Source organism: Vigna angularis, chromosome 2 (genome assembly GCF_016808095.1).
Source record: "Vigna angularis cultivar LongXiaoDou No.4 chromosome 2, ASM1680809v1, whole genome shotgun sequence".
Classification (NCBI taxonomy): domain Eukaryota; kingdom Viridiplantae; phylum Streptophyta; class Magnoliopsida; order Fabales; family Fabaceae; genus Vigna; species Vigna angularis.
The window spans coordinates 43,993,154-44,137,332 of NC_068971.1; the positions used below are offsets into that span (position 1 = coordinate 43,993,154).

Below are 144,179 nucleotides of genomic sequence, written 5' to 3' on the forward strand. Positions count from 1 at the left end.
GGCAAATGGGTAGTGTTTTCTGCTTGGCAAATGCAGTTTGGTTGGTTACGTGGAAGAAGGATCCATAAAAGCTAAGGTTTATAGGGAGAATTTGTTTTGAGAACAATGGCTAGACCAATCTACTCTAGTGAACGCTAGAGCATTTTAACACAGAGGCAAGGTTTTTATGTCATAAGTTTGTTGGAGAATAGTATGTCGGGTAAGTTAGGTGGTTATGATAGAGAAATGAGGAGAGTGGGTTTTTCCTTCTACCTAATAAGAGAATTTTCGATGATGAAAAGTTTTCTTGTTGGGGAGAATGTGAAGATCTAGAAAATGGTATTTTAGGAGTGGTAGTGAGTTAAAAACAATTCTATTATTTTAATATTAAAAGGTTTTAATATAAAAAGAATTATTATAAACGATTTTCATTATTTTAAAACACATAATATTTCTAGAAACCACTTTTTCAGAATCCGCTGCCTTCTCTCTAAGGGTTCTTGCACCCTATTCATCTGTTTGAAGATCAGAGACCGCCTGTGTGATTCTTGCAGTGAGATCTTCAAATCTACCCGATCAGTTTATCAAATAGAGTAAGTTAATTTTCTACCATTTTCACTAGTTTTATGTTCTTCTATGCATGTGAAGTTTCTCCTTGTTGCATGTATGGTCTGAGCTTTCTCTTACGTTCTCTACTGATCAATGGTTCTAATGGTATACCCTCATCATGTTTTTGAGGTATGTAAGTGTTGTTTGGTCTCTTTGAGTTGAGGGAGCGGAGTCAGGTTCTTTAGCTAGAGCTTCTAGGAGGTAAGGGAAGCTAAATACCCTGTTTTTAAATTTTAACTAGGTTGATAATATGAGTTGGTATTGATGGTTTGAGCTTGTTGAAATTATGTTGTATTATGGCTGATTGTGTGAATTTGATTAGAAAATGCTTTATATGATATTAAAAGAGCTTTGCTGAACTTGTTGGTTGATTTGTGCCTTTTTTTTATTGTTTAAAATGGTGAAGTTGATGTTATAATTGGTTGGAGAATACTATTGAACCTTGAGGGAGTGAATGATGATGGTCTTGGATAGTTTTTAAGTCTTAAATTGGGGTCTTGATAGGTGAATTTCTAGAAAAGGGATTTTGGAGATAAGTTTGATGTTTGGGGTTGATGTTTTGTTCAATTAAGACTTGTTGGAGCGTTAAAACCAATAAAACATAGTGTATTATGCAATAGAGGAGTTGTGAGGGTGTGGTTGCATGGTTTTATGTGTAACTTAAGGGTTTTAACTAGTGAGATTGAAAATTAGAAGGTTTGGGCTAAAGGTGAGGGTTTGTAATCTATTTCTGAATCTATTAGAACTTGTTTCAACTCTTAAGCTGTTGAGAAAAGAAAGAAATATCTAAAGGATGAAAGAAACTAGAGAAGGTATGTTAATGTGAGAAAGAAGAAAATATTGGGAATGGATCAAATATAAATTTAGAATTTAATGTGAAAATACTATGTATGTGTCTAAAGAAGAAAAGTGCAGGAAGAAATGTTTTTATTTCATAAAAGGTTTATGACATTTTTTTATTGGTCTAAAATGATTTTTTTTACTAACATTTTTTAACCGTGAAAAAAAATAATTATTTTTTACATTGTGTTATGATTATTGGTAAAAACTCATATCTATGAATGAATAAAATGTTTAATTAATGTTATTATACTTGTTTGCACATGTATAACTCTTTATTAGTTCTACTATTTAAATTAATGATTAAGGAATTTAGTTTTATCAACCATTACATTAGTACATCTACTATCCCAATAAAAGAATTACAATAGATGTAATTCTTATAATTTAAATATATATATATATATATAAATAAATAAAGTTGAAATTGATAAATAAAAATTAAAAATTATATAAGGTTCATATATTAAATGTTGAAAACCAGTCCAAATTAATTTGAATTAGTTTGTTCACATGTGTATATATAAATATAAATTTATCAAACTATCTATGTTTATAATTTTATATATCTATAAATTACTATATAATTTATACTAACATGTAAAATTGTTTTATATTGAAATTAATTATGATATATATATATATATATATATATATATATATATATATATATATATATATATATATATATATATTTAAGAAGCGGTTTTGGAACCATAAGTAATATTGCAATAAAATTGATTATTAAGAAGATTTCTTTTATATTTTTAATTGACAATCAGAATTAATCATAAGTTAGTATTGATTTCCACTGTATATTGTTATTTATTATATAAAATATAGCTTGTAACTTATTTATTCACATTTTTTGTTGAGAAATATTTATTTATATAAAAGTCATACTTTAGACATAAATAATATATAAAAGATGTTTATGGTTGCACCTACATCTATCTATCTATATATATAAAAGAAGTAAAAAGAAGAAAATATGGGTATATGGTGAATCATTTTCCCTGAAGAGGAAGTAACGGGAAGAAGTAATAGAAATGGCGTGAAGGTAGTGGTTGAAAGCATAAACAAAGTGGGCATATGAATCACATGACTTTTTCCTTTCTTTTGATGATTTTGAAGTTGACATAATTCTTATTATAATTAGAATAATAGGTTTGTATTATATTATATGGTGAATGATTTTATGTTTAATGTTTTAATACAATGATTATGTATTATATTTTACTATTAATTGCAATAAAAATATAAAGTTAATAATACGTAGTTTTATATATAAATATTTTAATATTTTAATAATATTTTTATTATAATTAATTGTATATCAAAATTCAACTATTATTTTAGGACAAACATGGAGAATAAGACAATAATGGTAATACAAAAATGATAAAGGGGTTTGATTTAACCAAATTATCTTGAAATATATATAATTTTAAAAACCAAAAGTTTAAATAATTTATAAGAGATTAATGTTTATACATTTTATTATATAAACAACTTTAATTTTTATACTGAAAAAAAAAAAAAGTAAGAGAGAAGCTTTCGCTGCCTTAAGAAAAAAAACAGAGAAAAAGGAATGACAGGAAAAATAGAAAAAAATGACAGCAATAAGAAGGGTGTTGGAATAAATGTCTTCTTGATAAAAGACTTAAATTTACGAGACTTTTGTTATAGTTACATGCTGTAAAAAAAGTATTTCTTATAACTTTTGTCTAAAAAAAAGTTTAAATTATGAGAGTACAACAGAAAATGTGGGATGATTATTGACAAAAAAAACTAAATAATGTATTTTAAAATAAAAGAAAAAGAATAACATCATAATGACTTATTAAAAAAAAATATTTTTCTATATTCTCTCATTTTCATAACATGCACAAATGACATCAGCTTTGGTAAGAATAATGAAAAAAATAAAATAAGATCATGATATTTTAATAATTTTTTTAACAAAAATCACTAATTTATTGGTTTGCATATTTCAAACATTCAATCATAAACTATCAATACAATGTTATAAAAAAGTTGTTTAAAAAAAAGTTATTAAAGAGATTTTTTTTTTCTTTAAAGAATAACAACCACCATTCTTTCCAAACAATAACTACAGTCATTCTTTCCAAACAATAACTACAGTCATTCTTTCCTAATCAATTCCTCTATTTTACGGTAACGGGACATGTGAGCACGTAATCCTTCAGGTAATGCGGCTGATGTCCAGTTCTCTTTGAGATCTCCTCTAGTACACTCATGATGGGATAGGCGGGTGCAAAATTAGTGGATGGGCTACTAAGTGGGGGTAAGGATAATGGGCGCTGAGTTCCTTACATATCCCTAGGTTCAAGAAGCACTTGTTGTTGAAGTTGCTTCCAAGGCTTCCGGTTGTCTGGAGTGGTAGTCGATTTTATCCTCAATAATTGGAGGAAGGGATAGAGGAACAGAGGCTCCTTACGACGACGAAGGAGACTTATGTGAAACACATTATGAATGCATGCCAATGGGGAAGTTCTACTTCATGGACTCCTTCTCCAATTCGCTTCAACAGCTTGACAAAATGGCTTGAAAGGTAGAAGGTGTGTTGCAAGCCTAAAAGGAATTACTCTAAATTCAAAATGCTTATTATGGGTGCGAAAAGTCATTTTCTCTAACTCTACAGAGATCATTAAAATCTGAGAACAGATCCAATTTGGAGAACCAAGAGTCAATGAAGAGTGTCAACCATGAGAGTAAGAGCCAATGAACAGGGAAAAGAAAAACCAGAATAATAGAGAGAATAAATTATCAGAGAGAAAGTAATCCTTTTCTATATTCTTCCATTTTACAGTTAGAATGATGGACAACATGACCACATAATCCTTTAAGTAGTTCAACATTAGTTTTTCATCTTTAAAAAATATTAATATTAATATAAATGCACAAAAATATTATGACATTGTAAATAAAAGTTAATAATAATAATAATTTGTTTGTAAGGTAATTTTGAATTTTACTACATCAGAAAAATTAAACTTTTCATAAATTAAATAAAAAGTATTTGAATATTGTACTTAAAAGTATTATAAAAAAAATTAATTTAGCTTTTGTTGTGATCTAACTTTGAGAGTTTTTTTTTAATATGCTTTGACTTTTACAATTTATTTGGCTTTATCTATTCAAACTAAGTACAAACACTATTTTCATAAAATTCTTTTAGTTAAGAAACTTTTAAACGCTTAAATTAATATTTTATCGTTTATAATTTAACTAAATTCTACTGTGTAAGTATAAATGTATCTTTGAAAAGAAAAGTTGTTTCACCAAATTTTTTCAAACCCCACACTTGACAGTTGAATAGATCCAGAATAATATATTATATTGTGAAGATAAAGTCACCCAACTCTTTCATGTTCAATCAGTTTCATCATCATTTTTCATGTTTTGTTTCTTAATTATATTTTCAGCCTCTGGATAAGAACGAATTCAATTGCATTCAATGACCTCTTATCCCCATTCTGTATTTAATTTGAACATAAAAATCTTATACACTAATTGACACATAAGCTTTTTCAATGTACAATTCCAGATACACCCTTTTCCCCTAACATCCTTTTCTTCCCAAAAAAATTCAATCCTCTTTTTGAACCTCACTTTCTCTCTAAATCATCACTCAAATCTTGTTATTCTTTCCTCTTAATTAGGTCAAGTAAGCACCTTCAAAGTCTTCATTAATGATACATCACTTTGCTGGTCCTTCTCACTATGCTGCATGTCTGCATCTTTGTTTCATCTCATCATGTCAATTCATTTTCTACTTTTTTTTTTCATTGGATTTATTATTTTATTTTCTCTGCTTTACACTCTTGAATTGAATTTCAAAGCACACCCTTTGCTAGTTTTAACTAAATCGTTTTTGTAAAATTGTTCATTACTTAATTGAAACAACCATAAAAAAAATTAATTGCAGAATATATCTTGTATATATTTATTTGTTCCATTTGCGACCTTGTTAACTGAAAGATTCACTTTGACGAAAAGTATGTGGAGTTTCCTTTCTGTCACTACAACCACCAATTTGACTTTTGGTATCTTATTGTAAGAAAGAATCTGTATTTTACCTTATTTAATTATGCATAAATACACTTGTACGCAAGCATTTACAAAACAGTATTCAAAACAAAACTCAACATAAATAAAATGCATCCGATGTTTGGGGGCAACATTTAACAACTCTGTTTTACTTCGAATTTAAGTCAAAAGTAAAAAAAAAATGCAGAAACTAATATATTTAACTTCCACGTTTACTGTCTATAAATATGCTGAAACAAAGGTTTTAAAATTGGTTACCAAAATTACATTGGTAGGAGTGAGACTCAATTCCAACGTCTTGGACAATTATTGTATTAAAATCTCGTAACAAAAGAAAATGTACTTTATATATTTTTAAGCACTGAATTTTTTAAAATGTTTTCTATTCATCTATATTTTCTTTTGACATAGTTATTCGTAAATTTTAAAGTTTAAATAACATCAAACATTTTTTGTTAATTACATTCTTACTACTTTCATCTAATTTTTAACTAGTTCATACCCGTATAGTTATTTATATAAAGCAAAAATGAAAATATTTTATTATAATCAAGGAAATTGTTGTATATTTTAAGTTTCATAAAATCTTAAGATCATAAAAATAACGAAGAGCATGATAATTTAATAGGGAATTTGAATAGTTTTTTTTTTCTCACAAAATAAAAATTGAAACGATTAATTGGATTATTTAATTAAAATTAATTGTCAATAAAATTAGTAAACATTCGAGTCTGAAAACAAAAGATTGACAATTCACTCACGCACATAATTGGTAATACCATGAATACAGTTATTAAAGACAACTATAAATAAATAGAATTTTATTTATTTTCCAAGAACTAACCATTTTTAATTAAACTATATTTCCAAATCTCATAGCTAGATTGAAAGTAATTTTTACATAAACTTGTGTATGAATTTTACATCAATACAAAACTATTTAACAAATTATTGATATAAATTAAAATTGGCATAATATATATTTTAAATATACTGAAATATTTAATTGTTTAATTTCAATGGAAATTTTCGTATATATTTTTTAATTTGAACTATTGATAAAATTAACTAAGTAGTAAATTTTAGAATGTGTTATTTATTGAGTAGGGACATTTCATAAATTTTGGCGAGGAGTGTTGAGAGGGTTGCATTGCATCCCCTACTTTCCTTTCCTTGACAGCGTATGTTTATGATAATGGCGAAGTTGAAAATATTAAAACACATATTTTCCTCTTTTGGAAGAAAAGTTGGAACCAGTTAGAGGTAGCTATAAATGAAATTTCATATGCAAAACGCCAAAACGGTAACTGTCTTTTATAAGGGCTTTGGAGTTACCAGCCCCCTTTTCAACACTCATACTTTCATACTTAAACATAACAACAACACAACTTTCTCTGTTTGCTTTCCCAGAACAAGTTCCTCTCTCTTTTCTCTCTCTTCATTTGTATAAATTACAAAGATAATATAAAAGTAAATAGAATATTCCGCTAATATATATCTGATTGCACATGAAACTTTGAATGGTCCCGTGAGAGTGAGTGAGATCTAGTTAGAGCGATTGGCAGATGAAGGAAAGAGAAGAAGCAGAGAAGAGAAGGTAATTGTTTCCTTTCTTCGCAACCCTAACTGTACGGTAACATGTGTCATCACCATCGTCCTCGAATTTCGTGCAAATGTTTATCCTTACTTCGCTTGCATCTGATCCACTTCAAACTTTTCGTTGCCTCTGTTATCTCTTACTTGACCTTTTCCATTCACTGAGGGTTTTCATCTCTTTCGCCTTTTCTGCTACGCTGTTTACTTCTTCTCCGTGATTTTGGAGCGGAGTTCTGTTTTGCCACTTGTCTTATACTGTTTCCACTGTTAGTAGTTAATTTGTTTTAACTCTCGAATGCTGTACTATTTGTTGCTCTAATTACTGCTATTACCGAGGGTGATGTGTTGATGATCTGATTTTTGTTTTTTTGAGGGAGTTTTCATGTGGATTTGGTTGCGTTTTACTTGTTTCCTTTCGAGGCTTAGTAGTGATGACGAATTCTCGAGTGATGAATGAGTGTTCTGCTTTTTAACTATTTTCTTGTGATTTTTTTTTTTGTTTTGGTGCTAATGTTGTTACTTTGATCAACTTGATGGTGCAGGATGAGGAAATTCGAGTGGAGAAGTAATGAATATGGGTGTGTTTGTGAAAAGAGAATCGCCGGAGTTGTTTCTGTAGTTTGACGTCAATTGGACTGATTTTCAGTCGTGTTGACTTGATTGAGAACCTCAGTTTTTTATCTTATGATCACAGCTGATAGTTGAATATTATTGGCATGCTGCTGGCATACACGGATGTGCTATGTGTTAAACTTTTGCGAGTTGCAAGTGCTTTTTTTAGCTGCTTAGTTTATATATTTGAAGCTGCTAACGTATCTGTGACTGTAATAAAAGGAATCTATTGATAGAGGTATAGTTAAGTTGTAGTAATGGAATTGTCTATGGGTCATGGAGAGTTTTAGCTGCTTCAAAGTGTTTGTTACGATCTGGGTATCATATTCTTTTCAGTAGCTTCATTGGTGCTGGTATCATATCAAGGAGTAAAATGGAGGCAGAGAGATTGAGTCCCAACCACCCTCCTAGCTTTCTCCGTCAGTCACTTCCTGCTATTGTACCTATGCTTTTGATTTCTACAGGATATGTTGACCCTGGAAAGTGGGTAGCGACCGTTGAAGGTGGTGCACGGTTTGGGTTTGATCTGATGGCTTTCATGCTTATTTTCAATTTTGCTGCTATATTCTGTCAGTACATTTCTGCAAGGATTGGCGTAGTTACAGGAAAAAATCTCGCACAGGTATTTTGTTTTCTATTTCAATGATTTATAAAATTATGCTGTTGTAATGAGACTTCATTATTATGAAACGCTTCTGCACTCTGAAATGCTTTTTATCCAGCCTGATATTCACACCCTGTTAAAAGAGTAGTTGCTCATTAGGAAGAACATTGAGAAGAAATCACTTTCACAAAAGAAAATGAACCCAAAAGAAAATTACTTGTGTGTGTTTCCTCTAATTTCTCCAAAATAAACCACATTATTTGAGTTTAAGAAAGATTTATTAGTGGTATTTTCCCAGAAAGCACCGACACCTCTGTAGAACGTGTGGGAGAATTTTTGGATACAATATCTGTTGAACACACATGTTCGACACTTGTCAACCATGTCAAAATAATAAAAAAAAATCTACTTAGACATCTTGGACACCTCTTTGACACGAGTTAAGCATGAGTTAAAAGATGAGTCCACACCTATTTGTAACTAAACAATTTCTAGACACTATTATCATAAAAAAATTAAAAGAAAACAACTTATATTATAAATAATGCATGACTCGGCATATTTTGTGATGTTTGTTTTATAATACATGACTAGTTATTTTAACTACTAAGAGATATGTTTCTTAGAATTCTATTGTTAGGATTGTTGCTATAGGAAAACTGTACAACTTAACAAAATCGATTATACAGTGTACATTGCATAAATCTAATTCTCAATTAAGATTTTTTTTTTCATGTTGATCATATGTCAATGATACTTCATAGGTATTATCAATATTCTACCAATGAATCTTGTTAATATAATCTCTTTTTTACTTTTTGATTCTTAACAAACTTAGAAGTTTATAAAAAAATTGCACTTTTGCTAATAAAGATTTTATTTTTGGTTTCTTTAGTTTGAATCACATGCAGTAGTACCATGTTTTTTCAAACTAATTAAGTATTTTTATATTTAAAATTTATTTTCATAAATGGAATCAATTAATTAGTTTTAAACCTCATTTGATTTAAAACATCCATTACAAAAAATCAAATTTCATTCAAAAATAAAATAAAAATCAGTATGTTACCATCTTCAAACCCTAATCTCACATTTTATAATTTTTTTAATTTTATCAAATTTCCACTGAATTAATAACTTTTAAACTTTCAGTGTAATTCATGTCCCCGATCTATTATAAGCGTCCAAATAGTGGGAAACTAAAGAAGCCCAAATTTGCTTAGTTTTAAAATTAGAGGGACTTAATTGGTTAGAAAGAGGCTTGGGTGACTAAAATAACACAGTCTAAATCAAAAGAAAAAAAAATACTATTAAGCTTTTATAGAAATGAAATGTGATCAATTTTCTCTTTCACATTTCCTTTAAGGGGAGTCTTTGAAGTAGGAAGTATGGATATTACATTTAATTATGGATTATTTCTTGCTTATTCCATCTTTAAATAATAACTAAATAGAAGGAATCAGATTATCCATTCCCCTCCCATAATAATTTCTTATCCCCACCCCTCACATTTTTTCTTATTATTTTTTCCTCAATTTTGTTACCACTTTCAGAAATAAAGAGTTTTTAACATTATTGGTATTAATTCAGTTATGAATAAGATCTTTCCCTTTATAAAGGGGAAATCTATCTTAATGTCTTTGATCCTCTAATGTAATATTGGAATTGAGGCAATGAGTAGGGCTGTCTAATGGTGATTTATAAGTGTCATTTACGAAACTTTCCCAAGCCTCAACTGTTTGAGCCATATTAGTTCACCAGTGGGTATGGCCATGACTTGATATTTTGATTTTGCATATGATCTGGCAACAACACTTAGAGTTTCCCATAACCTGATTACGATCACCGTCTTCATCAGGTGGTTTAGAACTAAATTCATATGGGTTAAACTTCCGCTTCTGGTAGAGAAGTTGAACAAAGGGTCTCTGAGCTTTCGTCCCCGTATCCCATTCTTGGCTTTCAGCAGGCTTTGATCTACCCATATATTCTTCCTTTCATGGGGCTATCTCTCTACGCTAAGCTGGCAAAAGGGCTTTCAGAGGAAATGGGTGTAGAGGAGCTCGTGTATCTTGAGTCAGAGGGTTCACCCCTCAAGACCCTTGCTTCTCTGTCAGCTTCTTGTCTCAGGGTCTATTCTAACTACCTCTCTGTGGGACAGACATCTGGAGGAGCACTTTCTGAGTGCTTAGCCAGGGGTTCTTCATCTATCAAGAGAGAGTTCCCGGTAATCAAGCTAGAAGTTCATTCCTCCCTTGCTTTGAAAACTTCTTAGCTTAGGAAGTCTCTACTCAGATGGGGATGGGTTTTATCCATGTCGTACTCCATTGACTCAAGAAAAGTAAGTTTAGAAGGTGACACCTTCGCTAATTGTCAAATTGCGTCTATCGGATAACTACTTTAATCAAAATTATCAGGTTCCTGAATGCTGGCAAAAGAGCTTATCAGGTTCCTCAATGGTGGCAAAAGAGCTTTGAGACTTCCCGCCCGAGGATAGAATGTGAATCAATAATGAATGCGATGATCAAAGAAGCGGCTAGAATAGGTCAAAGTTACAACCGCTACCGCCAGTAGGATTTCCTTGCTTTACTAACGAGCTAACCTACGAACGCTCCGTGGGCTACGGGAAGGGACGAGTTAAGGAACAAGAGTAACAGACTACGTGTACGTCATACTACACAAGACAAGCAAAGACAGGAGGCCATTTACATAAGGCGCGGCTTACGTGCCATTACCAACTCGCACAAGCTTGCTACCCCTTCTTTTTCTGTGGAGCGTACCAACCTTGATTAACATCGAGTTGTGTGTTTCGCTGATGTCTAATGAGGCGCAACATCAGTCTGACAAGGGTCTGGATCCCAAGGCTCTTCTTAGTCTAACATGATTTGACAGGGTTAAGCTTATGTCACTCGGATGGGAAGGCGTAAAGTAAAGTGGAAAAGCGATGGGCTGGCTTAGACGGCAAACAAGCAAAGAGATTGACCAAGTCGGTGTGACAGTATGAGTAGGATAGACTAGCGGGCAAAGTCTAGCTGCCTATTCGATAAATGGGGATATGTTAATTATTGCATCTCAAAGCCCTTCGAAGAGAGTTAAGAACTAACTTATCACGCTACCTGCAAAAGAGATATTGAGAGGATTCACTTTGTTCAGTTTCCCCACTAGTCCTTCATATTTTTCAATATTTGAGAATGATTCCACCTAACTTAGCAGACGTTTGACATTAGGATCTGCGTACATGCTTAGTACCAATTAACTTTGCTTCTTCAAAGATGTCCATTGCATACTTTCATTGGAGATTGACAATGTCATTCTTGGATCATACCACCTATATACCAAGGAAATATTGATGTCAACATATTTGGTTTGCAAATGTTGAGTGTGGTGATACTTTACTTTTGCAATGCTATGGTGATCACTTCTTGTAATCACTATGTTGTTAATATACACGATAAAGTGTATACGTTTTGTTATTTAATGACAATACCAAATCACATGACTCTGTTGAGCGACAATACTAAATCGGCTAAACATTGTCTTTAAGACCTTATAATTATATTCGGAGATGGCAAAGTAGTTTGAAATACTCTCCAACTGAAAAAATCAAGAGGTTGCTCCATATATACCTCATGAATGAGATCATAATGAAGAAAGACGTTTTAATGTGAAGTTGATAAAGAGGACACTGACTAATTGCAAACATGAGCAAGAATAATTGAATCGAGGCAATCTTAGCCAATGGAGAGAAGTTACCTCCATTATCCAGTTCAAAGACTTGAATAAAATAATACCCTTTGGTCTATAAACAATCCTTAAGCCATTTAACTTTACCATTACTGTTCTAATAATGTGGGCTTATGACCTAGCTTAGTCCACCAAATTGGTTTATGAGGTGAGGATTGCTTAACCAAGGACTATATTGGTCTTTAGTTATCATAAGATCTCAACATACCTCATCATGTCGACTAGACATTTGGAGCATGGACAAATATGAGTGACCTAGTAACAGCAGCCCCTCATGCCTAGGATAGACATCTAGAGTGTGGACATATACTATGGGTAGCTCAATAACAATTATAGGATAGAGTAATTCCATTTTATAATTAGGTATCTTTCTGGATCCTCAGTTAACTCCACAAATAAGGTGATGTTATTTTACATAAATGCATACTTACATAAAGCTTCACAAGTATCTTATGATAATTCTAATTACAAAATTTACATAACCTAACATGTTTGCTGAGTTGATTACTGGGTTTATAGTTGATTTATGTTTGGTATTTCTGCCTCTAACTAATGCAGTCAAGCTCACACTTGCTGCTTAAAAAGCAAGCTCAGATAAGGCTTCTTGCATGTTCTTAACTAGGGTGTTTTGCTTATAGACTAACGTCACTTTCTTTATCCAAAGATTTGCAGTGACGAGTATGATACATGGACATGCATGCTCCTTGGAGTTCAAACAGAACTTTCAGTGATAATGCTAGACCTTAACATGGTAATATTCTTGATTAACCTCAGGTTTCTATGCTCTTCAACAATGAATTTAATTTATATATATAAAACTTTTTGACTTGAAGCTATGATTTACCTGTTTTGCAAGATCTTGGGCATGGCACAAGGGTTAAATCTTATTTTTGGATGGGACTTGTTCAGTTGTGTCTTTTTAGCTGCTACTGGTGTTGTTTTTCACATACTTCTTGCAGTCTTACTTGTAAGTATCATCATTTGCTTATTCATAAATCTCTTTAGAACAACACTATACTTATCAAATTGCTTTGTCTAGGACATTGAGAAGGCAAAATTCCTAGGCAAGTTTGTTGCAGGCTTTGTATTGGTTTCTTTTATACTTGGAATGCTTGTCAATCAACCGGAAATTCCATTTTCCATGAATGGAATATTAATAAGATTGAGTGGGGAGAGTGCATTTGTGCTAATGAGTCTTCTAGGAGCAAATCTTGTACCTCACAACTTTTACCTGCATTCCTCTATTGTACAGGTATTATTTCCTCTCATTTTCCTCTATGCATATACAATGAAATGTCTGCTTCCGTGGCATTCTGCAAAAACCATATCTTTAATTTGTTTGTGGATATTTTTGCTCATCATATTCCGCTTGTTCATAAAGGAAAAACCTGCCTCTTGCAAAATGGTAACAGGCTTTCGTGGGCAGTTGCCTTGCTGCTGGACTTCTGAAGGTTTACTATCTTTGATAAATCTTATGCTCAAGTTGACAAGTACTTTGAGCAATGCTGGACTTTAATTTCTTTTTATTATGGAATGATACACTTGTTATTTGTTATTATTCGTACTTGATTGTGTATACTTGCAGCAAAAACGTTGTGTTGTGAGTGGTTATCTACCAAGTCTCTCTTCCCTTACATCATCAGATTGTTTTGTTATCTAATTGAGTAATGAAAATTATACATTCAATGTTTGAACACTTTATGATTTGATTGTGGAAACCAAAATGGCTTTGAGCTCTCTTGCCTCAAGCTCTACAAGTAAACTATTGGCCCTTTTGGCTGTCTTATGTTTGTTTTCATTGATTACTTATTCTTAAGTTCCTTCAGTTTAATGTTATTCATGCAAGCACCCTTGTGAAGGGACATGATGGCATAGATATTATTGCTTTGGATTGTAATATAATATTAGATGCCATGAAGTTGGCCCAATGGGATTTCATTGGGGTATTTGTTTCCATGAAGCAGGGATGGTTTTAAAAAGGGATTTTATGCAGAAAATAAAACGAGCATCCTTTATTACTCGATATTGTGGTTGGGGGGAATGCATCATTCACCAATATGTTAGTAATGGTTTTGAGTAGTTCCTGTTACATGTTTCTAGATAGGCGGCCGACCTCAATTCTAAAAGAAGGGTTAGTAACTGATAGTTTGTCTTCTATGGTATGGTTTGGACAAGTGCTCCATCCACTGTTTGTCGCTTGCATGGGAGCCTGTACACTTCGTATGGTTTTTCTAGAAACAGTTTTTTGAAATTGTGAATATCTATGATTCGTTAAAAAAAAGACTTTTCACTCTTAGAATTCCGTAGAACTATTTTATTAATCATTTAGATTTTATTCCATTGAACACTTTGATCTATGCTTTTTAATTATTTTACTCTAAGGATGTTCATCAGTAGTGCCTTAGATGACGAAGGTATAAAATGAACTTACTAAATTTTAATGGCATACTTAAAACGGAAAGAAAAATAGTTTGTCGCATATTCTCAAAGTGACATTCCTTTACTGTTTTTATTTATGCATATAGATGTAGTCCCCGGTATATTTCTTTTGAGTTTAGGCTATAAAAATGTTTCTTTTGATAAAATTAGAGGTTCTTAATGTTTTATTTAGGTTTTTCTTTGATCAACCATCACTTCCTATACACCTTTGATCATTTGTGCACCTAGGTGAAAAAGATTGTACATCATGTTTTATGTCAATCTGAATTTTCTTTTTCTTTTCTTTTCAGTGGCATCAGGGACCGGCAAGCATTTCAAAGAATGCTTTGTGTCATAACCATTTTTTGGCCATATTATGTGTTTTCAGTGGTCTTTATCTGGTAAATAATATGTTGATGACCTCCTCGGCAAATGAGTTCTACAGTACAGGGCATGTTCTGCTAACTTTCCAGGATGCATTGTCACCAATGGAACAGGTCTCCTTTCCCTCTGCAATTGGTTTACAAAAGAATACTTACAGCATCCTATTTGCCGTTTGTGTTCTGAATGATAAATAAATATATAATAATCCTGAGATTCTTATGCAGGTCTTACGTAACCCAATAGCTCTACTTGGGTTTTTACTCCTTTTGTTTCTTGCAAATCAAATCACCGCATTAAGTTGGAGTTTAGGTGGAGAAGTAGTAGTGCAAGGTTTCTTAAAATTGGATATTCCGGGTTGGCTTCACTATGCTACAATTAGAGTGATTACTGTTTTGCCTGCCCTTTATTTTGTCTGGAGTTCAGGAGCCGAAGGGATGTATCAGCTACTATTATTCACTCAAGTTTTGGTAGCTCTACAACTTCCATCTCTAGTGATCCCCCTTTTTCGTGTAGCTACATCTAGATCAATAATGGGTGTACACAAGATTTCCCAGTTTCTGGAACTTTTGGCATTGATCATATTCATTGGGATGCTTGGCTTGAATATTGTATTTGTGGTAGAAATGATGTTTGGAAATAGCGATTGGGCTAGTGATTTGAGATGGAATGTGGGGAGTGGTGTATCTATCTCATATTTAGTTCTTCTAACAACTTCCGTTTTATCGTTATGTTTTATGCTTTGGTTAGCAGCCACACCTTTGAGATCTGTCAGTGTTCGATTAGATTCTAAGACGTGGAACTGGGATATGCCAAACACTCTGCCTAATCCACCAATTATTGGCGAGAAATCTTATTTAACTGAAACAAGATGTCGTGAAGATGAACCTATGCATGTACAGGAACCCACACCAGCTGTAACAAAGACCTTGGAGTACTCTGATGTATCACATCCAAGTTTTCATCCTGCTCTACCTAAATCTGTAATGGAACCTGAACTCCACGTGAATGTTGCAAGGAAGAATCATTCTGCTATGTTGGCTTCCACATCAGAGTCTGAAGTTGTAACAACAGTGATTAATGAGATTTCCCATTCTCAATTGGAAGACACCAAAACTATAACAATGGAAACAAATAACCCAATTGAGAAAACTATGGAAGTTGAAGGAGATTTAAATGCTGAAAGGGATGATGATGATGATGCTGATTCGTGGGAAGCTGAAGAACCTTCCGGATTTTTGTTAGCAAATGTACCATCTTCAACATCAGATGGCCCTGCATCATTCAGGTGTCTTAATGGAAAAAGTGATGAAGGAGGGAATAGCTTTGGAAGTCTTTCGAGAATAGAAGGCTTAGGGCGTGCAGCAAGGCGTCAGCTAGCTGCTGTTCTTAATGAATTCTGGGGACAACTATTTGATTTATATGGCCATATAACCCAGGAAGCAAAGGCTAATAAAATTGACCTTCTGCTGGGAGTGGGTGTCGATTTAAGACCTACCAGTTCTTTGCAAAAAGTGGATGTATGTAGAAAGGACTACTCTGAATACTCAGGATCTTTAGGAGGTAGAGTTTCTAACACTTCAGCGAACTCTGATCTATATGATTCTTCCAAGCAGCCTTTGATGCAATGTAATTCAGAGTCTTCTTATGGCCTCCAAAGGAGTAATTCTTCAATGCGGCCAGATCACATCCAATTATTGGATGCATATGTGCAGAACTCGAGCCACAATCTCCTTGATTCTGGTGAGAGGCGCTATTTCAGTGTACGTAATCTACATTCATCAGAGACTCGGGATTATCAACCAGCTACCATACATGGTTATCAGACTGCATCTTATCTTAGTCGACTTGGTAAAGACGGAGATTCTGCTAACCTAAATGGTCCAGTGGACTTGTCATCACTGAAATCCCCTTCGATAGTTAATGCAAAGTACAGGGATTCTCTTGCGTTTGCTTTGGGGAAAAGGTTGTGTAGTGGTCCAAGTGTAGGCCAACCCCCAGGGTTCCCAAAAGTAGCTATCACTAGAGATTGCCAATTACAATCTGAGAGGTCTTATAACGATTTTTACCCTTCTGGATCTGTAGATAATACACTCAACTCAGTTAATACTAAAAAGTACCACAGTTTGCCAGACATTTCAGGATACTCCATCGCCCAAAAGTCTGCTTATGTGTCTGATAAAAATGCTCCATGGGATGGTTCTGTTGGACATGGATCTCATGCTAGTAGGACTTGTTATGAAAGATCACCATATTCAAATTCTGGAACAAGAACAGGGAGTCATTTGGCCTTCAATGAACTCTCTTCATCTAAAGCTTACAACGAGGCACTCTCTTCACAGTTGAGCTCTGGTTTTGTTAATGGATCTGTACGGTCTAGACTGCCTTGTGAGCAGTTTGGGCCTGAGAAAAATAGTAATATTATTATGGAAGGTGTGGGAAATAGGCCTAATGCAATAGTTCAAGAAACTACTTCATTTGTGGATATAGAGAAGAAACTTCTTCTGTCAGTTAGACTTTGCATTGTGAAGCTCTTAAAATTGGAGGGTTCTGAGGGGTTGTTTAGAAAGAATAGTGGAGCTGATGAGGATTTGATTGATTGTGTCGCCTCGAGGGAGAAGGTTGTTTGTGAATTTGAAACTAGGGAGACGAATCAAGTCAATCATGTGGGTGAAGCTCACTATTGTCTTTCTGATAGGAAACTTGGTTTTTCTTCGTCTCCAGTTCCTAATTGCGGGGAGGGATGTATATGGAGAACTGATTTAATAATAAGCTTTGGGGTGTGGTGTATCCACACTATTCTTAACCTTACACTTGTGGAAAGCCGGCCGGAGCTTTGGGGGAAATACACCTATGTTCTCAATCGCCTCCAGGTAAATTATCTAAACTGTTTCCCATCTTTAAGTAATTAGATCAGATCAATTGCCTTGCCTGTATAATTTCTCCACTACATTGGCAGTTCTGTATTTTTTTACTTCTGTTTTTGGTCTATGAGCAGGGCATCATTGATCCAGCTTTCTTTAAGCCTCGTAGTCCCTTGGCCCCATGCTTTTGCCTTCAAGTTCTACCCGCGCATCAGCGAAAGTTAAACCCCCATCTTTCAAACGAGATGCTACTCCCAACTGCAAAACCCAGCCGGGGCAAATGCACAACTGCATCAGCGTTACTTGAGCTTATCAAGGATGTGGAGCTTGCGATCTCAAGCAGGAAAGGACGTACAGGAACTGCTGCAGGTGATGTTGCTTTCCCTAAGGGGAAGGAAAATTTGGCGTCTGTTCTCAAACGGTACAAGCGGAGGTTATCTAATAAGCCACCGGGCATTAATGAAGGCACAGGTTCACGAAAGACCCCACGTTAGTACTTTACAACCAGTAGCATTTGCATTGACAGAATCGGTGCTAATTGAGCTGTTTTGTAATTTACTTTTTAAAGCAGCTCATGCTATCAAGAAATGTTGTCCCCGTGTATCAATTTCCTTGCTCATCATGCAGCAAATTTAATTCAATTATATTACATACACGTTGGGCAAGATGTAATGTATGCAAGTGCTGCAAAATCTAAGTAAAAAATGGTTAGATGAAAAGTTGGTCATACCTTTTTTGCTCGTTTTTTTGGTTAAAAACCTCACCTCTGCATATAAGAGCGAAGTCTTACTGAGATGTTAATAACACACTTACAATAATAAAGTTTAGTTTTACATAACGAGGGCAATTACGTTACAGAATTACATATCGTGGTTAACTTTTTAGAAAATCACCCTAAGGATCAAGTCGTTACTTCATAAAAAAGTCGTTATGTCCGTAAACGAGTTTGACTATCAAAATTGAAATCATTTGAGTAAATGATTTTTGTGTAAGGTGAATGATTAACATAATTATACTTGATCAAATTAAAGTTGATCAAATTAACTAAAGTTGTGAGGCGTGATGCAATTTTTGTAACATTGAAGCCATACATGAATGTGATGACTTCAATGCAATTTACATCAAGACTTTGACTTTGGTTATAAATAAGCTGAATTGAAGTTAATATAAACAATGACAAATTTTATTTATGTTTATTATGAATTTGAGTATAACTTGGGTATTTTTTTTAAAAAAAATCTTGGGTTTTTCTTAAAGGTAATGGAAAATTTATACTAAATTATCTTCTAATATTTGTAATTTACAATTATAAATTTTAAATTTTTCAAAAAAATTATACCACAAATTAAAAATAATAAAGTCATGTAAGTATTATAGGAGCAAAAATAATTATATAAAACCTCAAACTTCAAAAATAATTATAGTGAAACTGTCATATATATATATATATATATATATATATATATATATATATATATATATATATATATATATATATATATATATATATATATATATAAAAGCATGATTTGAGTTTAAATTGCATTGTATTAAAATTCTTACATGTAAGGATAACTTCTACTCAAAATCAATTTAACCGAAGTCGTCATATAAATGCATAACTTAAATTCAACTTAATTTTTAGCAGAAGTCATTTCGTCCTGTTACGACTTTAGTTGAAATTATTTTCAAAGAAGTTGTCATACCGAATGACATTTAATTCAACTTAATTTTTGACAGAAATTACTAATACTCAATCACAACTTTAGTTAAAATTATTTTCAAAAAAGTTATCACATTCAACTACGACTTCAGTGTAACTTATTTTTTAAAAAGTTGTCCATACTGAACACAACTTAGTTTTGGAAGAATAAGTCTAACATGATGACTACTTCACCTTAATTAGAAATTTAAGCTATGATTAAATAAAAGTAATATGATAGAAGTCGTCTTTAACTCTTACAACTTCATATTAACAAAAGAATGAAAAAGTCTTTAGTTGTTTTCACGACTTTATATTCAAAAGTCACAACTGTTTCCTGATGTCGACAACTTTTTTAAAACGAAACCATACATACAAAACAAGACTTACTTTAAATGTTTTTTTTAAAACAACCCAAAAGTGTAATATCAAAAACAAATTAATCTACTTTCGGAAGAAAAAAAACCTAAAATTTACTACGAGGTTATTAGTATTAACGGAATTGAGGTTGATCCCACAAGCAGGATTGTTTAATCTAGAACCAAAATAATAATAGTTCGTTTACAATTGCTTGAGCCTATATATGATGCACTTGTGTTCATAAATTTCGATTCAGAGCTGACATTTTATTTGGCAACGGAAACCTTCTATTGCTTAATACGCTAGGATAACTGTAACTCTACCGTTTTTGTAAGAACTAATTAACTAATTCAATGGAATTAAGAAAATTTAGATATTAATATTAAGTTTATCTTTATTTATTGATTTTAAATCCCTGAATATTAATTATTAATATCTTTATGTGCATTGGTATTTATTTATATTTAATTTTACTTAATTTTGAAACTTATACACTTAAAAGCATTTATTTTATTAAAAAAATTCAAAGTAAATTTCATAAATCTGTATACAAGACGGAAAGGTAGTTGGTGTAAATTACTCCATCATGTATTATTATACATAATCGTGATGGTGTAGCGATGACTTTGGATCCAAATTAGAGAAGGTTGCCCTTATCAATCATCATCAGATTCCCAAGCGAAACCATCTTCACTCATTCACTCAATCGACCACCACGGATTCAATCTTCAATAGTGCTTTAATTACACCCTAATCTATACGTTTCAAACTGTCCAACAGTGTTGTGACACGTAGAATACGCTTCACCGACGAACCGTGTCACAAGCTTGAATCTTATTGCTGCTCCACCACTTCCATTCTCCTAACCAGATCGCATCTATTTCTTCCCTTCAATCTCTCTCCTCGCTCTCCACCTTCTGTTTTGCAGAAGCTGCTTCCTTCACTGACATCATCGCTAACAGGTACGCGTTATGTAATTTCTTAATTCAATTTCTTTCTTCCCATTCAAACAATATCCAATAAATTATCATTTCTTGATTCTCAATTTATCTGTTCTTCCAATTTTGGAATAAAACCCATATGTCGGTCAATCATGCTTCAGTTCAGTGCAGATTTCTATTTTTCTAGTTTGGAAAATTAAATCACGAATATTCTTTTAGTTCTGAGGGATGAAGATGTCATTGTCGTAGGTATAAGTTGTAAGTAAAGACCAAAGAAAGGTAAAGTTAAGAGTTCAGAATGGGGTTCGTGGTGGTGATATCGTTGCCGTTAATATTGATCATCTTGATATTGGCTTTGGGCTGTTACCTGTGTGGCCGGGCCAAGGGTCGGCGACAAAACCCACCGCAGTATGGGCCTCCTGCTCCTCCACCACAGGCCCAACCCAAATAATGCCTACCCTTTTCTCATTACTGTTGCTACCCTGTGGTTTGAGTTTGTTCATCATCAATACTGCAGCCACTTTGGATTGGAGTTTGAAAATTATTGTGTAATTATATATATATATATATATATATATATATATATATATATATATATATATATATATATATATATATATATATATATATATATATATATATATATATCAACAAATTCAGGTTTTTTCTTGGGTATCTACACAGTTGATGAAAAACTAGTACAATGGAATGCTACGGTTCATAGCTTAATCTTGAATAAAATAGTAGAGCATTGAAATTTGTTTCCACGTTAGTGGGTATATTAGGTGATTAAATATTGCCGTCCTAGTTAATTAGTTACTCATGTAATTTGTTATTTGATTTTCATGTTTAGGTTATAGTTTGTTTCATTTAATTTCTTGCCATTTCTTGCCACTCTGGTTATGATTTTGTCGCATATCCAAAAATGTTAGGCGGTAGTTACCAATTAAGAATGTCATTAATTGATGTAATTAGAGATACATCATCTAACATAAAAGATGTATGTTGTAACACTTATATCTTTTCAAAGATAAAAATAAAGAATTTTAATAAATACTTAATGCAAGATAAATTAACCAACTAATGAACATCCATTTTGAACTTAGTTTAGTGTTGGTTAGTTATCAACCAAATGTGATTGATGCACCATTGGAGTATGCATATGAAACTTTAAAGACTCTGAAAGTTCAATTGGTGAAAAAAATATTAATAAAAGAGAAACACTTTAGTTAATATAAGTGGTTTTATTAGAGTAAGCAAATTATAAGAAAATTAATTATTCATGGTTAATTTTATTTGTGCTAAGAATGAAATAAATGGTGATTCTTAAAATAAGAGCCTTTATGAAATAACATACATAGTAGAGGTATACATAATCAAACAAGCAACTAGTAAGCCGATTGTTGACAAAATTGAAAAGTAACTAAATATTCATCATGTTATGACTAATAATAGGATGATTATTATCATAAAAGAGACTTTGGATTTATGTGAGAATATTTATAGTAATGAGAAAAGGAGAAGGGAGAGAGAAGATAATAATTATATAACATGAGCATGAATTGAATTTTATTATGTTCATGGAGTGTTAAAAAACAATCCTATATCAATTTATAATATAGACTCATATAGAGTCTCTTTGTCATTTTTGAAAGATTTTATGTTTAAGATGCTTGCAAAAAAATATTCAAGACATCTCAGGCATCCTTATTGATCTAAATATATGTTTCTTTAAAAGTTATTTTGGTAGTTAATTGTTATCTATTGTATGATAGGATGAGAGCAATTCCATTTTTGTGATTTATAATATCTTGGATGTGGAAAACAAAAATAATTATAAGTTTTTTTTTTCTGAAGGAGAACTTAAGTTACTATGTTTATAATAAATGAAATTTATTGATAGGGTAAAAAAATCATATGATATCATTGATTTATTTGGGAAGTTGGATGTTGAGAAAAGTGTCAGCCTTTTAAACTTGTGTAAAGTAACTTTCTGATGGAAGCATTAACTCGCACACATAAAAATAATTTAACGACTAAAGTGAAAAGAAAAAATGAACAACTAATCAGTGTCTTGGTTATAACCTTTTGAACCATTTATATATTGCACTCAAATATAAAATAATAATTAAAATGATAAATATTAAAAAGTAATTTTAAGCTTAGCTTATCTCTAAAAAAGGGAAAATTATCTTTATTTATATATTAATGTATGTTTTTAGACATATTTGTGAATGGTTTAATAATGAATGGTATAATAAAATCAACCAACTTCATTAAAATAGTTTATGATACCATATTAGAAAAAAAAATCATTAAAGAATTCATTTGTAAAGTAAAAATCATCTTTACTTATATACTTTAATTAAGTAAATTAATGTTAATGAATTAACAAAGATACATGTCATTGAGTTCAAATATAGCCATAAGATACAAGAAAAAAGTTATATTCCATGCACAAAGTAAAAAACTCAGTCAAAACAAATATGGCGATACATTCTTGTATTTTCATTGGATACATTGATTCCCAATAAGAGAAGAATTGGACTATAATGATAAACTTTTATTAAATACACTTTGGATTTATATATAATATATGTTGACATTACTGATTTTTATTCAAATAATTCTTTTTTATACTCTAAAATATTATTGAACAAATGAATGGTTTAAATATTTGATCTCTTATAATTAACGCTTAAACTTTTTTGTTCATATTATATGTAGTATAATTTTTGTAATTCATATATAAAGTTAAGTTTTATTCACTAAAATATTTCTCAAAATTTAAATGTTTAATAAAAGAACAATGCTAAATTGAGTAAATAATATAGTTAGATAAAATGTTGATATTTCATTTTTTTTAACTCGGGTTTGATTTGGTTTTATTTCAATATAAAATATCAAGTTTAATTGATTTAGTTTCAGTTGGTCTTTTGAATATTTTTCAATTAATTCAAACCAAAAGTGTGGAAAAACACTAGGTCTTGTCAATATATCTTCGACTTCTTGGAAGTCTAAGTATACTAGACCTGTATGCATCATCAATATTTTTTCTCTTGAAGTAATTAATTTTATAGACTCTATTTTAAATATAATATATGAATATTGAAAAGTGTATTTTGATTAATATATATATTATATATATATATATATATATGAATTTGTAATAAAAGAAATTAAATATTTTAAAATAAATATATGAACAAAATGTATAAAAATATGTTTATATGTACATTAAAAAGCTTTTAAGTATTTCCAATTTTTATAATTTATAGAAATGATTGATTTAAATATTGAGAGTTGTGTCATTTTTAAATTCACCAAAATAACATTAGGAGATTTAATTATCAAATTATATTTTGAAATTCGATGATTTGATTGTAGTTCTGTCAATAAGAAGGAAAAAAGAGTGAATATTAATTTTATTTTTTTTTTGTCTACGGATACCCAAATTAATGGCCAGTGAAATATGTTAACAATGGGTGAGTCATCCAATTTATTTGTTTATATTTGTGCATTATGATTCCACAATCTCTCACACCCACTGAATTGAACGCGATTTTCATGCCATTTTTCCATGGCTTAGATATCTTTTAAATTATGAATTTAGTAAGTTTTTTTATTGAAATGTTATTTTGTTTTGTGTTTTATTCTATTCATATTATGTTAGGTGAGCAATCAGAGTCAACTTTAAGGAGCTTTACACCTTCTTCGGTATTTTCTCTCTCTCTAAAATATCAAAATCACTTTAAAAAATGAGGAGATATACATAGCTGTGTTTTAAAATACTACGTTTAACGAAAATATTTCAGAAAAAAAACTTTTTAAAACACAATTTTACTTATTTTTAAAACATAATTTTTGTGTTTTAAAATATGATTTAAAATTTTTAAAATTGTAATCTAAAATATGATTATTTTAAGAAAAAAAAGTCAGGTTTTAAAGTCAAACGTTTAGCAAAAAAAAAAAAGAATTGTATCAGAAAAATAGAAGGAAACATTAATTATCGAAATCTACAGTGAAGCAGAAAGTTGGAAGAGGGTTGTTGATGCGAAAGAGAGGGAAACACGTCATGGATATTTTAAAATAAAATAAAAATAAAGAGAGAAGATTTAAAGACTGAAAATAAATGAAAAGGAAAGGAAGAGTCTCTCTCTATATATATATATAATCATAACATATTCTTAAATGATTTGTTAATTAATACATTGATGATTTTTATAAAATTAATGTAATAAAAGTAGTTAAAGAGTATAATGTTTGATTAAATATTAAATAATTAACATATTCACTTCAGATTTTGAGAGACTAAAAAAATCTTATACTAATTTAAACATCAGTTTGAAAATACAATTTTACAGTAATATCAAAGTAGAAAATAATGACCTTTCTAATTTTGGTCAATAAAGCTTAACAAATTTCTTTCCAAAAGCATTATTGTATAACAAATTTCTATTGTCTGGTGACCTAAGTCTGGGAGGAAATTCGTTAGGAACTTCCCCTGAGAAATTAAAGAAATGAGCTTTATAGAAAGCTATGGAGGACAATAATGGCAGTGGAATTGGAGAAGAAGACTTAAAAGAGTGACTTTTTCTTTCCAATGTTTGAAAAAGACTGTTACATTCAATGTGTAACAACTCCAAAGCCTAAATTATCTACTGATAGAAATTTTGCCATAAACATATAAATAAAAGGACTTAAACTTCTCCAGTTCAAGGTTAATAAGATAGGTTTGTTTAATGATTTTCAATGGTAATTTGCTACATTTACTACTTAGTTTAAATGGAAGAGGATCCAAATTCCAAATGAAATGAAATAGATTATCAACCAAACACATATTATAAGGTTTGTGCAATTTTATTTTATTTTTTGAAAAAATTATTCGTTCACTTTACATTAACATTGAATTTAGAATTATGAATAAACTATCCAAGATTTCATATTTTTTTATAGTTCAATATAAAGTATATATAATATTTATTGGTTTAAAAATGTGATATTTTATTTACTTAAATATTAAAAGAATTCTGAAAATATATATGATCTATACTTTCTTTTATTCAGTTATCGTTTCCTAAAAATTAGTAACGTTTAGAAGAATGTGAATTAGAGACATGAAAATAGAGTTTAATCTGTAAATCAATCTCTTTCCTCACGGATTCAAGTGAAATTAGATTACAAAAATTTTAGTCTTTTTTAAATATGAGTGAGTTGAACTCATTTACTTAATCCACAAATTCAAACCGGATTGAAAGTTAATTGATCATAATTCATCAATAATAATATTTTATTAATATTTTTATTATTTTTTATAATATTTTTAAATATTTATAATTATATTATTGACAATTTAATTCTTTTAAATATTATAATATTTCTTAATAATTTTTTAATAATTTTTTAATGAATATTTAATTTATTTGTTTATTAAGTTGTGTAGGTTAATATTTTAATTTTTAATTATTATCTTTATAATAATATTTAAAAAATTAAAAAAACACTTTAATATTATTACAATAAAAAACTAAATCAATATACTTTCATCCTACAATAAATATATAAAATAAATTTCAAAAGTAATGTTTTTAGAACGTATATATTAACAACATACATTATTTCATAACTTTTTTTTAACGGGATAAAATTAATAAAAACTTATAATATATATCACGACTAATCCACAAATTCGTAATGGATTGAATTAAATTATAAATCTTTTAGTTAAAAAAAATAAGTTGTGTTGAATTGACTTTTTTTTTTAACTTAATCCATAATTAGCCAATTCAAAATTTTAACACTCCTAATATTAACAACATATTTTGTAACATGCTTTTTTTAAATATATCCTTTATTTATTATCATTGTTAGTATTATTGAAATTCTATTAAAATCATAAAAGTATTTTTGAATTTCGCACTTTTTTTAATGACCTTTAGTCGTGATATATATATATATATATATATATATATATATATATATATATATATATATATATATATATTATAAGTTTCTGTTAATTCTATCCCGTTAAAACAAGTTATGAAATAATGTATGTTACGTTAATACACGTCCCAAAAACATTACTCTACAAAAATTAAACTAATGAATATAATCGTAATAATATAATTATATAAACATAAGTATAGTTAATTTAAAACATACTCGAGGAAATATTAAAATATCTAGAAACACATGTTATACGAGGTTTAATTACAATAAACTATCATACAATAAAAGTTGAAAGTTTAAGATTTTTCAAAATCAATAAACCAAATATATTAATATATATACACCATTAATTACATCTTTACTTAATTAATACAGAAACAAATAAAGATATAAATTAGAAACCATAATTATATAATACATAACAAAAATGTCATAATCAATTTATTAATCGTATTCCTTGTTTTATTATTAGACACTAAAAAGTAGAAATCAACCAAATCTAAATTGCACTAATTTTGAAAGACATTTAAGTTGTTATATGTCACACAAAATACCTCTAAGTTATCTATAATATGAATAAACTTCTCATATATATTAAGGCCATATTAACATTAATTGTGTAAAATATATATTATTTTCTCATAACTTCGTACCTTTATTGAATATATCTAAATTAATATTGTATGCACATCTCATTTCTTAATATTCATAACTCAAATATTTACATTACATCATACATATTTTAAGTCAAAGTTAACCACTTCTTAATAACCTCATATGTTGAAAGTCCCACATCGACTAGAGATAAGGCCAAATTATAACATATAAGTGAGGTGCAACCTTATAAACTAGTTTTGTGGGGTTGAGTTAGGCATAAAAACTCACTTTAATTTTATGGGGTTGAGTTAGGCTTAAAGTCCATTTCTAACATCATCCATAACTATATCTCATTATTTCACATTTTATAATATATAAAAATTCACATCAATCTATTAAAAATCATAAAGTACAATAACTGTAGAGATGTTTATAATATCATAAAAGAAAAAATAAATAAAACATTTCATTAGGTACCATTTAAATCATAAGACAATTTTCTTAAAAAATAACTTTTTTATTTAATTCTTTGAGCAAATTTCTTTAGGTTTTACAAAATGTCTAAATAACCCATGTGGAAAAATAAGATACCGTATCAATTTTTCCCCACCAAGCCAAAATAAAAACTCAACTAAATCACATAATAATGTATTGTATCATCTACACTCAAATTCATAATTCGAAGAAAACTAAAAACGAACTTTAGGCTCACCAACACAAAATACCAAAATTACTAATTCTAATTTATGTCATGCTTCTCCACCAATATTTAATGTAAATTAAACCACTTTTATTAAATTAACTCTACTGCTTAAACCAGAGAAATACATATATACTAACTAATAAGCAATAATTTATATTATAATATAAAAATTGCACTTATTTTTCCACGTTCAACCAATATTCAATTAAACGAAATGCATCAACTAAAACTTTCAAGCAAAGCAACAACCAATCAACTTTATTCTGCCTTTTTCCAAGTTTCCATTCAACAACATGCATGGTTTCAAAGTAATATATAAATTTATCACTTTTAAAATAATATCACATACTCGTATCAATGTAAGAAAATACGCCTATCCCTACCATTGGTGATGGTGGGTCTTTACATTAAATACTTGATTGGTTTAAATTAACATGAAATTATTATTACCTATTTTTTTAACTGAAATATATAGCAAAGAATTATAAATACGGCTAGAATATAACATTAATCAAGCACTGAAAAGAGTACGACTTTACTCATATAAGTTTACTTTTACTCTATTGATTATGTAAAAAAAAAATCATATAATTAAGTAGTTAGGAATTGATTAAAAGTTTATTTCTCTTAATTTGGCCACTTTGAAACCAACAACACATGTTAAAGTAGTGTAATTATTATTTCTATTTCTACTAAAATCAACTTTAATTTTTAATGTCTTATTATTACTACTATTAATTATTTCTATTATTATATTTATAATGTGTATGTAAAACATTTAAGAATTAAACATAAATAGTTATTAATTGAATAAACTATATAATTTATTTTGTGGAATACAACTATTATATCAATAAAGGTAATTTTAACGCTTAATTAACATTATTTTGTCCACTGGAAATTTTTATATTTGTTGGATTACATATTTAATTTAATATTTTTATTTTATTTGAAATATATATTCTAACAGTAACAATCCCATTAAAGTTACAGTTATTTATTTCTCAACAATCAAACTATTATGAAATGACTAAAAAGTTAATTACTCCATTTGCCCCATTGTGATTAATCACACTGGTAATGCAATGGAGTAAATCAGTGAAAAAGGGCACACCATTTTTGTAGTATTTAGTCCAACCATTGACTTTTTTTTTCAGTTCTTCGTCAACAGAACCTCCTTGATTTCTTAACAAGAGATTTTCATAACGCTTCAAAGTAATATTTTTATTATGTCAATGTCAATTAGTATATCCACTAATCAAAATCACCCCTTTTTAGTATGAAAAACCTAATTATTCATCTTAAAACACATTTGACTAAATATAAATAATTAATATAATTATTCATAAAATACAACCCAAAAAGATCCAACAACATTAAAATATGATTTCGTTGGTACAAAATAAAAATATATTAATAATTATCGATTTAATATCTAATTCAACACTTATAAAATATGATATTTATATATTCTAAATTCATTTTATATAAAAATATATATTTTAAGTACGAGACTATAAGTTTGATAGTGAACGAGAAGACTTTATCACAGATAAAATTTAAATGATTATGATATCATTTTAAAAAATATATTTTAATACATAATCAATTTTAAGTTGTATAATATAAATTTATCTCATCTATGATGAATATTAAGTAAGAATTTACGTGAACATTTCATAAAGTAATCGAGGGAGGAGAGTGTATAGTAAGGGGTAGTTGGAAATTACCTATGCATTTGTGTTACAGGTCAAGTCCAGACAGAACATGAAAACCTTAACAACAAAGCACATGTTTTTTTTTCTCACCTAATATAATGTTGGACTTTTTCTTCTTCAATCTTTTCGTTCGACACGGTCAGCGTTCAAACAGGGTGGCTATTTTTTTGAGTCCTCACTCAAACACATACTTAGCATGTACAAGTCACCATCGTTTGACGCCAGCACAATAACGCATTTCAATAATTGTTTCAGACAGAACCACGAAATGACGAAGAATTTTCTTTTATTTTATTTTGTATAATAATATGTGTGACTGTATCTCAAATAATCTAGGAATTGGAATTCACGAGAAAATAATATATACCTTCTTTTAAGTACTAAAAAAAATATAAAAAAAAATTCATTATAATAATAAAATAGTATAAAGCTACAAAATTTAATTTTAACGTTGTTATAAAAAAAAAAGAGAGAGAGAGATGATAATGAAAGTGGTGTGGGTGGGTTGACTTGAATCGGCATGGCACACACGAGAGCAGAGTTGGTTGCGGCTTTGGCACATAGTTTCATGGTAAGATGCAAGGGACATAGTGGTCCACCATGTGATGCATATTTTTTGTCTCTTTTTATTACTTTATATTTTTAACTTCATACTTCTTTTTCCAAACACACCTTTTATTTCTGTCCTTAAATATTTTCTCATTTCTTCATCTTTTCTAAGGTTGAATATATTACTTATTTTTCCACACTCCTTTAGTCATAAATCTATTCAATAGTCTTTTATGAACCCTCCTCTGTTGCATGATATCACTGTCTTTTCTAGTCTTATATCTACTTCCTATCTTTATAAATCAATTCACTTTAATTTAACACAGTGAAAGTCAAATATGTCTCCATACTAACCACTTCAATCTTAAGCTTTTCAATACTTAATATTCATTATTAATGGATTCTACAATAAATATCTCCAAAGCTATTAGTGTATAACTTCATCAAATATGAAGAAAAAAACTTACCCATACTTATCAAATATAAAATACTTATAAGCAGATGAAATTTTCAAGGATGTGAAAATTTTAATAAAGATTATCTCTCATATTTCAGAGCAATTTCAATATGTACATTTATTAATGTTATCTTCACATTCTTCTTTATTACCACTTTGTGCAAATAAAAAAAACGTATAAATATCTTGTCCTTTCCATTCTTGTGTTAAGCAATAGATTTAAAATTATGTTATTAATTTTATATGATAATGCATGAAAATAAAAATTTGTCTATCCGTTAAATAAAAAGATCTGTTAACAACGACATTATTTGTAAAGAAAATTATTAAATAAGGTAGTTAAAATGTCTATGTCATCTTTAAAGAAAAGAGAATGAATTATGTGTTCAGGGAAACAAATATAACTATTAGAAAAAAAAATTATCTAAAGGTTAATTTTGGTGAAATTCTTTAATGAATATGACATTTATTTATTTCACGGAAAGTAATGTAAAATTCAATTTAAAAATCAAATCATGGAATTTATCTATTTTTCATTATTAATAATTCCAGTAAAAAATATTAAACACAATTGAATCTTGTTCTCTTTAAAATTAAATTCCGATTAAAAATCACAAAATTTATTTGTATTATTAAAAACTTAGATCGAATGTCATAAAATAATTTATAGTTTTTTAAACTTTTTGAAATTTTGATCCAATACGACCCTTAATCATGTATCTTAGAAGTTGAAGAAAAACAAACATATTTTAAAAAACTATTATTTCATACTTATTCTATAGTACCGGCAATTATATAATAACAATTGATAAAGGTTGATTCATGTATAATTATCAACTACTGAAAAAATTGTAAAGATTGAAAAGGACAAAAAATACACGTAAATTTAAAAATAGTAATAATTTTCAAAATTAAACAATATAATATATTTTAAACTCTTGTAAAGAAAATGGTTTGTTCCAGTCAAAGACCTTGACCACTTAAGTATTAAAATATAGGCCAATGTATGATTAGTTTTTTTAATTCTTTAGTTTCATTTGGTCTCATCTCACGTGCATAGACTCGATGATAATATGTACAACATTATCCTATAAACAAGTTATTATCTCAAGAAAAGTATAAACTAAGTCCATCCTTACATATCACCAAATAAAAGTCTTATACCGATCTATATAAATGTCACAAAAAAATAGAATAATTAACTAGAACACGTTTAAATAAAATTAAAATGATTTGAAATTTTTTTCTATTAGTTCTACATTTTTGGTAAAAAAGAGTTTAAAAAATATTTCCATCTTATATCTAAATAGACAGAATTTTGGACTATATTGATACGATTAGGTCTATTGAAACGAATTAGTCTTTTATATAAACGTGGTAAATGAATATTTAAATTCCTATGGATAAAAATGTGATCCTAAAATGAAAGATTGAAGAGTGTTATATTATTATATAGGTTTGACTTGAGCAAGTGGTGAGAAAAAAAGATATATATGGAAGTATAAGTATTATAAAAGTAGATCACATATGAATAGAATCTTGATCGTAGTTAATTGGATGGTGTGGAAAAGTAGGAGTATGGAATAGTAGGAAAGCACAGAATGTGAGATGAGAGGAGAGATTAGACTTAAAAAATAATTATTGACGAAATGAGATCATTTTGAAGGAAACAATTAGTATAGTATTAAGATTACTTACTACACGTTGTGTTTTGTTATGGACGTTATGGACATGCAAGCTTGACCAAGCGTTACATCCTTATTTTCTCCCCCCAATGCTCACCAACCAACCTCTTTCACTCTTTGGTCCACTCTGTTGGGCGCCACCACACTCAGCTACCAAGAAACAACATCATCCAATGCGCTGCTCCACGTGCCACAATCCCACGCCATGCTCAAATCCGACGTTCCGAATTCATTTTCAACAAACCCCATTTCTCGTTCCCTTCAGCTACCTACCCAACACACCAACTCACCTCTATATATCTCTTCGACCAAACTCTTTTCTTCTCAGGAAATCCTCAAACTCATAAACACACACATTTCCTCTCTTTCTCTCTCTCTCTCTCTCTCTCTCTCTCTCTCTCTCTCTCTCTCTCTCTCTCTCTCTCTCTACAAAACTCATCTCCATTTTTTCATTCTCTTCACTGTTTTAAGATGGAAGCAACTACCCTCACCAACGGCAACCAAAACGGTTCCTTCTGCTTGACTTCCACCAAGAGCAGTGATCCTCTCAATTGGGGAACGGCCGCCGAGGCGCTCAAGGGGAGCCACCTCGATGAGGTCAAGCGCATGGTGGCCGAATACCGTCAGCCGCTGGTCCGCCTCGGTGGCGAGACGCTCACCATCGCTCAGGTGGCGGCGGTGTCTGCACACGACCAAGGCGTGAGGGTGGAGCTGTCGGAGTCCGCTCGGGAAGGTGTTAAGGCGAGCAGTGACTGGGTGATGAACAGCATGAACAATGGCACTGACAGTTACGGCGTCACCACCGGCTTCGGTGCCACCTCACACCGCCGAACCAAACAAGGTGGTGCACTTCAGAAAGAACTCATCAGGTAACTAACTCTACTCTACTCCCTCTGTGTATATATATAAAACACACACAAACACAAACTCTACGTATATATACGCTTACTATACGTACTATTTTCCTTGTTTTCAATATTTCATGTGTCCGGTGCTGATTACTGAGCACGGTACTTACCTAAATTTAACAGCATAAAAAATTTACTACCATACCATCTGATCGTCTTTTATATATATTCATTCAAAGACATGCATGATCAAGGTTCTCCTTCTAAAATATTGCGAACCAATTCTGAACTACGTGAACTGTTTTATAATTTTTTTTTTCTATTTCTAAACTGTAATTACATTTTTTATGACCTAATATTAGCTTGGAAAAAAAAATTGTCTTTAATTTTTTTGGTTTTTATATAATGTATATTTTTAACAATAATGCATGGAAAATAATTTTTATTTTAAGCTGGACGGCTTTAAAGAAATTTCTTACATACCTAACTCAACCTTATATGTAATTTTATTTTTCAACATTATATATTTAGCGTAGATATATTTTGCTATGTTCATATTAAATTTCCGTTTTTAATTATGTAAATAGGATGAAAACATTTTTCTTGTGTTTTCTAATAATTACTGAAACATATATGCTTTCATTAAGGTGGATCAATTTTATTATTAATTTAAAACAGGAATTCCTAATTATGATTGTTTATTTCTTTTCAGGTTTTTAAACGCTGGAATATTTGGAAATGGGACTGAATCATGCCACACACTGCCACACACAGCAACTAGAGCAGCCATGCTAGTGAGGATCAACACTCTTCTTCAAGGCTACTCAGGCATCAGATTTGAAATCTTAGAAGCAATCACCAAGCTCCTTAACAACAACGTTACCCCATGTTTGCCACTTCGTGGTACAATCACGGCTTCTGGAGATCTTGTTCCACTTTCCTATATTGCTGGTTTGCTAACTGGCAGACCTAACTCCAAAGCTGTTGGATCTTCTGGAGAAGTACTTAATGCCAAGCAAGCTTTTGAATCGGCTAACATCAATTCTGCCTTCTTTGAATTGCAACCCAAGGAAGGCCTTGCCCTCGTTAATGGCACGGCTGTCGGTTCTGGCTTAGCTTCTATTGTTCTCTTTGATGCAAATATACTGGCTGTGTTGTCTGAAGTTCTATCAGCCATTTTTGCCGAAGTGATGCAAGGGAAGCCTGAGTTCACTGATCATTTGACACACAAGTTAAAGCACCATCCTGGTCAAATTGAGGCTGCTGCCATCATGGAGCACATTTTGGATGGAAGTTCCTACATGAAGGATGCCAAGAAACTGCACGAAATAGATCCTTTGCAAAAGCCAAAACAAGATAGATATGCCCTCAGAACTTCACCACAGTGGCTTGGTCCTCTCATTGAAGTGATTCGTTTCTCCACCAAGTCAATTGAGAGAGAGATTAACTCTGTGAATGACAACCCTCTTATTGATGTCTCAAGGAACAAGGCACTGCATGGTGGTAATTTCCAAGGAACTCCAATCGGAGTCTCCATGGACAACACACGTTTGGCTCTTGCATCTATTGGAAAACTCATGTTTGCTCAATTCTCCGAGCTTGTCAACGATTTTTACAACAACGGTCTGCCTTCGAATCTCACTGCTAGCAGAAATCCTAGCTTGGATTATGGTTTCAAGGGAGCTGAAATTGCCATGGCTTCCTATTGCTCTGAACTTCAGTATCTCGCAAATCCAGTAACAAGCCATGTCCAAAGTGCTGAGCAACACAACCAAGACGTGAACTCTCTCGGTCTGATTTCGTCCAGGAAGACAAATGAATCTATTGAGATCCTTAAGCTCATGTCTTCCACCTTCTTGATGGCACTTTGCCAAGCAATTGACTTGAGGCATTTGGAGGAGAATTTGAAAAGCTCGGTCAAGAACACTGTCAGTCAAGTTTCCAAGAGGACTCTTACCACAGGTGGCAACGGAGAACTCCACCCTTCAAGATTTTGCGAAAAGGATCTACTGAAAGTGGTTGACAGGGAGTATGTATTTTCCTACATAGATGACCCATGCAGTGCTACATACCCACTGACGCAAAAACTCAGGCAAGTGCTTGTAGACCATGCCTTGGTAAATGCAGAGAATGAGAAGGACGTTAACACATCGATCTTTCAAAAGATTGCAATTTTTGAGGAGGAGTTGAAGACCATCTTGCCAAAGGAGGTTGAAAGTGCAAGGGCTGCTTATGAGAGTGGGAAAGCTGCAATTCCAAACAAGATCAAAGAATGCAGATCTTACCCACTGTACAAGTTTGTGAGAGAGGAGTTGGGGACTGGGTTGCTAACCGGAGAAAAGGTGAAGTCACCAGGTGAAGAGTTTGACAAATTATTCACTGCAATATGCCAGGGTAAAATCATCGATCCTCTTCTGGAATGCCTTGGAGAGTGGAATGGAGCTCCTCTTCCGATATCTTAATTTTACTGTCACTTTCCTAAATTTGTTAATTTTATCGTCACTTCTTAAATGTTTTTTCTTTTGTATCTATGTAACTCTATGTTTTAAAACTATGCAATGTAAGTCAGTGTTTTCAAAGTTGGATTGGTATTCAATTCAGGTCGAGTATATATGTCAATGCATCATCAATTATATTATTAACTTATTAATTAAACTGCGTAAACGGTCCTTTATTAAAAATTAAAAAAAAAATGCATATTTGCAAATCTTTTATTTAGAAAGCTTATACCATACCTAAAGAAACACAAAACAAATTAACACAAGTTTATAAACTCATCCCTAAAATTCAAAATACATAATCGGCATAACTTGAGAGCTTGGTACCTAATTAGTATGTTTATGAATTGTCGCCTGAGTTCCTGAGCTTTGAATTTGTTGTTGAATTTGGAGACTAAATGCCATATGCAATAAATGGAGTTTATACCATCTATTTAACCAACGTCTTTTGTCTTTTGATCTTAAGGCGGATAATATGCCATTTCCTATATCAGTGATGATGTAAAGATTTTATCGGAGTAATTGAAAAAATCATATCAATGTCTCCTTTTCCTTACCTTCGACAATACCAAATGCCAATGAAAAAAGATTTTGATTGTAATCCTAAACAATCACGGTGAGCAAAGTTCCACGATTATCCGTTATAAATGTTCCATCCACTTGAAGAATGAGTTTATAATATTTGAACCCTTTTATGTATAGACCGAACGACAAAAAAAAATCTCTTTCCATACTATAACATGATGTGTCTGTTACTCCATCCACATTCACAACAGAATTGGTGCATTCGACAATATTCCCTAGATTTGCGTCTTTGTGACAATTTGTAATCACCTGTGAAGATGATTATAAGATTCTTCCTAATTACCAAACTCCATTACAAGACCCTTTTATTTCGTCATCCAAACTCGTAGTCATCTGAAAGGTGCATGACTTCAAGCTTGAAGTCATAATGAGAAATAGGGAGGATGATACACAACTTCAAGATTAGAGTCTTCTACCATCCTCGTACCACAACTTCAAACTTAAAGTTGTCTAAGTCATGCACTCCCTAGACAACTTAAAGCTTGAAGTTGTGTACTCCTTTACCTTGACGACTGTAGTGTTTCCTGTTGATGTTTCAAGCCTACACGAGGGAGTCTGTATTATTTGGTCTTTGATTGGTGACAGATGATCTTTGCACGCCATGTGAATGGGCATGTCATTCTCTCATTTCATTGCACAGACATTTATTTACTTTGCAAAGGCAGTGTTGTTTCAATTATGATAAGCACATGAGATAATATTTTCACTCATTTCATATTGGATTTTAGTGGAGAAAGGGTGATGTTTTGAATAAATTATAAATGCAGGGCAATGCACACAAGGCAATACACAATGTGCATTACTTTTTGTCAGTTGTAACTACCTTAGTTCCCAACTTCCAGCTACCATATTCATAGGAGACTGAATTTTCATTTTTTTCCATTTTAATTATTTTATATGGAAATTGATTAATGTAATTAATTTTGTTTCAGTTCATAATAACGCTTAAAAACCATCTTCCAATTGATATGTCCCTTCTACATCATAAAAACAAGCATGTTACGAAATATATTTGGGAGGAGAATGATAGATTTGTCTGTCCTAAAAGACATATAATTTGGATTTTGAAACATTTGAACCATGTTGATCTAAAGGTAAAAAATTTAGTTGATGGAGCGGGATTTGGTAATATATTAAGATTAGAGAATATGGAACTCTAAAAAGTTTTTGTACATAACTTTTTTTTTATACAAATTGAAGGACTCTAAGTAACCTAATTTATATATAATGTAATTTGCCGATAAAAAAATGTTTTATTCAATTAACACTAATCACCTTCTAAATGATATTAATACTAATTTAATAAAAAAAGTAATATTAAATTAATTAAACACATAATAAAATTTGATTAAACCAAAAATAAATATTGGAAAGAAAACGAATACAAAAAAGAATTAAACCTTTCCTTGGTTATTATTATTTTTAATTAAAAAATATTTGTTATTGTTAGTAATTTATTTCAACAATATAATTTCTCTAATACTAAAGAAATATTAGGTGAAACTAGAGTTGACCACGCACATAGGCTTGGTCGACGGTTATGATTACTATAACAGTCGAGTAAATATTGTATTAACATAATTAATTATCCACACTTTGATCATTTTGCTGTCACTTTCGTTAGTGGAAACACCGCCGGTCTCCCAGTCAGCTAAATTTTAGAAACAAAGTTCCCTTTTTCAATGATAAGTCTAACTCAATATTTTTTATTTTACGCTATTTATATATTATAATTTAATGTATTTTTAGTTAAAATATAATTTGTAACACACAATAGGTTTAATAGTCTAGTAATGAAAGACACGACCTCTTAATGTTACGGTAGGGTTAGACTTGCCCGATAAGTCATGACAGCGTCCTGATTAAAATAGATCCAACGGTCAGATTATATAAAATAACTTAACTTTGTAATTGTTCGGTTATAACAGTATTTGAACAGAGTTAAAACGTAATTAATACGTTAATAACTATTGATAATTAGTTAAAGCAGATATTAATAATTATTAAAAGATAAATTAATTGATTAAATTTTTATAAACTTTATAAATAGAGATTTAATCTTAAGATAATCTTTATGCTTTCATAACCGCATCACTTTAAACCTTCAGGAAAAATACTGATTTGAACATGAAACTGTATTTTATGAGTCGTCTCTCAAACCGATCTGTCATTCGAAGCACGTAGAATAAACGTAGAGAAAAAAGATGAAGAGAGTTATCCTCGTCATATTAGAATAAATATGACTCTCATGTCATATTAATTTAATAAAATTTAAATTTCTCATCATTAACTTAATATTTCATATATATATATATATATATTATAAATTATTTTTATTTTTAATCGATATAGATGACTATCATGTCATTTCAGGTGTGGTGACAGGAAGAATCTGCACGAAGCAATATCTGAGATCTTCCAAATCAATGTATGTGGTCCGTTTTTATTTGGCGGGTTAACCCGGTCGGATAAGACCGGTCCGAATTGTGATGCCAGTCATTAGTGGTTCCTTGTTATAAAAAATAAAAAGGAATAGAAAAAAAGGAATTTTCGCTGATGGCCACAAAATAAAAAAGATGGATGATTAGAGCAGTTGACTTGAATTCGCATGATACAGATCAGGCCATGTGATTCACGCACGCATTTCTTGACATGGAGTTACTATTCATATTTGCACATGATTCCTTTGATTCTATATAAAGTATGTTTGATACCATTTTAATTAATCAAATGAATGAGTTTAGATTTATTTTACCGTTAATTTAATTTAATTTAATTTAATAGTCACTTAATTTGTACGAAATAATATAAAAAAATTATATATCCCATATAAAGGATTTTATATATTATTATATGTTAAGAAAATTTTCCTTAATGATGTTGTTTTAACAATTATTGGTTAATTCTAATTGTTTCAATTTTTTAAAATATTTTTAGTATTTTTCAATTTTCAAGAAACGATTTAATATTTATAAAAAAATCAAAATTACTAAATATGAATTTAACTGACTATCTTTTGTTTCAAAAAATGTTATAGTATTTTAAAAAACATGTAAGAATAAATAATAATAATTATTTAAAAAAAATTAAAAATAAAAACTTTGAAATTAGTCATTTAAAAATATTAATTTAACCCAAAATTTTCAGAATTATTATTTATTTTAAAAAAAATTAACAACTTAGGTTTGATTTACTTATTTAACTTGAAATTTGTCTTAGCTTTAAAAAAACAAAATCTTAACATTCTTTTTAAAATTTTTTAATAAATTTAAAAAATATATTAATTTTTGAGTATTTAAATATTGATTTAAAAATCCAAATAAAAAAGAAAATAATCCAATTATATTATCTTTAGATATTATTATCGTTTAATTGATACAAATTCACTCAAACAACATATATATGTGTTTCCGATGTAGATCTAAGTAACTTCTAACATTTTTACAATTTCGTTGATAAAAAACTCTCTTATTTAATGAAGATCTATTAATAAGGTGATACATTCCTGACCGCATATTTAAGTTTTAAAGTACAAACTAATTATGTACAAGTATATGAAAGTATTAAATTTAAATATATAAAATAAAAATATATAACAAATGATTCTATATATATAATATGATATTATTATCAATTATAGTTGCAGTACTAATTATACGAATTTATTAAAAAAAAAGTAACTTTATTAATAATCTAAATAATATACATTAAAATTACATATAATTAAAAGCTAAATAAAATTGTTACATTAAATTTGATTCTGTCTTCTTATATTTTAAAAATAATATATATATATATATATATATACTAACTTATATGACTTTTTAAAGGGTACAAAATTTTAGTTGACACAAAAATCTCCATTAAAAAAAAAGACACACTTTAAACACAAGAGTGTTTTAATAACTTTTATTTTTAATTTAAAATAAAAAAATAAAAAAAATAAAAATTATTCAAATACTCTTAACCTTAAAACTTAGAATTTATAATATATGAAAGTAAATTTAGTACACTTTAAGGGGAGGTTACATAAGTTAACAAACCCCTAAATATATATTCTAATATTTTTATTATCTTCTAACAAAGATAAAAATAAACATTCATATACTAATAAAAAAACAATGGTGTAAGAACCTAAAAATAGAATATTATAATTGGTAGGTGTTTTAAAATAATAAAACAAAGTATTATAAAATTTAAAAATAAGTTGATTAAATAAATAGAATTTCTTAAACTCGTTTCATTATCTTAAATATTCACCTTCTCTCTAAACACTATTCTCTTGAACTCTTTACCATATCTTTAAGAATTCTAACTTTTCGAACATCTGTTTAACAATCAGGAGGGACCTAGAAGATCACGACAGATTAATCTCCACTTCTATCCGATCAGTTCTTTGTTTAGAGCAAGTAAGTTTCGACTTATTTTCTCTTTTGTTCTTAAATATGAAATTAGGAGAAGCGTTTCATCGTCGCATGCGTTGTATTGCTTCTTTTTCCTGTTCTTTGTTAGTCTGAAGTCCTAAGGACTCATTCCATTTCCAATCAGTGTTTCGTAGGTTTTTCTAGAAATTCCTTGTGTTTCAAGCAATCAGTGAGACGTTCTTAGAGTTGAACAATTCTTTGGGAGGTTAGGAAAACTAGATTTTTATTTAATTGATGTTTATGATGTAAGTTGGATTTTTGTATGTGTGTTAAATTTATTTAGTGTAATTTTTATTTTTGTGCTAGTGTTAACTCATTTAAATGGGTGTATTTGAGTACTTGATGATGAAATTCTGATGTGAGATATTTTGTATGATATTTTGGTCATGAATTGTATGTCAATATATTGTATTACTGATTTGAATGTGTGTTGTAAAGTTTATGGAGTAAGGAGTTGAAAATCTAGGAGTTTTAATAGTTAAAATGGAGGTTTTGATATGCATTTTGCTGAAATAGTGTTTGGATGGAGAAATATGGCATTACAGGGCTGGTTATATGTTATTTGAGGTTTGTTAGCACCTTGAGTTGATATAAATTTGATAGAAAAATTTGTATGGGTCAATGTGATGATTTTAGAAGGTTTTAAGTTTAAATAAAAAAGTTTTGACTTGTGAATTTTGATATAAGAGTTAGGAAGGAAAATCAGAAGTTTGAGGGTTAGTTATTTGGTCATTTAGAACTGGTTTTGATGATGAAATAGGGGAAATCTAATGTAAGAGTATTTGGTGATTGATAGGTGGAGTTTAGCTTGGTTTGACACTAGTTTCTAGGTTTTGTGTCTAAATGGTCATTTTGAAGGGTGTTGGTAAGTTATTTGTGACTTGTTCAGATTCCTAAGTTGCTCAAATATGAGCTAGAACTGGTGAAGTTTAATTTAGGTATCTAAAGTGAGGTTTTAATTAATTTTGGATTGGAATCTTGTGACAATTTTAAAACGAATTTAGGTTGGATAGGTGGTTTATTCCGACATATGGTGAGAGTATATGGAGATTCTTGTCTATAGGCTTTGGTAATGGTAATAGTCAACAAAAATGGTCTAATATGGTAGCTTGGATTGAGCCAGTTAGATTACCACTACAAATGTATAGACTACCAACAGTTCAACATTCGTACTGAATTCGCATAGTCTCGTCTAGGTCTTGGCATGTTTAGGATGATTGAATTGTTATGTTTGATTTATGTTTAATGTTTGTATTGTTAAGGTAATATATAGAAATTATTTTTGTATTTCTAGCTTATCTTTTTTGTTTGTGTTTTGTTTTTATGTTTCTATGCTTCTTTCTTAACTATGATTATTCGATGAGTGTGAGTAGAGGACGATGAGATGTTTGTAGAACTAGCTTTGGAGAGAGTATCATCTAATGTGTAGTCTTTTTATATTTTTATAGATGTGTATAGTTTTGTTTTAGTTGATTGTATGTAAAGTTTTTTTTTTATAATTATGAGAGATAACTGTAACTAAATTTTATATTTCAGTATGTCAATTGATTATAATATTAACTATATAATACTTCCTTATAGTTTAATACTATAATTTTTGGAATGTTTCACCCGATTTAGAAAAATAAAAAACTTTACTTATTACTAACAAATTTGATTAGAAAATTGACTACCACTTATCACAACAAATTTTCAAATAAGTAATCTTTAAAATTAAGAGAGAAAAAACACTATATAAACTTTTTTTCCCGAAGAGAATAGCGTATATTAGTAAAAGATTTTCTCGGATCGTTTAGGAGGCACTCAAGTATTAAAACTTGGGGGCAACAAAGAATTGTTTTAAAACATTATAATTTAACTCCATCTAATGCATATGGACGTCATGATTTATGTATAATGTCATTTCAACGAAGACATACATGAGGATATAATGAAGAATCAATATTAAAAATTGAAAATGATGTATTCATTGAGTCTTATTATTGGAAGGATCCAATTTTTTGATACCTGTAAACAGATGACCACCATATTCTTCTGCAATTAATATGTCAATTTTGACGTAGAATTTCATTATCTCATGCCTTCATTTTCAAAACTCCATCATATGAATTAAAAAGAAGTTAACTTCTTGAAAAACTTATAAATAGCTTTCTATATTAAATAAAACATAAATTAAGATTTTCAGTTTGAAGTATTGCTACGTTTGATAAGAACACGTACGCGTATCGTAAACCCTAGTTAAACAAAACTTATCCTTAGATTTATCCGACAAACAATTAATTTCCCGTAAACATGTATAATTTTAGTAGGAAAACATTATATTTAATGTCTAATGATGTTATATCTATGAATAGTAATAAGATAATAGGGTAAAGGGAACGAGGGAGATGAGTAGAAATTAAGTAGATTTAAAAAATTAATTATTGACCACACTAATTTTAAGTAAAGGATTAGTATAGAGAGTTGACCAAGTGCTACAATGTGTTGTTTGTAGCAAAGCTCACCAACTACCTTCTTTAGTTTGGTCCATCCCGTTGGGCGCCACCACACTCAGCTACCAAGAAACAACCCAAATGCATTCTTCCACGTGTCACAATCCCAGGCTAAGTTCCAATCCAACGACGCTAACTCATTTTCAACAAACCCCATTTCGCATTCCCTTCAGCTACCTACCAAACACCGTTGCATGACACCACACGAACCAGACCTCTATATAACTCTCCAACCAAACTCTCTCCTCTCAGGAAATCCTCAAACACATAAACTCATAAGCATTTCCTCTCTCTCTTTACAAAACTCATCTCCATTTTTTCATTCTCTTCATTCTATCAACATGGAAGCAACTACCCTTACCAACGGTCACCAAAACGGTTCCTTCTGCTTGCCGTCCGCCAAGAGCAGTGATCCGCTGAATTGGGGAACGGCCGCGGAGGCGCTCAAGGGGAGCCACCTCGACGAGGTCAAGCGCATGGTGGCCGAATACCGTCAGCCGCTGGTCCGCCTCGGTGGCGAGACGCTCACCATCGCTCAGGTGGCGGCGGTGTCTGCACATGACCAAGGCGTGAGGGTGGAGCTGTCGGAGTCCGCTCGGGAAGGTGTTAAGGCGAGCAGTGACTGGGTGATGAACAGCATGAACAATGGCACTGACAGTTACGGCGTCACCACCGGCTTCGGTGCCACCTCACACCGCCGAACCAAAGAAGGTGGTGCTCTGCAGAAAGAACTTATCAGGTGACTAACTAACTAACTCTACTCTACTCTACTCCCCACCTCTCTGTATTTATACACACACATACACTCTACGTATATATACATATACGTTTCGTAGTCGAATGTAGTTTCTGGGTACGGTACTCTTCGGGTTACCTATAATCTAACCGTTTCATAAATTACTAGACTTAAAAGTAACGTTAGGTAACTTTACTTGCGTATTTGTTGATATTGGATTTTTAGTTTATCATTGAATTTTCATATTTTTTATTAAAAATAAATTGTAATAAAGTTTTTTTAAAGATTTTTTTATTTTTTAAAATAAGTAAAAGAATTGGAAACTTAGAGTGTTGGCCTACTGTAGAACACAAAATTTATATCATTCTATTACTGCTTTTATGTGTATATTCATTCTATGATGAAGAAACATATTTTCTTAGAAGGTATTGTGGAAAACAGTGATGAAAGGGTTTGGGAGTTTGAGACGGAGAAAAAAAAAAGCATGTAATTTATTAGCATGGCATCTTAAGTAGGGGAAGGGTTGGTGACACCTCGTATTATTGCAACCCATGTTTGACTCAAGTTCTTCCCATTGATGTCATTTTCTCATTTTCTTTTCTTTTATTTTATTTTAAATTGGACGGCTCTCACCTAACTTTACCCATGTTGGAAAATTGCCATCAAACTACCACTTACACTTCCTCAGCTAAAAAGATTATTCAACTTTTATATCAACGATATCAAAAGTGAAAAGGTTTTATGCTAAAAGTACTGTTGCAAAAATGAATATTTTTTATTCCAAAATATAAGTTTTTACATTATCTTTCTTAGTTATGAATTCTCACTTACTTGAATTATCTGACTCTTATCTTAAATGTTTTTGTATTAATTGTATTTAAACATATAGGTAGCGCTTTCTTCAACGTGAATTTACTTTATGATTAATTTAAAACAGGAATTCCTAATTCTGATTCTTTTATTATCAGGTTTTTAAACGCTGGAATATTTGGAAATGGGACTGAATCATGCCACACACTGCCACACACAGCAACTAGAGCAGCCATGCTAGTGAGGATCAACACTCTTCTTCAAGGCTACTCAGGCATCAGATTCGAAATCTTAGAAGCAATCACCAAGCTCCTTAACAACAACGTTACCCCATGTTTGCCACTTCGTGGTACAATCACGGCTTCTGGAGATCTTGTTCCACTTTCCTATATTGCTGGTTTGCTAACTGGCAGACCTAACTCCAAAGCTGTTGGACCTTCTGGAGAAGTACTTAATGCCAAGCAAGCTTTTGAATCGGCTAACATCAATTCTGCCTTCTTTGAATTGCAACCCAAGGAAGGCCTTGCCCTCGTTAATGGCACGGCTGTCGGTTCTGGCTTAGCTTCTATTGTTCTCTTTGATGCAAATATACTGGCTGTGTTGTCTGAAGTTCTATCAGCCATTTTTGCCGAAGTGATGCAAGGGAAGCCTGAGTTCACCGATCATTTGACACACAAATTAAAGCACCACCCTGGTCAGATTGAGGCTGCTGCCATCATGGAGCACATTTTGGATGGAAGTTCCTACATGAAGGATGCCAAGAAACTGCACGAAATAGATCCTTTGCAAAAGCCAAAACAAGATAGATATGCCCTCAGAACTTCACCACAGTGGCTTGGTCCTCTCATTGAAGTGATTCGTTTCTCCACCAAGTCAATTGAGAGAGAGATTAACTCTGTGAATGACAACCCTCTTATTGATGTTTCAAGGAACAAGGCACTGCATGGTGGTAATTTCCAAGGAACCCCAATCGGAGTCTCCATGGACAACACACGTTTGGCTCTTGCATCTATTGGAAAACTCATGTTTGCTCAATTCTCCGAGCTTGTCAACGATTTTTACAACAACGGTCTGCCTTCGAATCTCACTGCTAGCAGAAATCCTAGCTTGGATTATGGTTTCAAGGGAGCTGAAATTGCCATGGCTTCCTATTGCTCTGAACTTCAGTATCTCGCAAATCCAGTAACAAGCCATGTCCAAAGTGCTGAGCAACACAACCAAGACGTGAACTCTCTCGGTCTGATTTCGTCCAGGAAGACAAATGAATCTATTGAGATCCTTAAGCTCATGTCTTCCACCTTCTTGATGGCACTTTGCCAAGCAATTGACTTGAGGCATTTGGAGGAGAATATGAAAAGCTCGGTCAAGAACACTGTCAGTCAAGTTTCCAAGAGGACTCTTACCACAGGTGGCAACGGAGAACTCCACCCTTCAAGATTTTGCGAAAAGGATCTACTGAAAGTGGTTGACAGGGAGTATGTATTTTCCTACATAGATGACCCATGCAGTGCTACATACCCACTGACGCAAAAACTCAGGCAAGTGCTTGTAGACCATGCCTTGGTAAATGCAGAGAATGAGAAGGACGTTAACACATCGATCTTTCAAAAGATTGCAATTTTTGAGGAGGAGTTGAAGACCATCTTGCCAAAGGAGGTTGAAAGTGCAAGGGCTGCTTATGAGAGTGGGAAAGCTGCAATTCCAAACAAGATCAAAGAATGCAGATCTTACCCACTGTACAAGTTTGTGAGAGAGGAGTTGGGGACTGGGTTGCTAACCGGAGAAAAGGTGAAGTCACCAGGTGAAGAGTTTGACAAATTATTCACTGCAATATGCCAGGGTAAAATCATCGATCCTCTTCTAGAATGCCTTGGAGAGTGGAATGGAGCTCCTCTTCCGATATGTTAATTTTACTGTCACTTTCCTAAATTTTTCTCTGTACCTATGCAAGTGAAACCATAATAAATTGGTTTGACAAGCTTTTTAAACCTTATTGTAATGTTTCCTACATGTCAAATAGGACCTTGTAATTTAATATTATAGTGAAATTTCAGTTCTTTAATAATTCGGATGACTTGAGTATATACCATATAGTTTTCTTTATTCTATGTACATCCTGTTTTCTGTTTCGACTATGTAATAATTAGATATTCTAAATTTGTTATTTTTTCTTAGTTTGCTATGATTTTGTTAGAGGTGCATACCAAGTCACCTACTAGATCTATATGTACTTTGCATTTTTTTTATGTAATGAAATATAAAAACTTTATATAATTTCTGATAGCAATGAAACCATAAGGAGAAAAGATAAAAAGCTCTTGTATTATTGCTCACTCGGCCTAAACAAAGAAGAAACCCTCATCTCATGAGATATCGTAACCTCATTCTTAATTCCCCAAAGATGTCAGCCTTTCTAACACATGTTTTTCCCTTTTCTCTATATTCTCCCTTTCTCTCTCTTCAAAACAGAAAAAAAAAAATCTTTCTATCTAGATGTGTGGAGGTGGACGCCACAAAATGGGTTTTCACTTCTTTCTTTCATAAACATTAGTAAACTTCCCATTTTGCCATTTATCCTTTAGAATTATATTCGTATCAACTACATCTCCAATAATTTTCATCTTGTCCTCAAGGTGAAGTTCAATGAAGTAACTCTCCATCTTTTGTAGAAATTCTCACGAATTTTCACACGATAGCATACCTTTTTATTTCACTAACACCTTTGCAACCTCTCCTTCCCTTTCCCTAAAAGCTAGAATCTCTTCTGATTGCATTTCCAACTCATTAGTTATACACAGAGAGGAAGTGGCTATACTGTTACTTCTATTGACACAATTGTCTTTAATAAGAAAACATGAAAAAATTGGATGGACCTGGCTATCTTATAGCAACTTCAATTTATAAGCTACCTCCCCCACTCTTTCATTGATTTCATAGGCTCATAATATCTCAAACTCAGCTTTTGATTAATTCTCTTGACTATTTTTTCTAGCTTATATGGTCGGATTTTCAAGTAAACCCAATCCCCAATCTAGAATTTCACCTTTCTTCTATGTTTGTTTGTTTGCTGCTTCATGCGATTTTGAGCTTGTAATAAGTGGTCTTTTGAGCTTGCTGTCATAGAGGACACTTCTTTCATGGGAGTAGTTGGCACATCTCCACGCACCACAGGAGAGGGATCTCACCCATAGAGGACCTAAAAGGAGTCATTTTAATAGCTTCATGGTAATTAGTATTGTACCAAAACTCAATCCAACTCAATCATCTATACCAATGCTAAGGTTTTGTCATTGTCATGCATATGAGATACGTCTCCAAGCACCTATTCACCACCTCAGTTTGACTATCCGAGGATAGTAAGCTAAGCTAAATTCAATTTAGTCCCGACCAATTTGAACAACTTTGTCCAGAAAGAACTCGTGTTGACCCGGTCTCTATTTGAAATAATTGACTCTGGAAATCCATGAGGTTTTACCACTTCCTTTAAGAATAATTCAACCACTTATTTAACACTATAAGGGTGTGTTAAGGCTAAGAAATGCACATATTTTGTGAACATGTCCACCACCACTAAAATTGTATCCATTCCTCTTGACTTAGGCAATCCTCCCACAAAATCCATGGATATATCAATCCAAATTTGTTTGGGAATTGGAAGAGGTTGTAGTAGTCCTACTAGACACAATGTTTGATACTAATTTCTCTGGAAGATCTCGCATCCTCTTACATAAGCTTGGATCTCATTCCCTCCTAATAGAATAGGTTAGATATTCTCTTATATAACCTGAAAAATCCTGAGTGGCTACCTATAGCAGTATCATGGAATTCCTTCAAGATAGAGTTATTCTTTGGAGATTGTTTAGGAATGACCAATCTACCTTGGTAATATAACTTACCCTTTTACACCTTATACTCTGGATGATTTCCTTATTTCATTGTCACTTCTTGGAGGATCTTCTTTAGTTTAGCATCCTTCGCTATTTCAATCTCCAAGTCTTCCCATCCACTAAATTGAACTGTGTTAGTGGATGAAAATTGCAGTTTACGAAACAAAGCATTTGCTGCTTATTTTCCAGTCTCGGTTTGAATCTTATTTCAAAGTCGAATCCCATGAGCTTGGATATCCACTTGTGTTGTCCCTCTCATATTAATCTTTGATCAGCCAAGAATTTTAGACTCCTTTAATTCGTGTGCACAATAAAGGGCCTTCCCAGCAAATAATGTCTCTATTTCTACACTACTATCACCACGACTATAAACTCTTTCACATACACAGACTTGCTCAATTTTTTTTTTCTGAAAGTGTGTGACTCATAAGCTACAGGTTGACCTTCTAGCATCAAAACTGCTCCTTAACCCCTAACCCAAAGCAATTGTTTCCACAACAAATAATTTTATAAAGTTTAGGACAACCAAGATTGGAACTTGAGTCATTGTTGCCTTATGCTTCTCGAAGGCTCCTTGAGCACCTTCATTCCACTGAAAGTAGTCTTTCTTTAATTGTTGAGTTAGAGGTCAAACTATTTTTCCATAGTTCTTCACAAATTTCTTGTAGTAACCCATCAGGCCCAAGAATCCTCTCAATCCTTTCACATCTTTAGAATTAGGCCAATCCAACATAGTTTGGATTTTGTTTGGGTCAGATGCCACTCCTTGGCCTGAGATGACATGAGCCAGATATTCAATACTCTTTCAGCCAAAGGAACCACTTCTTCTTATTCACCACCAGACCATGTCTTAAAGTTGTCAAAACTTGTCTCACTTTAGCCTAATGATTATTTATCTCCTTGCTATAAATTAAGATGTCATCAAAAAATGTAAGGATAAACCTTCTCAAATAAGGTCACAATACTTGATTCATGAGAGTTTCGAAGGTCGAAGGAGCATCGGTGAGTCCAAACAACATCACCAAAAACTCATAATCCCCTTCTATTCTAAATGTTGTCTTTGCCACATCTTCATCCTTCATTCTAACCTAGTGATAACTAGACTTCAAATCCAGTTTAGTAATGTGCCCCTCCTAATTCATCCAACAATTCGTCTACTACTGGAATGAGGAACTTATCAAGCACTATGAGCTTGTTCAAGGCCCTATAATCCATACAAAATCTCCATCCTCCATCTTTTTTCTTAAACAGAATAACTAGGCTACTATAAGGGCTATTGCTAAGCCTTATAACTACATCAATCATCATCTCTTTCACAAATTTCTCTATCTCATTCTTTTGATAATAGGAGTACTTGTAAGGTCTTATGTTAGGGACATGTGCTCCCTCTTTAAGAATGATGGCATGGTCGTAAGCTCTTTTAGTAGGTAGCATCGACGAAAGAGCTTTACATACGACAATGCCCTTCTTCACTCCCGCAATATTGTTGGATCGGGTTTTCGTCCATTGTCCAAGATTCTCCAATGCTGCCCCTGTGGGAATCCGAGCTGTGTTTCCGTCTCCAGTGTGGTTGATCATCCGAAAAGACTAGCTAAGCATTATTGGCTTAGTCAGCCTTTACCTGACCAACTACCTAATATTGCGTAGGCTCATCAAATAGCGCCTTTTAGCTTTCTTCATATTGGCTCGAACTGTTCGGTAATTCCCATGCATTATGCACACGTTCGCCACTTTGTTTTCACCTATTCCTATCTCTTGGGCAAGACAAGCAACCTTCACACAAGGAGCCTCTTTTTCTGTCCAGCTCCCCGAAAACAAGTTTGACTTGCATGTGTTAAGCATGTGTTAGCGTCTGCAAGTGCTCGAAATAAATCTGTAAATTCTTCCAAAGTAGAAACTACATTTGGATTTTCCAAATTTTCTCCTTCTATTTCAGTCAACCCATTAGCTTGGCATGAAAGTACATATCTTTCACCTTCATTGTGAAAGGCTTTTTTAAGTGCTTTTCATGATACTTGAGACTTGCACAGGGAAAGGTCACCTCTCAGCACCCTCTTCTCCCCTCAAGGGCCCCAAGACAACTCTAGATTTATGAAATTGGCCTTCACTTCTCCCAAACTCGATAATCAATCCATTCCCAACATCACATCGTTCCTCTCAACTCCATTATATTTTTTGTGCGTGCTTGATTAACACCCATTGCACTTCTAAATTTAGGTGCTTACACATTCCTTTATTCTTTACTTTTTCTCTTGTTCCCACCTCCGCTTCAAACTCTCGAGTGTCCTGCACTTCTAACTCCAAGAGAGTGACTAGTTTTTGTGAAAATAAAATTAGCGGAAAAGCCGCAATCCACCGGTATAAGCACACCTAGTTAGGGATGACAAAATAATATGCGTTCGCATATATCTGCGAATAAAATCTACCTGTATATTTTTTTCATGTTTTTCAGCCACCATTTTCGTTCACAGAGTTGCACCAACATAATCCATCGAACCATCATTCCTCCATGAAAACCCCAAATCACAAGACACCATGAACCACAACAACCATTAACGCACACGATCTACAAGAAAAAAAGCCCTAAATCGCACAATAAAAGTCCTAAATCGTGTTACCGCGAGAACAAAGAACAAACCACTGCAAGAATGAGGAAGGAACCACCAAACCCTAAATCGCACAATGAAAGCCCTAAATCACATCATCCAAATCAAAACAAAGACTTGGAAATTGTAAGCACAAATAGCAACACCACGAATCTACAAAAATGAAAGCCATAAATTGCACCACTGCGAGAACGAGGAATGAACCACCGCGAGAACGAATAAACCAACAAACCCTAAATCGCACAATGAAAGTCCTAAATTGTGCCACCAAAATTGAAACAAAGACTTGGAAATTCAGTCCTCCTGGCTCGTGCTGCATTCATGATGGTGGAATTTGATACCTCATGGTGGTGAAGGAACGAAGATGATGACTCCAATGGTTGTTACATTTACGGTGGTGAAGAAAGGAAGCATGTCTGGCCCCGCAATTGTGTAAGACGACCAAGTAAGTAATTATTTAAATCCTAATTCACTAATAATAATTCACGATCAAATTAAATAAAAAAAATACAAAAATTAGAAAAATGTCAAAGAAGAGTGTATCCATATGAATTAAAAGTGTTTAAAATGTAAGTATAACATATAAATAAAATAATAATGAAGAAAACACAAGTTCTTATCATATGGATTGTTTAAAAAGTATACAAAAAAGTATAACATATAAATAAAATAATAATGAAGAAAACACATAATTAAGTCCTTATCATATGGATTATGAATTTAATATTATTTTATTATTTTTACTATAATTAGTTAATTCAAGATGATAATTCCTTTAAAAAGATTTGAGTCCTAACAATATAGTAGAGTAACGTCATTATGATTATAATATTTTTTGAAATTTGCTTAGTGAGTAAACATTCAAATCAACATGATCTAATTTAGAATTCTCAATCCAATATCAAAACGAGTCTAACACATTTTTTTACATGTGAGAGTTTGTCGATCTATTTTAACACTCGGAGAGCCTTTATAAGACAACACCAGCATAATTGTTAATATTTACTCATTTTTAAACTTTTGATATTATGAGAATCTTAGGGCAACATTTGCCTATAATTATTGTTCTATAGAATCAATTATAAAATGTCTGTTGAAGTAAATTATGTGTTTATGGTTTAAAATAGTAGTCGTCCAAAAGCCATTTTAAGCATACTCGCCTATCCAATTACGTTATTATTATCCTATTTTATCGTTCTTTTATTGTAAACTTCGCATTTTTTTTTTCATAAGTTAAATGTCAAAATGCTCATGAAGTCGAAGTGTAAATACTGATATGAAAGATATGTTGCAGTCGAAAAACTATTACATTTGTTCGTTTTTGTTTTGAATCGTTTTTAGCAATAAGGTTGCAGAGAAGTATACAGAGATAAAAATATTAACGAGGTGGGTTGTGGCATTATCATTTTTTTCAGTTCATAAAGTATTTCTGAACAATATAATACTAACAAACTTAATGCAGATGATTTTCAACTATTATCCGCCCCATGTTCAAATTTTGCTTTTTATAAAGCTGTTGATTTCTCGTTTTCTTCCTTAAAATGGAATAAGACTTCAATTTTTTTATCAAGAAACTCTTCAGATTACAAGATCAACTCATAATATTAAACCTTATTAAATAATTTAAACCACTTTAAGCATTTATTTAGTGATTTTTGTATTTCTAACATAATAAATATGTTACTTTCTAACAATAATATATTTTTGCTATTTCATATGCTGGGGAGCACATAACAAAGACAATTTTGAAAGTTGTTCAGTGATATAGCATATTTACATTCATTTCACCAGACGATCACTGTGGTTCAAAATTTGGTGAACAAATACATCAGCCTAGTGAGGTAGGTACATATAGTTAGTTTTACAGGACACGCCCTACCAGCATGTTTGACTTGGTTCTTCTAAATGATACTAAGGTTGCAATTGTACATAATGTCAAGGGAAATTGCTGCATAAGATGAAGCAGCTGCAGAGGGGACAAGTACACCATAGCCATCATGGGAAATCTTGCACAACTGAATCATGGGATCAAAGCGTGCTCTTAGGGGGTTGATTTCTTCTGGAATGGCTGTCTTGTCCGAGAAATGACCATGATTTCTTCTGGATGGCCAAGGATTGTCCAAGACCATCACAGTAGGAGTCAACAAAGATGGGTTAATTTTGAGTGGACTTGATGAGAACTGGGTATTCCCTCTGCAGAAGGGAAGAAGATTACTAAGTAGATAAAGGAGTTGCATATGCATGAAACAGCAATAATAGGCACGCAAAGGTGCATTCACCACATCAATAACTATGCAGTTAAGGTACAGACTACTAAAAACTAAAAATTCAGGGTTGCTAAATAGCTGAAAGAATTATGTTTAGGAAAAACAGGGTTCATAAGTTAGAAAATGAGTCTAGACTACATTTAAACCTGGGTTGGTGAATTCCGGCCTTGGATTCTAAGGGAAAGAAGATGGGTGATTACTCATAGTAAATACGTCTCGATTATTAATATCTAGGTATATGCAATAATTATGTAGATTTTTTCCATTAGTCTCCCTAATCTGTTTCTATTCTACCTAATGACTATTATACAGTAGTAAATGGATAATTAACAGACTCAACAAATATACAAACCATGATCTCGATACCTTGTTCTGAGCATTATCCCACAGCCATTTCACAATCATCAAGCATATGGATCCAAATTTCAGCTAATTCCTCACTGCTTGACACTAATTTACATTGTGTCTCAAATTCCATTTTTTTGAGTGCTACTTCAGTATCAACATTCTGAAGCAAAATCCTGTACTTTTCACTCAATTTTTCAACTTCCAATTCATATTCAGATCGGAGCTGCAATATCTGCTTCACAGAAATAAAACGTAAGCTAGAAGGAATTTGAAGGAATCAGAATCAAAGATTATGATATTAAGAAAAATGTGGGAGTAAAGAAAGAAATGGATTGCTGCTCATACCTTCTTCTCATGTATCTTGAAGGCTTCTTCTTTATCCTTCTCTATTCTCTCCATTGCAATTAGTAGTGGATCTATGAAGGCTTCTTCATTTGTGTTCTCTGTTATCTCCATTTCATCCAGTAGTGAGTCTAGATAGACATCGTCGGATATTTCAGATGCCACGTAGTGATGTTGAATAGAATCACTGTTCATATATCCAGGAATAGTAAAGCTGTCAGGTACATGTGTCATATTTTCATTCATGGGCACACTTGTGAAGGGTTTCAGTATCACAGGTGAACCAAAGGAAGAGTTAACTGGTTCCACAGTGTTGTTTGGTGCTTCCAATATTACTTCAGCCTCGTGAATGTAACAATGATCTTCACGACTATGATTAAAAATATCATCTAGAGGCGTGACAGCACTAGCTGAATTGTGCTCCGGAAAAGATGGAATATCAGACATTGCCATCTGAAAGATACAAGAAACAGGTGTAGACGCATATGATGAGGATATTTTCAGAGCACTGCAAATAAACATCCCATGACCATTTTATCTTATTATATAAAAAAAAATTCTGTTTCTGTTAGAATAATAAAGAAAATCTTTCTTTTCAGTAACCTCTAAGTCAAACAATTCAATAGGCAGGCTATATTCCTGCGTTTAACATTATTTTAGAAATTAAATCTAGGACAGGTCAAGGTATTATTTGAACAAGAGTATAAGGAAGCAGAGTATTCCAACTATTTCCCTCAGAATTATCCAATTCTCTTCCCCTGTTAGTGTATTTATGGGTCTCTCCGGCTACTTGTAACTAACTCCTAGTAAGACTTAGTTGGATTGTAACTGTACAGAACACACCCTATTTATAAAGTCTCTCTTCCTTCTATCCTAAACCCATTATATCCTATTATTACACCCCGTTGCAGAACAACCTTGTCCTCAAGGTTGGAACTGTGAAACTTGATCTCCTGGCTCCTCTTCATCATCGTGTTATCATATGAAGGGAACCCACTGGCTACTGCCCTCCGATTCAGGTTTGGAGGCTTGGGTGGTGGCAAATCATCCTCCAATGACTTCCATTCTTCTAGGATTCTATTAGCTTCCAGCATTCTGGTCACTTCTTCTACAGAATCATACACCCTGAGAAAATGGTCTTGATGTCTTTCAATGCTTCAAGTAGCACTCTCCCCTCTGCAGGTGTATCAAGAACTACAAGCCCCCTTTGCTCCCCTTGGTGTGGCCACATCCACTGCCTTCACTATTTCAACACCACTAATCCCTTGCTCCACAACACCTTCACTATTACTTATATTATTATTATTATTCTCTTCAACACTCACCACTTTGTGCTCAATCTCTTTTCACCGATGGAAAAACTGGTTCGTGAAAGACTCTTGAATTTTGCTCGAGAACCTTCTTCATCTCCTGCTGTTGCTTCCCCGTCAACCCCTGGCAGCCACCATCTTCCTCTCTCCTTCCTATCACCCCCAAATCCCACACCAAGGTCCACGCTTCTACTTCCTTTATTTTTAACAAAGCTTCTGGCTCTACCAACCTTCTAGCTAATGTGGGATCCCCCTTGATGATTACCTTCTTCCCTCCTTGACTGAACACCATAGTTAATTTCCCTCAGTCTAGAGTTACTTCTCCCAGCTTGGCTAGCCACTCCACTCCCCAGTATTACATCAACTCCCCCTAGTTCGAATAAGTGAAACCTCTCTGCTATCTCGGTTTCCCCTATACTGATCACGACTCTCTCTCAGCAGCCCCTGTTTTTCTTCCTCTGCCCATCCCCCAAGCTCACCTAGTACGGTGGGGTATCCTCCATGGGTAAACCCAGTTCCATTACTAGTCCCTTGCCTATGAAATTGTGGCTCGCGCCACTGTCAATCAAAAATCAATACCGTTTGATCCCCTATCAGACCGTGCAGCTTCATCGTTTTTGGCTGAGTGAGGCCTCCCGCCGAGAAAGCGGACAACTCCATCTGCTTCAGGTCTAATTTTGTCTCAGCTCCTTCAGTCTCCTCTTCATCGTCCGCCAAAATAACCATCTGTAGACTCCTTTCTGGGCAATGGTGGCCTGGACCGAACGGTCCCCCACACTTGAAACACCTTCCCTCCTCTCTTCGTTTTAGGAATTTTGAGTTAAGGCAGATTCCTAGTGTTCCTCCCATTATTATCACTACCCTCCTTCCATATGGACCCCACACTCTCGACGACTCCCGATCTGCCTGAGTTATAGTGATTGGCCTCGGTTCGCTCGACGACTCCCGATCGACCTGGGTTATAGCTATTGGCCTCGGACCGCTCGGCAACTCTTGGTCGGCCTGGGTTATAGCGATTGGCATCGGACCATGTCACCTCACCACTCGTTCGTCCCCAAGACGACTGGTTCTTTGTCACGCTCCAATTCCCAGCCTTTGCCCCGCTCTAGGCCTCCTCGACATTCGTGCAATTCTCATAGCCGCCATCAATTCTTGCGGGTCATGGGGTTGTACTTGGCACCTGAGATCCTCCTGTAACCCAGCAAGAAATTAACCCAACAATTGTTCATCTGAAATTCCCTTGGTCTGTCCCACCAACTCTTCAAAATCGTGCACATAATCTTCCATTGTACCAATTTGTTTTATCGCCGCTAGTCTTTCGAAAATGCCGCCCCTATTCCTGCCTCCAAACCTGATGATCATCGCTACTCTCAAGGCTTCCCAATAATGGTTCTTGGCTTTTTCTTTCCAAAATTTGAACCAATATCCGGCACTACCCTCCATACTTATGTACGCTAGTTGCACTTTCTCCGACTCTGTCACCCCTTGGATTTCAAAGAATTTCACGGCCCGATTTATCCAGTTCAGCAAATCAAGCCCTTCAAAAACAGGTAAATCCACTCTCCTCCAATTGGGTGGCCCTTCTTGGTGTTCACCCTCTCTCTCGCCTTCGGCTTCCTCACGCCCGTCGCTCCTGTTACCATTGACAGACCCCTGGCTTCCGTCTGAATTTCATTCCAGCTCTCAGGCTCGCTCTCCCACAATTCGCATCAGTTCTTACAAATCTTTGCGCATTGTCGCCGAATCTTGACGCATTGCGGCCAATTCTTGGCGCATTGCTATCGTCTCTGCCTTCAACCCATCCATAGCAATCTCCATGTTCTCCAGCTACCCTTCAACTACATTCAACCGCCCATCAATTCTACCCTCTAATGCCCCTAATTTTCCCTCCATATCGTCCACACTCAATTGGATCTAGCAGGTCGGACCAATTGATAGGTTTCTGGACAATGAAACCTATCCAACTCCCTCACAAGCACTCAACAGTAAGACACAAATAGAATGATTAGAACTTTTGTATTAACCAAAAGAACAAATGTACACGTATAGTGATCTAACATGAGCCTAATCCCCCTCCACAGGCCAATGTCCTGTCTTTACAAAGAATACCAAAACTCCCTCCTTCCCCTGTACAGAACACACACCCTATTTATAAAGTCTCTCTTCCTTCTATCCTAAACCCATTATATCCTATTACCTTATATTCTATCAAAAATATAAAGAGCTCAATGTGATTAGAGCAAGGCAATGTTTTTGAGATTGTGAGATAGATCAAAAAGTCACAATATTATCACCCCACACTCATTGAAAGCTTGATGAAACATGAAATTGGATTTGGGTGAAATTGAAGCAAAATTGCAGCAGCAAGATCATAGGATCAAGCAAGCTTCCCAATCCAGCAAGTGGAATGTTTTATATCATTGATAGAGAATCTTATGATCCTTATTACCATCCTATGTTTTGCAATATTGCAACACCCCTCCCATCAAAGGAAGTGTAAAACTATGTTCACAAAGAGATACTAATGTGGCTGTTGTTAGAAGAAAAGGACCCCTCTAAGTGAGAGATAGGTCCTTTTTCCTTTAACATGTTGAAAAATCTCATAACAGTTGATTTTTGTTGGAAGTCTCACATCGACTAGAGATAAGACCAATTTAGAATATATATGTAGGTGTAAACCTCATCATACAAACCGGTTTTGTGAGATTAAATTAAATTTAAAGTCAACTTCTTAACACTTTTATTAAATAATAACTAAAACAGCTATATCACCTTTGCTCAAGAACATTACGCTCAACATAATTATCCAATAGAAATGTAAATGAAAACAGAAGAAAAAGGAAAGCCTAGATTGTTCTAAAAAATGTTTGACTAGAAACTAGGGTCATCTAGAAGAACGAATTAAAAACTTAACCGCCCAAGTGGTGTACATAATGACTTTTAAGTTTGTTGTCATGCTCACAAGGCAACACAAGAAATGACCACAGTTTGTTGTTTTGTTTCTAAAACACAGATTATCAATAAAAACTTGAAAAATAACACCAAAGGGCTTCTTCTACAAAAACTACTAACCAGAGGCAACGACCACAAATTAGCATCCGATGGTTGTGTATTTGGAAAGGTTGTCTCAGCAAACTTCGGACCAGTTGACTCATCACATACAGGACTCATTATACTGCCCCACTGTCTGGCCTCGGGAACAGCAGAACCAATAGAAGTTACCGCATTTGCATCATCACTGTCAAGCTGCAAAGAATGAATAGGCATATTCATAAAATTCTCAATAGCAACCAATTCATTCACTAAAATTTGAGGATCTTCAAAAACTTTGCCATCAGATTGTGTAATATCTGTACTTCTAATAGGACTCTGTTTTTCCAAATAATCAGTACGAGGGTTGACATCATTGCCCCCGTGCTCAAGAGCTGAATCTTCTGAAGTTATTAAGGGTGTAGATTCCATGACGTCGTTTTCTGAGCCAGACTCCGAGGAGAGAGCAATTGCTTTCACAGGAAAACTAGCGGGTGTCTTTGGAAATGAACAAATTTCATAAGTAGAAGTCTGGTCACATGAAACCACTGTTGTGGGAGATTTCATTTGAAGATCATGTTCTTTTGTGACAGATTTCGTGAGTTTTGTAACACGAGTATCCAGAAAACCCTTCTGCTTCACCTTGGTCAAATCATTCAGCTCGGGCATGTCATTTATACTATAGTTCTCAACACACAGTCCATTTTGTATATAATTAGATATTGTCTTTGCATGTTTCCAAAGTTCTGAGTAGACATTGGTGGCTTCCTCTTCATTGCAATTGAAATTCAAGTACAGTTTTGCTAGAGTGAGTGAAACCTTCTTATCAATGTCATGTTTCAACAAAGAAGCTGCTAGCCAACACTGAGATACAAGTTTCATCACACAACTATGATATAATGTTTAATGACTAGTAATATTTGTTTCACAAATTTTTCTCCAAACAAGGAGTAGGCACAAACAGCAGCAAGCAAAAATGATCAACCCAAAACACCTTTCGCAGCATATATGGTGCAGTTGGCAATTTAAACTCAAACATGATTTTTTACCAACCATACACTGTATTAAAGAGTGGTTTTAAGTCCAACTCAACCCCACAAAACCAACTTGTATGTTGAGATTTGCATAACACACTAATTTGAGACAGAAAAAGAGAAAATGTATGGTGAATTCTCAGCTTATTTTGAGATTGCTGGAATTCTTAATTTTCTATTTAAGAAAGCTGTGCCCTACCGAAAAAATTACGATAATTTAGCAGTCAAAACATTCATAAAAAATCACACAACTTTCCAGTAGCTTCCCAAAATTCATAATAGGTGTAGAAAATATGCTACAAAATCATAAGCTAAAAAAAATTCTCAAACAACTAACTGTTGCTAGCCATATCTAGTTTGAGACAGACATGCATATGAACAACCGGGGAGCTTAAACCAATAAACATGGACAAGGTAGTAAGAATTCAAATTATTTGCAGAATTTAAAAGAAAAAATATCACTTATAGTAGCTCCTTTCTTTCCCAAAAGATGCACAATGGTTTGTCCATAATTGAAAGACTAGCTACTAATGTTTTTTATATAAAAATTCAGAGCAAATACTAACCACAGATATTTCAAAAGCCTGTACAGTAGAAACTTCTTGGAAATTAACATTGTACTGTTTGAATATGTGCTCAAGAATCCTCTGGGCAACAACCTTGACATTTTTCTACACATGAAGAAAAGCATCGAGTTCAATTACGATCAACAAAGAACCTACAAAGCTCAAAAGCTGGTTTTATCATATTGTTAATCACCCAGCTATACTAGTTCAACTACATTGGGACCCAAAGAGAAATGAGAATAGCATAATGAGAATGCCCAGATCAGATGTTTATGTGGCCACACAAGAAAGGAGACGATATCAAATGATTATATATGGGCAGATATTGGTGCAACACTAATTCAGGAAAAGATGCAGAAAATTAGTTCAACAGATATAAAAAAGGTCAATAGAAGCAGCAGGGAGGGGAGTAGATTGCATGGTTATTTTAGTCCTGTGAAAAGGGGGAGAGAGAGAGAACAAAGGTCATTGGAAGAAGTTGTTAAAGGGAATCGTATAGTGAATAATATGTCAAAGGATTTCATATTTAACTGAGCCAAATGGCATCATGTGATTTCATATTTAGTTTACCACCCAATGGAACAACACTTTGTGTTGTAGATGATGGTGGTAAAATAAAATGATAAATCTTCCCTTTTTTCATAGCATTATTGTAGGTTTCTTATTAAGATTTAATGGGTTTGAGAATGCAAGAAAAGGAAACCTAAGGCAAAGTATAAAAATCTGCAACAAACCCATTTCACACAGAATATATATATACGCCTTATGTACCACATACTTGCATTAATAGTGTACAGCACACTTGAACATTTACCATATACCCAAGATTATTGTAAACCTGATAACTATAGGTAGTGATTCATCTTTTAGAAGGTTTTCATCAAGATATCCCACATCAGCTTGAAATAGATTAAATCCCTCTTCATAAGGCTTGGTTGATCCTTTCACCTCAGCTAGCTTTGGGTGTTAAGTTGTGCATCATTCATTTCCAATATAGTTTTATACTTGCTCCAGTCTTGACTTTAAGCCACTGCAGACTTTACGCTCCAAATATTCAATCCTATGGATGAAGGTGGATGCTAAGATGTCTCACATTGGTCAGAAAAATTGTTAGGTTTTGGGGGGAAGTTGTGCCAGTTCCTCTCTAATACTTTGGAAAGGAGAAAGGCCTGAAACTGATTTGGGTTGATTCAATGTAGTATCATTGAAAGTTTGAACCAGGACTCCTGAGAGAGTATGCTTGCACCACCATGGGGAGTCATGACTCCCCACCTGAAGGTGTTTCTAAAGTTTTAATAAAAAGAATGCATATTTAAGCAGAGGATAGTTAAGTATTGAGACCCTACCGGAAAATGTAGAATTTCACAAAGACCTGAAATATCCGACTTTGGCAAGAATTTGATACTATTTGGTCCATCAAGCAGTTTCCTTTTCTCTGAAAGTTGAATGTTTGTAGTAGTTTCTCCCGTAGTTTCATTGGCCAAAGGATGCCCTGAGGAATCAAGTAGACTAGACAAACCATTTGTACCTGAGGGCATGAAAATAAATTAGCAATAGCAAGTACCTTTTAGAACATTCCCACCACACCCTAAGAAAATAGCTCTGCCATGAATTAAACTAATGGTTTGCAAGTAAAAAGTTGGTTGAAGGAATAAATTATAAAAGTGGAAGAAAAAAGTTAGTCATACCATTTGATTTACTAGTACTATTGGAAACACTTGAATTCTTCTTGTTCCTCAATCTTGATTTCCGATATTTGGAATCACGAATTTTCTTGGACATTTTCCTGCCACCAGATTTAACAATACCATTGAACACCTTCCTAGTCTTAGGATCAATGGCATGATTTGACGGTTCCATCCCCTCTGTTTCAACAATGTCTTTGGATACTTTCCTCCTCTCGGGCTCAACTTTATCCTTGGCCAGCTTCCTCAAATTATGATCAAAATTATCCTTGGACACTTTACTCTTCTTGGAAGCATTCGATGCTGTCCTCTTTCCCATAATTGTATGACCTTCACATTCAGATTCATTTATTATGTAATCAGAATGTTTGACCCTACTCCTCATCCTCTGAGACGAAACAGACAAAAATTTCCATTGAGGATACTTTGCTTCAAGATCACTCCAGGAAAAAGCACTTGGCTCACTGCCCAGTTCCTTCATTATTCTTTCTCCTAGCAATAAAATGTTCCTCGAATATTCCCCTCCATTCTGCTGTATTGTTGATATGAATGACAATTCATGACAATCAATATCATCAGCATCACAAACCAATTGGGATGATAATTCACAGAGTACATCATGCAGAAGAGTTTGATCTGCAATGTCTGGAGTAGAAACAGCAGTTACACTGGCATGTAAATCATCCAGCTTATTGAACAGATGAGAGGTGCCCCATTTTAGAAGAGTGTGAGAAATACTATGACTAATCAACCGCACGTTACTGTCAAGTGATATACCCTCCTTTGCAAGCATTAAAATCTTTTCTTCAACAGTGTAATATGAGTACAATCTGAAAACGGTTAATTGTTTCAACTGTGTGCTGATAGACATCCTTTGTAAACCTCTTAGGTCATTTTGTGGGTCAAAATCACTGTCAAACAATATAACAATGTCCACTGAAGAAAGCTTAACACTAGGGAGACAAGCACGGTTTTCCATCAAGAAGACAAATTTACCACTGTCTCTATCATTAAATGTGTCTAAAGCAGCTTCCTTTGTTTTAGGGGTATAAGCTCTATCATATCGCACATAGCAATCTATACCAAATCTCTGACAGAGAACATCATCCAAAATATCTCCAATCGATCCAGAACCACAAGATGACTGTAGATTTTCGAAATGAAAAAGAGCTAATTGAATCCTCAAGAATCTTAAACAAACAGGTTACAACCACTACAATTAACAACCACAATATGATATACCTTGTTTTAATGAGAGCTGCAATTCTCATATTTCTAAACCCTAGACATGCAGTACAAATAATAACTAAAAAAACCAAACATTCATCTATTCACAAGGTAGAATGTATATGAAGAGACTAATGTAATATTCCTGAGTAAGTCAACATGTACGCTATATTGACATACCAATTCTCGTATTTCTAAACCATAGTCACAGTAGTTAAAATTATTAAATATAGTGAAAAGTTGTGCATGGGATTAATCTCACTTGTATAGAAAGTATAGAAAATACAGAGTACTTTATTTATAAGAAAAGAAATATAAGCTAAGCCAAAAATACAAACTAAAAAATAATAACAAAGTAACAGAAGATAAGCAACTGAATATAAAAGATAAATATAAGACATCTAAGATATGTAATAATCTAAGATATCTAACAAAATTAATAACTAAAAAAAGCCACAAAATTCATATATTCACATGGTAGATAGAATGCATAGGAAAAGAGACTATTTTCATATTCAATACAAAGTCAACAAAGACACAGTACTGACAAAGTACTTGAACTGCTTCAAGTATTTTGCATTTCATGCAAATCATACTTTGATGTCCTTGTACAAGATAACGCAATACTCACGAAGTATCTGACAATCTACTTCAGAAAACTATCAAAATTTCAGTATCAAGAAATCAAAATTGGATGACAATTTTTATATGCTAGCCATGGCCTTCATATATTTCGTGGAAAACTTTAAAGAATGCTAGTTGGACCTGATTCTATCAAAATTCCCAATAACATTCCTGACAATATTGGTTGTGCCAACCAGCATCAAAGAAAAGTCAGTAAACTCCAATCACAATTCATAGCTTAAAGTAACAACAGTGGTCGACTGAAATAATACTATACAAAATTGTTGACAATTGTATGTGCTTTTATTTTAAATTTTAAATTTAAATCAGAATTCTAGAAGATTTAGATAGCAAAGAATAGGATCAGATTATTCAGATCTGATTTGATTTTATTCTCCTTTATTTCCATCCTATCTTACCTTTATATTTATTTTGTGATCCCTGCCCAGTTCTACCTTTATAACTCTTGTAATTATGGTCAATCAAAAGTTTTGGCTCTCTTATGTAATTCCTCTCCAAAAATTACATGGTATTTGTTAAAATTATGATTGTTATTGTATTCTACAGCTTTCACTATATGTACCTAGCCTAAGGGTTGAGTGTTACATGATATACCTTTTCCTCATAATGTATTCTTCTCTCTTTCTTACATATGCATATACACACACATATATACATCAGCTAAGTTAGTACTCAGTGATTTTTATCACATCCAAATTCAAGCTGGTATCAAGAGCCCTGTCACCAGACCACCGCTATCCATTGTCTCTAGCCGTCATCATTTTGTTTGACACAATCAAGGTTAGGTGCACCTTGAGAAGTGCCACGTGACCACAACTTCGTGATGCACTGATCTCCATCAGCCCTTCACAAAGCGCATTTGTCCCACACACCACCTTCCCGGTGCTTAAATCACACCAGACCACTTCCGTTCATCTTGTTGGCATCTTCTAGGCACATTTCTGCCCTTGTCTTCCTAGTTCAACACACTTGGACAGCTGGTCAAGGCTCTCTCCTTAAATAAGTTTGTGGCTGTCTCTGGAATGGCTTCTACTATTTCAACTTCTTCTGCTGCTACTCCTACTATTACCACAGCAAAACTCAACCGGAAGAACTACTTAACTTGGTCTGCAGCATCCATGGAACTAAGGTTCCTAGGTCAAGGATACCATAATCATTTGGAAAAGGATACCACAATATTTGGAAGGGCACCCTAGTTGCAACAATACCCAAGGTATGCTATGTAAGGGAACTTATTGCTAGTTACAAGTGAAATTTGTCCTTATTCTCTACTTTCAGTTGAAAGACAGGTTTGCTAACTGGGCTACTGCTCATATAAATTCCAACCACAACAACAATCATAAACAATAATGAAAAAATAAAAAGTACTATATAAGTTAAAATGTATAGAATAAGTATATGATATTAAGATGATGGTGATGATGATAATAATATGACCTCCTACATTAACTGATTAAAACAACAACGCAATAGCAAGCAATATCTGTATTATCAGATCATCCCATAATTTTGCACTATAAGCAAAATATTAGTATGTAGATGAGTATCATATCATCAAGGTAACATGCACGATATTACAATCAAGAAATCAGCACTAGAGCTGTTAGGATATAATGTGTGCAGAATAAAAGGAAATAGATTAGGAATTAGTTATTAGTTGGTTAGTTGGTTAGGGGGGCCTTTATAAGAAGGCAGAGAGGTCTTGTGTGAGGGGACTTTTTGGATAATCTTGTAGTTTGAGCTTTGGCTCTTTGTGAAGGGGAAACCCTTGGAGGAGGGAGTGCCCTCCTATTCTTGTATTCTTTGGTTACAATAATAATACAGTTCTGTTCCCAGTAATCTGGTGAGTGAGTGTGTGCTGTTTGGAGTGATAGTTAGACTTCTTGACTAAAGAAGCCTAACAAATTGGAAAAAGTCCCCTCACACAAGACCTCCCTGTCTTCTTATAAAGGCCCCCCTAACCAACTAACAACTAATTTCTAATCTATTTCCTTTTATTTCTGCACACATTATATCCTAACAAGAGCTTTGTCAATATAACAAGTCAATGAACTCAATAATATTTCAAATGATGAACAAACAATAAATTTGAATAGATGACTACCTGGAACAATATTAACACCCTTAACCCACGACTTTTTGCTTCCAAAAGAATTTTTTCAAGAAGTAGCAGTTTTCCGCTTGCTTTTATGCCAATATCTAGATGTTCTTCAACAGGTAGACCCTTAGCAACAGAATTATGCAGTGCCGGCTCCAGGAGATAAGGGTGGTCACAGCACTATAAAATCAATTAATATATGTAACTATGATCGCATTGTTGCAATGCATTTAGTGATATAGCTTTTATAAAACTTGAAGTAATATGAAGAAAGGAATGTTGGAACTACAAGCTAATGGAAAATAAATGTGATACATGAGATTTTAGCTTATTTGAAATTGTGTTTCTTTTCGTTTCTACCTTCCTTGTTGAGATAATAAGCTCATGGAGCGCACCAAGTGTGTCGGACTTCTGGCCTGAGCATAACAAAATTAAGTTTGAAAGCAGCATTGAACAATACTGTTCAAGCTGCAAATGAGAAAGGCAGGCAGGAACCCAATACTCTACAAACCTAGTAGAGCCAGATTTGCATTTAAATACAACATATTTTTCCAATTGGCTCTTCAAATTGGAAATGCTAGCACTGAAAGAAGTTTCCATTCGAGCAATACTTGGTCCATGATGTGCAGACTTGAGGAATGAAAGCAGTTTGATATAATCATATCGATCTTCCTGAAAATACATCACATAAAAGTTAATAGGGTGGAAAATTTAAATATCAAACATAATTAGTTTATGATAAGTTCAGTGGCAAATTCTATAAATAAAGAAGGCAGCTATAACCTCCTACAGCGTGTTAATATTCTATTGGTGTATTGCGGAGCTTTGTTGCCAAGCTGATCAGAAGCAAAAAGCATAACCTCTTACAGTTGTAACCTTGTAAAACAGACTATTATTAGTCTGTGTAGGCTGTTGTTAGTTTCAGTCTTTTGGAGTTTAGGAGCAAAAAGGGTGGGACAGTTTAGGTCCTCTCGAAAGACCATTTGAAACATATGGTGCTGTATCCCTGCCACATTAGCAGTATAACAAAATCCTCAATAACATGATCCCAAGAACCTATCTTGGATCTTTTTGTAATTTTGGGTGTTCTATCAACTTGTATTCAGAGCTACCTTATTGGCCCTATGGTAGCAGCATTGGTGCTTATGATTAACACCAGAATGATTCAAGATTAGAAACCTTGGAATGCTTGTTTTCAAGAATTAGCGCATGATAGAGAAAAAGCGGATAAGGAGCAGAATGGAAAATTTAATCAGTGGGTTATCAGGGGCGATGGAAAAGATAACATGCAATGTCTGGGTCAAATCAAAATGAGTTTTAGACCCATAAATCTGGAGAAAAGGAGCAAGACTGGAGGATGCAAGGATGTTCAAGGTGGCGTAAACTTGACATCCCAATATTTGCAGGAGAAGATGCCTTTGGCTGGACCAATAGATTGGACAGATATTTTTGTCTGCAAGAAGTCTCGGAAATTGAAAAAATGCAAGCAGTGATGGTGGCTTTGGAAGGGAAGGCTCTGAACTGCTATCAATGGTGGGAATCTTGCAACCCATATCTCACTTGGGAATCTTTCAAGACAACAGTAGTGCAACGGTTTCAACCAAATATGTTGAGATATCCCTTCGAAGTGTTGTTGGCATCAAAACAAACAGGAAACGTCGAAGATTGTGGTACAATTGAGCAATATGTGGGTTTGTTAAAAGGAATTGATCAAGATTATCTGATTGGGATATTCTTGAACGAGTTACAGGATGAGATCAAGCCTGAAGTCAAGCTGTATAAACCCTCAAAACTGGCTGACCTGAAGATGACAACCCAAATGGTGGAAGATAAAATTAAAGTTTTATCTAGAGGAAAAAGTTTTATGCAAACTAAGGTTGTGACAGTATCCAAATCCAATTGGCTGACTAGAAGTTTTGCAAGAGAGGGAAATTCTCAAATGCCTGCAAGAGAAAAGGGGAAAGACGAAATAGGAGGAATAAACAATTCAGGGGGAAGAAATCAGGGTTCATAGTGAAATAGAGGGTCAACTTTTCAACGATTGATGGATGAAGAAATGCAAGACAAAATAAAAAGAGGGTTATGTTTTAGATGTGATGAGAAATATAACCCAAATCACATTTGCCGCAACAAGCAATTTCACATGTTTCTGGTTACATAAACAGCAGCAGAAGAACAAGAAGGATGGGTGGAGGAAGTGCCAGATCGAAAGATTCAAGGGGAAGAAGGGAAATCAATGCAGCTGTCTATGTTCACATTAGTTGGTATGACCACCAAGAAGTCATGGAAGGTTTGGGGATGCATTGGGCAGGATCATATTATTGTGATGATAGATTGCGGGACTTCCAATAATTTTATATCCAAAGATTTGATGAAAAGGTGTGAGATGACTTATATAAATACCCCTACATATGTGGTGGAAGTATGTAATGGGAGGAAGTTGAAATGTCAAGGAAAAGGCATAGATTTAGTGTTGGAAATTGAAGGTTTGAAAATTTGTCAAGTTTTCTTCATCTTTGACATAGGAGGGGCTGATGTGGTTTTCAGCCTTGAATGGCTAGCTAGTCTGGGAGAGGTGAAAGTTGACTTTAGCAAACTAAAGCTCACTATTTGTGGAGGCAATAATCAAGTAACAGTGGTAGGAGATCCAACTCTGTCTACCACTGCTATTTCTTTCAAAAGATTGATCACCGAATTACATCAAGGAGATACGGGTTATTTGGTTGAAGCAATTAATGGGAATTCGGAAAAAGGATCAGCGTTAATACCAATTGAAGTGAATCAAGTGTTAGATTCCTATAAGGAAATTTTCCAGAATTTAGAAGGGCTACCACCAAAAAGGCATCATGATCACACCATTCATCTTTTGGAAGGATCTTCAATTCCCAACTTTAGACCTTACAAATATTCTCACCAACAGAAAAATGAAATAGAGAAATTGATTGCTGAAATGTCAAAAACTGCCATCATTCGTCCAAGCATGGGCCCATATTCAAGCCACATAATCTTAGTAGGGAAAAAGGATGGTGGGTGGAGATTTTGTGTGGACTATAAGGTCTTAAATAAGTTGACCATCCCCAATAAATTTCCAATTCCAATTACTGAGGAGTTATGGGACGAGTTAACTAGTACCACCATCTTCTCTAAGTTGGACCTTAAATTTGGCTACCACCATATTAGAATGAAGGAAGGAGACACTGAGAAAACAGCTTCTAGGACTCATGAAGGTCACTATGAGTTCCTTGTCATGCCTTAAGAGCGTACAAATGCTCCAGCTACTTTTCAATCCTTAATGAATGATGTTCTAAGGCCTTTACTATGAAAATTTGTCCCAGTATTCTTTGACGACATTTTGGTCTACAATTCGTCATTGGAGCTGCACCTTCAGCATTTATCCTAAGTTTTACATCACCCATGTGAGCATCATTTATAGGTCAACAAAAAGAAGTGCAGGGGTGTCAGTTGACCCTAAGAAGATAGAAGCCATGTGAAAGTGGCCAACTGCAAAAGATGTCACTGCCTTACGTGAATTTTTAGGCCTCACAGGTTATTACAAGAGGTTTGTGCAAGATTATGGAAAAATTGCCAAACCTTTGACGCAATGATAGAGGATTAAAAGTATATGTAAGAAAGAATAAAGGCGGGAAGCAGAGAGTTCAGTTAGCAGTTAGTTAAAGATATAGGGGAGTATAAATAAAGAGTTAGTTGTAAAGGGCGGGATTCATTCTGTATTCTTTGTTTGTTGAGTTTACTGGAACTTAGTCCAGTAGAGGGAGGTTTGGCTTCCTTGAGTGTTTTCGATACAATTCTATTCTTCAATTCATTGAATAAGACGAGGCTATTCATTATGTTTGAGTTTGTTCTGTGTGAATCATACGTGTTATTGACTTTTTGATTAAAGAAGTCCATCACAAACTATTGGGGAAGGATGCATTTCAATGGACTGAGGAGGCTCGACAAGCTTTTACTATCTTAAAGGACGTAGTGTCACGTTTACCAACCTTGGCTATTGCAGATTTTTCCATGCCCTTTGTGGTTGAGACGGATGCCTCAAGCAAGGGATTGGGTGTTGTTCTCTGTTAGATGTTAAGTTGTGTGTTTCTGTTAATTGGGCTTAGCCCATTCTGTATTTAGGGTTTAACCCTTATCTTACATTATAAATAAACTACCCTATGTGTATGCTAAACACATAAGGGAGATTTCTCCTAATCTTCTTCACTATATTTAACATGGTATCAGAGCCATGGTTAGAGCCTATCCTAGCGAGTTCTAAGTGGGCATTCTATTCTTCTATTCCACCCGCTATCGGGCCGTTATCGGACCACACAATTTCTACTATCACGCACGAGATGTCTATACCTCGGCGTGAAGGGGGTGTGTTGGAAGTCCCACATCGACTAGAGATAAGGTCAATTCTTAGTTTATAAGTGGATGCAAACCTCACCCTACAAGCCGGTTTTATGGAGTTGAGTTAGGCTTATTGTTCGTAAGTCGTCTAACTCGTTCCCTTAATTGTGTTATTTCATTTACCAAAGATTTTGTTTGGTTGCAGGACCGGAGTTCGAAACACATGATTGGCACAGGATGTGAGTCTCATGGCCTATATCATCTCAGCCCTTCTCCACATGCTGGCGTAATCAGAGTCACCATCCCTTCTTCATGCTCAGTTAGGTCATCCCAGTCTTGCCAAACTGCAGCAACTTATTCCGAGTCTGTCCAAATTATCAAGTTTGTCGTGTGAGTCTTGTCAGTTAGGTAAACATACTCGTAGTTCCTTTCCTCGTAGTGTTTCACAACGAGCGTCATCCCCCTTTTCATTGGTTCATTCTGATATTTGGGGACCTAGTCGTGTTAAGTCAACTTTAGAATTTCAGTATTTTGTTACCTTTATTGATGACTATTCCAGATGTACTTGGTTGTTTCTCATGAAGAATCGTTCTGAGTTGTTTTCTATTTTTCAAACTTTTTTCAATGAAATAAAAACTCAGTTTGGGGTTTCTATTTTTTACTTTACGTAGTGATAATGGCCGTGAATACCTTTCTCAACAGTTTAAACATTTTATGGCTTCTCATGGCATTCTTCACCAAACCTCATGTGCTTATACCCCTCAACAAAATGGGGTGGCTGAGCGCAAGAATAGACACCTTATTGAAACAACTCGTACCCTTCTCATTCATGGTCAAGCACCCTCACGTTTTTGGGGTGATACTGTTCTCACGGCATGTTATCTTATCAACCGCATGCCATCTTCCGTCCTAGCAAACAAAATCCCTCATTCTATATTATTTCCTCAAGACCCTCTACATCCATTACCTCTTAGAGTTTTTGGGTCTACATGTTTTGTTCATGATTTTAGTCCTGGTCTTGATAAGTTATCTCCTAGGTCTCACAAATGTGTCTTCTTAGGATTTCCACGGTCACAAAAGGGCTATAAGTGTTTTTCCCCTTCCCTCAATCGTCGTTTTATCTCTGCTGATGTCACTTTTGATGAATCTTCTTTTTACTTTACACATTTATCTTCTAGTTCTGTACCTTTCCCTGTTACTGTTGATATTCCTCTTATCTGTGATCCTCCTGGTGATGCTCCACCCATTTTGTCTCCTCCTTCTTTAGACTCTCATTCACCACAGGATCGTCCTTCACCACCACCCCTTCAGGTTTATAGTCGCCGCAATTGTCTCCCTCATGACTCACTTCCAGTGCCGCCTCTTGTGTCTCCTCCGGCTCCAGCAACTGAGTCTGACTTGCCTATTGCCCTCCGTAAAGGTATACGCTCTACCCGTAAGCCTTCCCCCCATTATACTGTTCTTAGTTACCACAGATTATCTCCATCTTTTTACACTTGTCTCTCATCCATTTCTTCTGTGTCAATTCCTAAATCTGTGGGTGATGCCTTAAGTCATCCTGGCTGGCGTCAAGCTATGCTGGATGAATTAAGTGCTTTACAGAAAAGTGGAACTTGGGAGCTTGTCCAATTACCATCTGGAAAGTCTGTTGTTGGTTGCAGGTGGGTGTATGCTATCAAGGTTAGCCCTGATGGCACAATTGATCGTCTGAAAGCTCGACTGGTTGCCAAAGGCTATACACAGATTTTTGGTTTGGATTATGGTGATACTTTTTCTCCAGTGGCAAAAATGACCTCTGTTCGCCTATTCATTGCCATGGCCGCTCTTCGACAATGGCCTCTTTACCAACTTGATGTCAAAAATGCTTTCCTAAATGGTGATTTGCATGAAGAAATTTATATGGAGCAACCGCCTGGCTTTGTTGCTCAGGGGGAGTCATCTGGATTGGTATGTCGTCTTCGCAAATCCTTATATGGCCTAAAACAATCTCCTCGGGCCTGGTTTGGTAAATTCAGCTGTGTTGTTCAACAATTTGGTATGTCTCGCAGTGAAGCGGATCATTCAGTGTTCTATCGCCACTCAAGTGCTGGATGTATTTACTTAATAGTGTATGTTGATGATATTGTTCTCACAGGAAGTGACTATCTCGGCATCTCTCAGATGAAACAACACCTTTGTCATCATTTTCAAACCAAAGATCTTGGCAAACTCCGGTACTTTTTGGGTATTGAAGTAGCACAATCCAATGATGGTATTGTCATATCTCAGAGGAAGTATGCGTTAGACATCTTGGAGGAAACAGGGTTAATGAACTGTAAATCTGTTGAGACACCTATGGACCCTAACATCAAACTCTTACCAAATCAGGGGGAGCCTTTCTCAGATCCTGAACGGTACAGAAGATTAGTTGGTAAATTAAACTATCTTACTGTTACGCGTCCTGACATTTCCTTCGCAGTTAGTGTGGTGAGTCAATTTCTAAACTCCCCATGTGAAGACCATTGGGATGCAGTTGTTCGCATACTGAAGTATATTAAAAGATCACCTGGAAAAGGTTTGCTATATGGCCCTAACAACGATACAAAAATCGTTTGCTATTCAGATGCTGATTGGGCTGGTTCCCCTTCTGATAGGAGGTCTACTTCTGGATATTGTGTCTCTATTGGTGGCAACCTGATATCTTGGAAAAGTAAGAAGCAAAGTGTTGTGGCAAGGTCCAGCGCAGAAGCAGAATATAGAGCTATGGCATCTGCTACTTGCGAGCTTGTGTGGCTTAAACAATTACTTAATGAATTGAAATTTGGAGATGCCACTCACATGACACTTATATGTGATAATCAAGTTGCTCTTCATATTAGCTCTAACCCTGTCTTCCATGAGAGAACCAAGCACATTGAAGTTGATTGTCATTTTATTAGAGAAAAAATCATATCCGGAGATATCAAGACTGAGTTCATTAACTCAAATAACCAGTTGGCAGACATATTCACCAAGTTCTTACGAGGACCTAGAATTGACTATCTTTGTAACAAGCTTGGAACATATGATTTATATGCTCCAGCTTGAGGGGGAGTGTTAGATGTTAAGTTGTGTGTTTCTGTTAATTGGGCTTAGCCCATTATGTATTTAGGGTTTAACCCTTATCTTACATTATAAATAAACTACCCTATGTGTATGCTAAACACATAAGGGAGATTTCTCCTAATCTTCTTCACTATATTTAACATTCTCCTTCAAGATGGTAGGCCCTTAGCCTTTTGGAGTCAAGCTTTGTCAACACGAGCCCAAAACAAATTAGTTTATGAAAGGGAATTGATGTTCGTTGGGCGGGCATTGCATGAATGGAAGCATAATTTGTTGGGGCACATTTCATGATTGTAACAGATAAAAAAAGTTTGAAATTTTTGATTGAGCATAAACTTTTGACAGAAGAGCAATTCAAATGGGCATCTAAATTGATTGGATTTGATTTTGAAATCTGATATAGACCTAGCAAAGAAGAACATTGTGGTTGATGCATCATCCAGATTTGTGCTTATTTTAGCAGCATCTCTATTTTGAAGCCCCAAGAATGAGAAGGTTGGGAAGAAGAGATGAGAAAAGATAACGAATTGAGTGGTATCATGACAGATTTGTTGGTAGATCCTACTGCCCATCCTCTTTGATATTAGAAAAGGAAGACTGTACTACCAAGATAAATTAGTATTGTCAAGTAATTCTTCCAGAATTCCTACAATTATTAAGGAGTTGCATAAAACACCCATGGAAGGACATAGTAGCTATTTTCATACTATTAAGTGAGTCGACGGGTGTTCTATACTGGGAGGGCATGAGGAAAGACATCAAAACTTTTGTTATGCAGTGTGAAGTCTGTCAGAGAAATAAAACAGAGACCTTGGCCCCTGCTGGGTTATTGCAACCCCTACCAATTCCAACACAGGTCACTCACACACTCGCACAGATAAGGAACACTGGAAATTTACTGAATATACCGCTGTTATTGAATAGAAAATACTGCACCAAAGATAACAACCAATAACTGGGAGCAGAATCTCCGTCAGTTACCTGAGAGCATAACCTCTCTTACAAATCTCACACATAACACATATCTTTAACCCTAGACTCTAACTTTATTTATACTAATCACTCTCTCCCGAAAAGGTAAAGAATCATAGTTATTATGCCTATTTATTAAGATTATCGGGTAAGAATATCTTCACCCTTATTTACTATATTTAATTTATATTTAATAATATCCTGAGATACACCCTTAAATTCTAATAAATTTCCCGTCCATCCTAACTTTTGTGCAAGTTAGGATGCTCCTCGTTGCTCCCCACCGTTTGGCCCTCTTTCCCTCTTCCTTGTTAGGGGCTGGCGAGTATACGAAAGAAAGAGATATAGGAGAGAAAAAGAGGGAAACCGAACGGTAGAGGATATGGGCCGAACGATGGGAAACCGAACGGTAGAGGATATGGGCCGAACGGTGGAGAGGGTGGAGCACGAAGACCGAACGGTAGAAGGAAAAGAGAAAGAGGACCGAACGGTAGAGGATATGGGCCGAACGATTAACGACAGGGAACGAGCGATCCAGATGATAGAAGGGGGAGAGAGACTTAACCGAGCGGTAGAAGGAAGAGGGAGCATGATGGCCGAACGGTTAGTGACAGGGAACGAGGAGCACGATGGTCGAACGGTTAATGACAGGGAACGAGCGGTCCAGATGATAGAAGGGGGAGAGAGACTTAACCGAGCGGTAGAAGGAAGAGGGAAAGAGGGCCAAACGGTGAGGAGCAGCGAGGAGCATCCTAACTGACATAGGAGTTAGGATGGGCGGGAAATTTATTAGAATTTAAGGGCGTATCTCAGGATATTATTAAATATAAATTAAATATAGTAAATAAGGGTGAAGATATTCTTACCCGATAATCTTAATAAATAGGCATAATTACTATGATTCTTTACCTTTTCGGGAGAGAGTGATTAGTATAAATAAAGTTAGAGTCTAGGGTTAAAGATATGTGTTATGTGTGAGATTTGTAAGAGAGGTTATGCTCTCAGGTAACTGACGGAGATCCTGCTTCCAGTTATTGGTTGTTATCTTCGGTGCAGTATTTTCTATTCAATAACAGCAGTATATTCAGTAAATTTCCAGTGTTCCTTATATGTGCGAGTGTGTGAGTGAGCCTACTGGTTACGGCCCAAACTCAGGTACGTAACAGGTCTAGTTAGACATCTCAATGGATTTTATTGGAGGTCTTTTTTGAGGTGGTGGACAGATTCACGAAGTACCCTCATTTTTTTTGCTTTATCTCATCCTTATTCAACAATGGAGGTGGCTCAACTTTTTGTAAAGGAAGTTGTCAGATGGATTTCCTTCATCCATTGCTTCAGATAGAGACAGGGTTTTTCTGAGCCAATTTTGGAAGCAGATTTTCAAACAAGCAGACACTAAACTAAAGTACAGCATGGCTTATCACTCACAATCAAATGGCCAAACGGAGGCTATGAATCGTTGTCTCAGAACCTATTTAATGTGCATGACAGACACTCAACTAAAACAGTGGCCCACTTGGCTACCTTGGGCTAAGTTTTGATTCAACACCAACTACAGCGCCAGTTCCCATATGACACCATTCAAGGCTTTATATGGATGTGATCCTCCTCTCATTTTGAAAGGCACAACAACCCATCCAAGGTGGAAAGTGTTAATCAAATGCAGGCAGCAAGGGATGAGATCTTGAAAAAGTTGAAAGAGAATGCACAAAGCCCAAGAGATAAATAAGCTTCAAGCTAACAAACATAGGAGGGTTTTCTTAAGGATTCAACCATATAGATTTAAATCCCTAGCACGAAAACCAAATGAAAAATTAAGTCCACGCTATTATGGACCTTATCAAGTAGTGGAACAAGTTGGGAAGGTTGCTTAGAAATTACTCCTACCAGAACACAATCGCATCCACCCTGTCTTTTACGTGTCTTTACTCAAACCAGCCATGAGTTCATTGCCCTCCCCTTAACCTTTACCCCCTATGCTATCTGAAAAATATATGTTGGAAGTTACTCCAGAAAAGTTGTTGGATAAGTAATGTTGGAAGTCCCACATCGACTAGAGATAAGGCCAATTTATAATATATAAGTAGGTGAAAACCTCACCTTACTAGCCAGATTTGTGAGGTTGAGTTAGGTTAAAGTTCACTTCTTAACATGGCATCAAAGTCAGGTTAGAACCTATTCTAGCTATATTTGTTGTTTGTTGGACATATTGTTCCACCCACTATCGGGTCATTATCGGACCACCCATTAATGTCTAGTCTCACGCTCGAGATGTATATACCTCGGCGTGAGGGGAGTGTGTTGGAAGTCTCACATCGACTATTGACAAGACCAATTTATAATATATATAAGTGGGTGCAAACCTCACCTTACAAACCGGTTTTGTGGGGTTAAGTTAGATTTAAAGTCTACGTCATAACAAGTAAAAATGGAGCTGGTGAAATGGAAGTCTTACCAAAATGGCAACAACTTCTCAAGAGTGAAAATAGCTGGGAATCTGTAGAAGTCATCACCATAGAATTTCTAGACTTTCACCTTGAGAAAAAGGTGAAACTTCAAGGGCAGGATATTGATAGGTTCAATGGCCAATTCTATACTAGGAGAAATAAATAAAGGAGGCGGTTATAACCTCCTACGGTGAGTTAATATTATATCGGTGTGTTGCCGAGCTGTGTTAACAAGCTGATTAGAAGCAGAAAGCATAACCTCCTACGGTTGTAACCTTGTAAAACAGACTATTATAAGTAGTATGTGTGTTGTTGTTAGTTTCAGTTTTTTGGAGTTTAAGAGAAAAACGGGTGGGAGAGTTTAGGTCCTCTCAAAAGACCTGTCTGTTTGAAACAGCTGGTGTTGTATCCCTGTGACATCGGCAGTATAACAAAATCCTCAATAACATCATCCCAAGAACCTATCTTGGATCTTTCTGTAATTATGGGCGCTCTATCAATTTACCTTTATTTGTCCACTAACAAGAAGGAGCTTCATTTCAGTGTTTAAAGTCTTGATATGGTCCAAGTGTCCTGAAATTCTGGATTGCTGGCATTCATCAATTATTATCGCTTTCCATGGAATGCATCTTAGTTCATGTAAGTCCTGTATATCAAATTCAAAAATAATGAGCACAAAAAGAAAATTAGTAGTTTTTACTTTCAAACTTCTTATAGAATTCAAAATTGTTTCTGAAGTCACTTATCAGATGAAACTTCAGATATAAGAAAATACCTCAACAACAATATCAGAAGATGACAACAGTATTTGAAATAATATACCATTTTCTTCACTGTAAAACTCTAATGCCCTGATGCCACTCCGTACATCTCTATTTCCCTTGTAAACTACGAGATTGGCAGATGGTGCCAAATGTAAGAACTCTGCTTCCCATACAGAGAGGGCAGTAGAAGTTGAGATGATGAGAAAAGGCCTCTTGCTATTGCAATTCAAAGATAATACAAACAAAATCACTTTTATAATGCGCTCCTGCAAATGTAGTTTAACAATGAAAATCAGGCATTCTAATAATATGCATAATAATGCTATTGCAACCTACACACTTCTTAGACATTTTGAAAACAAATGCAATATTATACTTATAAAAGGTCTTCTCATCAACATTGCAATTTTCTGTAACAATTTTCACCATAAGCATGCACCAAAGCAATAATAGCCATCATGTTTGGTTGATGAGTGAATATGAATTTTTTTTCCTCCCCTCTCCCTCTGGATTGTGCTTGTCCATTTTAATATCCTATATTTGTGCACATATCATACAGAATATCTTCAAACCCTAGGAAGCATACTAAATTGTATGCAAACTACAGATCACATGTCCTTATCTTCCACAGATGTTTGTTCCTTGTGTTTCCATTTTCTTGACAAAATCATTGTTTTCATCATTTCTTATACAAATATAAAACAGGGTAGCCTTTTTACAATTACTTGTGAAAATAGAAAACATTTTCTCAACTAAAACAGACCCTAAAAGACTGACTCACATAGCTTTTTGGATTCATGTTATTTAAATGAAGTACTACAAACACGATCAATTTCATTTAATAAAGATGAATTCGAACAGCTAAGACATGAAGTCACTATATAACAACAAAACTAGAGTATAAGGAGAAAAAATTGACCTGGTCAATTTGATCATCTACAATAAGAGCATTTTGGCCTTTGTACCAACACATGCGAAGCTTGTTCACATAACTCAAATATTGGTTATAAAGTCCTGGTGAATCTCCAAACGGCAACACTGACAATTCGACAATGAAAGTTTTTGTCTCCTGCAGTGTCAAACAAACTGCTCATTATAGAAACATACTTTTAGCATAAATTTAGGACATGTTTCATAAAGGCAGTCAGTGGGATAATAAAAGTCGAGATTTTGATTTTTGAATCAGAAGTATCGTCTCCATCATAGGTTTAATTCTAATCATAAATTACTCGAATATCCAACTACATGTGTTTTCCAACTTGACTTGTGGTGATTTATCTGATGCAACAATCTCAAATAGCACCAGGAAGCAACAATCTCAAACAAGTGAAAATAACAATTTTACAATATAACACTTTACCATCCCTACCATTTGACTATGGACATACATAGCTGTCGTGTAAAATGATACAGAACCACCCCTTAAAAGCTTAGAAGAAAATGAACACTGATGTATATTATTCTGATAACAAAAACAGGAAATAGAAGGATAACAAATCCCACCCAGAGCTACGCTCCTCTCTAGAGCAACATAAAACGGTTCCTCTCCACTCTTAACCAAAATCCCATCCTCCCCCACCGTTCAACAAAAACTGAATACAAATAGAATCTCTCTATTCCCTTCCTGATTTCTCTCTCCTCTAACTACCTGCCAACTCAGCCCTTGGATTCTTCTTTCTCACCTATACTTTTCCCCACCGTGTCTTGGTACCTTCGTGGGCTAGAGATTGAGGAAGCCCACTCATTTTCCAGGCCTCGTCAATACCCTCCACTTGAAGAATTGTCTTGTCCTCAAGACTCAGTTTTGGAAATTGACTTCTAATTGAAACTTCATCTTCCCACGTAGCCTCCTCTGCCGTCCCTTCCAACAGATGAGCCATTGATTCATTTGTTCTCCCTTCTTTATAACACAGTGGGAAGCTAGAACAGACATAGGTTCAATTATTTCAGCACCCTCATCCTCTAAACCAGTGGGTAATTCTTCCAATGTCTTCTAGTTCTGCACCGCTTTCTTGAGAAGGGACACATGAAACACAGGATGTATCCTTGAAGATGGAGGCAACTTTAAACAATAAGCAACCTCACCTATCCTTTCCAGAATTTCAAAAGGACCACAATACCTAGGACTCAATTTTGGGCATTCTCCTATATCAAAGTTGCTATCTGTTTGGTTTTTATCAGCTTGTGCCTTCATTCTGTCTTGAGCTCTCAACAAGTGATTCATTGGTTGCTTTAGAGCCTCATCTCAATCCACTAACTCCCTCTACACTGCTTCCACTCTTACTTCCCCCGGAACACTCTGCCCAATTAGGGGAGGCTTACGTCCGTCCGTACACCACTCCGAATGGGGTAGTACCTATTCAATCATGATATGTCGTGTTGAACCAATATTGTGCCCAAGGAAGCCATAAAGCCCACCCTTTTGGTTGGTCAGTTATGAAACAACGTAAGTATGTTTCCAGACATCAATTAATTACCTCAGTTTGGCCATTTGACCAGGGGTACTCATTTGCAATATCGTTCCTTGCATCCTGAAAAATTCTTTCCAAAACCCACTCATAAATATTGAATCCCTATCACTTACAATAGAATTTGGAAGGCCATGGAATCTCACCACCTCTCTTACAAAAATTTATGCTATCCCCCTATCTCTATAAGGGTGTTTTAGAGGTACAAAATGGTTGTAATTTGTTAATCTGTCCACAACTATCATAATGGCTTCAAACCCTCTTGACCTAGGTAAGTCAGTTATGAAATCAAACCTAATGTCCTCCCAAATTCTTTCTGGAATTGGAAGTGGATGCAACAATCCTCCGAGAGATGTCACCATATATTTTTGGTGTTGGCATGTGTCACAAGATCAAACAAACTTCAATATATCATGTTTCATTCCCCTCAAATATAAGTTGGCCACCACATGCCTATAGGTTCTATAAAACCCTAAGTACCCTGCTTGTGGGGTTGCATGGAACTCCTCTAATAACTTAGGAATCCATGAGGACTTTTAAGCAATAATAGCACTCCTTGCTTGCACGTAAATCGAAGATAACGCTTTTGTTCCCCTTTGTGACTCTGATTATTTTTTTCCATTTAATATCGTCATGCACCACAGCTATTAAAGCCTGATAATCCAACCAAACAGGAACATAAATCATACTATTCAATTCCCATCCTTCTTTTCTCCTCGAGAAAGCATACGCACCTTTGTTCTCTAGTCCTGGTTCATAAATAATCTCAAAATTGTACCTTAATATATTAGCCACCCAATTTTGTTGATCCCCAATAGTTATCCTTTGCTATAAAATAGTTGCTTCAAGCTTTTTTGATCGAAAAATACCTTAAATGTCCTCCTAACAAGTAAGGCCTCCAATGTTGGATAGCTAGAGCCACTTCCATTAATTCCTGCTCATAGGCAGACTTAGATAAGTTTCTTGACCCCAAGACTTTGCTATAGTAAGCCACTGGTTGGCAATTTTACATTAGAATGGCTCCGATTCCAGTCTAGGAGGCGTCGCACTCTAATTCAAATCCTTTCTCAAAATCTGGTAGCCTTAATATCAATGCAACTATAATTTTTTTTCTTCTACTCTTCAAATGCTCTTTAGGCACTTCCAATCCACAAGAAACCATCCTTCTTTGTTAATTCCATGAGGGGCTTTGCAATAATCTTTGATAAACTTTCAATAGTACCCTGTGAGGCCTAAGAACCCACACGCTCCTTTCACATTTTTTGGTACAGGCCAATCAAGCACACTACTAATTTTGGATAGATCGACTTATACCCCTTCAATTGAAATCACATGCCCAAGATATTCAACACTATCCAATCCAAACTTTCATTTCTCTTTATTAGCAAATAATTGATGTTGCCTCAGTATTCCCAAAACAGTAGTCAAATGTTGCCTATATTCCTCCCATCCCTTGCTATATGAGTACGTCATCAAACAATACCAATACTCTATTTCACAAAAAAGATCTAAACACTTCATTCAATAGGGATTGAAAGTAGAAGGAGCATTCATTAGCCCAATGGGCAATACGAGATATTCATAATGTCCTTCATAGGTTCTAAATGCAATTTTGGGAATATCATCAACTTTCATACACACCTGGTGATACCCAAATTTCAAATTCAGCTTAAAGAAGTGCTTTGCTCTATGTAGCTCATCCAATAATTCTTCAATAACTGGTATAGGAAATTTATCAAGGATTCTAGCTTTATTCAAGGCTTTGTAATCCACACACATTCTCCATTAGTTGTTCTTCTTCTTCATCAATATCACCAAGATTGAATATGCACTCTGACTGTACAAAATGTTCCCATTCTCCATCAACTCACGAACCTGCCTTTCAATCTCATTTTTGTGATGATAAGGGTTGGAAATCCCACATCGATTAGAGATAAGGTCAATTTATGGAATATAAGTGGATGCAAACCTCATCTTACAAACTAGTTTTGTAAGGTTGAGTTAGGCTTAAAGTCCACTTCTTAACATGGTATTAGAGCCAAGTTAGAGTCTATCCTAGCAAGATTTGTGTTGTTGGACATATTGTTCCACCCGTTATCGGATCGCTATCAGACCACCCATTAATGTCTAATCCCACACTCGAGATATATATACCTCGCCATGAAGGGAGTGTATTGGAAGTCTCGACCAAAGATAAGACCAATTTATGGTATATAAGTGAGTGTAAAAAACCTCATCTTACAAGCCGGTTTTGTAAGGTTGAGTTAGGCTTAAAGTTCACTTCTTAACAATAAAGTCTTACATTAATCGGTTCTTGATTGACACCCTCATAACACTTCAAAACTTTTGCTAATGCCTTCAGTTAGTTTCATGTAAGTTCCCTCTTTGTTGAACCTTAATTCTCTCCCGACATACCGCAAAGAGACGCAAGTAATAGTTCTCCTCGAGGTACTGCTTTTAACACTTTGGTTCCTTGAGATGTTTCTATCTTCATGGTTCTTTTTTTTCCAATCAACAACCATTTCGCCCAAAGAAACAAACCATGACATGCCCAAAATCATATTAATGTGCTCTAAGTCAAACAAATTGGCATCTACCATAAAATCCCAACCTTCTATTTCAATTTTAATTTTGCAACACACTCCCAACGTTTTTGACTTGTGCCCATCTCACATCAATATTTGAATACTCTTAGTGGTCTCCCACTACCAACCGATTGCCTTGACCAATCTTCTTGAAATAAAGTTATGTGAAGCTCCACTGTCAACCAAAATAAACAAAGGCAATTCATGTACCCTTCCTTCAAATTAAGAGTTTGAGGTGATTTTGTTTCCTTAGCTCCTAGGCTAAGTAAACTCACCATCGATGTCTCCATCTTCAACCACACATAACACATTTTCTCCATCATCGCATTCCATTTGGATTTCATCACCCACTAATATGACTTGTAGTTGTTTAACGGGGCATTGGTGCATAGGGTTGTAAGGTCTACCCCATTTAAAACACAATCCTCTCTTTCGCCTATCCAACAAGTCCTGATAGGCTAGGTGCTTTGTTCCTCTATCCATAAGCCCACTTCTATTATTTTCCCCTAGTTCTTTTGTTGTGCTTGGGCCAGGTCCATTAACCCCTCCACCAGTCCCCTAGGTTTTGGGAATGATGCACCCTGAAATATTTGAACCAGCCTTGTAACTCGAATAGCCTCCCGTACGTGTTTCATCTTTCACATGCCATACTTTGTTCTTATTCGAAAACTCCATATCAATGGCTCTTGCTACATTCGTCATTCTTCCCTTCGTAAGTGGGCTTACAACATGCAAACTTCTTATTAGGGCCCTAATTTCCTCATGCAAATTGTGAACAAAGTAAGCAAAGTATTGTTCATCATGTAATTTGGACGCTTGAGCCACTAAACATTCAAATCTTGTGTATGTGCTCTTCTATACTCCCTGTTTGCGACAGTGACGTCAACTGCTCAAATACACTTCCCTCACCCAAACCTCCGTATCTTTCAATCAATTCTTTCTTCAAATCCTCCCAAGTTAAATCATCATAATCATTTAATAATGTGTTGAAGAAATGAATCGTGGCCCCCTCCATTCACAATTGAGCAAGATTCACCCTCACTGCCTAACTAGTTTCTTGAACCCTAAAATAGATTTCAGCTCTAGTGATCCAATCGACAAGATCTTCTCCATTGAACCTAGGTAGGTAGTTCAATCTTTTCATTGATTGTCTAAATTCATCCAACGCCTCTCCTTCTAAGGACTTCAAGTCACTTCCACCACTAGATGACTCCTTCTTAGGCCTAACAGAGTTCTCTCCCTCCACATGAGGCATTTTCTACCAGCTACAAGTCATCAATTCCACTAACTTCAATTGGTTTATTGCAACCTCTTTACGCATTGTCTCTATCATTGATTGGTTTTGAATTGCTTGGAATCGTATCTCCTCCATGACAGCTCTCATTCATTCCAATTCTCCCTCAACAAGCTCAACCCTAGCATTCATGGCTACTGTATTTTTCGGTTCCCCTGTTTTCACCTTTGCTTTTTCTTTGGTGGCATTCACTGGCAAAATGTGATCTAACAGGTTGGACCAAATGATACATAACCACACCTTAAAAGCTTAGAAGAAAAAGAAAGGAAGGAAATGAACACTAATGTATGTATTATTCTGTTAACAAAAACAGGAAATAAAAGGATAACAAATCCCACCCAGAGCTACGCTCCTCTCTAGAGCAACACAAAAACGGTTCCTCTCCTCCCTCAACCAAAATCCCATCCTCCCCAACATTCAGCAAAAACTGAATACAAATAAAATCTCTTTATTCCCCTCCTGATTTCTCTATCCTCTAACTACCTGCCAACTCAGCCCTTGGATTCTTTGTTCTGACGTATACTTTTTCCCATCGTGTATTGGTACCTTCATGGGCTAGAGACTGAGGAAGCCCACTCATTGTCTAGGCCTCATCATAAAACAACCATTGTTTTTTTTTTTCATTCACATGGTAACCAATCAACTCTTTAAATAGTCCTAATAACTTCAGTTGAACAATGCAACAGAAATTTTCATAACATAAAACATTACTCCAAGCTGATGATAATTCCACATTTTGCAGGTTACAAAACTATGCTATCCCATTCAATTTTACCTACAAGCACATTTATAGAGAATTAAAAAACCAGTTCAGATTAAAATAAGTTATATCAGAAAGTAAAAGACATTATGCTTCCCGACACTAATATCATTCTTCAGACTTTTCAGGAGTGTAAAAAATGCAGCTTGTTGTAATTAGAAGAAAATCTTCCTAATTAGAGAAAAAATTTCAGTATATTTTTTCCTTATTTCCTTTTTCTGGAAGATTAGATTGTTACAAATAAGAATGTAATAGACATGGCTGTTAATAATAAAAATCATTCTCTTTTTAATATGGCGTCCGAGTCATTATTAAGACCTTTCCTAGTAAAATTTGTTGTTGGTTGGACATATTCCTAATAGTGTATTAGAAATCTTACATATACTAGAGATAAAGTCAATTTATAATATAGTATATAAATAGGTACAAACTTTACCTTACAAGCCAGTTTTACGGAGTTAAGTTAGACTTAAAATTCACTTCTTACCCAACTAGTTAAAAACTTCACATTAAAAACTTGACTCTCAAAGCTAGTAAAAAATGGCCCTGTAATAAATACCATAAATTAAATTTTGTACTGGTTTTTTAATTCTCTATAAATGAGCTTGTAGGTAAAATTAAATGGGATAGCATAATTTTGTAACCTGCAAAATAAGTTATATCAGAAAGTAAAAGACATTATGCTTCCCGACACTAACATCGTTCTTCAGACTTTTCAGAAGTGTAAAAAGTGCAGCTAGTTAAAAACTTCATATTAAAAACTTAACTGTCAAATGTAGTAAAAAATGGCACTGTAATATATACCATAAATTAAATTTTGTATATCATTTTAAACTAAAAGAAGCACCTCATTGTCTTCAAAATGTCTTTTTGACAGTTTATCAACTCCCTTTCGACGACTTTCATAATCACGAATGAGTTTCCTGCCTTTCGCTGATGTCAAAAACGAAGCATCTTGTAACTCCCATGTGGCATTATCATAACCAAGACCGGTCCATTTGACAAGCCACTCATAACAGCAAATTGAATCATTGTCACCATGCCCACCAAAATGCACAATTTCTCTTTTAAGGAGTAAGCGGTGAGGTATACTCCAATCTCTTTTCCACCAGCTAACCTGATAACTCGGCAACCAAAGAAGAAATTATTTTCATGGATAATTCCAAAGGGAGTGCAGAATAACAAAACAAACAACCATTGGTGGTCCAAAGAATGTGAAAGGGTAACTGAACCTGCGGTTTACTTTTAAACTTGGCCAAGAGCTTAGGAGCCTCAAGAAGCATTGTTGATTCTGTAATCCAGCGGTTGTGAGCATGAGCAAGACCTTGATATTTGACAAAGTACTCCCTTTGCATCACTAGCAACATGCTACTTACTATCAAACATCATGTCATGCATTATCTAATATACATCCATGAATAAGAAATCTAGATGAAGTACAAAGAGTAAACTCCCATTGTAGTCCCTGAAATTGTAGTGTCCATTACATTGGTCACTGACTTTCTCAAACATCATTCAGTTAGTCTTTTATCTTGCAAATAGAAAGTGTGAAAAGGATTGAAGTAATTTACTTTTTGTAAATCTAGCAGTAAGAGTGAGTATTCTTTGAGGTTAATGATTAAATTGACCAATGCTTTCAATCTCAAAGACTAAAATGGGAGGTCTACCTGTGACCAAACAGGGGAATTTTATAGACCATACCTTTATTATTTGAAACCACTTCTCTAGAATCCAAGATGGATTTCACTCCTTCAGAAACAGAATGCACGCCAAACTCTATTTTTTTCTTAGTGCACCAGATACAATGCCAAAACCTCAAAGGAATGTACTTCAGAGGAGGATCCACACAAGAGGGGTGGTACCTCTTCTGGCATCCTTTTCCAGAGCAACATCTAAAATATCGTTCCACATTGATAAACAAAAGCGATTGATAACAAAAAAATGTATTAATTTACAGTGCTTAAGTCCATCTTAAACAAAGACATATACACAAAAAAAATTTACTTGCTACATAGACAAGTGGAAGTATAAAAGCAATTATTTCAGGAGATGCTCGTTGTGTTGTGGTACTGATATCCTTAGAGGATAAATACATATTTAGTCTTAGTAAAGTTAGTCAACATGTCAACGAGGTGGCAACGTGTGACATGGGTGACACATGATATCTACATGACTACCATGTACCAAATGTTATTCTATTATCCAAGGAAAATTTTCAATTTTTATTTCAGCCCCCAAAAAACTTCAAATTTTCCTTTTAATCCCCATTCAAGAAATAAAGAACAGCAGAAGTTACAGAGGAAAAAGCAGGAAATGAGTTTCCACATAGCAAAACACTTGTGACGGCAGAAGAGAGAACAATAGAGATATAAAAAGGTGAAAACAGCCTAATCTACATTTAAAGGTGAAATATGGAAACTCACAAAAGTACTCCACCACCCAAGCAATTGGAACATACAACTTCCTTGCCACCTTTTTTATTTTTCATATGAAGATTTGCTTGAGCATTATTTTGATACTCTTTAGCCAATCCCTCAATGCACCCAGAACGGACATCCCCTCCATCCTAGCAAGATGTATGAGCAAATCAATACAACCACTAACAAGTAATTATGTATGTCAAGACAGACTGCTATTCTTGATCCAATTAAAGTCATTATATATATATATATATGTTTTGAATATAAGAAGTTAGTTAAAATAGATGGAATAGTGATGAGTTAGTTAGTTGAGGTTTTTGTCATATATATATATATATATATATATATATATATATATATATATATATATAGAGAGAGAGAGAGAGAAGGGGAATTGTTAGCAATCAAGAACTGAAATGAGAAAGAGAAAGACTTTTTATTGAATAAGATGAAGAGAACAAGAAATAGAGAGCACTTCCTCCATGAGGTAATGGTTTCATTATAATTTTGTCTTGAAAAGGCATCTTGGAAGGTATTTATGAACTACCTTTGGCCTCTACAACAAAGTAATGTGTGTCAGATTTCACCTTGAAACTGTCGTAACAATCAAAGAAAAGATGATTTACCAAGATGGATGAATTATATAGGCTCTCATACCATGTCAAATCTCCTCTTATAATCAATTGCAATTAAGTTAAATTACCCAATAGATATATAAGTTAAACTCCAGGAATTGAGGCACCCGAAATGGGACTTTTAAGTATAGCAGAACAATCCCCACGATCAAGGTTAAAGGACAAGAGTGGTACTGATTGTCCTTCTAGCATCAATGTTTTGACCTCCAACCCGTAGACATCATTGGGGTCATCCGCATCCAAAATAATATACCCTTTGGTGTTCAATGGCTCCATAACAAGTCCTGAAAAATCACTTCAATGGGTTAAGGGAGCATGGCATTTTTGTTATGTCCTTAATCTTGACTCTAAACAAATGTGAAACTCTCGGTTATAACAGAGCAGATTTCTCCTTCAACAAAGAGTTAATGTTCAATCAACAAATGAACCTATCAACCTCTCTCCTATTCATCTACCCTATATTTATATTTAACTACCACTTAACCAACAAACTCATTAATATTCTAAATATCTTAATTAACTTTTTCCTTATACCATAACAGTACACTCTTGTAAAAATCAACCTTGTGCTCGATTGTGGAAGCTAGATTTTGCAGCTCAGCTTCATCACCTTGATCTTCATTTGACCTCCTAAAAGTATTTTTATGCTTTCATACCATAGTAATGGGAACCCAACAGCCATTCCATGCAAGCAAAAGTCCAAAAGCTAAGGTGGTGATAAGGATGAGGATGGGTCCTGTATAACATGAATTACTTTGACTGCCTTTGAACCTTCATTTTTCCTTAACTCCATTGTCAAGCTATCATCCACAGACGCATCGAAGTTTAATGCTAAAGGTTCACCCAGCAAGCAAAAATTTCAAGATTCTAACAGCATTTATGTTCACCTTCACGATTGAATCTAGGTTCAACAAGTAACAATACTTGTATGGAAATCTGAATTTTGAAAACAATATGCTTGTTTGCATCTATCCCTTTAACTTCTTTCACGATCAACTCTACTGTTGGGTTACCAAGAAAATGGTCTTCTTAGCCCAAAATCTTCACTTTATTTTCCTGGCGTTTCTGCCTCCTAATTGATGCATCAACTTTGTCCTCCATCATAATCTTTGTTTCTCTTGACAAATTTACTTCATCAATTTTGATTTCCTCTTTTCCTTGCTAATTTTGTTTCATCAACTTTGGTTTCTTCTCTCCCATGAAGGATGTGATTCTTGAACATTGAACAACTCTACAATTTCAAGAATTTGTAATCCATCAAAGGTGGATTGCATGTCCAAGAACTAGCTGCTACTTCAATGCATTCTAACCCAGTTCATGCTATATTTGTCTTGTTCAGTCATATGAGGATCCCGCTCTTCATTCAATATCTTTTGTTGCATGTGGTTTAGCTCTAAATTATTGGTCGTCTCTTTCGATTATTGGAGTCTCCTTTTCTTTGATGCAAGCTTTGTCAGATTTCATCTTCAAATCAATTGACATTAAGTGGAGTTACCCAACAGATACATAAGATGCACCCTAAGAATCGAAACAAGCAACGTGGGACTTTCCAGCACCCGCTCCACATATGCTTGTCAAACCAAATGAGCCTTACCAAAATAGACAATTACTAAAATGTGATACATTCTCTAATATCATGTTGAATTTCATTTTAAAACCAAATGGGCATTAAGCTAAGTTGCACTCCAAGAAATACGGCACATGATGTTAGACTTCCCAATGATTCTCATCAAAGTGTTGTCTTGGTTCAAGAAAGATATGGCTACCATAGCTATCTTTGAATCATTTTATCAAATTTGTGTAAAAGGATTCTCACTCTAAATTTGGATTCCCTTGGCACCAATAATAAAACCAAAGCATTGTCCCACCATCCACGCTCATCAATGCATATTTCAACTTATGGATTGAAGGAATTTCTTGTCCCTCAGAATTTTTCAGCCGTGCAAATCCTCCCAATTGGGTCTACCCCACAATGATGACAACTTCACCTTGGCCCAAATTTGTGCTTCCTCCTTCCTCCTTCCTCCATCTTTGACATTGTCTATCCCTCCAGATCCGAAAAGTTAATCTAGTTGTTAGAAACCAAGAATTGAAATAAGAGAGAAAATAAAGATTTCTATTGACTGGGATGAAAAGATTGAGAAACAAGAGAATACTCTCTTCTACCAAGGTTTCCCCTTCATAGAGGATATCTTCTTTCACAAATAACTAAATGTCAGTATATCAATACTCATATCTCCCTTTCTGGTATCCTTCTTCACTTGTATATACCAAATTAACACCTCAACCAACAAACTCATTAATAGTCTAACTATCTTAACTAAACAATATATTGCCAAGATACTTTTCATAAGCATATATCTAGAGTGTTTGTATTTTTCTGCTTAACTTTATACATTTGAACCATACTCCCAAATTTTGTCACTATTGTAAAATTGTCTTTTACCAGCTAACTGCTTTCCTACATTTCATTTCATTTTAGCTCTTTGTACTTCACATTTTATTCAATAGGACATTTCACTTCACTCCATTACATGATAATTACTATTATTATTTATTTATTTAAAATAAGGGTTAAATATGTTTTTAGTTCTTAAACTTTGACATGAAATTAAAATTCATTTTTATCCCAAACCTTGGTACTTAGTCTTCAATCTTAAAAATGAATAGATATAATCTTTATAATCCAACTGATATAAATTTTTTGAAAGTGTCAAAGGACGTTTTAAATTGATCGTTTGTGTTGTTTATAATGCCTAACACATTCCAACCTAAATGTTAGTCTAAAACACTGATAAAACGAGAATTAATGTGGTTGAGTTTCTATTCACTTTTCAAATTTAGAAATTAAGATGTATCAAAGTTTAAAATATAAATAAATTTTAATTTTACATTCAAGGAACTAAAAACATATTTAACCTTTAAAATAAATTATCTAAGACACGTCACTTTCCCATGAAAATAAAGTAGTCTACAAAATGCCAAATGAATTCCAAAACCTACTTCATCCATAACAAGAGTGTGATAGCTCATGTCAAAGACAGCAGTCCGGTTCTCTGGAGAAGTATCTGTCACGGACTACCTGAAACATTAAAGGAGAAGAATTGGTAAAGTCTATTCTAAAGGGTCGTATAATATGCATAACCTCTAAAAAAAATAATCCGGAACCCAAACTAGGTTCTTCTAACTTAATTTACTTACAGATAAAGTACCATCTTTTAAAACAAAGAGCACCACGAGACCTACCTTATAAAAATTCATTTTTTTAACTTAGTAAGACGACGAAAACAGCTCATCAGCAAGAAAATAAAATCGGAAGTTCAAAATAGTTTGTAGTACAAGTTTTCTTACATATGGGTTTGTTACCTCTTAGGTCACAGTGATTTCAGGTGAACAAAACAGAACAATCCCCCGAAACCCTACATGTGTAATAACCCTCACGTTACCTTGATCACAAGCACCTTTTGGTATATACTACGAGCCTGTTCAGAGTAAACAAATAAACTGCAAAATAAAGTAATTAATCAACTGCTATTCCACCTTAAACTGCAAAAATGTGAGAAATGAAAATGCTGGCATTCACCAACGTTTAGCTAACTACTGTTAAAGAGTGATTTTTATCAACATCAACGAAGTAGAAAAACCCTGCGCATTTACTGTATAGAGTTAAAAAGAAAATAACAAAAATCCATGCGGAGGAATAACGGCGAGGAAGAAGAACATGACCCTTTGCCATGCTTCACATGTGTTTTCTCTCACCGTGAAATCACACGCAACCCCTGGATGTTAATCACGGTGAAGAAGTCGATGCAGAAGTGACAGAAGGAATTGAAATCAAATTTAAAAATGAGGTATGTTTATTTATTATATAATAATTTATATTAAAATATATCTACATTTTATTTACAATTTATATTTTTATGTTTTAGGATGAAAATTATTTATAAATTTATTGTAATTAATCTTATTTAATATATTTTTTAATATATAATCAGATTAACATGTTTAATTTTACGCTGATTTTCAATAAAATTTTATTATTTTTAATTTTGAAAAAAAATGGATTAAAGCAATTGTTAATATTATTGTATATGTTATATATATATATATATATATATATATATATATATATATATATATATTTAAAAAATAATATATTCTTTTAATGTAATTAAAAACGTTAATTGATTTATATCTTTCATTTTTATAATTATTTTTAAAATCCAGTACATTATCATATTTCAAAGTTTTTAAGATTTGAATTTTTTCAAATGTTAAAAAAGTGTATACTAATAATTTTAATAGGAACACTTTTTATTAATAAATATTTTTAATCTGTATCAATATTTTTTTCATTAGTTTCGATGATGTATATTTTCATCAATAATATAAGCATCATCTAGATTCTTTTTCATTATTATAGATTTAAGAATTATAACTATTTTCATTATTAACTACTTACCTTTTTTTGTTCATAACTTTTTTCATTATTATAGATTTAAGGATCATAATTATTTTCATTATTAACTACTTATCTTTCTCTGCTCATAACTCTTTTTATAATGAAATTAAAATTTCATTTCTTCTTTTTGTTAGAGTTTTAAACAGGGAAATTCATATGTTTTAGTTGAAGTATCTATGTATTTCTATATAAAATAAAAAGTTATAATATATAAAATATTATTAAAGATAAATATATAAAAAATGAATAAAAGTAATAAATTTTGATTCTGGTTGTAGAAAATAAACTTGATCGTAAAGTTATATTTAAAAATCTTAAGTTTCTTTTTATTTTATTTTTATTCTTTAGTAAATATTTAAATTTAATTTTTAAATCTCAATCTCTTTATAGATATGTAAAATTTATTATTTTAAATCATACACTTAATCAAAATTTAGGATATAAGCTTATTAATATATAAAAAAATTATTTATATAATAAAAAATTATGAGAATATTAGGTTTAAAATTATTAAGTTAAAATATATTTTAATAAAAAACAATTATAATTTGATAAGGCGGGAAGACAAGCCATGCATTGACGCGTTTATTAATTTGTACCGGAGTGGGAATTTGAAAGAAGATGAAAAGATGCACATTTGTACTTTAAAACGGTGATGTTACGTAATGAAAACATAACTTTTAGGCATTGTTCTTTTAAGGGGATTTGAGGGAGTGGATTTAAGAGGATTTGAACATAACTTTTAGGCATTGTTCTTTTAAGGGGATTTGAGGGAGTGGATTTAAGAGGATTTGAAGATATTTTTTTTTTCGTTAATTTGAGTGAATTTGGAGGTAAATGTCCAAATTGATTCTCATTTACCTCCAAAGTCACTCAAATTAACGACAAAAAAGATTATATTCAAATCCTCTTAAATCCCCTTAAATTCACTTCCTCATATCCACTTAAAAAACAATATTTAAAAAGAGGAAGTCAGTGCCTCTCTAGGTTTCTGTTCACGAAATGAGAAAGATGGGCTCAACCCCTATCTTTTTTTTTTCCTAAGTGTTTCATCTTACACCTCTAACATAACGTATCATGTCATGTTACACTTCAAAAAAAAATATTTTTAACTTTCTAATATCTATAACTCTGATTTTTTCAAAAATTTTATTTTTAACTTTAATTAATATCTTTTTATTTTCATCTTCTATTTATTAAAAACATTTTAATAAATATTTTTTATTTTTTCTCTTTTTTTATTAAAGACATTCTACACCACTTTAATAATAATAATATAATTTATTTTAAAATTTAAATATAATTTAATATAATTTTATATTTTAATATTTATTAAAATATGATTTATATTATAATAATATTAAAAAAATAATAATAAAATAAAATAATAACGATGGAAATAGATAAAATTTGATTTAATATAATCAAATATATTAAATCATATTAAAATATTAAATTAAATTAAATTAAATCATTATTATATTTTAAATAGGAACAAAAGTTTTTAAAAATTTGTTTATCATATCAAAATCTATAAAATATGTTAACAGTTTTGTTTTTTATTTAAAAAATTTAATAAATATTTAATTTAGTTAAAAATTATAATATTTTTTATTATATTTATAATTTAATAATTGTTAAAATATAATTTATATTTTTATAATAGTTTTATGAAAAAAATAAAAATAATAATATCTAAAATAAAAGTAAAAATAATGAAAATAAAAATAATGTTTAAAATCACATTACATATATTTAAATATACTATATTATATTAAAATATTAAATTAAATTTAATAATTATTAAAATTTAAATAAAAAACAAACTTTTAGAAAATGTGTTAATCAGATATAGAAATCCAACAAATTTATGATACGGATATCCGATAAAGAAATTTTTTTAAAATTTTGATTTTTAATTAAATTTTAATAATTATTTAATTTAATATATTTAAATATATTAAATGTGATTTTTAATATTATTTTTATTTTTATTATTGTTATTCTTACTTTAATTATTGTTGTTTTTATTTTTTAATAAAACTATTATAAAAATATAAATCATATTTTAATAATTATTAAAATATAAAAATATAATAAATAATATTATAATTTTCAATTAAATTAAATATTTGTTAAATTTTAAATAAAAAACAAAACTGATTTTTGATATCCGATATACAAGTTTTTTAAAAATTTTGTTTTTATTTAAAATTTAAAATTTGTTTAATTTATTTTAATATTTGAATATAATTTAATATATTTGAATATATTAAATCAAATTTTATATTATTATTATTATTATTTTAATTATTTTTTACTTTTTTTAATATAACTATTATTATAGTATAAATCATATTTTAATAATTATTAACATATAAAATTATATTAAATAATATTTAAATTTTAAATTAAATTAAAATTATTATTAAGGTGGTGCAAAGTGTCTTTAATAAGAAAGAGGAAAAAGTAAAAAAATATTTATTAAAGTGTTTTTAGTAAGAAAGAGAAGAAAATAAAATGATATTTATTAAAGTTAAAAATGAATTTTTTGAAAAAATTGGAGGTGTTAAAAATAAAAAAGTGTTATTTTTGGAGGTGCACTATGAGATGTTGGAGGTGTAGGGTGAAACACCTTCTTATTTTGTTGTGCTGTTTTTTCTCTTTTCTATGTACATTCTTGTGTTTTTTTATTAATTTATTCATTAATTTTATTTTATTTTTGTTTTTATTTTCCTTTTTATTTTACTTTTATATTTTTTTATTTCATTTTATTATTTTCCTCTATTTTTAGTTATGGCTTAGTTCTTTTTTTCCTTGTGCAAATTTGTTTTTTGTTACCCTGCTGTTAATACTCTCTCTTTGGGCCCGTTTATGGAGAAGAAGATTTTTGCAAATGAAGAGAGAAAAAGAAATCTAGAGTTTTTGCTTTGAAAGAAATTACTATGCAAGGTTAATCCATGTACCACTTATGGCAAAGGAATAAAACCATAAACTAATTATATCTTTACTTTGAAAGAAGTTATTATACAAGGTTAATCCATGTACCACCTATGGCAAAAGAATCAAACCATAGACTAATAATTCTCACAAAATTACACACTCATTTTTACTTAAGATTAGATAGTTATTGTAGTTTTAGAATAACCTCTAAAATGAAATCTCTACATCAGTACATTACACTATTAAACACTACCACAACATCTCTCAACGAGACTCGTGGACTTACGTCAAACACATAACTATTGAATGTCACTATAAAATTTGTCCACGAGATCCATGAAATTACGCCAAACACATATATCATGCACATAATCAATAACAACTCATCACCATCACCATACTATACATGAATCATTGTCATACACATTTACAAACAAGATATCAATTTATGAAGAATCACAGTTTCCATAACACACATCCAAAGAATCCATGATAAGTCATTCAAATAAGTAATAATCAGAAAATCACATAAAACATACATTGATTTTAAAACATAAAGTGTTCAACATCGGAATTGGTGCTAACTCTCACATTTTCTCTTGCCTAACGAATTATGAAGAAAATAGTTCAACACCCAAAAAATAAAAAGTTTGTTGACTTCGTAATTCTTAATGCCCAAAATGGTCATTCAACCACTTAGAGCCTAGTGACCTTGACCTTGCAGCGCTCAACGCCACTTAAAGTCGCTCAACGCCACATCATACATAAACTAGCAGTTGTAATTCTTGATCTATTTGCACTCAATACCTATTCAAATGACCAAAATAGTATCCTTAACATTTTGATTGATTCCAAAACATGTTTAAACCTTATATTAGATATCAATTTGCTCACTTGACCAATGATTTAGTCCATTTAACAAGCAATTGCATAAGAATTTTTTCATACCAAACAATAAGATTTCATACTAAAATCAAGCAATTATACCGTAACACAACAAAATTTCATCAAGCTTAAATACCCAAATTCAATAACTCAATTCATTTAATCAAATCTAAGCATACCATATGAGATTATCAAAGTACTTAAAAGCTTAAAACAACGCAATTAGCTTCTCTTACTTGACAAATGATCAAATTGTCATAGGAAGCTTAAAACAACTCCAAACACAAAGGAAGTTATACATGCTCTTATGAACAAAAGAAACACGATGTACACCATTAAAATAACTAATTAGCAAAGACTGAAACTGATGACTTAAAAGACACATGCAAGCTGAGCGGAATCCACATACAACAGATAAGAAAATAAAAAAATGGGTTGAAACTCAACTTACTAATACAGAAAAGTTGATCATTCTAAATTGATCCAGATTGAAAAACTCATCGAGAAAAATTCAACTGTGATCATTCCAACCGAATTTGACCAAGATAGACTGAGCCGAATGTCGATTGAGATCGACTTAACTAAGTTTTTTCTGTAGTCTTCTCGACCTAATTCAGTCAAATTTAGACTAAAACTAACTGAACCAATTTTTCTATCAATTTAATTAATTTTTCTTTTTAATTTTTTAAATAATTGTTCAGATTAGTTTAATTTATTAGAATAAAAAGTAATTTAGTTCAAAACAAACTATTTTTTATTCAGTTTAATTTTTAATAATTTTGCACAGTTTAATTAATTTTGTCTATATTAGTGATATAATTATGGTTGTAGGTTTTTAAATTTTCTTTTAGGATTAAATGGGTATTAAGAAAAACTTGGGGTGCAAGTTGAAGAAAGAGAGTGCAGGAAGAACACCCTAGTGGAAAATGACAAATCAAATTTCAATTTCAACGTGTGGGCCCAAGAGACACACGCCACTACTAAGTAAGCACCACGTATAAAACCGTAACATTGTATTTTCTTCGTTCACCCTCTCAGTCACTCACTCTTCTCTTACCGTTTCGTTGGATTCGATTACAATGGCGTCCGAAGGCATTCTTCTCGGCATGGGAAATCCTCTCCTCGACATCTCCGCCATCGTCGACCCTGAGTTCTTGAAAAAGTAAATCACTCTCGCCACCTTTCTCTTTTGCATGCCGTTATTTCCTCCATTATCGTTACTTTTAATTTCCTGAGATAACGATTAACATCGTTTCTTGGATGGTGAAACGACGTCGTAAATCGTGTGGTTTGCTTCTGAGTGTTCTTTCTTTTGTTTTTCTGTCTGACATGACAGGTACTCTCTCACCTTGAACAATGCCATTCTTGCGCATGACAAGCACAAACCTATGTGAGATTTCTCCGTTTACGCGGCGCTGTGTTGATCGCCCTCTAACGCCTTCGTTTTGTTTGGTTGAGTTTGCGGTTTGTTGTTTTGCTTTGGCGCCTGAGGTTTTTTTATCATTGGAACGTCGAATTTTGTGTCATTACAAGCACTGCAGTCCTTTACACTTTGGAGCGTGATGTTGTATATAGCTTTTGACTGTGTTTTTGGGATATCAGAAACGTGCTAGTTTGATACGGTTCTTGGGTTGCGTGGGCTTATTCTTATTAGGACAAAACTTAGATACTGTTATATGGTAAATAGTTGCTTGGGTGATTTTATATATATATATATATATATATATATATATATATATATATATATATATATATATATATATATATTTTAAAATTATAATCAAAGATTTACTTTAACAATCAGACCAAAGGTCTGCATTAAAAGATTTACGGTGAAATCTCAACTCTAATTGAAATACAACACAAGAAAATGTTTACAGAACTGGATCTAAGTTTTATATTAATTATTGAAGGAATATTTAGATTCTGGTATGTCTTCCCTTATATACCTGGTAATTGGTATCCCTGTGAGTATTTTTGTATTGTAAAGATTTGTTGCAATAGTGCATATGGTATTCAGACTCATATTTTAATAACATTTTGGATCTCTCTCTGCTCATCTTTAATTGCAGATTATTTTATGGTTACCTGTTAAAACATATATTTTTAGTTAATTTGGTAAGATGCCCCATTTCAGATATGAAGAGTTGGTTGAGAAATATGACGTGGAGTACATTGCTGGAGGTATTTCACTAGATCTGGAGTATTGCATAATATCAAAAGCGAATTGAATAAAAGAAAGAAAGAAATCGATTAGCAGTGGAAAAACATAGTTGGTAATGACAGTTGCTACAATTTGTTTTTTTTGCTGGCAGGTTCTACTCAAAATTCAATCAAGGTTGCTCAGGTATGTATCTCTATAGTTAGTTAGTAATACTCTGGATGTGTAGTAGCTTTGGTTAAAGTAATTTACCATTACTTCTTGTAGTGGATGCTCCAAGTTCCTGGTGCAACAAGTTTCATGGGTGGCATTGGAAAGGATAAGTTTGGCGAAGAGATGAAGAAGAGCACAAAGCTTGCTGGTGTAAAAGTAGGTTTAATCACTCATCTTCTCCTCTCATTGTGACGTGCTTCTCTACACTGGCATAAAAATTATCTTATTTTTCATTCACCAGGCTCACTATCATGAAGATGAATCCTCACCTACTGGAACTTGTGCTGTTTGTATAATTGGTGGCGAAAGGTCAAACAATAACAAATTTCTGTATTTTTTTGCTTCAGTGTTTTTTTATAATTGAAATTATTTTATGCCGTTTATAAATAAAGTATGTCCTTCAGCCTGACTTCTACTTGATTGCAAATTTTTGGAAGCCTTACATTTTGATCACCTCTGCTCTGAATACAGGTCGCTTGTTGCAAACTTAGCAGCTGCAAATTGCTACAAGTCTGGGCATTTGAAGAAACCAGAGAATTGGGCACTAGGTACTTTGTTGTTGGTCTATGCAGGCTCTTTTTTTTTTCTTAATTTCTTCATGGCTGTGTAATTCATAATTCAAACTTCAGTTGACTGACATATTTTATTGTGCAATTTTCCCTCACAGTTGAAAAGGCTAAATATATTTATATTGCTGGCTTTTTCCTCACTGTATCACCAGATTCTATCCTGTTAGTTGCTGAGCATGCTGCTGCAAATAACAAGGTTAAATATGATTGAAAATTTTATTTATTTTTTCTTTTGAAGGAGGTTTCGGATGATTAATTGTATTTATGTATGCAGATCTTCTCGATGAACCTTTCTGCCCCTTTCATCTGTGAGATATTCAGGGAGAGACTGGAGAAAGCTCTACCGTAAGGATTCATCTCTGATAAATAAAAATGATTGAAATGCTACATATTTGTTCTTAAGAATGTCCATTATGTTATTCAGGTATACAGATTTTGTTTTTGGAAATGAGACTGAAGCAAAAATATTTTCTAAAATTCAAGGCTGGGAGGTAACCCTTGATATCAGATATTTAGGCAAGTTGTGGTTTTGGATGTAGAATGTTAAACCATTACATTTATTGGTCTTTTTTTTCTAGACTGAAAATGTCGAGGAGATAGCTCTAAAGATTTCCCAATGGCCAAAGGCATCAGGAACGCACAAAAGGATAACAGTTATCACACAGGGTGCGGATCCTGTATGTGTTGCTGAGGATGGGAAGGTGAAAAAGTTCCCCGTGGAACTTTTGCCTAAAGAGAAGCTAGTTGATACAAACGGAGCAGGTGCTGTGCTAATAGTTTTAAGAGTTCAAATGCAGTTATTTTACGTATTTATTTATGTAAATAAATCTCGTAATGGTCTTTCATGTGATAAGCGGATACATAGGGCAGAGTGGATTAGTTGGAGAATAGCCCTATAGTTGAGGTGCATAATCATTAGTTTAGGAATGGCTTAGATCGAATGGGGAATTAATTTTCTGATTATGTAGTTCATAATGAAAAACATAACATTGTTTGATTCAATATAGTGAGGAAAGGCTCCACTTTTTATAATTATTTAAAATAGTATCATTATTTTGGCATCTGTCATAACTATTATAATATTAACAATTTACGTATTTTGAGATTATGTTCTTATTGTTCTATTTAAAGGCTTAATACTTTTAATAAACATGTAAGTAAAGTTTAGTAGCCTATTTACTGGTGGGTTTTTTACCTATTTAAAAGAGTTCTTTACCAAATAGACTTTAGACTAGACTATGTTTTAAAAAAGTGCTAAACGGCCCTTTTAGTTAAATAAATCAGCTTAAATATGAGAATTAGGTCAAGCTTAGGCTTTGTGTAGCAAGCCTATTTTCACATGTTGCTGTTGACTTCAATTGTGATATGCTCTAAATCCATGCTGGCTATAAATTCTGTCATACACATACATACAATACATAATTCCTCTCTGCACTTCTTTTAAATGCATTGGATTTTATTCTCATACAACATTGCCTACCAACATGGAAAGATCGTGACATTATTTATGATTTTTAAGGCACGCACATTGGTAGTTTATAAGCAAGATGTGGATTTAGTTTCATCCCTCTTATTTTTTCTCTGTAGGAGATGCATTTGTTGGAGGATTTCTTTCACAATTGGTTCAGGAGAAGCCCATTGAAGAATGTGTGAGAGCTGGCTGTTATGCAGCAAACGTTATCATCCAAAGATCTGGCTGTACTTACCCAGAGAAGCCTAATTTCCATTGACTGATTTCTCTCAGTTCTATTGCCTTTATGAACTTTTGATTGTCATCAGGAAACATCTTGTTGTATTGTGATAGTTGCTGTTAAGTGCTTTTATTTTTCATCCCTTGGGTGAATCAGGAAAAGTTTCAGTGGAAGGAAACGGACAATTGAATTGTTATATGGCAGTCTTATTTTTTGTCAAGTTTCTTACCAAGTGTTTTTTTATTTGACATTGAACAATGTTACCGTGCTTAGGAAATGAGTAGGCCTGCTTGCCACTTCGTCTGCGAGTATCAATCGCCTGACCCGATTGATTAATTCTTTTCACATTGGCAAAATTTCCTAAAACACGATTTACTGGGTTGAATTTTTAGATATTTAAAATTGTCCTCCCCTAAAATGATTTTTAATATGAATATTTTGAATTTGATGAGTTTGTTCAGCTGCTTTACTAGTTCATCTTGTAAAAATGTTAAATTGCCATCTTAATATGCCTTGGATTTCTAAATATTTTAATTCAATTTAAATTCGGTTTCCCTCGTTAAGAGTACAGGGTCTCCGTAGTGTAAATAGTTTACTATATTTACAATTCAAAATCTGTCAATAAATTTTATTTAAAAATTGTAAGTAATGTGATGGTTTTTATATGGACAAAATTTATCGGACAAGAATGAGACAAAAAGCTGACGAAGTATTTGATTATCGTGTAAGAGGCGATTATGCCTTTGCTTAGACCATATTACCAATTGATTGGTTCTCTTCTGCTGAAACGGCTTGCTTGGAACAAGGACAGCTTTGTGCAGCTGGATCGCTGAAACGCTCTTTTCTTTTGCTACCGACCAATGCTTTTGCTATCCGAAACAAATTTGTTTTGTTTAGCTAGCAAATTAAGGACATTCCAGAGCTTCAGTTAATATTTTATGACCATTACTTTCATCAGTATTCACTGTTCAATCTAATTCGAAATCTAAGTCCTTAAAATAATACATTTTGGTAGTTCATTTTTTGTTTTTTAAAAAATCACATGTAATGAAATTGGTCAATAAATGTTTTTTTAAAATTTAAATTGGTAATAAATTATAGTTTTTAATTAAATTTTTATTATTTAAATGTTTTGCTAACATAGTAATATAATTGATATCATATCACTTTGTTTAATGAATTATTTTGTATTAATGATAAACGACTTAGTTTTGTTTACTCGTCAAACAATAAAAATAAAATATTATGTTAATCACAAATTTAGACAAAATAATACATAAAAACAATTAAGGTGATTAAACAAAATATTAACCACGTCAATTAATGAATATAAAGTTTTTAAATACTGATGACAAATAAAAAATATTAAAAATAATCAAATTTATTAATAACATGAAATTTAGTTAAATTATGTAAGTTAAATCATATAACTCAAATAATTTAAGACATAAGAGTTATTGGCAACAGCGGAAGTTTCATTTTAACGGTTTTGTTTTATCCTGATAAAGTAAGTCTTCTGAAGTGGAAGCCCAAATCAATATCTCGACGACTCATCTTTTTATTTTCATAATCTCATCTTCTCATCTCGTATTGTCACCTAGAGCGTTGAATGCACGGCCATACCGAAGCGCGTGAGAAAAACTCCCAGAGTCATAGCCAGCCAGCGACCACCACCTTCTCTTACCTTTGTTGAAAGAAAATCGCAAGAAAGGAAATCACAACGTAACTAAAGAAACAAATCGGAGGCATTATTTGAATCGCCATGAGCGACCACCACCCACGGCTGCACCACCTTCGCTCCACATCGCACCTATTGAAGGAATCTCTGTCATCGTTCTCATCCAATTTCATCACATTCCTTTTCCTCTCTCTCCTAACCCTCTCCTTCCGAACCCTCGTCGAGACAGGCACCGCCCATGTCACCTCCTTCATCGACCGCGACCCTTCTCTCCGGGCCCTCCTCTCCCGCCTCGACCTCGCCGGAAACGCCCACCATCACGGCCACGGCCACGGCCACGACCTCCCATCCACAGCTGCCAACCACGCCCTCCGCCACCGACGCCGCCCCTTCCTCCACCTCACCCGCGTCGGAACCCTAGACGATGACTTCTTCTCCGGCGACGATGACGACGACCGGTCCCTCTTCGGCTCAATCCCCAAATCCCCCGCCAACGCCACCCTTCTCACTCTCTTCCCCTTCTCCCCCACCTCAGCCTTCTCCGATCTCCTCGCCGACGACGGAGTTAGGGTTTCTCAAGTCATCCGCTCTGGAACCACCTTCAATACCCTGGGATTGTCCTCCCTGTCGTCGCGAACGCCTCGCGACGACGATAGCGGCGACAGCGAGGAGGAGAAGCGGGACGAGAACGCGGAGAGGAAGGAGGGCGTGGATTTGCAGTTTTTCGTGAAGGGGATCGAGGTGGGTCGTCGGGACGCGGCGGCGCTGTTTTTTCTGGTGAGTTTCCTCTCCGCCGCCTATGGATGGGTGATTCTCGTTTTTCTCGTGACGTATTCGTGGGTGTTGGGTGTTGTGTTCGTCTCCGTTGTGAATGATCTGTTGGGGAGGTTTAGCTCCGTTACGGTTTTGGTTTGGGATGGTTCGAGGTTAGGTCTGAAGAGGCTTTCGGGGTTTATTCTGATGCGTTGGGCTGTGAGGGACGCGTTGACTCAGCTTCTGGGGTTGTGGTACTTCGGAGAAATTGAGGATCAGTACTCCTTTTTCAAGCTCTTTGTGAGGTTGAAATTGATGCCCTTCTCTGTTATGTCTCCTTGGGTTAGGGGCTTTGAGAGAGAGATTTCTGGGTTCTTGTTTACTTGGTTTCTGGTGGATACTTTTGTTGCTTTTATATTCTCCGTGGATGCTTGGGTTGCCATTGTGGACTCAAGGAAGAGTGGGAGGGAGATTGTGAAGGAAGGGTGCTATTTGATATCTACTATGTTCAACCAGGCTATTCAGGTTAAGTGCTTGGAGGCTATACTTTGTGGGTCCTTTGTCAGGTGGGGTTTGGGCCGGGTTTGCGGGAGGTCCTTCGCCAAGATGTTTCAGTCCACCATGGAGGTTTACTTCATGGTTACTTGGCTTTTGTTTTACTTTGCGGCAAAGTGTAGGGACGCCGATCTTCATGGTAGGAGGTTTGGACAGAGGGAATTAGAGGGCTTGGTTGAAGGTCTCAGATGATATTTGAGGGTGGTTGAACTTGGATGGATGAATGTGGTTTTTTCTTTCTTTTTTCTTATTGTGATGCACAAGTAGCAGCAGCAATGTTTCAAAGGTTCTTTGTGTCTCCCACATTTGCCGTCGCTGTTGCCACCATTCTCTAGTTTTGTCACCAGCTATGTGTCAAATGTGTACTTCACCAAAAGGCTGATTACTTCTCGTGTATATTCTGAATGAGGGTAGTTCTTATGTATATTATTCATGGAATTGTTGAATTAGTTCACTCAAATATGTGCTGGTGATGATAGTCACAAATTACAGGGTTTGGGTAATGAAGAATGGTAATGATTTTTGTCCATGCAACTTGGGCTTATGTTGTGATGACAAAAGTAACTGCATAGCCTTCTGTTTGTTTGGAGTGATGCTCCATTTATTAGGGAGATTTGGTGGCATGACTTGGACATAATCACAAACAATGAAAAGCACTTTAATCTGCTACATAGAACAGGGAAAATTATTAGTTTGAGTTATGCATTGTGTCCCCCTTTTAGAAATTCTCCAGGAAGGCTGTTCATGCTAATACTTTTTTGTTCTGTATGATTATCAAATCCTTTTCATAAGCAAGCCTTCACATTTGCTGTATGTATATAATCATCTTGTAGAAAGTTCATAAAACTTGTTTTGCATCATGGAGTTACTCGACTAAGTTTGAATGAGAGGAAAATTTTGGCTGATAGCAAAAAAAACTAGGGCTACATCAAGGCGCATTCCAAGTTTTTAGTTATTCTTGGAGAGCTTTGTGTGTACTTCTGCTAGACTGTTTTTTAATATTCAGAGTAAACAGTTCATGTTTTCTCTCTGGTGTTTTGTATGTTTACTTTGTAATAATTTGTCTTCCTGAATTTGCAATCCTTTCCCTTTGACTAGCATCGAGGAATGCGATTTTTTATGTATAAATGTTTTGTTAGAGTAATGGAATTTACCTGAAGATGAATTGTGATATAAACTGTTTGTAAAACCAACTAGATTGCACTTTAATGAATTGTACTGTTTCTCCTGGCTGTTTGTGAAACGAAAGTTCTTTGAAGGGTTCCCCTTCTCACCTATTGCTGATAACAATCTTATTACTATCAAATACATGAAGCACTTCTTCATGAAAAATAAGTGAGCAGCAGTCTTAGGATTTCTGTTTTTATACGGTTTCACTTGGTTAGCTTATTTGGTCTTCTCTGATAGTCCACTCCATCCAGCCCGGGGACATGGAATGCTGTTTTTCAACCAGATAGCTTCGGAATTGACCTAAAAGAAGGGCCATTACGAGGGAGGGGAGTTTGTCTATTAATTTTTCTCATATTGGACAGTTTTTCTGTTTTGATATATAACCTAAATGCACTTACTTGATCTCATGCCCTTTTTTTGTAAAGCTGCAAGAAGACCAAATACGAGAAAATTTCTTTGAATTGCTGTAAGAAAACTGGAGGAGATAATTTTGAAGTGTGCATTGAATAAAAAAAATAGAAGGAAGCAAAAACATAAAAAAATGTTTTCCAAAGTGAACCTTGCTTTCTTTTCATTACATTAAAAACTTGAACTAAATGAAAAATATTGCATGATTACTTGTATTTGTTTATATCCTCTTTTGAACAAACCTTAATAATTGTGCGTGTTCTTGAAATCCTAAGGAGAGCAGTTTTCGAAAGCAAACTTGAAGCAAAAAAAATGGAGACAGCTTTAAGAACAAAGGGTGAGTTTTCAAATTTTATTAGAGAAAAACGGGGAAGGAGGCAGCGACTAAGCAGCAGTTCTAGTTGTGTGGTGTGGACAAACCAAAGTATGAAAGTAAAAAAAAACATTGTGTTTGTGTGTAATGGTGAGACAAGACACTCACCATCCTGAACTTATCCAAAACAATCAGATTGATTACTAGTTCAACATTTTTTTCACTCGAGAAAACATCAAACTTGAAATGGAATATATTATATAGAGATAATAGAGGTAGCCAAGATGAACGTGCGATTTGAGAAAGTAGCCAAGGGTCTCCGAGGCCCAGACAATTGCATTCATTCGTGCTAAAATAATAATATAAATTAAAAGCACTCGTAAAATTCACACATTCCATCCGTACATGATGTTCCTTCATAATTGCTCTCAATTCAGAAAACAAAAAGTTAGATACATTCAATCTTTGTCTTTCGAAATCAAGGCATCAAGGCATGAGATCCACGGATCCGGACGACCAATGATATGTATATAAACATATTTTTATTAAGTGAATGATATCATTTTAATAAATTAAAAAAGAAAACAAGTTTTTCATTAATGATTTGTTAACTTGTGAAAGGTATGTGATCTCATTTTTATTATCATCTTTTTTTTTTCAATTTTGAGGCTTAATCTGATATATTTTATAATAATATATTGAAATGTGTTAATTTTTAAAACAGAAGCGAGATATGCCGGAAGAAAAATAGTATATAATAGTAGTTAAATATCTATAACAATGTGGATTAGAAATTCCTTGTTTTCATACACATTTTATATTATTATTATATCCTTAATCATATTTTAAAATCTTAATATTTTTAAATTTTAAATTATTATTCTGATTATATATATATATATATATATATATATATATATATATATATATATATATATATATATATATATATATATATATATATATATATATATATATATGGGTTTGCTAACACTTACTCATGTTTTTCACTTGGTACATTTTAACAATGTGTACCGAATTTTAGTAGATAAAAATACTCTTATATATCAAAACAAAAAAAATTCTTGCTCACTTCCCTCATTCCTCTTAACCCTTTCTCTTTCATCTCTCTCACTCTAACATTTTCTCTGTCATCCTATGGTAGCTCCAACTGAAAAAATCAAAAACACTGGCGTTAAACAATCTTACAAAAAATAATTTTATAATGATTTTCACAAGCATAATGACATCAAAGGAATTGATAATTCGTCTGGAAAAAATCATAAACACTCAGTTGTTAAACAATTTTTTACAAAAAATGATTTTATAATGAATTTTCATTTTATAATTGGTAATTGGCCTAGAGGGTTTTTTTAGACATGATGATTCAACATATGCAAATGATGAAATTATAGAGGTTAGTAAAAATGGGCATATGATGAAATTATAAAGGTTAGTAAAGATGATGAAATTGAAGAGATCTTGAATGAACCTTTGCCTGAAGGTGAATATCTCAATGACTCAACTCTTTAGAAAGACAAATGGTTTAACTACAAGTGTTTCTGATTTTTTCAATTGGGACTACAGTAGAGATGACAGAGAAAATGTTAGGTTGGAGTGAGAGAGATGAAAGAGAAATGATTGAGAGGAATGAGAGAGGTGAGTAAGGGTTTAGGGATTTCTTTTTCTTTTTAGTTTTGAAAATGAAAATTATTAAAATACCTTTAACCTTAAAACTTAGAATTCATGATATATAGGTAAAAATGACAATACGTGCTAGGATATGCGGGTTAGTAAACAATTTGCTATAAAAAAAAGTATGAAACTAGTTAGAAATTTAAGTATGTAATCTTGTATAGGTGTATCATGTTGATCCATCCCATCCCATCCTACAACCTGTATTTTTTTTTAATTTTGTATTCTTGTGCGTTGAAAATAACTAAATACTCTCTTCATTAATATCAAATATTTATAAGTACTGTTTTTTATAGCAGATTTTCTTATTTACTTGTAAATAATAAATAATTAATAATTAATCCATAAGTGTTATATTGATGTAAGAAAATATTTCAATAAGATACTCAAGTTTATGATTAAAAAATTATAAATAAATTTAGAAATTTATGATTAAAAATTATAAAACAAAAATTGCAAATTGTTTTCAATTTATTCTAGGCAACTCCTTCTTGCACCTATATAGTTTAACTTGCATCCATGTAAACTTCAAAATTCCAAATTATCATTTAGAATTTTCCTCTTTTGGATTGTTTCATATAGATAAGGACAAATAGATCATTTCACTACCCATGACAGAGCAAGTTGAAATATACGGAGGTGGTGTATGAAGAAACACCCTTATTTTAGTGTAGAATCTTAACCCATATTTTTGAAAAATAAAAATGATATACTCATAATTTATATATTTAATTATTGTTACTGATACAATAAAAATGAATGCATATTTTAGTATAACTATAACTATAATGGTAGTTTGAGTGTAATTAATATGCTCACATTTTTAACAAGTTTTTATCATTTCATAAATTTTATTTATTGAATATTTGAGAACGTTTCTAAATCATGTTTTATAGAATTAATATGAGACAATATTCACTTTTAATTCTTTAAATATTAAGAAGAAACTATGCACTATTTGTCCAAAATTTTAAGACAATGGATCTTTTTTATCTTTGTATAATGTTCTACTTTCTCATTTCTATCCAATGTGGTTTGGATTCCCAACAATACCTCCAAGGGCGAGTTACTTCTATATTGGTATAGTCCTCTTCTAACGGAAGCATTCACAGATATTGTCCGTTTTGGGTCAAGTTCTCACGGATTTGTTTTTACTAGACCTTTTATCTATAGAGGTATCTTATATATATATATATAAACTCATATCTATCTCTTATTTTATCTCGACAGGTATTATTTTTAAGACAAGTTTAAAGTTACACTAGAGTTGCTTTTGAAACTTAAGTTGCAGAAGAAGTTCATTTGAACTTATTTTTCCAAACTTTAATCCAAAACAGCACATAGTTAATCGAAACCTTGTGTTCGAAGTCATTTAGATATGAAAAATAAAAACATTTCCTTGACAATGATTTTGATGGCTCCAACAGATGAAGACGGAGGAAAATCTAGGTCAACCAGTGCAAATATCTTTAGGTTAGGCCCAATGGTTCTGCTATCATTTGCAGAAGGACAGAATGTGTTGGATGAGAAGACAAAACTTGTGTCCATTAACTGAGTATGACATGGTCTCACAGGGATCACCAGAGCTAACTCTCAATAATTCAGCTTCCCAAAAGTTAGAGGTGAAAACTCATTATTTTCGTTCCGGTAATACTTCACCTTATTCACAAGTTCATACTTAGATCTAATTTAAATATACTTTTCTTCTTTAATTCTTATATACATTTTTTAAAGATAAAATTATAATATAACTGAGTTCTAAAGAAAATGGTTCAAGAGACTACTTTATTATCTCTACTTTCCTCTTTATATGTTCTTGTACGGTTTCCAAACACATCCTTATCCCAATATAAATGCTATACATAGTTTATTTATATGCATGTAGAGTATCAGATCTACCTTGGACTTTGGTGGGCACACATGTCTCCACAAACTTTTAACTTTTCTTCATGTTTGTAAGTACCTTAAAATGTGTGTTTGTGTGCACATGTATATGTATATGTATATAATACTGTAAAACTTAAGTTTTCTGCATATTACTACACTACAGTTAATTTTCTTATTGCTACCAAGAGATCCTCATCATCCTTAAGTAATCCAATCCAAGGATCAAGTAATCCAATCCAAGGATCAAGTAATTAACACATATTGAAAACTAATGAACTTCCCTTAATTTGCTCAATGCGCTAATTAACTCTGCATGTTCCCTGATAAGAGAAAAAACACAGATAACAAGAACCTCGATCTACAACATAATATTTTATGGCTACATATATATATATGTGTGGTGGTAGTTGTTAGAGGTAAATAATGACTCAGACGCAGAGAGAGAGTCGTTGATTATGTGGAGAGGTTGCACAGCGAAGGACAGTGAGGAAAAGATGCTCAGTGCAAGGAATATAGAGCTTTGAATCTGCAATGAAATCGTACTCATCCTGAGCCTGATCCAGCAAGGTCTTGAAGAGAGGATGATGGAGCAACGTGATCTTTATCACATATCTCTTGTGGTGTTCTCCCACGTACACAACCAAATGACCCTTTGGCACATCGTTCGGAATATCAGATTCTCCTTCATTCTGCATCCATGGCCACACTTCCCATTCGCAGCAGTAACCGTAGGCACCACACTGGATCACTCGACTCCCCACTTTCTTCCACTTGTTAAGACACCCTCTCAGAAACTTCCCCTTCATTATTCTTCTCTTCAAGCTTCTAAATGTGTTTGTGTGAGAGAGAGAGAGAGAAAGAGGGAGAAAAAGTACGTGGAGTACTCCGAACATGAAAATGTTTATATAATTGCGGCATGGCAAGTACAAATGTTCCAGAACATTATGGGATGCATTTGCTTTTCTAAGTCAGATACTTATTTTTTTTTCTCCTTGTTTGATATAAAAGTCGTGTTTTTTTTTTACCTACTATATAATCTTTTAGATTTTTGTTTTCAGTGTGACATGCAAAACTTTCATTTTAAGAATGGTCTTTCTAATTACTCATTAATTACTGAATATTCTGATGATCCTCTCTCTATATAGATAGTTCTTTCCCTAATAAAAACATCTACCAACAAGCATGGCAGAAGACTCCAATCTGAAAACATTTTAAGAATGTGAAACATTTTATTTAGGATTTGTGTTACATTCGGCTAGGTTTTACTTGAGCTAAAAACCAAAGATACAGTAAATGGTTGACATGATACATCGTAGCTTTTGCCTATACAATTATTGCGGAAACATCAATATCCAATTAGTGTGTCAGATACTTGGATACATCAAAATCTAATATATATTATAATATTATTCTAAAGCGTGTCACAGATACTTAGCTGACTTTGCTTTTTAGCAGCTTCTTTGTAGCATTGCACCTTGTCAAATTATACCAGCATGCAATGCCAGAGTAATTGCTTAGAAATAGTAGATTAATTTCAGTTATAATACAGTCAAAATAACTTTTATGTTAGCTCTCGCTAGATCGATAGATATACATGTCATTTACACGGTTTTTGGCTTATAGCTGTAAATTTAATTTTAGAATGTTTTGAATTTTAAGTTAAAGGTGACTTTTAACTAAGTAAACATATTGAAAAATCTAGGTTTTGTGTGATCTTTTAAAATGGTACTTACAATTACATTTACTTTTGAATTAGTAGAATCAGGCCAAAATGTCAACTATATACTAGCAGTTAAAATGAGGAATCATATTTACATAACTTTTTATAAAAGTTATACAGAAGAGAATGAAATATATGATAAAATAATTAACATGATTAAGAGAGATAGAGCACAAACAGTAACACTGCAAATAAATAATAAAAGACTGCTGCATTGACAATATACAGACATACCAGTTAAATTTGCTCATAAAAGCCACTTGACAGTAAATTTAATGTGCTAATTTAATTAATATCTATCCCAAGATGTAAGGACAGTGTCTTTCTCTGTAATTCTTAAAGGCCGGTGCCTGATAGAGTGACCTTTCGAAGTTCTTAACATTCAGACCCCACAACTTGGTTAGGAAAAGATAAGATATGAATGAGGGATGGGAAAAAGCTTTTTGGGTGAAGTGCAAAACCGCTTATTTCTCTTGAATTTTCATATTTTTATATTCCTTTCTATTTTACAATGTATATTTAGTAAGCTTTATATAAGTGATAATAAATTCTAGTATAATTATTGCTGTGTATTTTATCCTTGTATCACGGATAAATAAACATGAGCAGCCACAAACATGTGTCTCAAGAGGATGTGATACCCACATCTGTTTATTTTCTTTAGTGCATTTAGACCTACTCAGACATTTTTACTGTAGAACATTGGTGTCTTTGTCACTTTTTAAGCACGTATTGATGTGAATTTATTGTTCTTATTTGGACTTGTTTCAGATACAAAAACCTTGAATTTCTGCATAACGGCCAAGGCTTTTACTTTTTCATGGTACTATCCGTACAAAAATGTTATTCAGTCCTTTAAGAAAAGGAGTTTGTGATTAGTTTCATTGTTCCTACTTACGTATTTAGGAATGGGTTATCCTATGTTTCCTCGTAACTGTTTCTACAGTCAGAGAAGTTTTAGGAGGAAATGTGTATAAGATAACTTATAAAATGAATGATGTGATGAAAATAAATAAGTAAAAAAACTTGCAGAAAATTGTTATAATAAAATATCTCTTTTATGGGCTATACATTGAATAAGGGATGGAAGAAAACATGTAGACAAAAGAATGACTCTCACAGTTCTTTACCCTGCTGAAATCCTTGCCTTGGTATATGTGACATGTTTGACTTGATTCCCGCAATCCGGTTTCTCATACAAAATTCATTGGTTTTCAAGTTTCAGTTATTTATTGTTCTTAATATTATCATTGAAGCACATGAAACTTTTTTAGAAGGAAGGTGAACAATTTTTACCAAGAAAGATAATTTTGTAATAAGAAAGTATACTATACAGATAAACTGAAAGTGTAACCAAAAATATAAACTAAAAAGATCAAAGAACCAAACAATTTGTATCAAGACAGCTTTTGCCACTCTATTTTAGTTGAGATGTTGAGGAAAAAGTGGGGTAGTTCTTAAAATCTTACCTTTTCATACTATAATTAGAAAGCTATAAGGGAGCTGGAAACACTATTTTCTACGAAAGAAAAACTTTTAGCTCTTTTATTGAAAATAATTGACGACGATGGGGTTTATGATCCTTTTTTTGTGGTCTGTTCTTCATAGACAGATGCTCAGAGACCACTGAGACTCAGCGTGCTAACCCTAGACAAAAGTGGGTCGTGCTGGGTTGTATGAAAAGAATAGCATGTTTATTTTGACACAACCTGCAACAGTTTTCCAGATATGAGAGGGACCATGCCAAGTATATGTTATGGAAAAGCCTTTTTGTGGATTTTTTGAAATTAATTTCGCAATGGAAATACTATTTATGCAAGAAGATTAGTTCAAAAATGAACCTGGACAATTATTTCCATAGAAATTGCCATGTCAAATAACCAAATATAGCAAATCTGTGTAGAAAAGGAAAATTCACGAACTGTCACAAATGAAAGTCAAACTTCCATTTTCAGAAGATTTGATCATGTAGTTAATGCTTCTTGATCTCTTGTTTTCACACTAATTTAGTCTCCTCTTCCAACAGCTGTTATCTTTAGTTTGTGTTATGATGGTCATTTTGTAGAAACATCGTTACTGCAAATTGAAATGGATCATATATCTGTGCAAATTTATTGATGTAACAGCTATCCATTCACCCAAATTCAATGACTACTTGTTCAAAACATAAGATGAAATAGGGTTTTCAAGGCTAAACGAGGTAGTTGTTCAAATTGAGATATGATAAGATTCATAGTGCAAGTGATATTCTGTGTTTGTAGAATGAGAAGTGGAATTACAGGAACTTGGTAACACAATTGCAATCACCATCCATTTTGTGCACTGAAATTATTTGATTTGGATTAGTTTGCTCCCATTCCACGTGCATTTTCTGTTCACATGAGCTGGTGCTACAGGCCACTTTATCACTTTGTCAATACTTCTTCCTAAGTGGCCCACCTACATCCCTCCATTAATTCCTATCCATGCTTCCGTTTAGGGAGCAATGCCTCTCTGTATACTTACTGTGGGGATTTTATTATGTCAGAATCGTCTGTGAAATTTAAAATTTAGTGTCGGTTGAGTCTGTGGAAACCTTGGTTTTGAGAAGTAATACCTACTATTTTCTATGGAAGAAAAAAAAGGTCCATAGTCTTTAGTTGTCATTCCATATATAAGAGTTTTAAATAATGTTTTAGAGTTTGATTGTCAGAAATAAGGTTTGCAGAATGTCCTAAAATGGAAGACAGAATTATAGGCAACAGCAGATTCTATCTTCTTATTTTCGACTTCAAATTACATAAGTAGATGTTATGCATTATCAGCATTATCCTACTTGAAGCTAACATTGTTCATAAGAATGACATTCTTGTTTTCTTCTCACTATGATTGGATTCAAATTTGAAAATTGTTTTTTACAATTTCAGTACACAGTTACAAGTTTTGATGTACAAATAAATTTATGTTTTTTGAACTTTCTTAGCTTTAATTCAGACATGTAATTTTAAACTTATTTCCTGAAAGAATGAGGTTTTACCCAGTTCAGGATAAAACTTACATATGCAGCTCTTTATGTATTTCTGGTATTGTTTTCCATTAGAATCAGTTTTACCTTACTATCCAAACTTATATTCTTCAATGTAAATTTTCATTATGATCATTATTAAAGTTATACTTCAATTGTGATGAAAAACAACAGTGAAGAACATCTAAGTTTTGCTAAACTAATCGTAAATAAGCTGCTGACATGTGTCCTTCATCTTCCTCGGGCCCTCTCACACAATCATTTTGACATGAAAATGTATATCTATGGTACAACAAGCGGGTACTGTTGTTAAAATGTGACGTGATGTGTGTATTACAGCGTTCGTTTCTTTGTTTTAAAGTTAAACAGAACAGATGTTAGATAGAACTGTCATAAGCTAGTAAACATAATTAAGAAGTGTGATTAAACTAATTTATTTCTCTAGTGAGAAAACTTGGTTCTTTACCTGAAATAAACAGATCTTCAGTCTCTTACTCATTTGCATGCATAGTTTAATTGGATTTATTAATGTTAACAGCTTTGTCTGATATTTTCTTGTGTGAAATGAAATGATTATCTTACTCTAGCAATCGCAATTCAGGTACTCTAAAAGCATTTTATGAAAGAAACTTTATGGTTTTCATGCAAAGAAAAACTTTTAAAAAAATCATAGAAGCAACCCGAAAGATAAGCCATGAGCTGTCAAATTATTTCTGTATCTGATATGACAGAGGTAGGGAAAACTGAAATCAAAGAGGAGATACCATTATCCTTTGCACGAGATTCAAAAATTAAATCTTAGTGAAATGGCGTTGAAATAGGGGAAAAGTGATAGAAACGTTGAAAAAGAAAAGACCAATATCTATGATGTAACACAGAAAGCAAACTACCATGACAAGCCTAAAGAAAAGTACAAGGATGTAGCAGGGATTTTGAAGATGGTGGAAATAGAAAAGAAGATGGCCAGTTCATGCATGATGTGGATAGAAATAGCATGCATAGGTTGCATGTGATGATATTATATATGGTTTTTCTTAGTTGGTGCTGGCAAGTAAGTTCAATCTATCGCTTATAGGTTACGTTGTTGGTTCAGAATGAGATTTATTAGAAAGATACATAACTGATATACTAATCATATACTAATCACATAAAAAATTAATATTATTCTTTATCTAAAATTTTAACAAAATGAATTTTTCAACTTTATACGATAACTTTCTCATTTTCAACTTTATAAGATAACTTTCTCAATTTCTATTTAACGTGATTCACACTTATAATCTCGTCATTGTATACACAAAATATAAGAATTGCTGACAAATAACATAACAGGGAACATAGTTGGGTTCCTTAGTTTTTTTTTGGAGTAGAGTCCTGTTTTTTCTTTTTTGTGATTTTAGTTCTGTTTTAAATAATCTTACAAAAATTTCTAAATTCCAATTTTATATACACTTTAATTTATTGCCTTTTATTTGATTACACTTCAAACCAAACATGTTTTAAAATACAATAAAAAACATACTTTCATTTATGAAAATGTAAAAGAACAACAAATCAAAATTATAATTTTTCTAAAAGAGAAAGATTAAAAAAATAAAGAGATGAAAATCCCTAGTCAATAGTTGAAAAAGTGTCAGTTTTAAAATTTAACAAAGAAAAATTACTATTTGCTTCGCGTTTCATTCAAGATTAGCATGTACAAAACTCACTACTAAAAATATTTGTTAACTAATACAACAAAATCAAAAGCCTACAAAAATTATAAAATTTTAACTTAACAGGTTAAATTTGAGATTACTATTTGTTTAAATTTTGAAGACTTCACTTTGTGATGCGATGGCATATAAACTGCATTTAGGCATTGTCTAAATTTGTCATCATATAATATATATATATATATATATATATATATATATATATATATATATATATAATTTTATCATGTTCTTTTTTTCATAGACACATCTTTTTTCAATGTTTACTTTTTATAAAATATTGGATATTTATGTCATTGTTATTTAGAAACCTATTTTTATATTTATAACTTTTCAATTTTTTCAAATTAGATTTTAAACATATTATAACTTTTGGCCATTGTTTTTATTGTTTTAAATAAATTAGGCACCAATTATTTTTATAATATTATTCTTCAATGATGGGAATATGATTTTCAGTTAGTGGTCTCTTGGTGTATCAGGAAAAGATGAAAGTTTTAATATTTTTAATTCTAAAATTTCTCATTTTTAGAGAGAAAAACGTGCTACGACTAAGTTGGTGTGAATAGATGTTATTTCTTCACATAAATTTTAATTTTAGAAATATATTTTATGTCATAATATAGATTCTCTTAGATTTTGATTTAACCTGCTGTATTTTTTTTTGTTGAATTATATGTACTAGAGAAACAAGTGATTGATGAGATATAAGAAATGAACCTAAATGAGATTTTATATTGTCGTAATAATACTTCTTTAAGTAATAACTAATTAACAAGAATTAGTTAATATTCAAATAAATATAGACACAAATATCACAATACCATTGCTTTAACAAAAACAAAAATAAAAGCTAAAATCCAAATGAGCATCTAGAATAGATGTTAATTTTTACAGAAAAATAGAGACAAATATAATCAAAGTCAGACCGGTTATCCCTACACCAATTTAAGCTTATACGTAGCGTGTTACTTGTTAAGAAATAAACGAATTACCTCCTTGATTCTCACTTTCATGTCTCCTGGATTCCTTAATTAATATCAATTTATAGCAGGAAATTACTTCATTCAGTTCATTGATTACCAAAGACGTGAGAGATTAAAAAAAAAACTATTCCATTTAGAACATTGTGAAAACACCTGGTTGTGGTGGTGGTGGTGATTGTGGCATTGGTGTTGGTGGTATTGTGGGTGGTCGTGTTGGTATTCGAGGTGCCGGTGTTGGTTGTGGTGGTGGTGGTGAATGTGGTAGGTAGTGGTATTGGTGTTGGTAGTGGTGGTGGTTGTGGTATTGGCGTTGGTGGTGGTGGTGGTTGTAGAGGTGGTGGTGGCGGTGATGGAAAAGTTCAGTTACAGCTAAAGAGAAAGTCCAGCAGCCTATCAAAGTATTTAAGGTGCATAATTGTTGAGCAGTCGGTAAAGCTCCAGGTCGTAAGTTCTCTCGTTTTAGCTTAACAGCTATCACAACAAACGATTGTCCTTTGGTTCCTTGATCTCCAGGTCTCCAATTAGCTCACCATTCGGTGTCAAACCCCGAATTTTAACATCATAATAAACTTCTTCTACTTTTCTTAGGTCATACTTCATGCCTGCCATGTTAAAGGTTGAAAGATATCATGCAAACGGACGGTATCAGTGAACACAACTCCTCTAGAAAAAGTAATATATGCAAACAGTGCAGGTATCTTTGGTGCACGTGTTTTGGGGATGGAGAGTGAGACATAGCTGTTATATATATGTATGTGTCTGTGTGTGTGTCAACATTGAGAATACAAAGACAGTACTATCATTAGGTAGTGTGATGACAATAGAAAAGAAAAGAAAGAAGGCATGGACAAGGTACAAGTAATAACATACCATCAAACTTCTTTCGCAAAAGATCATTGCGAAGATTAAGCATACGAAATGCAGCATGGAGGTCTGTCAAGAACTTTAAGACCTTCTTTGGACAATCGTAATTCCCAGCTGTCACTTGATTCACCACATACCTTGGCTGCAATGTCAAATGAATTGTAAATTAGGTTGCAATAGTCATGATATTTTTTCCTTAAACATACAGAAGTTTGATAATCTGTTGTGTATGTGTAGGTGCATATGGTTAAAAACAGTGTATAGTAAATATCTCCACTATTTTGTGCAGTATGATACGTAACAGTTCAGAGGAAATGAGTTCTTACCAATTCATTAGACATAAAACAGACACCTGCATGATAAAAAATGAATCAATACACATACGACAAAACTATGAAATCATAATCCGCAAAAACTAGACCTATGGCTCAAATCAAAAGATGGAGTTGGAAGATTTTGGTTGACTAATGTAATCAGGAAAAAAATTAAGAATCATCAGTACTAATGAGATGAGTAATGACTAAATATAACACTAACGTACACATTTGGTTATTGATCCGTTGTCCCGGAAATCCCACTTATTCTAACCGCCATACCCATGTTTTTTTAAAACTATAACCATATTTAAGTTGACCACGCCCCCTGAAGGAAGCTAGCCCGAGAAAATGCGCAATAGGATCATATTCATCTCCAGAAACGATTATTACACAGTTAATGCTAAACAAGTACATGTTTTAAAAGACTCACCTATTAAGTAGTCTTCAACGTCTAGACCGAAGTCTGAACCCACTGCAAAACAACAATTAGATACAGAATTACTAAATCTCAGTGACTAGGAATGAATGGTAAGTAGTTGACATCATGGCAAAGAAACAGGGAGGAAAAAATAACACAATTTGCATCCACTTATTCTGAGTGACAAAAGACAATTGCGGTATGGCGCATATAGAAGATAAGTAGACAAATTGCCATAAACTATCGACCATACAAGATTACCACAATCCTAAGTTAAATGCGTCTTAGAATTTAAAAAAGCGTTGCAAAAGGTTCGAAAATTTAACTGTCCAAAAGATGCTTAGTTCTCTGATTTAGATGTTAAAACCCCGTGTTATTGGAAATCTACACAAGGCAAGACACTTATATATAAAACAAAGAATTCAATGGCATTTGAGGCTATAAAACCTTTGATTGAATGGAAGCATCTGGCACTTCTAACATATATAGGGCATACTTCAAATTTGAAAGAGTATTAAGACATACACCCAAGTTTTTCCTCAGCCTCTTTGTGCTCGAGAAGGCTTCCTGTTTCTAGCCAGTGCATGAACGTAAGCATCGAAACTACAGTCTGTGTTTCACTCTTCCAATCACCATGATACCTACATTACACAAGAAAAAGGCAAAATTACAAAGACACAAAAAAATAAAACATAAATAAAAGATTAATAGTTCCTCCGAATTTAATCACCTATAGTATTGCCCAGAGCTTCCTCCAAGAACTTCAGAAAGCTCCTTATACTGTTCCTTTAACACATTGACCTGAGACTTGGCCTTCTCTAAAAGCCCTGTTCGAACCCAAAAAATCAAATATTCATGAGATAATGACAGAATGCATTGCCTTTCTACAATAAACTAAACCATAAACAACTATAAACTTAACACACTTCAACCCTCAAAATTCATCTCAAACTTGCAATGGATAACAAAAAAGTCTCTTTGTATGAAACCAGAAATTGCGGAATACATGTTTAAGTCTTGACGCTTTCTATTTAACACTCCAGCCATTAAAAACAAATCCATTTGCAAGTGCGTGAAAGAGATGGGGATACTAATGTAGTTAGGGCTAAGAAAAGCAGAGGAGCACAGTGTGTTCGGTAGTACCGGGTGTGGGGCGAGATTGATGAACGAGAAGAAGAGTGGCATAGATGAGCCTAGTGGAAGACTCAATCTCCGAAACGACGCTTCGAATTCTGCCCCGGAGCGTTCCAGATTGTTCCAGCTGAACCCTAAACGAGTCGAATTGCTTCTCTAGCGACGACTGAGGCTCCGCCATTGAGGAGGAGAAGCATGAAACGGGGACTGAAAGGCGAAACGTTTCGGGTCTCCAAAACGGAGATACGAGAAGGAGAGGATCAGGGTTTAAGGAACGAGAATAGACGTGGCAGTAGGGAGCCACGTTTCGAAACGCCGGTTTCATATATTGCATGGTATTAATGTGAAGGTTTCCGTTTTCCCTTTTCTTTTGGTGCATGCGTAGTGGCGCTCTACTATATGTTCAAATTTGTTATTTACATTTTTTCTTTTCAATTCAACTCAAAATTGTTAATTGCATAAAAAACGTTACATTGGATTTGGATTATTTTAACTAAAATATTAACATGTCCTAAGTGACATATGTTACATTTTTATATCAAAGTTGTCACAACATTACATAAGTTTCAAGAGTTTGACACAAAATAAATCACTCCAAATTAAACTAGTTTTAGTAAAATATTATTTTAAAAAAAAATTCTTAAACTTTGTAAATAACTTGTTTTATGCATAACTTGTTTAATTTACGGTCATTTATTTTGAAAGAAAAGTATCATTTCAATGTATTGAATATTTTTTTTAATTTAAAAATTTTAAAAACAGTTTAGATAAAACAACAATTAAAGAAGTAGGGCATTAATAACTCAAAACCAACAATCTAGAATAATGATAATCTTGCATTAGTTTAAATGTAGTAGACTATTATGTATGAAGTTCATGAAGTAGGAAGAATGTTTAAGAAGGGAATAACTTAAAATGGAATAACAAACTACACATGCATATGTAAATAAACTTATAGCAAATTTAGGACTTCAAATATCATTTCATAATCAAGCAATTCATTCAATTGTATTTTAATAGAAGAAATTATAAACAACTCATTATTTTACATGTTGTTTTATTTAAACTTAGTTATAATATATAATAAAAAGTGTGAAGATAATAATTTTTATTTGTAAAAGTTACATAGGCAACTCAAATTTCTTTTATGCAAATTTCGGTTTGGATTACTGGTACCCACCCCCACAACAACCTTACGAGCCTCCTTGATAGTTAGTGTTTTCATAATTTCATTGTCTTGCTTAACATCTTTGTCTCTTCTTTTTTTCGCAAAAAAGTAGTTAGTGCTTAGAACATAAGAGGTGTTAATTTTTGATGGGCCACTTCTACTCCATCTTTTATTAAGATTCTGTTGTAGAGACTCCCAAACGAGGGACCAATAAAAAGTCTCAATTTCCGAGATTCATTCTCAAATGAGTTAGGATTATGATCAAGAGGTAAGTTTGGTTTCAATAAAATATTTTAATTAAATTTTAAAAATAATATTATAAGTTTTTGTCAAAGATCGAGTAGAGTCTTTTCAAGTTGATCCGAATTAAAGATCAAAATGGACTGGCTCAGAAGGCTAAGATGGATCGGCATGGGTCAACGACCAAGACAGACCAGATTATATTGATTGTTGAGATGAGCAAGCCTTGATTAAAGGTCTATACGATCTGACCTAGGCCAAACACCACTATGGATGGACTCAAGTCATAGGCTGAGATGAGTCAGTTTGAGCCGAAGGTCAAGACATGTTGGTCAGGGGCCGAAGGTTGAGACATGCTATCCTAAAACGAAGGTCAAGACGAGCCGATCCGAACTAAATGCCAAGATGGGTGGCTTCATGCCAAAGGTCGAGATGAGTCAGATAAGATCAAAGGTTAAGATGGGATTCCTCAGTTTGAAAGTGGAGATATGCCAACTTGAATCGAAGGCCAAGATAGACCGATCTGATTTAAAGGCCAAGACAAATCGTACATGAACGATTATCGAGACGGACAAACTCATGTCTAAAGTCTAGATGGCTCAAAGGCCGAGAAGGCCGAACACGGTCAAAGGTCGAAACAGGTTGACCAAGACCAAATGTAGGGATAGGCCGATGAAGATTGAGACGGACTAACACGATAAAGGATGAGAAGGGTCGACAGATTCTGAAGGCTGCGATTGGACGACATGGGTTGAAAGTCAAGACTAATAGACTCAAACCAAAATCCAAGACAAGTCGACCCAGGCCGAAAGTCAAGACGGACTGGTCCGAGCAGAACTTTCAAACTTCCTGGCCTAAGTCGAAGGCTGAGACAGACTAGCCTATACTAAAGATTGAGACTGGCTGACTTAAATCAAAGGTCGAGACTACCTTGCCGAAGCAATTATCGAGACAGGTTGACTCAGCCAGATGTTAACAAAGATCAATTCTCAATTATTTGGTTGAATGTTATTTAGTTGAATGTTGTAATATATTTTAAAAGATAATATATACTTTTTGTTTAGAAAAAGAGAGTCTATGATACGATTCAGAAAGATTTTGTAATATCGTTTTATCCCATCAACTTTTCAATGGAATGTTTTTTAATTATCCAGATTTTTTTAACCCTAATTGACGTGGGTCAAGACAGATTAACAGTTTGAATCATATGTTAAGAGAAATCACAACCTCAAAATAAAAATTTTATCAAACCAATAGACTGGTAATAATAATTTTCAAAATATCATGATATTAAAAACGATATTTAGTTCATCCAACTTAGACAATAAATGAGTTTTTTTTTATATACTTTATCAATATTTATGTAACTGTGATTACGGGCATTTTGGGTTCAATATAAGGGGAATTCCCCCAAAACTTTTGATTATGGGCAGAACTTAAGTTTTGACAAAAATACTTTTCAAGACTTTATACACAATGATGGAAACAAAATAGGCAACCCTCAATTGTTGACAATTGATGTTCATGAACTTCTATTTGAGATTTTAAACTAAAAAAAGAAAAAAACATTACAGGTCTAAGCAATTTCAGAGTATATAAAATATGAAATGTTGGATAAGATCCAACTGTGTAAGTGTAGTTAGGCAGAGGTGATGCTCATTGGCCTTGTTATTTGTTTTTAAAAACGATAAGGGGGAGAATTTGCCTTATTACTTACTTTATACTTGTTTAAAAAGTACCAATGATTTCTTTTATTTTATAATAAAAAAAAAAATTTGACCTTAAAATAAAAATATTAATATAAAGAAGTTACATAACAAAATATCAATTTCAACAAATTAAAATGATTTTAATTTCATAAGTCAAAAAATACAAATATATAAAATTAATTTTTATACTTCTTTTAATTGTTAATATTTTCTAACTAATTGTCAATTGATTTAAAAGAAATCGATAAAAATCGCATGAAAGGGGTATAATTTGGTAAATCAATTTGGAATAAATTTATTTTTACTATTTTCTTTTATAAAGATTATATTTTAAAAATATTACACCTTGTTTTCTTTGTAACACGACTGGAATTATCTTTATGAACAAGATACACTCTTTGCAATGTCTCTGCAGAAAAATAGTAAATTAATTACTCTGCCATTTATGCAGTCAAACACTAAAGACTTTAACATGAAAGGAAGAAGAGTGGTGGAAGGTTCACCATGACATGACTATGACGAAGAAATGAAATTGCATTAATTTGATTGTTGCTATCTTAACTTTTTCTATTTTATTCGTTTTCATTCAGTTGTGCTTCTTCCACGTTCCTTCCAAAGTTACATTTTCTTTTCTTTGACGTTTTGGATAAGTTATTTCATTTCGTCCAAATTCTGCGTATATTCAGTTATCCACTTCACTATCCACTGTTCTTTTGATTAGTTTAAGAGAACTGTATGGACCCGAATATTTACAAAAAAATATGTTATCTCAAGTTATTGTGATTTTCACACTTTATTTAATGCATTCTGCTTATAATTTTATAAACAGTGTTAAAAATTATATTAATTAATGTATTACTAACGTTTTTGTTATATTTTAAATACATGTATCACTTTATGACAACAGGGAACTTAAGTTTGATGATACAGGCTGTTTCTTCCTTCTCTTACGGCACCATTATGAGTATTATAAAAGAGTGTTACAGGAGTCTGTTTTTATTATATTTACTTTACAACATTGTTTTTTTTCAATGTAAGAAATTTATAATTTTTTTTATAATTTAAGCATTATATTAGAATTAAATTTTAATTTTGATTTTAAAACTCATTATTTCAACATTTAGGTTCTTAAATTCAAGAGTCACTCTTGTCAAAGCTCAGAGATTACACCAGGAATGGTTACTATTATAGTCAAATCCAAAACAACACCCTTTTCACACTATTTTTTTCTTCTCAACATGGCTTCTAATATTTTAGTACTTACTTTATTAGGCTGAACTTTTGTTCGGTAAACTAAGGTGACCAAGCCAGCAGCTCCTGCCGTGTATAAAACTTCTCTTAAACACTTTCTTTCTCCTTTCACTCTCTAAAGTCTCCACTTTTGGAGGCAAATGAAATGGTGCTGGTCCTCTTCGGAATCTTGACCCAAAGGGGACTGCCAACGTCTCACTTCTGTTAGATCAAAAGTTTCCTTTTTGCACCAACCGGAGGTGAGTTTCACCCCCAAAAGTCTCTCCTTTTCTAGTTTTTCTTCCTTTTGTATAAGGGTGCATGCAACTGATCCCATATGATCCTTAATACGATTCAAACGGTGCTGGGCTTCTACACTTTCAGATTGTGATATGGATGACCAATTTGGACGCTTTCTATTCTTAATCTTATTTCCCAAAAAGAAAATTTTGTTTTCATTACCAATTTTTAATCTTTTGAAGTTTCAAATTTTGACTTATCTGGTACGGGTTGATGGTTTCTGTCAGTATTTCTGAGAGTATGGAGATTTGGTACGCCCCAAAGACAAAAAATTGAATTCATTATGTATTTCCCAAAAGTAAAACTTAGTTTCTGTTAGTATTTATGGTCAATTGGGCTACTTCCTAGATTGTGATTGGTTATCTGAAACCTTCTGACTTGTTTAACTTTTGTTGAGGGTAAAAGAAACATGGAACATTGATTAAAAACGTTTATATGTGGATTATCTGAAATTGGAGACGTTGATGACTGGGGGAATTAGGCCGACATGGATTTTTTAGAAGGTGTTTGATGATATGGTTATTTGAAGGAATTTTTTTTCTTTCTGAATTCAATTTGAGGATTCTTCATCATATATGTCTTTACATTAGATGCGATGTTGCTTCTAAATGAATATCGAAATCTCAACATTCTCTTCTGAAAATGAAAATGCAGTCTAGTCAGCAGCCATGAAGTGTTTTACATTCTCCTATGGAGAGAAAAAAGAAGAGCCAAAAGGCTTGCCGTCAACATCGGGCCGGTCAGAGAATTCCATGTATAGTGATATTAGAAGATCTGGTTCTGAGTTAAATTCTCAGGAAGTTTCAGACAATGGCAGCACAGAATCTCTCAGGAGGAATGCAATATCCAGTTTGTCCCAGAGGTCCAGCAACCTCAGAGTGTTTACTGTTTCTGAACTGAAATCAGCCACAAGGAATTTCAGTCGCTCTGTTATGATCGGAGAGGGCGGCTTTGGGTGTGTCTACCTGGGATTGATTAAAAGTGTGGAGGTCCCCTCTGGAAGAATTGAAGTTGCTGTTAAACAGCTTAGTAAAAGGGGAATGCAGGTGAGGGTGTAGCTTTTTTTTTATTTTTATCTTAGGTCCTCTCCAATGTAAGGTCATCTTACTGTATGTTTTCATCGCATACTTTAAATTTTCTTGGGAGAAAAACCTTCAAATTCTTACATTTTGTTATCCCTAGTTGAGGCTGGAAGATTTCTGTTGTCAAGTAAGTGGTTGTTTGATTTTTGCATTGCATACATCCGATGCACATATTTAATGTTAACTACAGAAGCCATGAAGAGTAGCTTCTCTGTTGATATAAATTTGATGTGCGTTCCCAAATACACTGACATGCTATGGTTGCTACTGAAGATATGAATTATTTGTTTCTATGTATTGTTTTCTCCGCTTTAATTTTTGGTACTCTACTTTTGGCTTGTAGGGGCACAGGGAATGGGTGACAGAAGTGAATGTTCTGGGTGTTGTTGAGCATCCGAATCTTGTGAAACTAGTGGGTTATTGTGCAGAAGATGATGAAAGAGGAATCCAGCGGCTTCTGATTTATGAATACATGCCTAACAGAAGTGTGGAACACCATTTATCCCATCGATCAGAGGCTCCTCTCTCATGGAGTAGGAGATTGAAAATAGCACGAGATGCAGCTCGTGTATTAACATACCTGCATGAAGAAATGGGTTTTCAGGTATAGGTTTGTGGCACAAGTTTCATAAATTCCTATTCAATTTAATAAGCCTTTGTCTACAAATCTTTTGCTGCACATTTATATAACCCAGATGGCCACATCCCCAAAGGAAAAAGGTGAATTACTCTGTCCTCACCGAAAAGATGCTAACACTATACTTTCCTCTCACACTCTTTTATGTTAACATTTAAACTCCCTCCCTTATGACATGAAATGTGTTAGTCCATTTAATGCAAACAACTACTAATGAGTTTCCCACGGACATTTTTCCTCTGTAAAACTTTAGCTAGTTTTGAGCATCCTATCAACGCCTTTACACGGACTTTAGGACTTTAAATGATGAAATGATGTTTTTAGACACCCTTGTTAATGGCTTTGGAACTTAAAATCTTTATTTCATCTTCTAGCATTCCAGAGTCTACCTACTAAGCTAAAAGGTTGTTTGTTATCTGATACATTTTTTCATATATGGGAATCATGAATCGTAGGAATTATAATACTCATGAATGACTAAATTCTATTTGGTTAATAAAAAATATTGCTAGAAATATTCATGCTGTGTTTCTAGAAATTTCCTAAAATCTTTAATTCATTACTGTGTTAAATGATGTAATAAGGCTAACATGGTGTTTTTCTCATTAAAATTTTTATTTAATTCAGAAAAGTTAGCTTCCTACCTTCTTTCGTAAGAATCTTTTTGTGAGGATGTTATTTTTTCTTAAAGTAAACCAAGCATAGAAAATATAGTTTACCAATTTCAGAAAACCGGGAAACTAAAATTTTTCTTTCTACTAGACATCACCTAAGGATCACAAAGATAGAAAACTAGTTGTAAGGGGCTTGTTCACGTTAAAGTAGACTAAAGCATAAAACATGTTAATCTCTCGGGGAAGGCACTGTAATTTAAGCATATCTCATGAAAGAGAAGTGTAATTTAGCTAAAAAAGAAGAAAGGTATCTGGGAGGAGTTAATTTGAGTACTTTGATCAATGTCATGTTTAATTTATTTACCATTCATATCTCGGTGCAGTAAATGCCATGCTAACTGTGTACTCATCATGCAGATAATTTTCAGAGATTTCAAATCTTCAAATATCCTTTTGGATGAACAATGGAATGCAAAGCTCTCAGACTTTGGGTTGGCAAGGTTGGGACCATCGGATGGACTGACTCATGTCTCAACAGCGGTATGGCTTTGTGTACTATTAATCCATGATTTTGTAAATAGATATTGCTAACATATTAAGACTGGTAATTGCCTTTAATCGTTTTAATTCACATGAGAAAATAGAGAAATTCAATATAAGACTAGGGGTAAATCTTTAGTCGTCTGTAGATTGAGTGGGGCTGGATAACATTGTGAAAAATATGAAGTATAATAGAATGAATCTTGATTCAGTTCTGAAAATCGTAAGAAATAACCATCTATAGAAGCTAAATGTGTGTAAAAAATTGAGTTCGTTTCTTGATTATTCTTACAGAGTGATTAGGACCTAACTCAATCCTACAAAATCACTTTGTGAGGTGAGGATTATATCCATTTATATACTATATTTTGATATTATCTATAGTTGATATGAGATTTTAAGTTTTCTCCAATACACTTCCTCATATACTATTGGACTTCATATGTATGTAACATGGCGAGTAATCCTTTTAGATAGACTCTAATATAACATAAAGAAAGGAGAAGCTTTATTAATTCTGAATGATGCAAAAGCTACCTTATGAGGGTCAACAAAAGCTATTATATCTGTACAAAAAAGATACTAGCTATGGTTAATAGATTACAGTTAACTAACAATAGCACATACATAGTCAAGAAGCCATCTAATGACTATTTTGTATCTAAATAAAGCAGAAAACAAAAATTATAACAGCAAATAATGTGTACTCTAATAATGTTTACTCGAATAATGTATAGTCTAATACAATACTCAATCTAAATTCAGCTTTCATTTTATCACTGTTATTTCAACATGGGCATGCAGATGGTTAAGTTGCCCCCTTTTGGCACCCCCTTTTGTTGTTCAAGTGTGTAACATATTGCTCAACAGCACCCAACCATAAAAAATTGTAATCCAATGACCATATTACTTGTGTTCATATATGGCTGTCTGTGCTTCTCAGGTTGTAGGAACAATGGGATATGCATCTCCAGAATATGTTCAAACTGGACGTCTAACATCAAAGAATGACGTGTGGAGCTACGGTGTCTTCCTTTATGAACTCATCACCGGTAGGCGCCCTATAGATCGAAATCGCCCCAGGGGTGAGCAGAAGCTCTTGGAATGGATAAGGCCATACCTATCAGATGGGAGAAAATTTCAACTAATATTAGACCCAAGACTAGATAAGAAACAAATCTTCAAATCAGCCCATAGACTCTCTATGATAGCAAACCGATGCTTGGTAAAAAATCCAAAGAATCGCCCAAAGATGAGTGAGGTATTGGAAATGGTGAATGGGATGTTAGAATCTTCCTCATCCCGTTCCAGTCCACCATTGCCCTTGAGGAGTGTGGCAAGAGTGGAAACTTCCCAGGATACTGAAACAAATAACAAGAAACGGACCATGGATCAGAAGCCTGGAGAAAGTAATTGGTTTGCTAGGATGTGGAGACCAAAGCTTGTTAGAACATGTTGATTATTGCAATTTAAAGCCGTCAAGCCTGAGCAAAATTTCTTCATGATTAGATAAGAGCTCATGCATGATATGGTGTCTCCAGCCATGCTACCATAAACAATGTGTGCAACTTTTCCCTTAATAGGATGTGTATAAATCTGCCATCACATACTACTTACCAAGTACCATAGGTGTTTCTTTCTTGTCAAGTTATTGAGGAAATTTTCTGCGATGATTTATGAACTTAAAGAGAGACTACAGGTTTCTGATGTAAAATAGTTTAGCTATACTTTTAAATTAATCTTTAGCCTCATCTTGTAATTTTACTACTTCTGTTAGAGGTCCCTGGAAGTTCTGCAGTCTCTGCAACAAATGCATAAAATGCATGAATGATTCTTGCCTAAGATCAGAAGCCAAGAAATTAATCCTACTTGGAAATCACCTTATCCTTGAGTTTCTTTGGTTGAACTGATATAGGTTTAAAATGACGTGAACTTGTGATTGTTGAGATATTTTGTGTGCTCTTAAAATGTGCATGAATGATTATTCTGATAATTTATTTATATATGTTGATTTTGTCTGTGTAAGTTTTTAATATTATATCAAATCATCATGTAACAATGTCACAATCAATGGTACCTGACTTAAAACCAAAGTAAAAAAGGGTTTCATTGCCTTTCTGACATGAATATCGCCTAAATTCCAAGCAGCAGCATCCAGCCATTATTAGTAAGTCATAAGGGGAATCCATTAACAATTGAATAGTTTTTTATGTGAGAAATAATTTTAAAATAACTTTCAGTTTTAATTGTTTTTTAAAACTTATATAATCAAATCACTGTATAAATATGAAATTATTATTAATACTGGAATTTATATGTAAAATGACCCATCATTGAGGATGAATAATTTATTTGCTAAGCTTTAAGATTTTACTTATGATGAAAAGAAAAAAGTTATTTCCCAGATTAAAAATGACTTTTTTTATCGCATTAATAATCTTACCGAAAACTATTTCTTAAAAACAAAAACTTTGATCCTTAAAAAGCCCTCCTAAAACTAATCTTATCAAATATGCTCCCAATACAAAAATGCTGGCCGTTTATACTAATCAACTGATTGTAATTAACATTGAATTCTCCAAACTGTAGTAAATATTAGTTAATTTTAGACAAATCTTTATATGTTTTGGTTATATGTTAAAAGAATGATTGAGTTAAAAAAATTTTAGACAGTTCTTATCTCACACTGGTTATGATCAAATTACACTGAACTTACTAATTGTTACATAATCTCATCAATGTTTATCCAAACACAGGACATGCAGGTCACGAATAAGCTAGAGCTGGAAGTTTCATGTCAATGGGTATAGCTGTTTATGAACTCATTACAAAGAGAAGACTTCATAACTGGAAGCATGCTATGATTGGTGAAGAACTGATGCATATTTTACAGTGGCATGTTGTGACAGAAAATGTGCAGCCTTTTTATCTGATCTTAGAGATGTGTATAAATCTGGCACGTGGGAGCATATGGGTGGTGCTTCTGTCTTGTCAAGGCAATTTAGGAAATTGATTATGAATCTCATGGGAGACTATAGGTTTCCATGGAAGACACTGTAGGCATCTTGGCTGACACTAGTGCTGCTTCTATCTGTTCTACTTTTCGGAGAAATCATAATTGCTGGAAAGTAACCACTCAAGAGAAAATGGCTGTAAAAGTCTAGCTGTAGTTTTAAACAAATCTTCATCAAGATATTCTGGTTTTACTACTTCCATGAGAGTTCTGCACAGATTTTGCAGGGTCCTACATGCATAAACATATTTCATCTTTAACGTTGTTCTCAACACAATATACACATTTCCATAATAAATGTATAAACAATATAATTGAGTAAATCTTAGCACCAATTGAAATAAATAGATTATGTACAAGGTTATAAATTTTGAGAGTTTATGTAAATTCGTGCTAGTAAAGTAAACTCGACTCGTTTGTAAACTTGTAAGAGTTTATTTTAGATGAAAAAATTATATAAATAATATCTTAATTCAAATAAGTCTACAAAATTATATAACTTTAAATAAATAAAATTTATAGATATATTATTCATAAAAATAAATATTGTAAAACATAAATATTTGGATTATGGTTATTAGTTTTGATGCATTTCATTAAATATATAATAAAAAAAGAATTGTAGCAATCAATTTTCTTAATTTTTCTCCCTTTCAAGCTCGCAGAATCACTCCAAACTCGCGATTCTATACAATCCTACCGATTTCACAATCAATTCTACCAAGTTTATGCAGAAAACGAGTTTACTTCCGAATTAACTTGGAAGTCATGTTTGAGAACATAAACTCGTACGAGTTAACTCGAGAGTTTGATAACCACATACAAGTCATTAATGTTGTGTTTATAAAAGTTGAATTTAAAATTCCATATAAATAATAGAGTTTACCAACTTAAATTTGTTGGTTAAGTTAAATTTTTAATAAGTTTAATCAAAATAATTCATGCATAACTAACTGTTTTTATATACCTTTATTTAGAAAGTACTATTAAAATGATATAATCTTTTGAGGTAGCTTATTCATTTATGTTTGGATAAATTTTGTATAATAAATTAAAGCTAGTTTATATATGATGTTAATACATAGAAAAATTATACCGACTTTTCTAAAATAAAATTTGGCTTATCTATAAATTAAAATTTATCTTTTACAATTTATTAAATGTTTTAGAAATGGTATGCGAGAGAAAGAAAGTCCCCGACATTTCCTCTACTGCGGGAGAAGCAGACCTGAGCCATGGGAGAACGAGAACAGACGAAGAGCAAAGGAAAAAACGGGTAAGAGAGAAACTCAAACTTTTATTTGTGTTTTATTTGTGTAGAAGTATTTCTTCTTCTATTCTGTAACACATTGAAAACAAGAAAAGTGGAACCTAAATATAGGGTTCAAGGCAAAGATGGAAAAAACAGAAAAATCTAAAACTTAACTAACATCATTAATTGATTACTGCATTTTAGGCAGTAGTCTAACAAATTCTAACAATCCAAAAAAATGAACCCCCTTAAAGAAATAGTTATCAACCCTTAAAAAAATATTTTAAAAAAGTAATTTATACAAAAAATTATGTTATTCTCATTTTTTAAATTGCTCAAAAATAAGTGATTTTAAAAAATATTATCTGATGATCATGTATGTCCTGTCACTTTAAGGAAAATAACTATGAGAACAGTTATTTTGATTGCTTAATATTCTGACTTTTACTTTGCTTTTTTCTGGATAAAATTAAAGGAAAAAGGAAAGTGCTTTTCCTTTCATTTTCCATGGGGAAACATTTCTGGTAAAAAAAAAAAGAGCTAAACTCAAGTTAAAATGTAAAAAAAAAAAACTTTATACGTAATAATTCTTAGTTTTTGAATTTTGTATTTTGAGACAAGTTTTTCTTATTATATTTATTATGTTCAAAATTTTTTATTTCATTTTATTTGAAACGTATGGACAATGATCAATTTGATTTGGATTTGGGTTGAATTGAACGGATTGATTTGCTCTCGTCATTGCATATGTGATTTTTCCGTGGACGTCATTAGAAATGTCTTTTACAAGTTGTCATAGTAATCCAATTCTCTGAATTTGATTAAATACTAACTTTGACGTTAAATTTTATATTTTGTAAGTTTTTTTTTTCTATAAAAATTTGAATTTCCTGTTAATTATTTACGAGTTTTGCAAAGTCACACCAAATATTGATAAGAAAAGTTCTACAAAATATAAACAATTATAACAACAAAGAGATTGATTTTCCAAATCTAGAAATTATCGACATGAGTTTTGTTTTTCTCAATAAGGTTTTTCCTTTTATACATCTAAAAGTCGAATATATGAGATTAATATGTTTAAATATCCGACTATTAATAATCGTGTTAGGTCTTTGTTTCTTACATAACATTTTAAAAATACTTTCTTTTTATTATTTAAACTTAACAAAGATCGAAAACTTAAAAAAAAAAATGCAATTGAAAATTAATTTAATGTTCCTTGTTGCAAGATATTCCGCCCGCCAGTGCAGACCTTAAAATAAATACAGAGTTTCTTTCATAGGAAATAATTTTTCGATCACGTAACTGCTTGAAGTTAAGAGAAAGAAAATATTACTTGTAAGTTAGAAAAATCATATACAAAATTGAATAACAACAGAAATATTAAAGTAGTAACTTCTCGTTTCCATCTTGAACGTTTTATATAATTCCATGAAGTTAAATTGTAGTAATTAATATTTTATGTGTGACCAACATAAATATTTATGATATTTTGTTGTTGTAAGATAGTTGATGAAATAGACTCAAATTATATAACAGATAAAATAAGAAAAAACTGTAAAGAAATAAAATGAAATTATTAAAAAATATGATAAATAATGAAAGATGTATACTATGGTCGCTCGGTTAAGCAATGGACCGATTAATAACTTTTTTTATCTCATAAAATGATTCACACTGATCAGTCATGTTATAGACAAAATTAGAAGTAAAAATAATTATGTTAACTCAGATTATTACTCTTCAAATTGTAATTAGGTCAACATTAATCAAAATCTCATGTCAAAATTTATAAATGTAAGTTTAACATTTAATAATTGAATAATTTTTTCCTATACATTTATTGTTACAATATTCGAACAAACACTTAGTGTAACATTAGAGTGTTTTTTACGTGTAGCTTAAAATTTGAAGTCTATTTGTAAAAGAAGACTTAACCTCGACATTATTATTAAAACTTCTACAATTCTCTAAAATCCTGATTCATTACCATTATTAACCAAAATTCTGACTTTCTTTGTGTTAACCATCTGGTTTTATTTTGGTAAGAAAAATGTTCATGGTACAATTTTAGTACACAGAAACTAAAATAAAACTATCTGTTATAATAAAATATGAGTGCGTCATCTGGTACTGAATTTATGCTGTTGGGTCCTCATTTTCAAACAATTTAAAAACAAAAAGAATTATTTGCTTAAAAGGTTCAAGGGAGAGCAACTCTTCCTGAATTCCCTGTTTTTATGATTTCTCCGAAATAATTGCTAAAGATACTATAAAGTATTTATCTACAAAACAAAAGAAATTGTTCTATTTAATTATATTATGAATAAAATCTTTTCACTTTCTTTTTCCAGATTACGTTTTACGAACAATAGGCATACAAAAGTTTGAAAGTAGTGTGCTAGATCTTCGGCATCCAAATGGAAGACTGAACTTTCAGAAAAGAGGGAGAGAAAGGTAAAAGAAAATGAAAAGTGTTTATGATGGAATGGGACGAGGAAAACTTCTGCTGCTTCTGCTCGGGAATGTTCCGTCTCCGATCGGTCCTCCTTGTTCCGGTTTACCGCTTGGATCTTCCTCTCTTAATGCCAAAATGGGAGTGACCTGCAGGAAACACTCCGACGCCATAAGTCAGAATTTATCTCCGCAAGTCTAGTTAAAGTTAGAAATCAGAGATTTTACCTTCCTAATCAGTTGTTATTTATAGGGTTTCAAGGAATATAATTCATTAATTTATCTCTTAATGATGATCAATGCAAACCTTAATCGTTCCATGATGACCGTTACATCATTAATTATGCATTTATTGACATTCAAAAGTTGTCTCCAGCGCAAACGAAGGTTGTCTCCAACAAACGGCTGGAGAGTTCACACGAGTATTACTCTAGTGGCTGACCGAGAATGATTGACTTCCATCGTCCGTGCATGACGGTCTAACCTACCCAGTAGTAACAAAAAGTTTATTTATTTATTTGAAAACAAATTTATGAGAATGCTTCACCAATCAGAGACGTTGATTCTCTGTCTTTTTCACTGCGCAACAGATCTGAGCCGTCCTTTTCTTTCTACAGTCTCAGATTCGATCCACACCCAGCCCCACCCCTTAATCAACGGTCATTAGTACAAAAATTTCCCCAAGATCCCCGACACACGAAGAGCATCACCATTCGGAGATTTTCAGGATCGAGGATCATGGGTGTGATCAAAACAAAAAAACACACAAAAATAGAAACAGTAGTACAATTAAACACAGCATAAGTAATAAACGAACGTGTTCGACCTTAACGGCGTGGCGAACCGTATATAAGCGCGTTACGCGTGAATTGAAGTGCGCCTCTTTTTTATTTAATTAATTTCAATATATATTTCCCTCTTCGTATCATAAATATTCATTCAATTCAATGCACATCGTCGTCATCTATTACGATTGTACCTTCCCTATGTGAACAGTGATTTCACCTCAACAACCCCTTTTTCCCTTCTTCTTCTTCTTTGCGCTTTCTCAATTCAGTTGGCGCTGAATCGAAGGTGGGGAACTTCTTATCTCTCTTCTTTTTCATCACCCACTTCCATTGGGCTTTTCAATTTCTTGTTCACTCTATTTTTCAGTGTTTCCTTCTCTGCATGTTATTGGATTGGACTACTTGGCGTGGAAAATATTTGGGTTTGTTTAGTTTTAGATTGGTGCAAGCGGTAATCTCGAGGTGTAGGGTAATAGTTGTTTGATCTCACAAAAATGAACGAAGAATATGGAGGAGTGTTTATACTTTTGTGTTGTGATTTTTTATTTGTGACGCATAAGATCCACGGAGGAGGCGCATTTTGATTCGTTCAAATTGAAAAGGAGAGCAAAGTGGACTGTCTTTCCTTCGATGATGTAATAATATTGGGTGGTGTTCAAAGTTGAAAGTTGAAAGCGATTATCATATATAGTTTTATAGTACTTTTATGAACAATTCCAATTAGTTAACTTCTTATTGGCCAATGTCTGGGAAGCTATCCTTGCGGGATTGTATATTACTATTGGCGTTTAACGTGGAGAATGCTTTCACTTGGGTTTATTACAAGGGGAATATTGTATACTTTCTTGGTCATTGCATTGATTTGCTTTTCTTTTCTTTATACTTGTATGAAAGGATGTTGAGGGAGGGTTTCAATTTGGTCCAATTAATGTCGATTAAAATTTTGAATTTTAAATTTTCATGTATGGTGTGCCGAATGTAGGGTATGCTTGTTTATTTGATAAAATTTACATGCTAAATTGTTATGAACAGTTCTGTTATTGGATTTAAAAAATTGAACGGACAAGTTAGAGTTCATTTTTTTGGTGGTTATCTTTCTTCTACATATGAGAATTTACTTCTACACATTTAAATTTAGGTCCTTAATGTTAAACTTTGAAAAGCTGAATCTGCTCTTGTAGTGATAATTGTATTCCTTATATTATGATTTTTTTCCTAATTAGCTATATGTTGTTGTATTTGTTATATATGCCATGCTCCAATCTCTTAATCTAAGCATATTTGTATAGGTGGGTTCTTTCTGGTTTGGAATCATTTCAACTTTGTCAGAAGAAAAGGCTTTTGGTTCCTTGTCATGATTAATGTTTAGAGATGGTTTTATATGAGCATTCGGATGTTTTTCAGTGGGGTCTTAATCTTCTTGATGGCGACCCTGCTTATAGTCCTGGATACTATGGCAACATAATTCAACATGATACTGGAGACATCTATAATGGACACTACTTCCATAACCATTATGATAATGAATGCGACTATGTAGAGAATGATGAGATCATTGCCCGTACACTTCAAGAAGAGTTTTCACAGCTAGAGATTGCTGAATCTTCAGGATATTTTCAGCAAGGTGAACAACAGTTCCATGTTCCTGAGACTCAGCCTCCATATGATTGGCATAACTCTTCAATGATGAACTACTGTTCAGGAGGTATCATTAAAGATGTAAACTAATTTTTCTTGGGTATATTTGGGATTTATTTATCTTTTTACTGGGTATTGGTTTATTCAATTAAATATTTTGCACATGCAGATCATGATTATGCTCAAGAAGCAGTTGGTGATGGAGAACCCTCTAGTTCATGTTCTAGTCCTTGTGAAACAGAGGAATATTCATTGGAGCTAACTGACAATTATCCACTTGATAATGAAGTTGGGAGGAGACTGAGTCAAATGATACCAATTCCCGTATGTTAAGCCTCCTTTGCTTCTGTAGATTCCTTTTTGGATCAGCTATTGAAGCAATAAATAGATATATTTATGCTTTTTAATGCTCGTTAGGTACTAAGAAGCTAATTCACTTGTTATACTTTTGTCAACTTATAGTGATTTTTTGTCTGGTTCACATTTTCGTTTTATTAAATTAATTGGTATTTATAGTAAGAAAGTCATGATAAGTTATCGGTTGCTGAAAGTCTGAAACATTTAGTCCTGCAGATAATTATTTTTCATGCTAATTGATGAGTGAAGCAACTTCTGGGTTAAGTCATCTACCATACAGTGGTCTTTTCAGTAGAACAAAATAGATGCTGAATTTATCTAGTTTTCTAAAAATGTGGTTTCACAAGCACTCACTTTTAAAAGTTTTAACTTTATTTTTTATTTTTCCTTTTTCTTTTAATGATGAATTTCATCCCTTCATTGGCAACCTACTGCCTTTCACTTGTAGTATTTTTTTAAGAAAGTTCATTTCTCTGGATCAGTTGTAAGACTTTTGTATTTGAATGCAATGCTTAAAATGCCTTCATTTTCTTGTTTAGCATGTTCCAAAAATTAATGGTGAAATTCCTTCAATTGACGAAGCAACTTCAGATCATCAAAGGCTTCTGGATAGGTATTAGTCACAAAAACTTAATATAATTGTTAAAATGTGAATCATTTTTCTCCAGTAACTAAGTATTCACTATTTTCTTTGTTTTTTTGACGTATGCCACTTTTGCTTCTTTTCTGTCAGTAAAGCTTTAGCTATTGTCACATACGGGCTTCATTTCGAATTGTTTTGTTGTTTTTGAATTTGTAAATAAATCAATGGTTAAAAAATTATTGGTTGCATACATTTTTCTATCTGATGTACTTTTGACATGCCAAACTAAGTTGCCAAAATTTCAAACAGATTGCAGTTATATGACTTTGTGGAGAACAAAGTACATGGCGATGGTAATTGTCAGGTGTGTAACTCATTCATTCTATTTTAATGTTCTGAAAATCCATTGGTCAGAGCAGATTTCATTTGTTTTAGAATGTAATTATTGAGAACTTGAGAAATATCTATTATTTTTATGTGATTACCACATTATTCTGAATATCAGTTTTCAAACGGGTTAGTTTTCCATTTCTGAAGTCATTTGCTGGAGGTTTCTGGTCTTCTATTGTTCACCATCCTCATATTTCATTTCTAACCTAGTAATTCACAAACACAAAGCCTCAGATTTTGAGCAGCCAAAGCCCAATACAGTTATGCTCTTACATTGGATGAGCTACACGTAACTGCTTGCTCAACCTACCTTGAAAACTTTCCTAATCACATAAAAATAATTTATATTTTTCTGCTGTATCAATAGTTTGAGTAGTTTAGTTTTCATGTAATTTCATTATGATTATTCCTCTCTAGTTCCGAGCACTGTCTGATCAATTGTATCACGCACCTGATCACCACAAGTTTGTGAGACGACAAGTTGTCGATCAGGTTTGTTGCTTGCTGTATCATGTTTCTCTTTTCTTTTATGCCTATCAGGCTTATAATATCTGCTAATAGGTTTGTGCAATTATTCTCGGATTCTTACTTTAGTTGTGTTTTTAACCAGCTTAAATCTAACCCAGAGATTTATGATGGATATGTTCCCATGGAGTACGATGATTATTTGGACAAGATGTCTAAGTAATAATCTCTCTCTCTATCTGTGTGTGCGTGCATGCACCCTCGAACAAGTGAGTTGTTTGTGTTTTGTTAACTGACAGACCCTTTTTTGCTTGGTTTTATCCTAAATGGAACTAGGAGTGGCGAATGGGGTGATCATGTTACTCTCCAAGCAGCTGCAGATTCGGTATGACTGCTGCAACCTATCACTCTTTCATGTATACTTTTCTGTCGCACTTCTCTGGTCCGGTTATTATTCAATTCTCTGCACAGACAAAATGTTTTGTCAAACATATAGAAATAATGTATTGATGGTTATGCTTTACAATTATTTTGTTAGTCATCATTTTTAATATTTCTTAGGAGTAGATAATTGTATTTAGTTATGGATAACCTAGCTACTGTATCTGCTTATAAACTGAATCATTTGTCGGATGTTCTTATAGTTTCAACTGCCATACCCTTTCATATTACTAGGGTGTTAATGAATATAGTCTGTCAATGTAGGTTTGCAGTATTTAAGAAATAAAAAATGAATTTTAAGAGTATGTATATTATTTGAGACATTGTCTGGTAGAGTTTGTTAATCTTCTCGCCATTTTTAATTTTCCATCAATTACATTTTGTTTCTGTAGACATTGTCATTGCAAAGTTTACAGTAATATTTGGAATTGGCTATGAAAATTATATGCCATTTTAATTGTATTAATATATTTGATTTTCTTTTTTCTTTTCCCTCCAGTATGGTGTGAGAATATTTGTGATGACTTCTTTCAAGGACACCTGTTGCATAGAGATACTTCCTCATTTTGAGAACCCAAAAGGAGGTTGGTTTTCTTTATGATGAGTCTGGGGAAAGGATTCTCCTTTAACTCTTTTTTCTTTTAATATTTATTCTTCGCTCTCATCTTTTTAATCCTTTTCTTTTTCTTCCTTTAGTTTGTTCACCTCACATTATTTCTTGAATCTTTCTGAACCTTGATCACAATTTAACTTCATCCTTTTTTCCCTTTCAAAGGAATTTTGTACATGCCTTTACTAGGATTCTATAATTTTATCTGTTTCTATTGTGTTGGAAATCTTAAAGATAATTGTTTCAAATAATTTTTCATACTCACGAGTTGTGATAATTATTTTTTGTCGGGTGTCATTAGTAGATTTTGCATTTTTCTTTGGGTATTAATTATTTTAAGATAGTTGTTTCAGTTTCATCATATGAACAACTTGGCTAATTTGTCTGTTTTGTTGCAGTGATTTTCCTGAGTTTCTGGGCAGAGGTGCACTACAACTCCATTTATCCCCAAGGAGGTATTTTTCATATTTTAATTGTCTCAAACAAACTCCGAAATTATTTGAATACTTGATTGAAGTTTGTTATAATAGATACTTGGTACATGAAGCTTCTTTGTGTTTGAAAAAATTTACTCTGACAACCTTAATAAAATTTAAGGTTGGATATATGTATATATTATTGATGACATGTTTGGAGAAACTTTTCAACGAACACACACTTGGTTGTGTTGATAGTTTGTAGGATTTGAACTCTGCATATTAAGATTCCAATTTATACCCTCGTTTTGGATGTTTATTTATTTGTCAAAAATTTTGGTTATTATTGGTTGGCTAATCCTGCGTATGTTTTTACATGGTGATCCAGATATACCATCAAATGAATCTAGAAAGAAGAAAAGGTGGTGGAGCTTTGGCAGCAAGCATTAGAGTCTTAGCTGAGCCAGTGAGCACACACCATTTTGAACCTGTACAATTTTCCTTGTTCAGGAATGAATTTATATCTCCATGTTTTAGCTGCTTATTTTTTATGATTAATTTCATTTACCTCTTCTATTAATTATAATCATAAAATTGGGACTGCTCACTTCACACAGTTTCATTCCAGTGACATTTCAGATGCTTTGGGTAAGAAACAAAACTTTATACATAAACGATTATACGTTAAAGTTGATACGATGAATGGTTGCTTTATACAAGTGTTTCCATCTTGATTAGGCTTACGAAAGTGTTTGCTAAGTTGATTTTGAAATAAATTATCTATGTTAAAAAATCACTTTAAAAGCAAGTTATAAAAGCTTGGGATAATAATTCTCCTATCCAACATTAGACATGTTTATAGACATTCTTAGTAATTAAGAGCTAAAAGGTGATCAACTTCCTACTCTATTTGAATAATTTTTTTCATAAACACTTAAAAAAGGCTAAAATAAACTTATAAATTCATTTCTCTAAAAGTTATATTGTTTAGTTTCTTCGGAAGTTAGAGATATATAAATTAATGACTTAATTAAGTATAAAGTTCATGATAAATTTAAATATTTTAAATATTTTTTTATTCAGTACTCAAATGTTTTATTTTTTTCAATTGAATTTTTATTGTTTAATTTTCTTAATTGGATTATGTAATTATTGTAAAGTGATATTGTTATAAATGATTTTTATTACTTTCATTACAAATATGTTGAATAATAAGGACTGATTTAGTAATGTCTTAGTAAAGACAGTGACAAAGACATTCACTTGATTGTTGTAGATGAACATAAAAGTCAACGGAAAACATGATAATCTTATTATGCAACGTATTTTTAATTAAAGTAATAAAAATTATATCTTATTTTACCGCAATAATATTCATAGATTAATCATAAAATTTTACATGTAAAGATAAGTAAATAAGATAAGGTAAGAAATATGTTAAACTATTAAAAAAAGTTAAATAAAAAATACAAATATTTTAAGTAGTTAGATCAAGAAAAATTGATAAGAGCTCAATTAAAAATAACAAAATTTATAAGAAATTTGAAATTAAGCTTATATTAATTTATTAGATAAGTTTAATTTTTTTTTTTTAATTTCTAAAATGTATATGAAATTTCATTTACACGAAACTTAAATAGATTAGTTATATTTTCTGAGACAATGAAATTATTCATGATAAAACATGCCGAAATGATTTTACATTAAAGACTAGTAATAAAAGGACTGATAAATTGATAATTAATATGCATTTCAAAAAGCTTATTAGCCGATAAGACGAGCTTGCTATATATTTGAGTATCGTTGGTAGTAAAAGTTAGAAAAATGAAATATTAATAACAAGGAGCCGTTACAATACATAAATGAAAGAATACCTACTTTTTTTTTTAAGCACTTAATATTGCATGCCAAAGGCACCAAGATATGCTGCATTTGGTAATATTTCTCATAAATTTAAGTTGAAGAATAATGAAGGTGCAGTGATGATGGAGGAAGGTGATTATGATGGTTAAAGATGGAGAAGGAAATTATTACTTTGAAAATTTGAGAAGGTGTGAAAAAAATATTATGGAGGTGCAGGAAGTAAAAGCCCTTCAGGAATTAAAAATTGGGCTTCGGCGGAAACTATGGGTGACTTTTTTATTTTCTTAAAAATAAGGTATTTCCTCCGTGAGATTGCCCAGACCGAAACTTGAGGTGAAGAATAGGGTTACACTTGATGACATAAACAGAAAACTAGAAAATAAAAAAGGCCTTAAGCTTCTTACTTTTTTTTTTCTCTCCAGAGATATTTTAATTTTGTCAACATTATCTATTGCAATTGCAATTCCTCCATAGAAACTGGAAATTGGAGACACAGTTCATACAAAGGGAGAAGAGAAGAAAGTAATTGAGTGTGTCTAAGACCATGTTCTCTTCCTCTCCACCGTTTCCTTCCTCTTCTTCGCCTTCAGGTAACCTTCTTTCAATTGAAAATCGAATGATTTTGTTTCCCTTAGATATTCATTTCACAAATGCCTCTGTTTTTCAAATTATTTTCTCACAAGCTGTTAGTTGAGATAGTGTAAATTGAGGGTTTTAGGGGTACTATACCTGCTAAGTAATTTTCTCGTTCTACCGTCTTGTGGGATTTCATTGAGTTGAAAACTGTGTGCAGTTATGATGCTTCATGAACAAGCTGCTCCAGCAGTTGCATCCTGGTCTTCTAGTTCTACAGCTCGGCATTTTCCTACCTCTGTTCTCTTACAAGAACAGCGTGAGGAGTATAGGCCCCTACTGCACGCGTATAATAAGGAGGTTCGTTTTTTTTTTTTTAATATATACCAATTTCTGCATTCTTGGGCTTGTTTATAGTTTATAGAAGAAAATAAGAAAAATAAATAGAAATGAAAAAAAGTTTCTCTATAAGCTAAAATAAACTAGTGTACAAGTTAAAATATAAACTTTTTAGAGGATTAATATAAAAAGAATTTTAAAGATTGGCGTCTGTATAAATTAATTGTAACTTGAGATTCTTTTTGCATTTTTTCTATATTTTCTTGTCCTAAAAATTCTTTTAGAGATATTTATATAAACAGACTAATAATAAGAGTGTTTTATAAAATGCTAACACTTTATAAATTAATTTTAACTTGAGATTTTTTTTGCATTTTTTCTTTATTTTCTTCTCCTAAAAATTCTTTTAGAGAAATTTATATAAACAGACTATTAATAAGAGTGTTTTATAAAATGCTAACACTTTGTATGCTTTAAACATCCATGTTCGGTATTTATCTAATATCTATATTCTTGGATATATTATCGATTCCTGAAGTATCCAAGCCTTAAAAAAAGTTAGGAAGATCTAATATATCCACATATAAGACATAGAAGCATTTATACTATAGAAACATGGAAGCATTGACCCTTGTTGAGCATAAAATAAAAGCTTTCTGATCTCAACAAATCATACTATTTCTATTTGTAAGCAGTAGGAAGTGATGTATGACTTATAATTCTTTGAAAGTAAATTTTAAGCTTAACTTAATATCAGAAAACCAACTTGTAAAAAGATATTTGCATACATTTATATATTATAATTTTATTTTGCTTTCAATATAGTCCAACCAGTATGTTATATTCTTAATTTGGATTTGTGGGATTGCTATTATATATTTATTATGTTTTATGGATTTTTGTGCATATACATGTATATTCTGTATATTTTTGGAATTATCATATTACCTTAATGGATGTGTATCACATATGATACAAGTATCATTTATGTGCTTCATAGTCTTTACTTGTTTTCTTAGAGGGGCTTTTAATTTTTTTGGATGTAATGATCCCTTTTTTTGTTCATGTTAACAACTAATTCATTACCCCTTTGCTTTTACTGAAGGCAACGTTAAATACAAGGCAGATGGATATGTCCTCAGTTCAAGAGAAATGCAACACAGGAAATCCTGATCAGTTAGTGCATGATTTTGTTCACCAGTTGCATCTCCGGTCTCATTTACAGAACATGTAAAATAAATTGAATTGCAACCTCGTGTTAACTTCATCTGTTGTAATTGCTAAGTTTTTGCATGTCCAAGGTTGTCTTCTTAAAGGGTGCATGTACCTATTGCAGACTGACTTGTTATCCTACTAGGGAAATTGCTGCTTCTTTGACTCTTCAGCCTGTTGATAACGATTCAGAGAGGCCTGCAGATGGTCTGCCAAGGAATGCGGTTTCTCTTGCTCAGCAAGCTTTGTCAGCCTCAAAGCAAGCGGCTTCATCAGTTGGAGTTGATGATGATGATGATCCACTTTCTTTTGGGTTAGTTTTATCTTTCTCATTGCCATTGACATCCTCAATTTGTTTATTCTGTTTATAGGATAATTTGCTTTTGAGAATAATGGCTAAAGTATGTCATTCAGTTTGGCCTCCACAAGTTTGGCTGACTCTTCACTGAAAAGGAATAAAATTGTGAGATCAACACGGATTATAGAAAGACGATCTAAACAGAGAAAAGCATCAAAGTCAAATCTTCTTGACGAAGAAAGTTACCTTGACAGAAAATCTTTTGTACAGAGAAAGCTACGTTTAGAAAAGAAATTAAATGAAGGATTTGATCAAAATGACCCCCTGCGCATGTTCTTGTCGGGTCCTGAATCAAGGCAACTTTTGACCCGTGAAGAAGAGTCTCAATTGATTACTCAGCTTCAGGTGTCACTCGAAACTCCATATCTTTTTTAAATGCACGTTATGTTCTATGAAGGTTATTTTTCCATAACGTAGAATGTATAACAGGATTTCTCAAGATTGGAAGAAGTAAAGATCAGGCTTCAATCTCAGTTAAGACGGGAACCAACTTTAGCTGAATGGGCTGATGTCTTGGGCCTTAGTTGTTGTGCCCTGCAGACACAGCTTCATTGTGTTAACAGAAGCAAAGAAAAGCTGTTTCATGCCAATATGCGCATGGTAGTTCACATTGCTAAATATTATCAGGGACGTGGTCTCAGCCTTCAGGACTTATTTCAGGTATAGCCTCTAAGAAATTAAAAGTCGCCATTCCCCACTATCAAAGTTTTTATGTCTGGACTGTTGCATAGTTGTTATTGTTAATTCTTAATACTTCGTTTTCCATG

General features: G+C 33.2%; 11 protein-coding genes and 1 long non-coding RNA gene across 33 annotated transcripts in view; 9 read left to right on the top strand and 3 right to left on the bottom strand.

The window, feature by feature from the left end:
- The first annotated feature begins 6,871 nt into the window (after positions 1-6,871).
- Positions 6,872-18,437, top strand: LOC108322437 (ethylene-insensitive protein 2). Of its 3 annotated transcripts, XM_017554531.2 has the most exons (9): positions 6,872-7,099; positions 7,641-7,948; positions 8,047-8,332; positions 12,720-12,806; positions 12,912-13,022; positions 13,095-13,307; positions 14,785-14,970; positions 15,082-17,727; positions 17,853-18,437. In XM_017554531.2, the coding sequence occupies exons 3-9, from the start codon at positions 8,084-8,086 to the stop codon at positions 18,210-18,212; spliced, it is 3,852 nt and encodes a 1,283-aa protein (XP_017410020.1). In that variant the 5' UTR covers positions 6,872-7,099; positions 7,641-7,948; positions 8,047-8,083; the 3' UTR covers positions 18,213-18,437. The 3 variants fall into 3 exon arrangements, with proteins under 3 accessions (XP_017410020.1, XP_017410019.1, XP_017410021.1); XM_017554530.2 differs by having other exon boundaries at positions 7,641-8,332; XM_017554532.2 differs by lacking the exon at positions 6,872-7,099 and adding an exon at positions 7,213-7,364 and having other exon boundaries at positions 7,641-8,332.
- A 1,891-nt stretch (positions 18,438-20,328) lies between these two features.
- Positions 20,329-21,556, top strand: LOC128195395 (uncharacterized). Its single transcript, XR_008246836.1, has 2 exons — positions 20,329-20,742; positions 20,971-21,556. It is a non-coding gene; the product is annotated as an uncharacterized LOC128195395 (long non-coding RNA).
- An 11,158-nt stretch (positions 21,557-32,714) lies between these two features.
- Positions 32,715-35,809, top strand: LOC108322394 (phenylalanine ammonia-lyase class 1-like). The gene is made up of 2 exons (XM_017554467.2): positions 32,715-33,251; positions 33,943-35,809. The coding sequence occupies exons 1-2, from the start codon at positions 32,854-32,856 to the stop codon at positions 35,690-35,692; spliced, it is 2,148 nt and encodes a 715-aa protein (XP_017409956.2). The 5' UTR covers positions 32,715-32,853; the 3' UTR covers positions 35,693-35,809.
- Positions 35,810-43,469: 7,660 nt separating this feature from the next.
- On the top strand, positions 43,470-46,840 carry LOC108322393 (phenylalanine ammonia-lyase class 1). Its single transcript, XM_017554466.2, has 2 exons — positions 43,470-43,968; positions 44,934-46,840. Exons 1-2 carry the CDS (start codon positions 43,571-43,573, stop codon positions 46,681-46,683), a joined length of 2,148 nt encoding a protein of 715 aa, XP_017409955.2. The 5' UTR covers positions 43,470-43,570; the 3' UTR covers positions 46,684-46,840.
- Positions 46,841-52,985: 6,145 nt separating this feature from the next.
- Positions 52,986-91,435, bottom strand: LOC108322436 (uncharacterized). 15 transcript variants are annotated; one of them, XM_017554521.2, is made up of 20 exons: positions 91,356-91,435; positions 90,963-91,100; positions 90,798-90,838; positions 90,600-90,678; positions 86,965-87,107; positions 86,243-86,433; positions 85,774-85,916; positions 85,389-85,658; positions 78,354-78,503; positions 77,446-77,700; positions 77,176-77,316; positions 66,181-66,492; positions 65,827-66,000; positions 61,854-62,994; positions 61,512-61,693; positions 60,166-60,270; positions 58,608-59,429; positions 54,229-54,678; positions 53,902-54,115; positions 52,986-53,461 (listed from the first exon to the last, which is right to left on the bottom strand). In XM_017554521.2, exons 4-19 carry the CDS (start codon positions 90,627-90,629, stop codon positions 53,915-53,917), a joined length of 4,710 nt encoding a protein of 1,569 aa, XP_017410010.1. In that variant the 5' UTR covers positions 90,630-90,678; positions 90,798-90,838; positions 90,963-91,100; positions 91,356-91,435; the 3' UTR covers positions 52,986-53,461; positions 53,902-53,914. The 15 variants fall into 15 exon arrangements, with proteins under 15 accessions (XP_017410010.1, XP_017410004.1, XP_052728672.1 ...); XM_017554515.2 differs by having other exon boundaries at positions 90,948-91,100; XM_052872712.1 differs by lacking the exon at positions 90,798-90,838 and having other exon boundaries at positions 85,774-85,898; positions 91,043-91,100.
- A 5,486-nt stretch (positions 91,436-96,921) lies between these two features.
- On the top strand, positions 96,922-100,740 carry LOC108322401 (adenosine kinase 2). Its single transcript, XM_017554476.2, has 12 exons — positions 96,922-97,048; positions 97,223-97,276; positions 98,024-98,070; positions 98,202-98,233; positions 98,315-98,416; positions 98,502-98,569; positions 98,732-98,808; positions 98,928-99,025; positions 99,104-99,174; positions 99,254-99,320; positions 99,408-99,591; positions 100,417-100,740. The coding sequence occupies exons 1-12, from the start codon at positions 96,966-96,968 to the stop codon at positions 100,557-100,559; spliced, it is 1,026 nt and encodes a 341-aa protein (XP_017409965.1). The 5' UTR covers positions 96,922-96,965; the 3' UTR covers positions 100,560-100,740.
- Positions 100,741-101,920: 1,180 nt separating this feature from the next.
- Positions 101,921-104,040, top strand: LOC108322469 (uncharacterized). The gene has a single exon (XM_017554574.2). It carries the CDS (start codon positions 102,283-102,285, stop codon positions 103,696-103,698), a length of 1,416 nt encoding a protein of 471 aa, XP_017410063.1. The 5' UTR covers positions 101,921-102,282; the 3' UTR covers positions 103,699-104,040.
- A 5,264-nt stretch (positions 104,041-109,304) lies between these two features.
- Positions 109,305-109,785, bottom strand: LOC108322432 (auxin-responsive protein SAUR50). The gene has a single exon (XM_017554507.2). It carries the CDS (start codon positions 109,783-109,785, stop codon positions 109,408-109,410), a length of 378 nt encoding a protein of 125 aa, XP_017409996.1. The 3' UTR covers positions 109,305-109,407.
- Positions 109,786-116,267: 6,482 nt separating this feature from the next.
- LOC108322450 (uncharacterized) lies at positions 116,268-119,510 on the bottom strand. The gene is made up of 7 exons (XM_017554550.2): positions 119,147-119,510; positions 118,734-118,830; positions 118,529-118,644; positions 118,016-118,057; positions 117,595-117,620; positions 117,275-117,410; positions 116,268-117,006 (listed from the first exon to the last, which is right to left on the bottom strand). The coding sequence occupies exons 1-7, from the start codon at positions 119,469-119,471 to the stop codon at positions 116,879-116,881; spliced, it is 870 nt and encodes a 289-aa protein (XP_017410039.1). The 5' UTR covers positions 119,472-119,510; the 3' UTR covers positions 116,268-116,878.
- Positions 119,511-123,534: 4,024 nt separating this feature from the next.
- Positions 123,535-128,405, top strand: LOC108322449 (serine/threonine-protein kinase PCRK1). Its single transcript, XM_017554548.2, has 5 exons — positions 123,535-123,744; positions 124,439-124,830; positions 125,210-125,470; positions 126,535-126,657; positions 127,601-128,405. Exons 2-5 carry the CDS (start codon positions 124,453-124,455, stop codon positions 128,114-128,116), a joined length of 1,278 nt encoding a protein of 425 aa, XP_017410037.1. The 5' UTR covers positions 123,535-123,744; positions 124,439-124,452; the 3' UTR covers positions 128,117-128,405.
- A 2,459-nt stretch (positions 128,406-130,864) lies between these two features.
- On the top strand, positions 130,865-139,678 carry LOC108322361 (OVARIAN TUMOR DOMAIN-containing deubiquitinating enzyme 10). 4 transcript variants are annotated; one of them, XM_052872718.1, is made up of 11 exons: positions 130,865-130,946; positions 135,777-135,872; positions 135,975-136,129; positions 136,702-136,775; positions 137,055-137,109; positions 137,553-137,627; positions 137,746-137,819; positions 137,937-137,985; positions 138,541-138,625; positions 139,050-139,106; positions 139,456-139,678. In XM_052872718.1, exons 2-11 carry the CDS (start codon positions 135,851-135,853, stop codon positions 139,515-139,517), a joined length of 708 nt encoding a protein of 235 aa, XP_052728678.1. In that variant the 5' UTR covers positions 130,865-130,946; positions 135,777-135,850; the 3' UTR covers positions 139,518-139,678. The 4 variants fall into 4 exon arrangements, with proteins under 4 accessions (XP_052728678.1, XP_017409927.1, XP_017409926.1 ...); XM_017554437.2 differs by lacking the exon at positions 130,865-130,946 and adding an exon at positions 134,220-134,453 and having other exon boundaries at positions 135,457-135,872; XM_052872717.1 differs by lacking the exon at positions 130,865-130,946 and adding an exon at positions 134,222-134,453.
- Positions 139,679-141,114: 1,436 nt separating this feature from the next.
- The window catches only part of LOC108322355 (RNA polymerase sigma factor sigF, chloroplastic), a 5,129-nt gene continuing 2,064 nt past the window's right edge, over positions 141,115-144,179 (top strand). Inside the window, exons 1-6 of one of the 3 annotated variants that reach the window (XM_052872720.1) lie at positions 141,115-141,520; positions 141,724-141,863; positions 142,948-143,072; positions 143,200-143,367; positions 143,457-143,757; positions 143,842-144,072. In XM_052872720.1, coding sequence (XP_052728680.1) covers positions 141,475-141,520; positions 141,724-141,863; positions 142,948-143,072; positions 143,200-143,367; positions 143,457-143,757; positions 143,842-144,072 — 1,011 coding nt within the window. In that variant the 5' untranslated portion in view covers positions 141,115-141,474. Of the gene's footprint in view, positions 141,521-141,723; positions 141,864-142,947; positions 143,073-143,178; positions 143,368-143,456; positions 143,758-143,841; positions 144,073-144,179 lie in introns of all 3 variants that reach the window. The other 2 variants (XM_052872719.1, XM_017554427.2) reach the window with 2 other exon arrangements.

Excerpts from the sequence above, each read along its gene's own strand:
- LOC108322437 (XM_017554530.2), top strand. The coding sequence starts at position 8,084 with ATGGAGGCAGAGAGATTGAGTCCCAACCACCCTCCTAGCTTTCTCCGT. Across the intron at positions 12,807-12,911 it reads TAATGCTAGACCTTAACATG|ATCTTGGGCATGGCACAAGG; the intron begins GTAATATTCTTG and ends CTGTTTTGCAAG. Across the intron at positions 14,971-15,081 it reads CATTGTCACCAATGGAACAG|GTCTTACGTAACCCAATAGC; the intron begins GTCTCCTTTCCC and ends ATTCTTATGCAG.
- LOC108322394 (XM_017554467.2), top strand. The coding sequence starts at position 32,854 with ATGGAAGCAACTACCCTCACCAACGGCAACCAAAACGGTTCCTTCTGC. Across the intron at positions 33,252-33,942 it reads CTTCAGAAAGAACTCATCAG|GTTTTTAAACGCTGGAATAT; the intron begins GTAACTAACTCT and ends ATTTCTTTTCAG.
- LOC108322393 (XM_017554466.2), top strand. The coding sequence starts at position 43,571 with ATGGAAGCAACTACCCTTACCAACGGTCACCAAAACGGTTCCTTCTGC. Across the intron at positions 43,969-44,933 it reads CTGCAGAAAGAACTTATCAG|GTTTTTAAACGCTGGAATAT; the intron begins GTGACTAACTAA and ends TTTTATTATCAG.
- LOC108322436 (XM_017554519.2), bottom strand. The coding sequence starts at position 90,629 with ATGAGCTATCACACTCTTGTTATGGATGAA. Across the intron at positions 62,995-65,826 it reads GGGTGTTAATATTGTTCCAG|TCATCTTGTGGTTCTGGATC; the intron begins GTAGTCATCTAT and ends GAAAATCTACAG. Across the intron at positions 60,271-61,511 it reads GTGAAATTCTACATTTTCCG|AAAAATGTCAAGGTTGTTGC; the intron begins GTAGGGTCTCAA and ends CTTCATGTGTAG.
- LOC108322401 (XM_017554476.2), top strand. The coding sequence starts at position 96,966 with ATGGCGTCCGAAGGCATTCTTCTCGGCATGGGAAATCCTCTCCTCGAC. Across the intron at positions 97,277-98,023 it reads CATGACAAGCACAAACCTAT|ATATGAAGAGTTGGTTGAGA; the intron begins GTGAGATTTCTC and ends GCCCCATTTCAG. Across the intron at positions 99,175-99,253 it reads AGACTGGAGAAAGCTCTACC|GTATACAGATTTTGTTTTTG; the intron begins GTAAGGATTCAT and ends TATGTTATTCAG.
- LOC108322469 (XM_017554574.2), top strand. The coding sequence starts at position 102,283 with ATGAGCGACCACCACCCACGGCTGCACCACCTTCGCTCCACATCGCAC.
- LOC108322432 (XM_017554507.2), bottom strand. The coding sequence starts at position 109,785 with ATGAAGGGGAAGTTTCTGAGAGGGTGTCTTAACAAGTGGAAGAAAGTG.
- LOC108322450 (XM_017554550.2), bottom strand. The coding sequence starts at position 119,471 with ATGCAATATATGAAACCGGCGTTTCGAAACGTGGCTCCCTACTGCCAC. Across the intron at positions 118,831-119,146 it reads TCAATCTCGCCCCACACCCG|GGCTTTTAGAGAAGGCCAAG; the intron begins GTACTACCGAAC and ends GGGTTCGAACAG. Across the intron at positions 118,058-118,528 it reads GGCTGAGGAAAAACTTGGGT|TGGGTTCAGACTTCGGTCTA; the intron begins GTATGTCTTAAT and ends GTTGTTTTGCAG.
- LOC108322449 (XM_017554548.2), top strand. The coding sequence starts at position 124,453 with ATGAAGTGTTTTACATTCTCCTATGGAGAGAAAAAAGAAGAGCCAAAA. Across the intron at positions 124,831-125,209 it reads TTAGTAAAAGGGGAATGCAG|GGGCACAGGGAATGGGTGAC; the intron begins GTGAGGGTGTAG and ends TTTGGCTTGTAG. Across the intron at positions 125,471-126,534 it reads ATGAAGAAATGGGTTTTCAG|ATAATTTTCAGAGATTTCAA; the intron begins GTATAGGTTTGT and ends CTCATCATGCAG.
- LOC108322361 (XM_017554437.2), top strand. The coding sequence starts at position 135,539 with ATGGTTTTATATGAGCATTCGGATGTTTTTCAGTGGGGTCTTAATCTT. Across the intron at positions 135,873-135,974 it reads GATGAACTACTGTTCAGGAG|ATCATGATTATGCTCAAGAA; the intron begins GTATCATTAAAG and ends TTGCACATGCAG. Across the intron at positions 137,110-137,552 it reads ATGGCGATGGTAATTGTCAG|TTCCGAGCACTGTCTGATCA; the intron begins GTGTGTAACTCA and ends ATTCCTCTCTAG.